At 44.4% G+C, this 144,179-nt stretch overlaps 2 protein-coding genes across 9 annotated transcripts; one reads left to right on the top strand and one right to left on the bottom strand.

Moving 5' to 3' along the window:
* The first annotated feature begins 70,679 nt into the window (after positions 1 to 70,679).
* On the top strand, positions 70,680 to 92,307 carry CCDC90B (coiled-coil domain containing 90B). 5 transcript variants are annotated; one of them, XM_074955794.1, is made up of 10 exons: positions 70,695 to 70,776; positions 75,667 to 75,786; positions 78,358 to 78,464; positions 80,974 to 81,075; positions 81,884 to 82,066; positions 85,797 to 85,838; positions 85,921 to 85,992; positions 86,078 to 86,131; positions 87,851 to 87,965; positions 89,342 to 92,306. In XM_074955794.1, the coding sequence occupies exons 2-10, from the start codon at positions 75,702 to 75,704 to the stop codon at positions 89,395 to 89,397; spliced, it is 816 nt and encodes a 271-aa protein (XP_074811895.1). In that variant the 5' UTR covers positions 70,695 to 70,776; positions 75,667 to 75,701; the 3' UTR covers positions 89,398 to 92,306. The 5 variants fall into 5 exon arrangements, with proteins under 5 accessions (XP_074811913.1, XP_074811895.1, XP_074811903.1 ...); XM_074955802.1 differs by having other exon boundaries at positions 78,358 to 78,461; positions 89,342 to 92,305; XM_074955812.1 differs by lacking the exon at positions 81,884 to 82,066 and having other exon boundaries at positions 70,680 to 70,776; positions 78,358 to 78,461; positions 89,342 to 92,305.
* Positions 92,308 to 92,932: 625 nt separating this feature from the next.
* On the bottom strand, positions 92,933 to 143,794 carry ANKRD42 (ankyrin repeat domain 42). Of its 4 annotated transcripts, XM_074955765.1 has the most exons (13): positions 143,482 to 143,794; positions 131,872 to 132,024; positions 121,906 to 122,069; positions 119,985 to 120,092; positions 118,879 to 118,998; positions 118,071 to 118,206; positions 114,992 to 115,192; positions 113,868 to 113,993; positions 109,853 to 109,958; positions 108,930 to 109,099; positions 105,943 to 106,069; positions 100,061 to 100,223; positions 92,938 to 95,949 (listed from the first exon to the last, which is right to left on the bottom strand). In XM_074955765.1, exons 3-13 carry the CDS (start codon positions 121,993 to 121,995, stop codon positions 95,854 to 95,856), a joined length of 1,443 nt encoding a protein of 480 aa, XP_074811866.1. In that variant the 5' UTR covers positions 121,996 to 122,069; positions 131,872 to 132,024; positions 143,482 to 143,794; the 3' UTR covers positions 92,938 to 95,853. The 4 variants fall into 4 exon arrangements, with proteins under 4 accessions (XP_074811876.1, XP_074811856.1, XP_074811866.1 ...); XM_074955755.1 differs by lacking the exons at positions 131,872 to 132,024; positions 143,482 to 143,794 and adding an exon at positions 124,746 to 124,879 and having other exon boundaries at positions 92,937 to 95,949; XM_074955775.1 differs by lacking the exons at positions 100,061 to 100,223; positions 131,872 to 132,024; positions 143,482 to 143,794 and adding an exon at positions 124,746 to 124,879 and having other exon boundaries at positions 92,933 to 95,949.
* Between the last annotated feature and the right edge of the window lie 385 nt (positions 143,795 to 144,179).

The raw sequence follows: 144,179 nt of genomic DNA, 5'->3' as shown, positions 1-144,179 counted from the left end.
ACAGTCTTACACTCTTGACTCATATTTAGCTTGTGGCCCCCAGATTCCTTTCCGCAGTGCTCCTTCCTAGGCAGTCATTTCCCATTTTGTATGTGTGCAACTGATTGTTCCTTCCTAAGTGGAGTACTTTGCATTTGTCCTTACTCATAGACTCATAGACTTTAAGGTCAAAAGGGACCATTATGATCATCTAGTTCGACCTCCTGCACAACGCAGGCTACAGAATCTCACCCACCCACTCCTGTAACAAACCCCTGACCTATGTCTGAGCTACTGAAGTCCTCAACTCATGGTTTAAAGACTTCAGGGTGCAGAGAATCCTCCAGCAAGTGACCCATGCCCCACGCTGCAGAGAAAGGCAAAAAACTGCAGGTCCTCTGCCAATCTGCCCTGGAGGAAAATCCCTTCCCGACCGCAAATATGGTGATCAGCTAAATCCTGAGCATGTGGGCAAAACTCACCAGCCAGATACCCAGGAAAGAATTCTCTGTAGTAACTCAGATCCCACCAAAAAAAAAGAAAAGGAATACTGTGGCACCTTAGAGACTAACAAATTTATTTGAACGTAAGCTTTCGTGAGCTACAGCTCACTTCATCGGATGCATTCAGTGGAAAATACAGTGGGGAGATTTATATACACAGAGAACATGAAACAATGGGTGTTACCATACACACTGTAACGAGAGTGATCAGGTAAGGTGAGCTATTACCAGCAGGAGAGCCGGGGGGGTGGGGGGGTGGGAACCTTTTGTAGTGATAATCAAGGTGGGTCATTTCCAGCAGTTGACAAGAACATCTGAGGAACGGGGGGGGGGGGGAGCGCGTGGGGAGGAGGGAGGGGAATAAGCTTGGGGAAATAGTTTTACTTTGTGTAATGACCCATCCACTCCCAGTCTTTATTCAAGCCTAAGTTAATTGTATCCAGTTTGCAAATTCCAATTCAGCAGTCTCTCGTTGGAGTCTGTTTTTGAAGTTTTTTTGTTGAAGAATTGCAACTTTTAGGTCTGTAATCGAGTGACCAAAGAGATTAAAGTGTTCTCTGACTGGTTTTTGAATGTTATAATTCTTGACGTCTGATTTGTGTCCATTTATTCTTTTACATAGAGACTGTCCAGTTTGACCAATGTACATGGCAGAGGGGCATTGCTGGCACATGATGACATATATCACATTGGTAGATGTGCAGGTGAATGAGCCTCTGATAGTGTGGCTGATGTGATTAGGCCCTATGATGGTGTCCCCATCACAGGCCATTGGGCATATTTACTGCAAATCGTCAAAAATCAATTAATTGTAGAATTTGACTATCCCATTATACCATCCCTTCCATAAACTTATCAAGCTTAGTCTTGAAGCCAGATATGTCTTTTGCCTCCACTGCTCCCCTTGGAAGGCTATTCCAGAACTTCACTCCTCTGATGGTTAGAAACCTTCATCTAATTTCAAGTCTAAACTTCCTGATGACCTGTTTATATCCATTTGTTCTTGTGTCCACATTGGTACTGAGTTTAAATAATTCCTCTCCCTCCCTAGTATTTATCCCTCTGATATATTTATAGAGAGCAATCATATCTCCCCTCAGCCTTCTTTTGGTTAGGCTAAACAAGCCAAGCTCTTTGAGTCTCCTTTCATAAGACAGGTTTTCCATTCTTCGGATCATCCTAGTAGCCCTTCTCTGTACCTGTTCCAGTTTGAATTCATCCTTCTTAAACATGGGAGACCAGAACTGCACCCAATATTCCAGATGAGGTCTCACCAGTGCCTTATATAACAGTACTAACACCTCCTTATCTCTACTGGAAATACCTCACCTGATGCATCCCAAGACCACATTAGCTTTTTTCACAGCCATATGACATTGGCGGCTCATAGTCATCCTGTGATCAACCAATACTAGTTGGGGATTGGTCCTGCTTTGAGCAGGCGGTTGGACTAGATGACCTCCTGAGGTCCCTTCCAACCCTATATTCTATGATTCTATGAATACTCTGAGGTCTTTCTCCTCCTCTGTTACTTCCAAGTGATGCGTCCGCAGTTTATAACAAAAATTCTTGTTATTAATCCCTAAATGCATAACCTTACGCTTCTCACTATTAAATTTCATCCTATTACTATTATTCTAGTTTACAAGGTCATCCAGATCTTCCTGTATGATATCCCTGTACCTCTCTGTATTGGCAATACCTCCCAGCTTCGTGTCATCCGCAAACTTTATTAACACATTCCCACTTTTTCTGCCAAGGTCAGTAATCAAAAGATTAAATAAGATTGGTCCCAAACCCAATCCCTGAGGAACTCCACTAGTAACCTCCTTCCAGCCTGACAGTTCACCTTTTAGTATGACCCATTGCAGTCTCCCCTTTAACCAGTTCCTTATCCACCTTTCAATTTTCATATTGATCCCCATCTTTTCCAATTTAGCTAATAATTCCTCATGTGGAACCATATCGAATGCCTTACTGAAATCAGGATATATTAGATCCACCACGTTTCCTTTGTCTAAAAAATCTGTTACCTTCTCAAAGAAGGAGATCAGGTTGGTTTGGCATGATCTACCTTTTGTAAAACCATGTTGCATTTTGTCCCAATTACCATTGACCTCAAGGTCCTTAACTACTTTCTCCTTCAAAATTTTTTCCAAGACCTTGCATACTACAGATGTCAAACTAACAGGCCTGTAGTTATCCAGATCACGTTTTTTTCCTTTCTTAAAAATAGGAACTATGTTAGCAATTCTCCAGTCATACGGTACAACACCTGAGTTTACAGATTCATTAAAAATTCTTGCTAATGGGCTTCCAATTTCATGTGCCAGTTCCTTTAATATTCTTGGATGAAGATTATCTGGGCCCCCAGATTTAGTACCATTAAGCTGTTTGAGTTTGGCTTCTACCTCGGATGTGGTAATATCTACCTCCATATCCTCATTCCCATTTGTCATCCTACTATTATCCCTAAGCTCCTCATTAGCCTCATGAAAGACTGAGGCAAAGTATATGTTTAGATATTGGGCCATGCCTAAATTATCCTTGACCTCCACTCCATCCTCAGTGTTTAGCAGTTCCACTTCTTGTTTCTTTGTTTTCTTCTTATTTATATGGCAATAGAACCTTTTACTATTGCTTTTAATTCCCTTTGCAAGGTCCAACTCTACATGGCTTTTGGCCTTTCTCACTTTATCCCTACATGTTCTGACCTCAATAAAGTAGTCACAGATCTATTTTTGTTTATCTGTGACTAGGATTGTTGATTTCAAAAGGGCTAACTTTAAAAGATTAAGGAAATTAGTTAGGGAACTGGATTGGACTGAATAACTTGTGTCCTTATTGAATTTCATCCTATTTACTTCAGATCATTTCTCCAGTTTGCCCCGATCATTTTGAATTTTAATCCTATCCTCCAAAGGACTTGCAACCTTCCCAGAGTGGTATCGTTCACAAACTTTATAAGTGTACTCTATGCCATTATCTAAATCATTGATGAAGATATTGAACAGAACTGGTCTCAGAACTGATCCCTGCAGGACCCCACTCGTTATGCCCTTCCAGCATGACTGTGAACCACTGATAACTACTCTCTGGGAATGATTTTCCCACCAGTTTTGCACCCACCTTACAGTAGCTCCATCTAGGTTGCATTTTCCTAGTTTGTTTATGAGAAGATCATGCGAGACAGTATCAAAAGCTTTACTAAAGTCAAGATATACTACATCTACCACTTCCCCCCATCCACAAAGCTTGTTACCCTGTCAAAGAAAGCTATCAGGTTGGTTTGACACAATTTGTTCTTGACAAATCCATGCTGACTGTTACTTATCGTCTTATTATCTTCTAGATGTTTGCAAATTGATTGCTTAATTATGTGTTCCATTATCTTTCCGGGTACTGAAGTTAAGCTGACTGGTCTGTAATTCCCCGGGTTGTCCTTATTTCCCTTTTTATAGATGGGCACTATATTTGCCCTTTTCCAGTTGATGGGGGGGGGGGTAAGCATCATCTCAGTAACACCTGGGGGAATTTCAGAATCATACAGCAATGACCCTGCCAAGTATCCGCAAAAGTCCTCTAGTGTGCTATGGAATTAATTCCATCAGGTTCTTACAATTTTTTTTTGCTAAATAATAATGAATAAATTTACTAATAAACCTTGCATCATTTTCCCTAGCACCTGGAAGCCACACTGTTTGCCTGTACTTGGATGTGCTTTTACAGAAGTGGTGTGGAGTGGCTGCAGTCCATACTTTAGAGTAGTGATCCCAGGGTGCGGGATGGCTGGATACATTAGCCTTAGGTTAATTACCTCCTCATAGAATCATAGAATATCAGGGTTGGAACGGACCTTAGGAGGTCATCTAGTCCAACCCCCTGCTCAAAGCAGGACCAATCCCCAAATAAATCATCCCAGCCAGGCCTTTGTCAAGCCTGACCTTAAAAACCTCAAAGGAAGGAGATTCCACCACCTCCCTAGGTAATGCATTCCAGTGCTTCACCACCCTCCTAGTGAAAAAGTTTTTCCTAATATCCAACCTAAACCTCCCCCACTGCAACTTGAGACCATTACTCCTTGTTCTGTCATCTGCTACCACTGAGAACAGTCTAGAGCCATCCTCTTTGGAACCCCCTTTCAGGTAGTTGAAAGCACCTATCAAATCCCCCCTCATTCTTCTCTTCCTCAGACTAAACAATCCCAGTTCCCTCAGCATCTCCTCATAAGTCATGTGTTCCAGTCCCCTAATCATTTTTGTTGCCCTCTGCTGGACGTTTTCCAATTTTTTCACATCCTTCTTGTAGTGTGGGGCCCAAAACTGAACACAGTACTCCAGATGAGGCCTTACCAATGTTGACTAGAGGGGAACGATCACTCCCTTGATCTGCTGGCAATGCCCCTACGTATAGATCCCAAAATGCCATTGGCCTTCTTGGCAACAAGGGCACAATGTTGACACATATCCAGCTTCTCATCCACTGCAACCCCTAGGTCCTTTTCTGCAGAACTGCTGCCAAGCCATTCGGTCCCTAGTCTGTAGCGGTGCATGGGATTCTTCCGTCCTAAGTGCAGGTCTCTGCACTTGTCCTTGTTGGACCTCATCAGATTTATTTTGGCCCAATCCTCTAATTTGTCTAGGTCTCTCTGTATCCTACCCCTACCCTCCAGCATATCTACTTCTCCTCCCAGTTTAGTGTCATCTGCAAACTTGCTGAGGGTGCAATCCATGCCATCCTCCAGATCATTAATGAAGATATTGAACAAATCCGGCCCCAGGACCGACCCTTGGGGCACTCCACTTGATACCGGCTGCCAACTAGACATGGAGCCATTGATCACTACCTGTTGATCCTGACAATCTAGCCAGCTTTCTATCCACCTTATAGTCCATTCATCCAGCCCATACTTCTTTAACTTGCTGGCAAGAATACTGTGGGAGACTGTCAAAAGCTTTGCTAAAGTCAAGGAATAACACGTCCACTGCTTTCCCCTTATCCACAGAGCCAGTTATTTCATCATAGAAGGCAATTAGATTAGTCAGGCATGACTTGCCCTTGGTGAATTCATGCTGACTGTTGCTGATCACTTTCCTCTCCTCTAAGTGCTTCAGAATTGATTCCTTGAGGACCTGCTCCTCCTCCTTCCTTTCCCCACACCCATAGAAAGCCAGATTACTCAGACTTCATGTCAGTGGAGTGACTTTCACACAGTGGGAGTGCCTCTATTCCAGCTGTTCTTTCTCGATACTATGTGTTTCTTGTTCATGTGTACGTACCATTAGGTGCAGGAGGGTGTCTCTATAAATAAATTCTTTCTTTAATTTATTCTCCCAGTATCATTTATTTATGGATACCTGGACTGCTTCTGACATTATGAACTATAATCAAATCAATCACTCACTGCCCCCTTTCATCATGCTGTTTTATCAGCAAATGCTTCAAATGCACTTATCCTGTAAGTCGCCCAGCAAGATCCTCCTTCTTAGGAAGACATTTTAAAAACATGCATATGCAAGTCCAAAGATCCTTTTTTAAATAAGGAAATGGTAGGCAAAATAATTCCTGTGATGGATGGGGCCAAACACTCTTGAACTTTGCGTTATTTGAAGTTTGAATCCAATCTGTGTAGTTGAGGCTCCTGTTTCATTTCCCTTAAACCCTCTGTCAAATTCACACTCTTTCCTAATTCTCTCTCTTTGCCAGCAGGTAAAAAAATATGTATATTCTCCTGTAAGAGAGAGAACATTTTAATGAGGTATTCACACGGGGAATAATCAGATTATACAAATAATTTGAAAAATAATGGTTTTAAAACAGCATTTTGCATAGCCAGTGAAGAGCTGGATTAATACATATAAATCACAGAGTAGTTCTCTTTTTGGATCTGACACCTAGTATTCTAAACTGCAGACTTCATTTACATAAGATCAAAACATGCTCGTGTTTTCCTTACCTACAATAAAGGCTATTTATATAGCAATAAATGCATTACAGAAGATAATTACCCCTCAGAAAGGATGGGTTAGCAGCATTCACTCACATGTAATAATTATAAGATATGATTAGTACATGATAACTGATAAACACAGTTGGTGCCTTATCATATACTGAATTCTGATGGACAACAGCTTCATGGACAGCAGCTGATGGACACTCCTTCAACACTCTGATTTTAGTAAAGGCTTTTCAAGTCTTCTTGAAGACTGTTTTGGAAGTGCCAAATTGTATCTCTATAGTAAGAATCAATAGCCAAATTCTATTTGACTCCTGTGTACTTTTGCATCAAAGAAATGCTGGTGAGCCCGGAGGAAGGCTCATTTGTCTCAAACATTGGCCATACTGGTTACTTAAGGGTTTTGTCGATGTAAATTGTTTGATCTCCAGTCCACTAATTCAATGACAGAAGAAGTCCTGACTCCTAATCCCCTGCCTTGATCATTAGACCAATCTCCATCTCAAGCTAAGCACAATTTATTCTAAGCATTTTAATTTATTCATCTGGGTCAATGTAGTTTCCAATCAAACTTTGAGAGGAATATAAATATCCAATTTGTTTTAATATGTTTAACAAATAGCTTGCAGTTCGTCATCAACCTGCACTCTTTTAGAGAATGTAGGCTTCACTGGAGATTTACAGTTATTTCTGTGAGGCACAAATAACCTTGAGTCGCCAGTTATGTTTATTGCAAAAATTTATTCTTTATTCTCTCCTATGCCTTATTATCCTTTAAGATTCAAATCAGGTGCCATCTACTTGATAAATGCTTTATACTTCTCTATGCTCAACCCTTTTAATAATCTTCTTCCATCAGTCAGTCAGTCAATCTGCATTTGTAAGGTGCTTTCTATATACACCACATATCAAAGTGCAGTACAATAAAAACATAAGCAAGAGACAAATCAGTGACAGATGAAATGAACCAGGGTGGCATTCTGCCATAATGAGGCACATACAAAATACAGAAACAATGCAAATTTGATTGAAAATAAAGGGATCTGAAATATAATAAATGCATGAACAGAAGCATCAACAGCAGTATCACCCAGCAAACTCTTCTTGACCCAGCATTTTTAGTTATTGGGTAAAGTGAGGTTATCAGATGGCTCTGAAACATTTTGAAAATGTACAATAGTCTTACTGACCACCGGAAGCCTCACAGATCAGGAGAAGAACTTTAAAAATGTAGTCCACAGCTCCAGAGTCATCAATGTGTGCTAAAAAAACAGATAGCCAAATTCTGTGCTAGCATTAATGACTGCTTCTTGGAGCAGCTAGTCCTGGATCCCACAAAGAAAGAGGCAATTCTTGATGGAGCATGGGGTCTGGTCCAAGAGGTAAATATAGCTGAACCTCTCAGTAATAGTGACCATACTGTACTTAAATTTAACATCCTTATAGGGGAAGAATACCAAAGAAGTAGCATTTAACTTCAAAAAGGGGAACAACAAAAAATGAAGTAGCTAGTTAAACAGAAATTAAAAGGAACACTCACAAGAGTGAAATTCCCACAAGCTGCATGGAAACTATTTAAAAGCACATAATAGAGCCTCCAAGTAAACCCCAAATTAAAAAAAAAAACAAAACAGTAAGAGGACCAAAAAAAAATGCCACTGTAGCTTAACAACAGAGTAAGTCCTACTGAGGAAAATAGAAAGGAACTTAAATTTTGGCAAGTCAAATGTAAAAGTATAATTAGGCCAAAAAATCAAGAATTTGAAGAGCACCTAGCAAAAGACAAAAAAATGAATTCTGTGCATTGGTCTTCACTGCAGAGGATGTGAGGGAGAGTCCCACCCCTGAGCCATTCTTTTTAGGTGACAAAACTGAGGAACTGTCACAGACTGAGGTGTCAATAGAGGAGGTTTTGGAACAATTTGACAAATTAAATAATAAGAAGTCACCAGGACCAGATGGTATTCATCCAAGAGATCTGAAGGAACTCATATATGAAATTGCAGAACTACTAACTGTGGTATGTGACCTGTCATTTATATCAGCATTTGTACCAGCTGTCTGGAGGATAGCTAATGTAAAACCAATTTTTTAAAAAGGCTCCAGAGGCAATCCTGGCAATTATAGACCAGTAAGCCTAACTTCAGCACCAGGCAAATTGGTTGAAACTATAGTAAAGAACAGAATTATCAGATGCACAGATGATCCTGATATGTTGTGGAACAGTCAACACAGATTTTGCGCAGGGAAATCATGCCTCACCAATTTATTAGAATTCTTTGAGGGTGTCGACAAGCATGTGAACAAGGGTGATCCAGCTGATATAGTGTACTTGGATGTTCAGCCTTTGACAAGACAAACTAAAGGTTTTTAAGCAACGTAACCAATCATGGGATAAGAAGATAGGTCCTCTTTTGGATCAGTAACTGGTTAAAAGTTAAGGAAAAAAAGGTCCATTTTCACAATGGAAAGAGGTAAATAGGGAGGTCCCCCAGGGACCTACATTGGGATCAGTGTTGTTCAACATATTTATAAATGATCTGGAAAAAGAGGTAAAGAGCGAGGTGGCAAAGCTTGCAGCTGATACAAAATTACTAGAGATAGTTAAGTCCAAAGCAGACTGCAAAGAGTTACAAGGGATCTCACAAAACTGGGTGACTGGGCAACAAAATGGCAGATGAAATTCAATGTTGATAAGTGTAAAGTAATGCACATTGGAAAACATAATCATACAAAATGATGGGCTCTAAATTAACTGTTACCACTCAAGAAAGAGAACGTGGAGTCGTTGTGGATAGTTCTCTGAAAACATCCACCCAATGTGCAGTAGCAGTAAAAAAAACGAACAGAATGTTAGAAGAGAAAATATCATAATGCCACTATATAAATACATAGCATGTCCACATCTTGACTACTTCATGCAGTTCCAGTTGCTCCATCTCAAAAAATATATATTAGAATTGGAAAAATTACAGGGAAGGGCAACAAAAATTATTAGGGGTATGAAACAACTTCCATATGAGGAGCGATTAAAAAGAATGGGATTTTTCAGATTAGAAAAGAAATGACTAAGGGGGACTATGATACAGGTCCCTAAAATCATGAATGTTATGGTGAAAGTGAATAAGGAAGTGTTATTTACCTCTTCACATAACACAAGAACCAGGGATCATCCAATTAAATTAATAGGCAGCAGGTTTAAAACAAACATACAGAAGTACTTCTTCACACAACACAAAGTCAATCTGTGGAACTCATTGCCAGGGGATGTTCTGAAGACCAAAAGTATAACTGACTTCAAAAAAGAATTACATAAGTTCACGGAGGATAGAGCCATCAATGGCTATTAGCCAAGATGGTCAAGGACGCAACCCTGTGCTCTGGGTGTCCCTAAACTTCTGACTGCCAGAAGTTAGGACTGGACAGTGGGGGATGGGTCACTCAATAATTGCCTTGTTCTGTCAGAAGAAAGGATACTGGGCTAGATGAACCATTAGTCTGACCCAGAATGGCCATTCTTGTGTTCTGATATATAGCCCACTTTAAATGGTCACTTTTCTTTGCAGGTGAACTGCAAAGAAAAACAAAAATTGTTTCACCTTAGAGACTAACAAATTTATTTGAGCATAAAGCTTTTGTGAGCTACATGCATCCGATGAAGTGAGCTGTAGCTCACGACAGCTTATGCTCAGATAAATTTGTTAGTCTCTAAGGTGCCACAAGTACTCCTTTTCTTTTTGTGAATACAGACTAACACAGCTGCTACTCTGAAACCTGTCAAAAATTGTTTGTGACCTTTCCTGCTCCATTAGGATGCATTAACATGGCCTCACTTTTCCTACATGTGGGGGAGTTTTTTGATTGTTCACGTTTGTGACTATCTTGTCTTGACTTCTCTTTCTTATGGAAGACTTTGACATGGGAGTGGGATTATGATATCAGAAGAGGATAAAACCCAAGTTGCAGCTTTTTCACCTCTCCAAATGATGGGGGAGGGGACTCTAAATCCTACTCAGCTTCTCAAGGGTGAGAAACATCAGTGGAGATACCTAGCCCAACTCCCAGTGGGGAAATGTTGAAGGAACCAGACAATTCCTCTTCCAGGATGTTCAGGGCAAACCAACCTATTGAAGAATGCTTAGTGCTGGGCCTTGCAACAGGGTCAGTTCGTCTCACCCACTGTCAGGTCACACAGCCAAGTCTCTGTTCTTTCACTCACTCTTTTGCATGCTGGTGACGTTTACAGTTTAGTTCGGTTTAGTCGGTGATTTTAGTGCCTTGGTCCACTGGCCAAAGAAAATGCCCTCTGCTTCCAGGTTACAAAAATCCCAGAGGGGTCCAAACAAATTCTTTCCACCAAGTTTTCCTGGGTTTATAGAACATCATGAACATTCATAAAGGGCTCCGTCTTTCCAGATCAGTAGGTTCTCAAAGTCTCTAAATCTTCCCCTTAGGCTCAGTTTCCCTATAGGTTCCTTTTCACCAGGTAAATCTCCTCTTACTCCAGGGAAGCTCCATAAGCAGCTGCCATACAGGCATCTCCAACCAAATCCTTCCCACATCATGTACCCACCCTTCCAGGGCCTTTTACTGAGAGGCAGATGAAGGCATATCTATACATTCTTGAATGTGAGAACACGGGGTCTGAACTTTTTTTAGAACCAGACAACAGTCCAATGGAAAGATTCAAAGTGGAGCATAACATGGCTAGACTGGAAAGGGGAAATGGGAGAAATATGGAGGACAGAAAGGAGACTGCAGTTATCAATTCCTGAGAAAAATAAAAGTATGTACTAGTGTCTTAGCAATTGAACAGAGTTTAGTTTAGAGATGTTCTCAAACATACTTTACTTTATTTTTATCATGTTGTAGGGTATCCTGAACACTTCAGAAGATCATGATCAACCTGACTGATTGGGTTAACCATCTGGGTGCTCTACAGATAATACTGTCACTGAATAGGACCGACCTATTATCTCTGTAATGGCAAGTATCAGATAAATATTTCTTGTCAATCAGGAGATTCTGTTGTGGTGTTAAAGTAATTTCAGAGACTGTTTCGCCAGGTGCTCAACAATCACAACATCAGAGCACATACTAAACTGTTAGTTTACAAAGCGGTGGTAATCCCATCTCTCCTCTACAGCTATGAGATTTGGGTGACCTATAAAAAAACACCTGGAAAACCTGGAATGTCAGCACCAGCACTTTCTTCAGAAGATCCTCAGCATAAAGTGGGAGGATCATCGCACTAATGTCAGTGTCCTCACAGAGGCCAACATCTTCAGTGTTGAGTCCCTGATTATCCAGCACCAGCTGAGGTGGATCAGGCACTGTGTGCACATGCCTGATGTACGCTTACCAAAACAACTCCTGTACACCCAACTCACCAAAGGAAAAAAGGAAACGAGGATGCCAAAAGAAACTCTTTAAAGACACCCTCAGGATAAACATCAAGAGATGTGGCATCAACACCACACCCTGGGAGACAGCAGCCCAGGATAGGGATAACTGGTAAAGACTTGTCAGAGAGGGAAAGTCCACTTTTGAGAAAAATCATCTTGCCCTGGTCGCAGAAAAATGCCAGAAAAGAAAGGAAAGACAACTGTATGCAGCAATCGCAGCCCAACCCTGTCTTCCAATACGACCTGCAATGTCTGCCAATGAGCCTGTGGCTCAAGAATCAGACTCTTCAGTCACCAAAGGACCCATGAAAAATAAAGCCTGTGAAAGAGATCATCCTCAACCTTAAGGGATGGATGACGATGACCAGTGCCAAATACAGAGGTAACATAACCTCTTTACTCCCACTTGATATTCCCCCTGTTTATATGTCCAAGGATCACATTATTTCTTTCAGCCACAAAATTCCCTGGGAGCTCATGTTCAGCTGATTATACATCATAACCCCAGAGTCTTTTTCAAAGTCACTGCTTCCCAGGATAGAGTCCCCCATCCTGTAAGTATGGCTTATGTCCTTTGTTCCTAGATGAATGATTTTACATATGGCCATTGTTAGGGATATAGATATTCAGCCCTGTCTGTAAAGGCCCATACTCTAAGAATTTAGGTGTATTCTTATCACTTAGCTAGTTATACAGGTATAAAAGAAAGAATCAAAATCACTGTCTGCCGGTGTAAGGGCCTTCTCTTACTGTGACAGTCTGAGGCCCTGTTCTTAGGCTAAGGCCTTTGGTTAAGCAGCAGAGGCAGCCATAAGCTGGGAAGCAACTGGTCACATCCTCACATTCCAAACTAGTCACATTGAAATAAGGTGCTATTGGGCTGTTAGGAATACACTCCTGTCCTGATAATGCCTATCACCTCCAGAGAAAGGGAAGTGCCTAGAAAATGTACAAGGAAATGTAGTTTGATAGCATCCTGTCTGGCAAGAACTCACTTATCAATAGCTGGGATGTGAAATCGTCATTTCTGTGTTTGTTCTATCACTGTAGTCCCCATTTCCCTATTGTTTGTCTGTATAATCTCTGTCTGGTTGTTTCTGTCTGCTGTATAATTAATTTTGCTGGGTGTAAACTAATTAAGGTGGTGGGATATAATTGGTTAAATAATCATGTTACAATATGTTTGGATTGGTTAGTTAAATTTCAGTAAAATGATTGGTTAAGGTATAGCTAAGCAGAACTCAAGTTTTACTATATAGTCTGCAGTCAATCAGGAAGTAAGGGGGGGAATGGGAACAGGGAATGAGGGTGGGGAAATTGGAATCATGTTTTGCTAAGGGGGGGAATGCGAACAGGGACACAGGTAAGGCTCTGTGGTGTCAGAGCTGGGAAGGGGGACACTAAGGAAGGAAACTGGAATCATGTTTGCTGGAAGTTCACCCCAATAAACATCACATTGTCTGCACCTTTGGACTTTGGGCATTGTTGCTCTCTGTTCATGCAAGAAGGACCAGGGAAGTAAGTGGGTGAAGGAATAAGCCACCTAACAGCCATATTAAAACACATATTGTTTGCTGGCGCTTACCAAGGTGATCCAGATCTCTCTGTATCAGTATTATAATATTAGAAGCTGTTATTTACATTACAGTAATTCCTAGGGGTTCAGATACTACAGTGATGGGTGGCAACATAAAATCCTAAGATAAAGAGGCTCTAACTATGTGACTAGGGAGTCAGCATGGTGCTAGCTGCTGTACATACACATAGTAAGGCAGTCCATGGCACAAAGAGCTTACAATCTAAATAGACAAGACAATGGAGGGGTGGAAGGAAGTATCATTATCCACATTTTTCAGTTGGTAGCTGAGGTGCAGAAATTGAGTGACTTGTCTAAAATCACACAAGAAATCTGTGGGTAGATCTGGGAATTGAACCAAGAGTTCCTGTGCCCTCTTAACCACAAGACCACTCTTCCTTTCAATTGTGAGTAAACTCCCTAATCCTGGTAATGATTTTATGAAGCACAATCCTGCAGCAACTGGCAACTATGGTAGATTATTATTTTTTGGAGTCTGCTTCCGTAAGCATCCCGGTGGCCTTTACAAGTGGTGCCTATCATGTAGAACACACTAAGAGATGTTGGGTTTTTTTGTCTCTTGCCATCTCTGAGTGGAAATAAGAAAAGGAAGTGCAGTAACCAAAGCATTCCTTTTATCTCAGGATTTTTTGTTTCATAGTGGTCTTGTTCATTTCACTAATCAATTTTTTCTTCTTCACACTCCAGCACAGAAGGAAATGAGGTAAGAGAGTCAGAAGGAGAACTATGAAAATAGTGATTTCCTATTTCTCCTCACACTCTGAGGTTGTATGTGTTTTTATGCCCTACCTGTGTTTAACAAGCAGGTGCTCTCAGTCAGGAGAGAGCCTCGGAGAAGAACCAAAAGAAATTGAGAACCTCCTGCGTTCAGCCTTCCCCTCCCTCTGGGCTACAGGCTGCTGTGATATATTCTTATTACAAGATTACTTTGAAGGAGGAGAGGGAAGCTTTGAGAATAAAGCCCGCTGCAATTGAGCTATGGAGTCAATATCCCGTACCTGCTGGCCTGTATGAGAAAATCGATGGGATCTGGTAGAACACTTAATCAACTTAGAAAAAAGAATATAGTTGCACCGTCCCCTCTTAGAGAAAAGGAAGGGTGGATCAAGATGAGTCATTCCCACCCTGCGTAGCAAGGAGCTGAGGTTGGGCAGACCAAGGGAGTGATATTACGTTGGTAAGCAACTGGACATAATGTACATGTACATTGCCCACTAGTGGATGGCTTAAAGAATATAAAAGCTAAAATAGTGTGAGACTCCCTGCAGGTATCCGTAGCTGTGAGGTACCTCGCTACCACCTACCCTTACAGTGAGCAAGCTTTGTCTGTGCCTGCCAGGCTCCCCAACTCCACTGGCCATAGGCATCACAAACACACCTCCCTGGGCCTCACCGTTACTTTACAAATTAGCGATATGTACACGCCAATCCTCAAGTCAACCACCCAGCTCCCTGGAGTGTCTAGCCCCTGATCCACTAGATACTTGCATTATTCACTGATCCGATGCTTCCAAAGAAACAGTGCCCCCCAGCTTACCAGTTCCACCTCCAATCACTGCTCTGCTTAGCACACAGCACTTAAATATGTTGATAGTGAAATCAAGTACAAGTTTGTTTAACAAAGCACAGAGATTCAAATGATAGCAGGTAGAAGTATTAGAAACAAATGGTTACATATAAACTAAAATCCGAACATGCATTCTAGAGTCTAGACTTAATTAACTCACATGGCTGATAAAGTGTTGCTCACTCGTGCTTTACAGCCAGGCTGGCTGTGACCCTCTTTTCATGATACAACCACACCGTCAGTTTAACTCCTCGGTGAAGGATCCTGTGTGTTTCTTTGCATTCCCTCATATAACAGGCTAATCCTTTGATCTTTATCATAATCAGAACATCCCCCTGCTGCCTGTTATTTTCCTGTAGGTTTTCTCTCTTGTAGATTTTGCAGTCTTTTGACTGGTATCTGGCTTAGTATGTAAATAGGCATTCACTGTAAGACATGCCATACACACATGGCCAGACAAAGGGATAAGCATCTTTTTCCTCCTACCTGAAAGGAACAAGTCTGAAATATGTCACCTCCTGCTGACCAGCCTTAATTCCCAGATCTTAAGAACATAAATTTTTGTATAGATACATAATACCTTAAATATTATCCATACATACATTTCACAATGGTTATGGCAACCAGTGGGTTGCTGGTTCTCAGTAGAGAGCTCACATGCCACCCTTCGATGAACTATTCTTCATGTATCTGACCCCGGGATCCTGGTAAAACCCTGTGCCCTCTGCCAATTGGCACTAAGAGGTCCCAGTATCACACTGTTGACAACTAAGGGGCAGTCTTTCTTTAAGTCAAGTGGTAGAAATTGTGTTGTATTTTGGAGCAAAAATGCTAGGTTCTGTCTCCTTTCCTGTGTGCTAACATGGGCAAATATGAACTAACTAATCCTCATCTTGCACCTTTGAGGATGGTAAGTATTACTTCACATTATGCTGTAAATGGGGGGTGTTTTAGACACAGAGAAGGTAAATGTCCTGCCTTAGGCCACAAAGTAAATCAGAATCAAGGGCCAAGATTAGCGCTTGAGAGTTCCTGATGCTCATTCATTCAACTATGCTGGAGTGAGCCACTGACTGATACGTGATGTGTGCACATGCAATCATGGACTGGAAGAATGGTCTGTGGGTACAACACAGTAATAAGCATTGGGAAAAGTGGGTTCTCTTCCCAGTTTTGCCATGGACTTCCTGGGTGACCTTGGAACTCTCTGTGACTCTATTTTCAAAATAGGGATAATCTTGTGTCCAGATGCTTCCATAATGAATGCACCAGAAAAGCACTCCCAGTATTGAACCCTTCCTTACTCAGCAGGTGTGTTGAGGCTTAATGGAGTAACATCTACTTGGTAAGCAGTCTGGGAAACTTGGCTGGAAGGTGCTGTGTATATTTGTGTGAAGTGTTAAGATTAGTGCATGTACACTAGAGAGAGACCACTCGATGCTGCCGGCAGTGAATGAGAGCAGAAATGTTTAAACAAACAAACAAACACAACAGTTTGCCCAAAGCTACAGACTGATATGAGGTCTGTGTTAGGAATTGCCTGTACCAAGAGTCCAGCAGGTGGGGCTGACTGTAAAACAGGCTGGATTACACGCCGGTACGCCACAGTAAGTGTAAACAATTCCCAGCCACAGGAAGGGATGTGTGGTCAACAGAGAGACTGGCTTTTAATAAAATGTTAAGAAGGTAAAGAAATCCATCTATTTAACTAGATGTCCAAAATCAGAGACAGGGACTCTGAGTATTCTATCCTGCTCAGTATTGTGCTCAAATGGTAGAGAATATAAAAAATCAAATTGATTTACTAGGTAGGAGGTTAATGGGTGGAGGCCATGGATAATGGGCAGGGAGTTGATCAGACAAGGGGAAAAAACTGCATTACTGGAGGAATTCTCTCTGCTGCAGAAGAGAGTAAGAAATACAGACCTTCAAGCTATTATTCCATCTGTTAAGTACATTTTCTCCAGTATCAAGATATGTGAAGGAGGTAGAGTTCAGCCATGGGCACATTCTGAGAGCTGCAGATCCATCATTAGGGGATGGATTTAAAAATCATCCCATGAGGTTACATAACTGAGGATGGAATTTAGGACAAACAGGAGTATGTAGAGTTTAATCTTAGGTTAATTATATTTATTCAATTAGGACCCAAAAGTGTGGTAGGTGCTTCATAGTTTTTACTCTTTAACTCATACCTGTTTTTAAATCTCTACTCTTGACCTGTTTCTATTCCTGGTGGCTTTATTTATAACCATTTGGGTCTTTTCAACTCTTGGCTGTCTTTCTTTGTGTATAGAGATATATTTGATATATATTTTTACAGAAGAAAACTCATTTACCTGCAAATATTATGACAGGATAATAAAAAGTACATTGCCACCCACTTACAGGTAAGGAATGCTACATTCAACACAATAATAATTTCCATTTATAGAGCCCACTGCATGGGAAAATCTCAAATGCTTTACAAACATTAATGAATTAAGCCTTGTACCTTTCCTGAAAGGTATGTAAGTCTTATCTCCATTTCAAAGATGGGGAATTTAAGGCACAGGCAGGTTAAAATGACTATATAAGGACATGCAATGAGTGGGCAGCAGAGCCAAGCAGAGAACACAGGAGTCTTGATTCCCCTGCTGTAGTAATTAGACAGACTCCTTCACAGAATTATGTGTCTAGCAGACTTCTGTCATCTCTTCTGAAGAGAGTGTTACATAGTGAGTAAAGAAAGGGAAATGATAGTCAAGGCTCCATCTGTAAAACAGGACTAACATTTACCTTCCATACACATGTATTGTGAAATTAGTTCATTAACGTTTGTAGAACGTTTTGAATTCCTCAGATAAAACCTTTATAAATGAGCAAACTAATGTTGTCATTTAAACAACAAAGGGATTTAACTGGCATTGTTGTGTCTGTAAATTGTATAAAGGATAGCAGAATCAATCACAAGCATGTGTCTGGATGTTTCTGATTGCTCAGCTCCAGTGGTTTGTGACTCCTGTAATAAATAGACTGCGTGGCAGGGACAGGGAGACAGAAAAATCAAGGAGAAATACATTGGATTTTTCTTTTGTACTCATGTCTCTCTCGGGGGCTTAAAGTCCAGTGCGGCTCCTACTGATGTCAGTAGCAGTTTTGCCAATTTTCTCCAGTGGAACAAGGACCCTTAAGAATGTGATCCTCTCGTTTGCAGTAGATGAAGATTGAGAGTGACCAGGATATTTCGCAAGAGAAGGGGGAAGTATCTGGATTTTTACTTTATTACTGGAGGATTGAGATCAATGGAGGTGAATCTACTTCTGCCAGTGGTGAACTTGACCTGTTTTACCTGGCAAGAGAGGTCTGAGAGCATGTGTCTCTGCTTTCTATGGTATTCAATTATTCAACAGATTCTCTTACAATGTAGGTTAGGGAAATATTACCAGGGCTCCCTGGGTTTCAGAGTTCTAGTCAGGGACGGCTCTACCGTTTTTGCCGCCCCAAGCAGCACACCAAATTGCCGCCCCCGCAAGCGGCTGAAGAGATAGAAGGTGCCACCGATTTGCTGCCGCGGGCGGCTGAAGAGAGAGGCTGCCGCGGAATTGCCGCCACCGCGGAAACGCCCTAATGGCACATAGACTGCCGCCCCTTGCAGATTGCCGCCCCAAGCACCGGCTTGGAACGCTGGTGCCTGGAGCCGGCCCTGGTTCTAGTTCCTCGTCGGCAAATCAAAACAGGAACCGACAGACTTTGGCTGAAATGTAAAGCATCATGCGTTAGGCAGTATGGGCCTAATTTAAAGTCTACATGGAACCAGAAACAGTGGGGGAGATTTTTAATGCCGTAAAGGGCAGTTAGGCACCCAACTCCCATTGACTTTCAATGGCAATTGAAAAGTGCCTTTTGAAAATCTTCCCCAGCAAGTTGTTATAACTTCCCTCTCTGGAAGAACTCCTTTTTAGGTACAGGGATTGGTTAGGCATCTTCTTCTGTTGGTCAGATATATGAATAAATTGAATGAACTAGAAGTAAACTCTAGAGTAAACCTGATGACTGCTTTTAATTGCTCGTTGATGACCCTTTGTGCTTCCCTGTTTGACACTGGCATATCCTGCTGCTGTTTTGCATTTCTGAGTTTCAGCAGAATCCAGATTTTCCTTTTCCCCCAATGGGGATAATATTTTGTTTAAAAAAATCTCAGGTGGGGTGTTATCAATAGTCGGTAGGTTAACACTTCCATTCACCTCTCTGTGTTGTTCTCTGGAACTAGCCAGCTCATATGCAACCTCTTCTGCAGCCATCTAGAAGGAGGCAGAGAGTGGGTGTGGCCAGAGCTTACTGAGCTCTGACTATTTATTCCCAGCTGGTGGATAGTTCCATTACCAGGTTTCAGAGTAGCAGCCGTGTTAGTCTGTATCCGCAAAAAGAACAGGAGTACTTGTGGCGCCTTAGAGACTAACAAATTTATTAGAGCATAAGCTTTCGTGGGCTACAGCTAACTTCATCGGATGCATAGAATGGAACATATAGTAAGAAGAGATATATATACATACAGATAAGTTGGAAGTTGCCATACAACTGTGAGAGGCTAATTAGTTAAGATGAGCTCATCAAACTCATCCTAGACCAATCCACACAAGTCACCCATTTTCTGGACACTACTGTGCTAATAAGCGATGGTCACATAAACACAACCCTATACCGGAAACCTACTGACTGCTATACTTACCTACATGCCTCCAGCTTCCATCCAGGACACACCACACGATCCATTGTCTACAGCCAAGCTCTAAGATACAACCACATTTGCTCCAATCCCTCCAACAGAGACAAACACCTACAAGATCTCTATCAAGCATTCTTAAAACTACAATCAGAGGTGAAAGTAAGCTGGTACGCCCCAGTACGGCGTACCGGGAAGAGCCACTGCACTGTACTGGGGCAGCCCAGCTTCCCCAGGGGGCGATTTAAAGGGCCTGGGGCTCCCAGCAGTGGCTGGAGCCCCAGGCCCTTTAAATTGCCTCCAGAGTCCCTCTGCTGGAGCCCTGGGGTAGCGGCTGCAGGGCTCCGGCAGCTATTTAAAGGGCCTGGGGCTCCCCTGCTTCTACCGCCCGGGCCCTTTAAATGCCCCTGGAGCCCCACTGCCGCTACTCCAGGGCTCTGGGGGCTATTTAAAGGACTGGGGTGGTAGAAGCAGGGGAGCCGCGGGCACTTTAAATAGCCCCCGGAGCCCTGGGGTAGCGGGGGCTCCAGGGGCTATTTAAAGGGCCGGGGCTCCAGCTGCCTCTGCCGCCCCGGTCCTTTAAATAGCCCCTGGAGCCCCGCCGCTTCCCCAGGGCTCTGGCGGCTATTTAAAGGGCCAGGGCGGTAGAAGAGGGGAGCCCCGGGCCCTTCAAATAGCCCCTGGAGCCCTGGGCTGCTGCTGCTACCCCGGTGGGGGGGGGCACTTACCTTACAGGGTAGGCTGGGGCTGGCTCTGACCCCCCTCAACCCCACCCCTTCCACCCTAGGCCCCGCCCCTTCCGGGGGCCAGAGCTGGCCCCAGAGAACCGGTAAATCACTCGACTTACTTTCACCCCTGACTAAAATACCCACCTGCTGAAGTGAAGAAACAGACTGACAGAGCGAGAAGAGTACCCAGAAGTCACCTCCTACAGGACAGGCCCAACAAAGAAAATAACAGAACGCCACTAGCCATCACCTTCAGCCCCCAACTAAAACCTCTCCAATGCATCATCAAGGATCTACAACCTATCCATCACTCTCACAGATCATGGGAGACAGGCCAGTCCTTGCTTACAGACAGCCCCCCAACCTGAAGCAAATACCCACCAGCAACCACACACCACACAACAAAAACACTAACCCAGGAACCTATCCTTGCAACAAAGCCTGATGCCAACTCTGTCCACATATTTATTCAAGTGACACCATCATAGGATCTAATCACATTAGCCACACCATCAGGGGCTCATTCACCTGCACATCTACCAATTTGATATATGCCATCATGTGCCAGCAATGTCCCTCTGCCATGTACATTGGCCAAACCGGACAGTCTCTACACAAAAGAATAAATGGACACAAATCTGACATCAGGAATCATAACATTCAAAAACCGGTAGGAGAACACTTCAACCTCTGTGGCCACTCAGTAAAAGATTTAAGGGTGGCAATTTTGCAACAGAAAAGCTTCAAAAACAGACTCCAGTGAGAAACTGCTGAGCTTGAATTAATATGCAAACTAGATCCCATTAACTTGGGTTTGAATAGAGACTGGGAGTGGCTGGGTCATTACACATATTGAATCTATTTCCCTAAGTTAAGTATCCTCACACCTTCTTGTCAACTGTCTAAATGAGCCATCTTAATTATCACTACAAAAGTTTTTTCTCTTGCTGATAATAGCTCATCTTAACTAATTAGGTAGATATATATATCTTCTTACTTTTTGTTCCATTCTATGCATCCGATGAAGTGGGCTGTAGCCCACGAAAGCTTATGCTATAATAAATTTGTTAGTTCCATTACCAACCAGCTGATGACAGGGGCCTGCTGGCACAGAATTGCCCTCAGAATTGGGGAACTGTAGCAGTCTAATAGCCCCCTTCTCTGCTGCACTGAATCAGTCGCCAGGTCTTATGACTCAAAGAAAATCTTCAGATGTAAACCAAAGCGGTGCTACCTGCCTGACAGTTGGAAACAATAGCCTTGTGAAGTGTGAATTGTCCCTATTCCTTACTCATGTCAGTCAAATTACACATATTTACACAATTACACAAATTACACATGTGCAAGATCAGGATCTTAGACTTAAACTGTTTGAGGCAGGGACTGTCTTCCTCTGTTTCTACAGCACCCTAGCACAATGAGGCTCCAGTCCTGATGGGGTCCCTTGGGTGCTACTGTCATACAAATAACTGTTCTGTATTGTGAGATTTGTATGATCAACATGTTACCACAATATATTGCTTTGTATTTCTATTCCCTATGCTTTGAATGCATTAGATTTGGGATAAGGCTTAAGAGTGCTTTAGGGACTTATTCTTGTTGTTCGTACAGTGAAATACAATTGCAGATTTCATGTAACTGTTTGACAGCACAGATTTCGTTTTAACAGTGATATGTTCAATTAATTTTTAAAGCAGCTACTAATAGCACTTGCCTGTAAACTAGCTGTTTAGCTTAGTAGGATAAATAGTGACAGGGTTGTTTTTTCCAATTAACCCAAGAATATCATAACAATTATGTATGAATATTTGCTGTTGTATTTCATTTCCTCTGATGTTTGAATGATTTTTCTGTTTTTCATTTTGGATCCCTGCAGGTGACTCTCGCAAAGTCCTTCTGCACCAAATAATGAATTGAGGACTGGCCTGGGAGTCAGACCTGTGTTCTATTCCAAGCTCCTCTATGGAGTTGCTGTGTGTTCTTAGGCAAGTCACTTCACCTCTCTATACATCAATTTCTCCTCCCAGCCTTTGTCTCTTTGGCTCCTAAGCTCTTTGGGGCAGAGACTGTCTCTCACCAGGTCGATGTAGAGTGCTGAATGCAACAGGCTGCCACTGTTGATTAGAAACTGTAGGTGCTACTGTAATGTAAATAAAAGCCACAAAGACTGTCCCATGTATAATACTTGGTTCCCAATTTGCATAATGCAGTTTCTATTATAGTAACTCTCTTTGTATGCAGCTTAGTTGTTGAACATTATTATCCACTGATCTTTTCAGAGTAAGAAACATTTTTTAAAAAAAATAAAGGAGTGAGGGACTATTATGGAAAATGCAGCAAGGTGTCCTAATTAGCTGTAATGTCTTTCAGATGCCTGAGAAGTAACAAATGATGGAAAGAATATTGCTGGGTAAATTAGCAGCTGCTAAATACAGCTCACACTATCCTACTCCAAGGGAGCTTACCTAACAGGGACACGCTCAGTGTAGAAAAAAATATAAAAGGACTGATTTTTCTCTCACTCAGGTCAGTTTTACATTGGTGTCCCTCCATTGACTTCATTGCAGTTACTCCGTATTTCTCTGGTACAAGTGAGATCAGAATCTAGCCCAGGGTTATGTAAATTATAAAGAGAATGTCACCTCATGAACCCAAAACATTATTTTGAGTAGATTGCTAATGCACAGATAAAAGGGTAAAGGGAATGAGGCTACAGATGCTTATTAGCAGGTGCTGCCTCTCTTGCATTCACTGCCATTAGTACAGTAAATGTTAATGAAACTAAACATTGTGAAGGTTAAAATTTCTCTCTTTGAAAAATTATAACCATGACCAAAATCAGACTTTTACTGACTTTCACCTATCCTATGCTGCTAATAAAATAATAATGTGCTTGCATTATAGCAACTTTCATGCCAAAAAATTCCTTAACTATTAGCTTTGGGGAAATATGCCACACACACCCCTGCAGTGCAGTCATCTCCATGATATAGGGCAATTACTAGACAGTACGCTGAACAAAACAGCTAAAAAAAAAAAGGGTATATTTTGGCCAAAGACACTTTCGCAAACTCCATACTCTTATGAAAACTGTCGTGCAATCTCTAAAGACCTTACAGAGAAGATAGGATCTCCATTTGCAAGGTCTTGTCCAAAAGTAAACTGCACAGAACTCAGTTTAAGTACTTCAGAAGGCTGCAGGGCTCAGATTAGGGTTGCCAGTTGTCTGGTTTTCGACAGGAACACCCGGCCAAAAAGGGATTCTGGCGGCTCTGGTCAGCACTGCTGACAGGGCCATTGAATGTCTGATTGATGGCGCCACGCAGTAGGACTGGCAGGCTCCCTGCTAGCCTCCGCACCGCGCAGCTCCCAGGAAGCAGCCAGCATGTCCTGTTCCTAGACTTAGGGGCAGTCAGGGGGCTCTGCGTGCTTCCCCTGCACCGTGCCCGCAGGTGCAGCTTCCATTGGCCAGGGCAGGGCAGGGGACGAATTAGCATGACTCGTGAGCACTCAGCAGGTGCTGTTGAGGGGTCGTGGCGTGCACCTTTCCCGCTGCTGCCAGCCCTCTTCTCCTCCTCACACTCCTGGGCTCAAACTGCAGCGCGTGCCCCTGCAGCGACCCACGGTCTGTAGCCCCATCGCCAGCATCCAGGAGTTCGAGGTATGTATCCCCATCTCTGAGTGCTGGGAAATGGGGCTGCTGGAGGGGAGGGAGGAGAATGAGATTGCCCCTCTCGGGACCCTGTGGCCTGTTGGGACTCCTGCACTGCATCCCCCGTAGGGCCCTGAGAAAGTGTATGAAAAAGTGTCTCTGTGTAGGCAAGTGTGTGCATGCAAGCATTGTATAAGTTTGTGTGCAAGTGTGTAAGAGACTGTGTCCTTGTGTAGGGAGGTGTGTGTAGTGCCACATGTGTGTATACCTGTGTGAATAAAATTTGCAGCCTAACTCTTTGACTTTTATTCCTTTTGCTGGCTTTTGCACACAAAAATTGATGAAATAAAATATGTGTGTATTCATTTCATAACAAATTTTTAAAAGAGAAGGAAACTCTAAAAGAAATGTATTATTTCTTAAAAAGTGAATGTTGTTGACTAGTAATTGCAGAAGAGCCAATATATCATACATTTCTCCCCACGCTACATTATGAACTCTTTCCTGCAGACTCTCTCTTTTTATGTGTATGTCCAGCACCTACCACCCTGGAGCCCTGATCTTAGTTGGGGCCTCTAGGCACTAAACAACAATTGTAATAATAAATAATGCTGAAGTATATGTGTTAGTGTGTGCTAGATGTGTATACATGAATACACGTGTGTATCTGCATGAAGGTGTGGGAGTCAGTTTCTACAGATTTATTTATATAGGTATCTGGACAGGAGTGCATTTCTGTGGTTGTGCTCTATGGGTATGTATTTGGGCTTCAGGAGTTGGCCTTTAATGGATCCATTGCAGCTGTAATAATGTGTGGTCCTAATTCCACACATAAAATTACAATATAGGCATTTATGAAATAAAAATATATTTATTGGTCTATCATTTCCACAACTTACCACCATTGACAAATGTGAACTGTAGTCCACTTTCTCATCGATGGAACACAATTGGTGCACTAATGTTGCATTATGCAAAACATTTATCTGGATGATGTGACATGAACAAATCAGGTTTTGTACTTGTCAAGAACAATTTTTGACAAGTCATTAAGAAAATAGAGCTAAGAGTGGAGCAGCTTCTTAGTTTCCCTTTTGGATTACCCATTATCCCCTGAGAAAGTAAAATAGATCCCCAGTTTCTGTTTTACAAGTTATACTCTTACTAGCTGTCGTACTCCCCTCCATTTGAAGCTTAAATTCACTTTGACCTATTCACCCTTTTATCATTCATTCATTTTGGAGAGCAACACCAGCATGTAGGAGTGTATGTATATGGCATTGATGAAACAAATACTGGAATACTGTATCAGTTTCTGGTGTCTACATTTTAAATAGGATGTTGAAAAATTGGAGGGTATAGAAGAGAGCCACAAAGATAATTTGAGGACTGGAGAAAATGCTTTACCATGAGAGGCTAAAAGAGCTCAATATGTTTAGTTTATCAAAAAGAAGACTGAGAGGGGACCTGAGTACGGTGTAGAAGTATCTTCATGGGGAAATAATATCAGATACTATAGGGCTCCTTAATTTAGCAGAGAAAGGCATAACAAATGTCTGGAAGCTGAAGCCAGAAAAAAATTCAAATTAGAAATAAGGCACACATTTTTATCAGTGAGAGTGATTAACAATTGGAACAAATTACCATGGGAAGTGGGAAGTTTCAATTGCCACTCTCATTAAAACTGTTTTTGTTTTATATTGTTTGTATCTTCTTTACACTTCAGAAGAAGTTTAAAAAGTTTAAGTTTACAGTCGTGTTTAAAATCTCTCCCTGGTGAGGTGAAGGGTATCTGAATCACACATTCCATCTCCCACACTCAAACTGTTGCAGCTCCTGGCCTTCTCCTGGTGCCTGTTTGGGCCTTGCAGTGAAAATGAGTAAGTGAGCGAGGGTTGAGGAGAGCAAGCGACGGAGGGAGGGGGGATGGAGTGAGCAGGGGAAGGGGAGAAGAAGGGGTGGGGCAAGGGTGTTTGGCGTTTTGGAATTAGGAAGTTGGCAACCCTAGCTCAGATGATGCTGCCAGGATAGGCTCTAGGTCAGTGTTTTTCAAAGTTCGGGTTGCGACCCAGTACTGGGTCGTGGCATGTAAGGCACTGGGTCGCCTTGCTCAGCACCCAAAGACCCTAGTGGCTCTGGTCAGCACCACTGACCAGGACACTAAAAGTCCCATCAGCAGTGCTGCCCAGCTAAGTCAGGCTAGTGCCTACCTGTTCTGACGTTGCGCTGTGCCCCAGAAGCAGCCAGCAGCGGGTCCAGCTTCTAGGCCGGGGGGCCACTGGGCTCTGTGCCCTGCCCCCACCCCGAGCAGCTCCGCACTCCGGTTCCCAGCCAACGGGAGCTGGGGGGACAGCGCCTGTGCGTGAGGGCCGTTCAGAGCCACTTCCGCGCCTCCGCCTAGGAGCCGGACCTGCTGCTGGACGCTTTTGGGGCGCAGCACGGGCCATGGTGTCAGGACAGGTGGGAAGCCTGCCTTAACCCCCGGCTGTGCCGCTGACTGGGGGCCAGCAGCATCCCAACCGTGCACCACAATCCCCTGTCTCAGCCCTGAGCCTCCTCCTAACCTCGAACCCCTTCCTGCACACCAAACCCCTCATCCCTGGCCCCACCCCAGAACTTGCAACCCCAGCCCAAAGCCCAACCCCCTCCCACATCCCAACTCCCTGCCACAGCCCTGAGGCCCCCCCAACCCAGAGCCCCTCCTGCACTCTATACCCCTCATCCCCTGCCCCAGCCCAGAGCCCTGATCCCCTCCCACACCCCAACCCCTTGCCCCAGCCCAGAGCCCCCTCCCACACCCTGAACCCTCATTCCCAGCCCCACCCTGCAGCCCTCACCCCAAGCCTCTGCCCCAGCCCTGAGTCCCTCTCACACTCCAAACCCCTCATCCCCAGCTCGGTTGGGTCACAGGCATCAACAATTTTCTTCAACTGGGTCCCCGGAAAAAAAGTTTGAAAACCACTGCTCTAGGTTATCATTCATTTGGGAAGCATTGCAAAAGGGAAACGTGGTGGTGCATTTGGAGTAAATGAGCCAGATTGTGGCAGGTACTGATCTGTATTGGGAGCAGTCTGGGTGGTTCTGCAGGAGGATCATTGGCAAGGATTGTGCACAATCAATCTTGGCGCTTCCCAGCACAGATCTAGGGAGTTTGGGGTGCACAGCCTGGCCTACCCAGACATGCCTACCTCTCTCTTCCCACAGACCACCTCAAGGGCATGCGGTGCAGGTGCTTTCTCTTTGAATTTGAGGAATTGAAGTGTTCCCAGCCCTGGCCTAGAGGGTGAAGTGACATTTCTTGTGCCCACCTCAACCGCATGCAAGTACCTGGGAAAATCTGGCCCAGAGTATTAAAAATCCTAAAACTGTATAGAAATGCATCAATGGGTGAGTCAGAACCACGTGTTATGTGATATTTGTCATGCAACTTTGACCCCACATCTGCTAATTAATTATCTCCCCTGGGATTTGACAAACTTCTGAGCAGCTCCAGACAGCTGCCATTGATCTACTGCTATACTGGCCCAAAGAGGAGGACAGGCAGTAGTCAGTCCTGGGCCAGTGACAGATTTAAAGTTTGATATTACATGTCCCCACGAGCCTGGAAAAATGATGTTCCTGGCACCGGAATGGGAGATTCCCAAGGGGGGAAGCAGCATTTCCAACCCTAAAACTGTGACATTATTCTGGATGGAAGATCTAATTTAGGTTTATTTTTTACAGGTTTCTAAAATGTGCTAGTTATAATTTCTTACAGTCGGACTCATGGCAGTTAAGGCACCTAGCTTTACAGGCAGAGCGATATGAGAAATCCGACCCATAAAACTCTTAGAAACTTTCTATAACAGTTCTTCTGTTAAATGCATGGCATATACAGAATACAGGCTTGTATAGGAAAAAGGCTTTATTGGCATGTGTTTGGGGCACCCTGCATCTTTCCATCCTAGCTTCACCGCTCAAGAAATGCAACCATTCCTAAGAAGAGCCTGTACAATGGTTTTACCATGCACGCTTTCATGCATTCTCTCTTTAGTAGGAATAATGGGGGTGATTCACCTTCCACTTACACTAGGGAGTAACTCCTCCGGCATCAGTGGAGTTACACAAGAGTAAAATTAGTTTGAGATGAGCAATGGGCCCCAAAAGTGCTTTTTTTCAGCTGAGGTTAACTGAAATTGCATGAGAAGGAGAATTCCAGTTCCCTGGAAATTTCACCCACACAAAGGCTCTGGAACAGGGTATCAGGGTATACGCATTAGACCATCAAAGCAAATGAAAGTGTTGCATGGAAGGCTGTTGCATAAGACAAACTTGCCTAGGGCTATCTGCAATTTATGGTTCTGATATTTGTAGATGCTCAAACCACTACACTATTTACTTGCATTGTTCATTTAAACAAGCACACACAGCAGGGTAGTTCCTGGATCCAAATTCAATACCTTTTTTTAAATGTATCTTGACTGACGAAGTATGAGCTGTCATAGACCAAGCATTGCCATCAAAGCTGGAAAATGTGTATTGGTTGACACTTGCCTGAACAGCTGCCACAAAGAGCCTAAAAGGGGAAATAATTAAGTGTCACAACATGGCCTAACATTGAAATGTGATGTGTCTCTTTTTTATTGTCTCAGAAACAGAATAAATCTGGAAGACAGCCTGAGTGGCAATGAAGTTAAATACCGATAGACCTTCATGAGTGTAGAGGAAAAACAGCTGATGATTTTGATTCCCAAGAACAGTCTAAAAGAGTCTAAAAGAAATTCTTTTTAGTCACTTTGGCCCTCTCTAGGGGGTCTTCTCCGTGCAGGGCTGTTGATCAAGAAGCAAGTCAAATTACCCTCTTGAAGGTGCAGCTGTACATACCCTCTTCGGCTGTGATCTTATCATAGCTCATAAGCTAAGCAAGGTCAGACCATAGTGCCTAGTCAGCAGCTGGGTGGAAGATCAAAGGAAAGCCAGGGTTTCTAGGAAGCAGTGCTGATTAAGGGGTGGCTCTGTTTCCTCAGAGTTGGTAATGCCCCAGCACAGTGTTGGGGGGTGCTCTACTTTATGGAGATGCCTTGTGTAAAACTGCAGTCTTGATCCCCGGTTATTGAAGTTCCCATGGCATTCTCTGCCAGGACAGTTTACCGATTAGCCCCCTTCCAATATGGGTAGTTATACAGAGCCTATCTAAACCCAACCTGCTGCCTTAGTTAGATGGGGTGTCTGTCTCTGATTTCCCACCCTCTGATCTCCAGTGGCAGTCTTCCAACACCTCTCCCTCCTATTCATCACTGATTCGGTGAGCTTCAGTCCATGAAGTGCTCTGCTTTCTCCTTTCCTCCTTGACTTCACTCCACTCTCAACTCCAGAGCCTTCACCTTCAGCATTACACTTGACCCGTTTTTCCTCTCTCACACCACTCCACCTCTCCCTCTACCTCCAGCCTTGGCTTGCCTGCTGCATTCAGTACCTCCATTCCTGCATCCATGCTTCTGCGTGCTTCCTCCCTCCCAGAGCCACACTCATCACTCCCCACAAAACAGGTCTCTGTGATCCCTGCCTCCAGTACTGTCTTCTACCTCAAATTAATCTCAGGTTCCTGGACCCATATCGTGTGCAGGCAGTCTGCCTCTGAACTCAATTGCATCTGTAGTGCAGGCATTATGGAGTGTCCCAAATGACAGAACAGAATGCCTGTCACCGTGCCCACCACACCACCAGTGCCAGTCCATGGCTCAAGGGTGACCTTCCTCAGTTCACACCCACCCCTCACTCAAGGGATTCTTAAACTCCACGCAGGCTTTCATGAGTCCAGTGACAACAGCCCTCCTTAGGGTCTGGCTTATTAACTGAAAGTTTAAAACTAAACGCACAAGTCTTCCCTCCAGCTGGGTACAGCTCAAACATCCTTGGCCTGACAAGAGCCCTTCCTGCCTGAGCAGGTCACTCCCAGGCCTTCCGCACTGGGGCAGGAAGTCTCAAGCTCCTCCCTGCAGGAAACTTTTTCAGTCTCCCTGACTTCCTGAGCATTCCCTCTGCCCTGAAGCTTCCTGCTGCTCTCTAGAGCAGCCTCAGCTCCACCACACCCAGCAGTTTCTACTAATTAACCTCAGACCCCATCCCAGGTGCAGCAGGCCAGGCTAACTGGATGGGGCTGGCCAGCTCTAGGCCAGGCCACCCCATCAAAATACCTCAGACTTCATTGCACTTGCACAGTTTAATTAGGAGATCAGCAGGTGAAGGGGCCTTGCTGTGGCTTAGCTCACAGACCCCTGTAAGACACAGAGCTGCACCAAGGAGCACTGACGAGGGCCAGTGGAGAGAAGCAAAGAGAGGAAATTAGAAGGGTGGCTACACGTTGCATAACAAATGCCAAGTGACGGTATGAATAGATGGCAGTGCAGGAAGCCCTATGTCCGTGTTGGCCAAATTAAGCCATTTGGACAGGGCTTTTATGTGCATAACTTACTGCATAAAGAGACTGTCCATCTTGTACACAGACTGCTTGGCTACATTTGCCAGAACTGATTGGGCGTTACAGGTCAGGAGCCTTCCTGGTTCCCATCACAGCTGGTGCCACACGACTGCACACATCACCGCTGAAACAGAAAAAGAGTGATGTGCTCCTTCATGTAAAGCTCCTTGCCTGGTGCTAGACGACAGCACATCTTTGATGTGCTCATCTTCTCTGACTCCTTGTTGATAGCTGAAGAATCATGATGTTGAAAACATCTTCGTAAATCTTATAGTACGTTATTAGGCAACCCAAACCTGTGCCATGTTGGGCTGAATGTTTTCAGTCACACAGGCTAGCTGGAGGAAACCTTACCTAAAGGCACTGAGTCAAATTCAACCCTGGCCTAAGTGGGTCCAACTCCATTGGAATCACACAAGGCCAGATTTTTGAAAGGTATTTGGATACACAAAGATGCAGATGTGTGTCTACTGGGATTTCCAGAAGCACCTAAGATGGAAGTAAGCAGGCTTTTCAAGAGCACCTATGTGCTGGTCTTCATTTTGGGCACATAAATACCTTAAAAATCTGGCTGATATTTACCCCCCATTCGTTCTACTCTTTCTTGTTTTTCATGTAACATTTTAAGATGGCAGATGCTATGTGGAATTTGTTCTTATGTTTTTGTTTTGTTTTGCCGACAGTCCAGCCTCAAACCCTATCAGAAGAGAACCTCTGGACAGAGTCCCTCAGGCCCGGTTGTTGAACTTGCATTCCTTGTATAGCCACAACCCACTGTCTATCAGCTCAGGGTGACCAGCTTTCTGCAGGCTATATCATAACACAATTCATATGACCCTTCATAGATACAGAGTTATATTAACAAACTATTATCTGTCATACAATCAGAACACAAACTGCAAATAATGCAACACTTAGTATGGAAGAATGAGTAAGCAAATTATAACTTTTGAAAATAAACTTTGGCAAGAGCAGCTAGACTTTCTCTGATAGCAGGAAACTCTTTAGCTAGGTGGCTTACACCAGGAGCAGAAGGACTGCATTTCATGGCTCTGCATCTACAGTTGAGCAGCACTTTCTGAAGTGTGATTCCACTGTGAGATGTGCCTTTCACTGGGGTTCCCTCACAGCCTTCCTTCCTTCATTTTTAAAAAGAACATTAAAAGTCCTGGTGCACGCACTGTCCCAATACAAATGGACCAAACTGTCCACTGGAGTGACTTCAGATTCACATGTGTAACTGAGAAGAATTTGGGACCTTTGCTAGCACTCTCAGCAGGAAAGCCGAAGACTGAATGGGTGTGGAGAATATCATCTCACTCTGTAAAAACAGCCTCTTTAGGTCCAGGGGGTTAAGCTTGTGCCATTGTCCATGCTGTACTTCTCCTGCAGGGGTGGCAGTCAGAGAGATAGCACAGAGCCTATACATCTCTTATGTCCTCAAAATAATGTTTTAAATGCGTTGTGCTGTCCCGGGATGAATGGTCAGGCCTGTCACTCTGGCACCATTGACCAGCACTAAATTCACACACAAAGGGGCCGGATGGTGCTTGACATCCAGCATTTTCCACTCAAGAGACTTTTCCAAGAAGAAAGTAAAGGCTCAGTACATCTTAACCGGTATGACTAGTCTGGCTCCAATGACGCTGTCAGCTGAGTAAGGACAGCAGGATTGGGTCCCCCTCCTGTCACCTTAAGAGAAGATTTGTAATTTTTCCATCTTTTTCCTGTTCATTGAAAAGCTGCCATTTTCATTTCTTCCAGCCTAGTGGCTTCTGCGTTTTCACTGCAGAAATGCTACAGGATGTAAAATAACAGCCCAGGGAGAGAATCAGGAGGAATCGAGTCTGGTCGTAGTTGAACGTTTCAGAAATAATTGCTACAACCTGCGTTTTCTCAAAGGAGGAATTCCTGCTTCATGCCATGGACTCACTCATGTTTCAGTAGCCGAGCGAGTTACCTGGGGTGGGGTCTAGAAATACGGGATCAAAATCCAGTTTAAAATTCCTTTTTATTAAATCTCTGAAATGAAGTTTCTACTAGTAATTCTTCTGCGAGTAAGTGAAAGTGGGGATCTCACCCTAGACACACATGTGCCTTGTACATGAGAATGGATTCTTTTGAATGGCAGCGCCCACTGAGGTTGTGCCCACGCCCCATGCCTCCTCATGCACCCATGTCAGGGCAGAAAGCATGGAGGAGCCATCATTCTCCCTCATGGCCATGAGGCAGAACTCAGCAAATGTCCAACCTGCTACTTTAAAACTGTTTTTTCACAACTTTATGTCTATCATCTTCACACTCCCTTCACACTGTGTGTTCCAACCATCACGCCTCCTTTGCAGTCTCTTCATGGCAGCTTCACTTCTCACCTGCCCCTCCTACACTCTCCTCCCCTGCCCTGTCCTCCTCGTCCCCTTCCTTTTCTTTCCATTTAGCTGATACCCTCCCCAGTGAGCCCTCCCTCCCAAAATATAAACAGTGGAACTAACATGACATGGCTGCTTGTGTGCTGTACCTCCCCTCCCCCCATTGTCCAAAAAAGTCCAATATTTTTGGATAGTGGGGAAGGACAATACTTTGTCCTTAGGAATGCCTTTTGTAGACTTTGATTTTTCCTGCACTGCTAAAACTACCAGGGACCCTGGGGTTGGTTGGGCATAGAAGTGATCAGAGCACTTTGGGAGTACCTGTATCTCTTCTCCACTCATTTAGAAGTGGGAGAAAGAGTGGCCTGGGTTTGCCATAGTCCTTTGGCCAGTTCCAGGCTCCCTTCGTTAATAGGGAGGGTGATGCTGGCTGGCATCGTGGCACTCAACATGCCAAAAAGTTTGAGACTTCTCTTGTCTAAATGTAGTCTCAGTATCCAGGGTCTCTGCAATATGGGACAGCTTAAAAAAGCTTTAAAGTCATTGAACACTGGTGTGGGGGCCGGTGTCACTGCCTCATCTGGCAATAAGGACAACTCTTTGGGTGGAGATGGGAGTAAGGTTACTGTAGTCTCTCTGTTGTTTCTTGCTCATGCCTCCCATGTCTGCTTCTAGTGTGGACAGCCTGGCTAATGATGCCACAGGGGAAAAGGTTCTCCTCCTCTTTCTGGACGCATATGAGGAGGATCTGCTCCTGGACATGTGAGATGACAGTCCCTAATAAGGCCAATATGGCCAAAATAACATGCCACATGGGTACTGGCTTGGTTGGCACTGACCATCCCAGTGCCACTCATGCCCCATCTGGGACAGAGCTCTGACTAAGGGCTCCCCATGGACTAAGGGCTCCATCATGGATACTGGTACCAAAGTAAGTGCCAAGGCTCTTGTTCTCTGTGCTGTTCCTGGTCTGATTGAGGACTCAGAGCTCCGTCCTTTAAGGAGTGAGGTATCATGTCTTCCTTCTGTGACTTTTCTTCCTGGTTTGAAGCCCTACTTGGGATTCATCTGGATCTGTGATTGAACATCACCCTTATGTACGGGCACAGGTGCTGGCTTTACTGCCTGGAGTATCTGTGCTGGGCTAGCTTGGACAAATATCGGATCTGTCGGTGCCAAGGCTGTTGGTGCTGAGGTTTTCCGTGCTGAAGACTTTTCCAATGCTGACATGGTCAGTGTTGAAATCACCTGTGCTGGTTCTGCTGGTGCTCTGTTAGTCTTCTTTCCATTTCCCAATCCCAGGGTATGATGTGTACTTGAGGCAGTGCTGACTAGAGCTGGCTTATCCAGCCTCACTCTGGTAGAGAGACTGTTACCTCAGGATCCAAAGTGACTGGCATGGACTGTTCTAGCAGGTATAGCTTGAACTGAGTGCCTCTGGATTTGCAGGGCAAGGAAGAAAAGAGCTTGCACACAGAGCATGTCTGGGATGAGGGTCTTCCCTCCACTAGGAGAAGAGGGATTGGTTATGTCTGTCCTTGACAGGGATGAGCCTGTCACAAGATGGGCAGGATTTGAAACCAGAGGCTTTGAAGTCTGCCATTATTATTTGTATGATAATAGCACCTATGTACCAGTCATGGACCAGGAACACACTGCACCAGGTGCTGTACAAATACAGAGAAAAAAGATATTCCCTGCCCCCAAAATTACATGGGAACACAGAGATGCCCCAGCAGAGGTAGAGAACTCATCCTACTGCTTTCAGAGTAACAGCCGTGTTAGTCTGTATTCGCAAAAAGAAAAGGAGTACTTGTGGCACCTTAGAGACTAACCAATTTATTTGAGCATAAGCTTTCGTGAGCTACAGCTCACTTCATCAGATACATACTGTGGAAAGTGTAGAAGATCTTTTTATACACACAAAGCATGAAAAAATACCTCCCCCCCCACCCCACTCTCCTGCTGGTAATAGCTTATCTAAAGTGATCACTCTAAAGGAAGATGATGTCTGTCTGTATCTGTACAAGTTTTTTCATGCAGTTGATAGATTTCCACTCCATACGGCTGAGGCTGACAGCCAGACTATCCACAAAGAAAGAAGCCCAGAACTGAGATTGTGGAAGGTGTTCAGCTGCACCTGTATTCCTCTCTTTCAGCCTTCCAGGTATCTCCAGGTTGAACAGGTCCCTGCTTTCACTGTGTTATTCCCAGAAAAAGACAGTCTGCCTAAGCACAATTCTTTTCACTTCTCTTCAGAGCCTAATAACAGTGTATTTGCCTACAGTTATAAGTTACAACACAGTTCTTTCTAAACAAGCATATTTTATGCTTAAGGTGAAAGCACTACAGAGAAAAATTATTAAAAACAATAAAGAACCTACATGCCTGCTAATAACCTTACCAACGATCACCCCCCTCATTCCACCAAGGACTCTGGCAGGAGTACTTCTTTAGCCTCCACCAAGGGGTTTTCAAGTTCATCATACCCCTTTGCTCTGAACAAGAACAGCTCATGACTCTGTGAGTCACTCATTTAATGCTAAAGGAGCACTCAAGGAAGACACGGCCATTGCAAAGAAGCTTAACGAATTCTTTGCACCAGTCTTCACTGCAGAGGATGTGAAGGAGATTCCCACACTTGAGCCATCCTTTTTAGTGACAGATCCTCCCCTGGTTCTTGTCACACAGACAGAAAGCAGAAGACCAGAAGTCTGAAGTGCAGACAATGTCATGTTTATTGAGGTTAGTTCTAAGCAAACATATTCATAGCTCTACACGCCAGCAGAGTCTGTTTCCCGGTGTTTCATTCCCAGCTCTGACACCGCAGAGCATTAACCCCATGTCCCCTTTCCCAGCTCTGACATCACAGAGCATTTACCCCATGTCCCCTTTCCCAGCTCTGACACCGCAGAGCCTTGCCTGTGTCCCCGTTCCCCATTCCCATTTCCCTATTCCCCGTTCCCCCCTCCTCCTCTTAGCAGGCCAAATATACCTGCAGTGCATGCCCCTAGTCACACCACTTACAACTTATCATGTTCCATTTTGGAGGGTCGTGAGTTGGGATCTTTGTCTCATGTCTTTTGTATCCCATGGGAGGGGTAAGAAGTGAGGCTGTGTTCTGGCCAAGGCCAGGCTTTTCTTTGGCTTTTAGTGCTTCTTATGCCTCCCCCCAAACCCCCTTGCCCCTCCTAACTGGTTTCTTGACCATGGCTTGAGAAAAGTTCTATCTCAGTCTGACAAACAAGCCTATATACTAACACTGTCCCAGATGGAGGTGTCAGTTGAGGAGGTTTTGGAATAAATTGATAAATTAAACAATAATTCCCCAGATGGTATTCACCAGATGGTATTCACCCAAGAGTTCTGAAAGAACACGAATATGAAATTACAGAACTACTAACTGTGGTATGTAACCTACCACTTAAAACAACCTCTGTACCAGGTGACTGGAGGATAGATAATGTAACTGATTTTTTTAAAAGGTTCCAGATGTGATCCTGACAATTACAGACCAGTAAGCCTAACTTCAGTACCAGGCAAATTGGTTCTAAATTAGCTGTTATAGCTCAAGAAAGGGATCTTGGAGTCATTGTGGATAGTTCTCTGAAAACATCTTCTCAATGTGCAGCATTGGTCAAAAAAGTGACCAGAATGTTCGAAACCGTTAGGAAAGGGATAGAAGATAAGACAGAAGATATCATAACACTACTATATAAGTCCATGGTTCACCCACACCTTGAATACTGTGTGCAGTTCTGGTCACCCCATCTCAGAAAAAGACATTAGAATTGGGAAAGGTACAGAAAGAGACAACAAAAATTATTGGGTTATGGAACAGCTTCCATACGAAGAGAGAAGCTCCGGCCAACATAGAGCTGTTTACACTGGTGCTTGGGTCTGTATAACTTTACGTTGCTCAGGGGTGTGGATTATTCACACCCCAGGAGTGAAATAAATTATACCAAAATAATTTGTAATGTAGACATAGCTCTGGATTCCCTATGCTCCCAAGACTGCCAAGTGCATTCCAACCTGAACTGTAAACTAATGACACACAAAGGCCCTGATCCTGCAAACACATGTGCTTGATTTCAATGGGACTATGCACATGAATGTAAAGTTAAGCACATGTGTGTTTGCAGGTTGGAGCCAATCCAGATCCCCATGAAATCAATTGTTGTCTTTCCACTGACTTCAGAGTTGGACAAGACCCTGAAGGTACTGCTGTAGTGAAGTACTGCAACATCCCCAACTCCCTGTTTAGAAAGTTATAAAAATTAAAGTGAACCTATTGATTGTTCATCACAAAAAAAATTAGTTCTATTTACCATGAGTTCACTATTTGATGTGACCAGGATCTCCTTGGCTGTTGGCCAGTCAAAATGTAATCATGCCCAAGTGAGTCATAGAACAACTTCTGCATATCTTGCAAACAAGCAAGCTGTAAGGAATGTTTGTCAAAATAGCTAAATTTCCAGTGAATACTCTGAATATTCACAAAAAATTAGTTAAATTCATAAGTACAAGTTTTTACAGTGGAAACATAATTCTGAGAGTTACATGCATCTGATCTGAGAACAAGCATACCACATGACCTACATGTCCAGTCAAACCAATTTGAAATCCAACAGTCTCAGTGAACTGTTTGAAAACAATTTACAGAGCAAAATCTATTCTCTGAAATTATGCAGCAAATGATTTTAACTAAGGTATAAATTTTGAGACAATTGCAACCAATTGACAAATAAAAGTTGTAAAATCCATTGCGTAAATTACTCATTATGAATTGCTTGCCCAGCACCTGTGGCTACCCCAGTGATGGATAAAGCAGTTCTAGAGTATAAATATGGGCTCCTGCGCCATGAATAAAGCTCCTAGGCTCTATGATAGTACAAATAAATAATTTGTGAAGGACTTTGGGGGGGAATTGTAAGATATTTGTATCTTAAATTCTTTAAAAATGTCTTGAAAGCACAAGTTTCATACAAAGGACAGATCAGGGATGCCTTGAGACAGCTTTGGTTTTTATTACACTCTGATGTGCTATTAAACCTCATTAATGCAACTCTTCTTGTGCTGGCAGCAATGAGCGTGATACTGGTAAGAGCCCCTGAGGTCTGAGATACAGATGAGCAACATTGTTTTTCAATGAGATCAGCTTCTTAAGCTAACAGCTCACAAAACAAAGTGAAGGAACTCTGCCAGCGACAGCCTGGAAGCCAGATTAGCAGAGAATGTGCTTGCAGCAATGACATCGTCCTTTTTGTACATAAACCCCATGGTGGATGGGTGGAGGTCTATATGTACTGTTCAAGACATAACACATGCTGGGACACCAGATCTTTGTTTGTTTTAAATCATTTTAATTTTGTTTCCTTTAAACATAGGACAGAGCAAATTCCCAGGTAATGTAATCTTTTAAATAGATCATTACAATGCAATGAATAATGTAAACTTTAAAAGAGAACCTACCTCAAAGTACAGTTCTGCTCTAAATAAATGACCCATGGCTTCCATGTCTGTTGCTGAATGATTCTATATTAAATTTGCCCACTTAGAAAAAAAATGTTTTACTTGTAAACTGCAAGCATTGCAATGTCAGACTGGGATCGGGAAATCAAACTGTGTGGATTTTGTTTGGTTTTTTCATTCATCCATCATCACCAGTAATAAAGATTCTGCAAATGGAACTTAGTTAACTCATCTGTTGATGATACACAAGCCAGAATAGAATGCAGTTCACTTTCTTGTAGCTGGATGAATGCTGCAGTGCTAACAGGGGTTAAAACGTATGTGCTTCCTTCACCTACTTAAAACAGAGCACGGAGAGGGTTGAGTGTCTGGTTTTTACATAAATCACTTTTTTTATCACAGCTTCACTTTAAAGAACAATAAACAATGTTAATTATTGAATAAGCTGCTGTCTAAATAACTCTGCATTTTAAGAAAAAATGTGGATACATTATGTATGCCTGAGGAATACATAAACTAATTCCCTTCTTCTATTTAGCTAGAGCTTAGAGAGATTTTCAAAGGCATAACTGGCAGTTAGGTGCCTCCCATTGATTCTCAATGGGAATTAGTACCTAACTGCCACTGGTGACTTTGGAACCTCTCCCTTAATCCTGTAAAACACCTTACCTCGCCTATTTTACAGCCACCTGGCTAGTTGGTGCTATTGGTCCTGTTTTAACTCCCATTTGTGAAAAGGAGTGCTTGATCCAGCATGAACCTAAGATAGGGTCAAAGAGGGGATGTGACCCTGTTTTTGTTGTATTTGCCTTAACCTTTAGAAGGTGCCTTTACCCAATAATGGACTTAGACTGCATCCACCAGAGGTTGGAGTCTCAGGGTTGAGTTAACGTAAGAATCACCTTGTAACTCCTGTAGACTCTTTCCGAAGCTGAGTGAGTTCTTTCAGGCCTTGGCGTCATCAAGACTTGTTCTGGATGACTCCAGTGCCCATGCTGGCCAACTGTCCTTGTAAAAACCATTCGTGTCCTCCATGAGATCCTCTTGGGTGGCTTCTGGCTCAGCTCATATCAGAGGGCACATGTTTGATTTTACCCATGGAATGAGAGTGTAATCCATATGTGTGAAAATAACATGTTTGTCAAGGTCAGATCATCCTTACCACCACTCTGAACGAAGGCCTATCCTCACTGCGGTGGGTGCGGAGGACCTTGAACAGTCTGCCCTAGAAGGCTCCTGAGCCCCACTGGGTTCCAGGCATCTCTGAGGATTTTCTTACTCTTCCATTGACTCACCGCTGATATTTGAGTGGAAAGTTGTGATGACTGGGCAGCCACAGACAATGGCAAGTGGGAATTTAGCTGATGTAGCAGGCTTGGAGCAGCTATAAAACCTTAAATCACTCACTCCCAGCAGATCTGTTCTGCACATTGGTCTGTGCACAAGTTATAGGATTTTACTCCAAAACCACTATTGGGCTGGACCTTGGACTGCTGAGCTGGGCTCAACCAGCTCTGGGATGTGTGCACAAAGTTAGCTGTCAACTATCTTTACATGCACCCCCATCCTATGTCCAGCTGGCCAATGGACCATTCTCTGGCATAACTATAGCAGCCATATGGCTACTCTAATTTACAGGGGCTGCCGCAGCCCCAATTTAAAGGGCCATTCTGACAAATGGGATTATGGAGTCCAAGCCCCTTTTCTCCTGTACATGCCCTATTGCTGGGGAGAAGATGGTACAGAAGAAGCGATGATTGCCCTATGCAGTCTGAGGATTTCCCTACACAGGGAGAATGCTCAGGGGGCTGGATTTGACTGCTTTGTGTTACTGGAGTGACCCAGAGCAGAGGCCAAAATCTGACCCACTGTCTTCAATAAGAATTTAGTGCAGAGAATGATTGCAGGGTCAGGACCAGTTTCCCTCAAGTTCTTGCACACCCAAAACTCCCATTGACTTCACTGGAAACTTTCAGCACACAGCCATGAAAGCTCAGGCCCCATGCTATTGGACAATGAGCTTGCTATTGTTCCGTGATACCATTATTTACTGTGTTCGTGAAAATGCAAAAGACATTGTTAGCTTTCTTTCTGTGGCAAGATGCTCAATTCAGACTTCATTTCCGTGAATGTAAAATAATGGGCAATAACTTTCAATGAGTATCCTTACTGCAAAACTAAAGTCAGAACTATATTAGAATTAGCCTTAGTCCTCTCTTTTCTCAAACCTGAACATTTCTACACTATGGTAAAATCTTGTTCCCAATTGATCGGTTCTGATTTCTATATATTGATAGAATCAACTAGCAGAAACTTTCTTTTAAAATCATGGAAATATTTCTATGTGTAGAAGGTGTCACAGTTATTCTGCCAACTTTCCAACCACTCCTTTAATAAGTCAAATAGAGGAACTAACTTGATGCACCCCGTGCAAAACAAGCCACCTGATAATGAAGTGCACAGATGCTACGCTGATCTCTATAAGCGCACAGATAGGTGGATCCTTGTATTCCTCCCTCCCATCTCCCATGCCTGATGCTATTGTGCCAAGTGTTAGACAACTGAAGCCTTGGTCACGCAATTGGAACTGTGTGGGCAGGCCACTGCACGTGGACTAAGTCCCACTGATGGCAATGGGCGTCTATACAGGAGCAAGGGTCCACCCAGATCCAGTTGCAGAGCTCAGGCCCTTGATTGTAAGCTCCTTGTGGCAGAGCCAACAGCTCAGATCCTTGGCTAAATGAGTGTGGCACCCCTGCAGTCAGTGAAAGTATCCCAGCTGAGGAGCTGGCCCTGACCACATATCTATGGTGCCATATACTATGTTCAATATAAGAGCCTAATTAATGTCCATTTATGCTACTCTGGCAGAATAGAGGGGGCAGAAGCAAACCCTAGAGAATGTGCCCTACACCAGGCCCTCCCTGGCAGGTGTGGAGCTGGTTTAAAGGCTCTTTGCTAGCCCTGCTCCCAGTTCCTGGTGTTAGCAGGTGGATTGGGGGCATGGCTGGAGTGCACTGCCCTATGGTCATTCTGTGCTTCCCTGGGCCCACAGGAGTCAATGGGAAGCACAATATAAGTTAGAGCAGTCCCAAGCTCACTCTAATTTACACCAGGATCATACAGGTCCCTGCATGACCCCAGAATATAAGAAGCAAAAGATGTCTTAAAGCCGCCTTTGCCCTCCACCTCCATCCCTACCCCACACCCAGGAGTAGAGTGATGGAGAATCATGCCCAACAGTGACAAATACTGTAATGTCTTGTACACACACACACAGCTTGCTTCTCTCCCTAACACTATATATTGTTGTTTGTTTCAAAATGGAAATTTGGAACCTTAATGAGTTGGCAATATCCATTTAAATTCCCCCCAAGCGAGAAAGTTAATTTGTGCAGCATCTGTAGCTTTCTTCCATGTGCATCTATATTAAGACATAAATTTAACAGTATTTACAAGTGTGTGTAGAAATACTAGTAAGTACAGTATTTGCTGTTAAATTCATGCCTTAATACATATGCGCCAGGGAACAAGTAATGGTTGCGTAAGCCAGAATGTGATGTTATGATTGCCAATTTTAATGTAAGAATTCCAGTTATGGTTCACTGAGCAACTGTAATTTGTCCCCTTTGTGCATATGTATTGACATTATTTTAATAGTACTATACTTATCAGTGTACATATACTGTTAAGTTTATGTCTTAATACATGCACAGGGGGACAAGTTACAGTTGCTGGGTGAATCATAACAAAACTTGCATTAGAATTCACAATATAACACTGTATTAACAGTGAACTTGGGGGGAGGTGTGACATATCAGGGTACAATTCAGACCGTGGGGAGCTGTGTCACCCCTGCCCTGCAGCCTTACAATGCTTTGTTGAAGTAGCTCCCACTTGGGCCGCTCACAAACAGCCTTTCAGCATGCAAGCCACACCCTGAGTCTTTGTATGTAACTGCAGCCTGCCAGCCACACTTGGGTTATACGCTGGTTCTCACCAGCCTGGGTGATACTGTGAGGGTGATCCCAACACACCCCCAGTCTCAGCTTTACCCCCAGAAATGTATGTCTTGTACAGCCCAGCCCACTCCTGGACAGTACAAAATATTTTAAGTCCATTATTTCTTAAAGGGACTAATATGCCACTTTATTATCTCAGGTTTCAGAGTAGCAGCCGTGTTAGTCTGTATCCGCAAAAAGAACAGGAGTACTTGTGGCACCTTAGAGACTAACAAATTTATTAGAGCATAAGCTTTCGTGGGCTACAGCCCACTTCATCGGATGCATAGAATGGAACAGATAGATAGATAGATAATTTGGAAGTTACCATACAAACTGCGAGAGGCTAATTAGTTAAGATGAGCTATTATCAGCAGGAGAAAAAAACTTTTGTAGTGATAATCAAGATGGCCCATTTAGACAGTTGACAAGAAGGTGTGAAGATACTTAACTTAAGGAAATAGATTCAATATGTGTAATGACCCAGCCACTCCCAGTCTCTCTTCAAACCCAAGTTAAAGGTATCTAGTTTGCATATTAATTCAAGCTCAGCAGTTTCTCATTGGAGTCTGTTTTTGAAGCTTTTGGAAGCTTTTCTACAGGCCATTATCCTCTGATCCCACTGAGGATTACCAAAAGAAACTACACCATCTGCTCAAGAAACATCCTGAAAAAGCACAGGAATAGATCTGTGCAGACACATGCCTAGAACCCCGACCAGGGGTATTCTATCTGCTACCCAAGATCCATAAACCTGGGAATCCTGGACGCCCCATCATCTCAGGCATTGGCACCTGACAGCAGGATTGTCTGGCTATGTGGACTCTCTCCTCAGGCCCTATGCTACCAGCACTCCCAGCTATCTTCAAGACATGACTGACTTCCTGAGGAAACTACAATCCACCGGTGATCTTCCTGAAAACACCCTCCTGGCCACTATGGATGTAGAAGCCCTCTACACCAACATTCCACACAAAGATGGACTACAAGCCATCAGGAACAGTATCCCCAATAATGTCACGGCAAACCTGGTGGCTGACCTTTGTGACTTTGTCCTCACCCACAACTATTTCACATTTGGGGACAATATATACCTTCAAGTCAGCAGCACTGCTATGGGTACCTGCATGGCCCCACAGTATGCCAACATTTTTATGGCTGACTTAGAACAACGCTTCCTTAGCTCTCGTCCCCTAACACCCTTACTCTACTTACGCTACATTGATGACATCTTCATCATCTGGACCCATGGAAAAAAAGCCCTTGAGGAATTCCACCAGGATTTCAACAATTTCCATCCCACCATCAACCTCAGCCTAGACCAATCCACACAAGCGGTCCATTTCTTGGACACTATTGTGCTAATAAGCGATGGTCACATAAACACAACCCTATACTGGGAACCTACTGACCTCTATACTTACCTACATGCCTCCAGCTTCCATCCAGGACACACCACAAGATCCATTGTCTACAGCCAAGCTCTAAGATACAACTGCATTTGCTCCAATCCCTCAGACAGAGACAAACACCTACAAGATCTCTATCAAGCATTCTTAAAACTACAATACCCACCTGCTGAAGTGAAAAAACAGATTGATAGAGCCAGAAGAGTACCCAGAAGTCACCTACTACAGGACAGGCCCAACAAAGAAAATAACAGAACGCCACTAGCCATCACCTTCAGCCCCCAACTAAAACCTCTCCAGGGCATCATCAAAGATTTGCAACCTATCCTGAAAAATGATCCCTCACTCTCACAGATCTTGGGAGACAGACCAGTTCTCGCTTACAGACAGCCCCTCAACCTGAAGCAAATACCCACCAGCAACCACACACCACACAACAAAAACACTAACGCAGGAACCTATCCTTGCAACAAAGCCCTTTACCAACTCTGTCCATATTTATTCAAGTGACACCATCCTAGGACCTAATCACATTAGCCACACCATCAGGGGCTCGTTCACCTGCACATCTACCAATGTGATATATGACATCATGTGCCAGCAATGCCCCTCTGCCATGTACATTGGCCAAACCGGACAATCTCTACGCAAAAGAATAAATGGACACAAATCTGACATCAGGAATCATAACATTCAAAAACTGGTAGGAGAACCCTTCAACCTCTGTGGCCACTCAGTAAAAGATTTAAGGGTGGCTATTTTGCAACAGAAAAGAGACACAGAGTCTATGTGGAAGGATGTTCCCTTCTGTGTTTTTCCACTTGTTTGAACTTTCTTTGTTTCCCTCCCTGTTTGATGACTCTGTTTACTGCTGAAATGCAAATTAAGCACAGCCCACATTCCTTTGTTTAGGATGGACCGATTTGCCAACTTCTGTTTGGGCAGGGCTGTGGGATTTGGAAGCTGTGTTAATAACTCCATATGGGGGGATTTTATAACTTCATATACAATGTTGCCACACATGTTTTACCAGGACAATACTGACCAGCAAATTATGAGTTTTCATATGATACTTCACCAGGCATACTTTGTACAAAGATTATTACACTAGTGTGGAGGGTGTGAACGTGTGTGTATTCTGTCACAGGAGGGTATAATTGAATATGGTTTATTATCTATCTTTCCTCTCTCTGAAAAATAACCATCCATCCTTAATTTACAGTTACACTTGTCATAAGACATCCTGCTTTATAATGTGGCAAGCAAATAGAACTTTTGCATTTAATAAACGAAATTATTTACAAGCTGGGGAGGGAGTCTCCCGATCAAGGGTTAAAAACACCGCCAAGTGTTGCTGCCAAAAAACAAGTGGAGTGAACAAGTGAGAGAGTCACCTGGTCTTAGAGTTGTACCTTGGAAGCTGTTGCTGCAGTTTGCAAGTAAGTGGGCTTACTGGGGTGCTGGAACTGGGGAGGGGGGTCAGGAGGGCCATGGCCCTCTCGTTTTTAAAAGTGGGAGGGCTATGCTGGCCCACTTTTTAACATGGCCATTTTGGGGGGGTAGGGGGAAGCATTGCCCCCCAAACTGCAAGCCTTGGGCAGGTGCAGAGTGGCACCCGTGGGGGCTGCACTTCATGGCGGTGGAGCTGACAAGGTGATCAGCTCCCCTGCTGCAAAGTGCAGCCCCTGCCCGTGGCACCAGCCTCTTCCCGGTGGGGGGTGAGGTGGGCCTTAGCCCCCCCTTGCCCTGAGGACCTTCCGCTCTCCATGGCCCCGCCCCTGCTCCTCTTCTTCCTCCTAGGCCCCACGCCCTGACCAGACCAGAAACTGGAGCTGGGCCATGGTAAGAGCCAATCAGGGACCCTGGGCTGCTCTGTGGAGCCCCAGACCATCCACCTGCCCTGAGTGGGGGGCCAGGGGGCCCAAAAGCAGCCCCCAGCCTGTGTTCCTACGCTCTGGGGCATGCTGCCCAGCGCAAGAGAAGGGCCTGGAGCCACCCAGAGTGGCCCAGGCTCCCTGGGCAGCTCTTACCATGGCCTGTCTCCAGCTTCTGTCCTGGCCAGGAGGCAGGGCCTCAGGGAAGAGGAGGAGCAGTGGGCAGGACCACAGAGGGGGCAGAGCCTCAGGGGAAGAGGAGTAAGGGCAGGGGAGGGGCAGAGCCTTGTGGCCCCCCGTTTCTATTGAGGTTCTGGCACTCCTGGGGCTTATGCTGTGTTTTTGCTCTTTAATATCTAGCCCTGCTCACAGCTTTGTTGTGCAGGAACACATTTTACATGAAGCAGCCTAGACAGTGTATGTTGTATCAGTGTCTCTCTACGCTCATTTCTCTCTCCGAAAAGGAAACAAACCCACACCTTGGACCAGATCTTTGGCCCACACAGCCCAACTGCAGGGCTAAGGTGCAAACATAATATAAAGCTTACCTTTGCACTTCTACAATCCAGGCCCCCTGGCAAAATTTACAGCAGCTTGAAGGCTCCTCTGAATTACACCATCCAATGGCTCCACGAAACTGAAGTGGCACTCAGAGTATTGCTGGGAGGTAAGGAAGCCCCGACATGGTCCCTAGACTTCAGCCAAGCCCCCTATGCAGCAGGAAGGGATGTGGCATAACAAGTGTTAAACTGACTACGTCACCTACACTGGGGTGAGCCTCTCAAGGCCAGATGCGCTGGTTCTATAGTCAGGACCAGCCAGCACTGTGGTGCAAAACAGCTACATCCTGCTGAAGCATCAGCTCCATGAGCCCAAATCTTCCTGACTCCTCAGGAGCTGTAACAGGATCCAGAAACAAAGTCCCAGGGCCTGGTTCTCCCTGGCTGTGCACCTTTTGTGCAGCTATTTACACCCGTGCGAAGTGAAAGTGGAAAAACTATCATCAGTGGGAGTGAGTTGGGAATTCTGATTTGGTAGAATTTTACATCCGCTTAGCACTGGTGCAGGGCATTTTCTAATGCTGTCTATATGTCTCACTGGCTACACATGGAGAAGTTAGTTCAACTATTTTTGGACTGGCTTCCTCACTTATTGACTTGTGGGCATGCAAAATGCATTTGTTCCCAGATTATAGTGCTGGAAGAAAGATGTAGCACTTGGCCTTGCCGCACTGCATGATCTTAAATGTTTACATTTCAGGAGCTGAACATTGTCATGCCATAAATTATCTTGTCAGTTGTGATACTAACCACCACTGAGCTCATTCATTATGCATGGCACCCCCTTTGGATTTAGCATGGAAAACCTGCAGATTGAATTGCAAAGTCTGTGGAAATGGGATGAGTAGCATGCACAAGCACATCTTAATGGAAGTGCAACTAAACTGGCTGGTTTCCGACTGCTTAAGTTAGCTGGCCTAAAACTTCTGACATTACAATATCTGCCTTAACGGCAGTAAGTGTAACATAACAGAAAAGGAGGACTTGTGGCACCTTAGAGACTAACAGATTTATTTTTCCACTGAATGCATCCGATGAAGTGAGCTGTTGCTCACGAAAGCTTATGCTCAAATAAATTGGTTAGTCTCTAAGGTGCCACAAGTACTCCTTTTCTTTTTGCGGATACAGACTAACACGGCTGCTACTCTGAAACCTGTAGCATAACAGTATCTCAAGTAAGTGTAGTTCATTGCATTGCTTGTACATGTCATTGAGCTCTGTTACTATTCAAAGGGAAACTCCATTTGTTTAGGCCCCAAATGTAGCTGCTTCTTTATTTTATTTTTTTTGTTACATTTTTTAGTGTTTTACAAAACCTATTAGAAAATTTTTTCTTTTTTTTTTCTTTTTTTAATTTCACTGAACACTTTACTTTTCCGAATTCTGAATTCCCTTTACAGTGTTGCAAACCCAGCATTTGGACTCCTGTAGCTTAGCTGCATATTCGAGTGAAGCCTCGTGATCATTTTCCACCCCTTCTAGTTATCCCCTGCGGCAGAAATCTCTTTGCTGAATGAACACCTTTTTTCTCCAATTCCAGATGTGGTTTGCTGGAGCCACCACTTTTTGATACCTTGTGCAACAGAGCCCAGTGAATGGCTCATATGTTTCAATACCTCACTCAAGTTCTCTACAGAGAAAGTCATCTCTTCTAATCTCTCTGTCACTGAAACTAAATTCAGCAATTAAGAAAGCCCTTGTGTTAATCACACACAAAGGTGACAAATTTCACAGGTCAGTTGTGATGAATATATAATTTCATAGGCTTTTCACAACTGACTAGAAAAGCCAGATGGACAATTTTGCTGATTATTCCTCGTAGAAGCGAGTTTGGGGAAGAACCAAATTGGATGCAAAGGGGAGCCCAGTCAACAGTGAGAACTGCCCCACTTTTGTTAGTTAGGTTATTACTTTATTTTTCTATGAATTTTAGTGCTGGTGGAAGATACTGGCCTGACAGTTCTAGAGCCCCAAATCCTCTGCTTATCCCAAGAACAGGGACAGCAGCTGTGCTAAGGAGATCCTTCACCAAGGAGCCCCAGACTTAACAGACGTGGAGGAGTGAGAAAGTACTTTATTTTCCACAGCAGAACAGTTCAGACTCGCTGCCTCACCCTGTTGTTCACCAAATATCTTTCCTCCCTTCATTCACCTTAGAATATCCATCAGCTGCAAAGCCTTTCAGTGCTGACCTCACCAGTGCCCAGGACACTGGGCCCAGTGGCCTCCCTCATACCCTCTCTTCATGCTGGGAACAGCAACAACTGCTAGGAAGACCTTGGATGGGGTGGACTTTGGAAAGCTCTTTGCCCAAAGTAGCCAGCACCATTCTGCTTCTATGTTGCATTCCTTTCCTCCAGCCTGTAGCCTGTTTGGGGCAGGATCTGTGTCTTCCTCTGTGTTTGAACAGCACCCGTTGGGGCACTACCACAAAGTGTGACATTAATTAATAATTATGATAAGCTGGGTGACAGATAGAGCAATTTCCGGCAATATCCTGGACAAGCCTTATTGAATTAAGTTTATATATGACTGTGAGCCACGGATTTTATGTAATCCCGTGGGTGAGGGGACTACAGGCTTCAAAGCACTAAGAACAGTGGGTAGCGGTTAGGCAAATTCACTCAGGTTGTAACACCTCCAAAGAGGTGTCACATCTGGAGAGAAGCTCACATACACTGATTCAAACTGGATCCTCTAGGGACCAACAAAGAAAGGGCTTTTGGTTAAATAGCCTGAGTTAAAACTGACTCGGGGCCTTCTCTCAGATCTACCCAAATGCTAATGCTAATAAGCTTACCAGTGGCCTCTCAGATCCACCCAAATGGACGAAGGAGAGCACCATAATCCTTAGGGACCAGAGCCAGAGTTCGTGTGGAGATGGAAGGTGCGGGGAGTCAGCTGGTAAGCTTTTTTAGCATCTGTATTGGTTCTTTTATTGTTTTTAATGTGTTTTCTCTGTAGTCTGTTTACATTAAGAATAAATGTGCTTGCTTGGAATGAGCTGTGTGTGCAGTTACAACTGTTCACAGCCTCTGAGGAGAAAGCAAAGAACAGAATCAGGCCGGCTCAGGGAGTCTGGCCTGCTGGGAATTCACAGTGTAGTCAGGGAACTGTGCGGCCTGTAAATACCCGAGTCAGGAGGGAGAGAGACATAAATCTCCACCCAAGACAGGTGATGGCTGGAGAGCCAGAAACCTAAGAGTGAGGCCCTTGCTGGACCGTGGAGGGGTAATACAGATGAATTTCCCTCCACTGTGACAATCTGCTTAGATGCAGTGATGAAAACATCACAAATACATGGGCCTGGAGACTTGAATGTCCTCTGGTGATAATTCAGTGGCGAGTCCATCCCTGGTGGTCATGCCATTTAAACCAGTGGAGTTGCGTCAGGAAGGAATTGGCACTTTGTGTTTGAACTTTGTCCCATTTAGGGCCCTATCTTGCACCACTGAAGTCAATGGGAGTTTTGGATGGGGTCTCTATGCACTTCTGAAACAAATAATGAACTGTTCTGGATGAAAGGTGGCACATGTCACTCCCTTCCCTATTAGCAGGCGTGCCACTTGTGCATAGACCCCACTGCATGCAAAACCAGAATGAAACTAACCGACAGCTTTTAATTCATTAAATAAGAGTTTATTGTTCTGTATTTAGCATTGTGTCAAACTAACTCCTTTCCTTTACCTGGTGTTTTTTTTAAAGCTTTTATTCCCAGTTTTAGATCTTGTTATAAATTAACTGATCCCAGCTCGCATTTGATATTCATGACACAGATAAATGACAAATGTCTCCTAAAATAGGATCAGTAGAAACCTCTGTGAATCACATTAGTCTGCAAGGGCTCTTTATTTCCCAGAGCAAATAAAAAATGGCAATTGTACGTGATCTGCAAATTGGAGAATGAAAACGCTGTTATCTTTAGAATAATATGCTAGCTGCTCCCACCAGTCAGGGTGAGGGGCTTGCAGCAGCTTACTCACTTTGGACTTCTTTACTGCACTGCCTGGATCCCAAAATGATCAGTACTGTAGAAAAACCTGAGGCATAGACAGGAGCAGAGGAATTGCCCTACTGGATCAGACCAGTGGGATCTCTATTCTGGTATGCTGTCTCCAACAGTGAACACTACATAACGCTTCAGAGGAAAGTTCAAGAAACCCTACAGAGGACAGCTATGGAGAAGAACGGAAGAACTTTCTTCCAAATGTAATATGTACCAAGACATTCCCCAGTACTCTAGTCTCGTGAGATCTGCCAGTGCACCAGGTAGCCAAGTCACTGACTAGTTCTCACAGTTACTATATACCCAACTATCTATGGTTCTTAGGATCCAGTCCTCTATCACTACAGCTTATGTCTCAAAACCATGACCCCCTCTCCTGGAGTGACCTTCTCGGTGTCTCAAGAATGACTAGTCTCCTCTACCTCTGTTGGAAGGTGGCTTTTATCTAAGGAAGATTGTCCTCTGCCCTGCTCCCACCCCCATTCGAGCTGGGTTGCCTCCTATCAGCTTTCTTAAATATGAGGATTGGACCTACCAGTTCCCAGCTGGGCCTGCTCCACAGTGTCTGCTATATGCTGTTTCTGCTCCACCAGTTCAGCAACTCTGGCCTCAGGATGCTGCATTTGGGCTCTGAGGGCCATGAGTGGCTTGCACCAGGTACATACATACATACATGCATTAACTGACCACCCGCCAAGTAGTCGGAGAGCTTTAGATAGTAGCTCAGGGCTCCATAGGTGAAGGCACCTCAGGGATGTGTAAGAGTACAGCTCTCTGTCCCACTCTGGTGGCTGGGATCACCTATAGATTATGACTGCTATTTGCTGTGAGCTATCAAAGTTGGGTCTCTTAGCTCCAGGCAGGAGGAGGTCATGCTTTTGCATCCACAGGTCATAACCAGTCAGTTAAAACCCCCTCGCCAAAACTTAGCTTCTAACTGAAAGATATAACCCAGTAACATCATAAAAGCCCCAGTAAAACTACGGAGATGAAAGACTAGTAAAAGATTCATTAGGACTGGGAACTACCTAGTTTATGGCTGGAGTAGATGCCTGGTGGAACCCCTGAGAGAGGGCAGTGAGAGCAGCCTCCCCTCCTGGCTCTGGAAGGAATTGCCCACCGAGTTTTGTACTCCGGTTAATTGATCTCCTACAAGAGGGGCATGAGTATTGACTTTCCTTTGCTCTGCTATTTTTTGATGTAACCCTTCTAAAACTTAAAACACTCTTGTTACAATCAAGCTTGGCTCTGCAGTGTAAATGCACTGTTCAAACATCAGCAAAACGTTTCTGCCACAGGCAGCTTAGGAAATGTTTTTATGGCATAGCAACTTAAAATTACCACACAGGCAGGCTCCTGAGCTGAGCTGTTTAACCTACTCTTTACCTGCAAAGCTGGAACTAACATATCTGGCCTCCAGTTGCTATAAATTGAAACTGCTCTGGGTCCATTTGTCATGCACCGTCTCCTACGGTGGATTTACTGCTGTGCCATACTCAGAGAGTAGCTGATTTTAGTTTATTTTAAGTTGGAAACACAGATTGGAATGCATTTCCTGAGCAAGCCATGGGGAAACATAATTTATGAGCCAAGTTGGCCATGAAGGGTCAGTTATTTAAAAACAATGATCTGCCCATACTAAAAGGGACTGTGAAGTTTGGCTGTAGGGCCGCGTTAGGAAGCTCATCACATCTATTTAACTGCATTGCTCTTCTCTCTCATACAGCTGCCCTCTTGCTGCTGTGATTAGATTTACGGTTGATCTGTCTGCAGACCAGGCTCTGGTTATTCCGTCAGGTCCCTTGTTTATTTCAGATGTCTGGCTTTTTGGAAACATCAGTGATGGAGCCCTGATGTGTCTCTGAGTATTTGTATAAAAGCTCCCAGGAACCAGCTGGACACAACAGTGATTCTGGCTGGGGAAATGGAAGACATCCACAAAAATAACAGGACTAGGAAGACAAAAAATAAGGGAAGGAAGAGGTTAAATTGAATCAAATATCATGATCAGAGTCAGAGGGATAAAATCTCTCCTATCCCAAGCACATCTCCATGCCAGGAAAGGATAGGGTCACTGTCTCCAAAGAGTCAAAAGCGTTATAGGGTCTGTTGATACAAATATTATTGGATAACCTCACCCCGATGTACACACATGCAACTCCACTGAAGCAAATGGAGGAAGACTGGTCTTGCGTTTAAGGCACTGGTCTGGGATTCAGGAGATCTGGGTTCAGTTACCATCTTTGTCAATCTTCCCATTTGACCTTGGGTAAATCAGTTAATCTTTCTGTGCCTCTGTTCCCCATCTGTAAAATGAAGATGATCAGACAGAGATGGAGTGGGGGGGGGAGTATTGTCTGTTAGAATCACCAGGGCAGAAACTGTTTCTTACTTTGTGTTTGTACAGCACCTAGCACATTAGGGCCTGAATCTTGGTGTAATTTAAGTAATAACATCTGAATTTGGCCAGGGGTGTCTATTTGATTTTTTAAAAAAAGTTCCTGAAAATACTGCAAAACTAAATCTCACTGGTGAGTATATTTGAGGAAGCCATATGAATTGCTGTAAACAAAGCTTCTGTGTCTTCCAGAAGGCAGAACCTGGCTACAAAGCTCTTGTGTTGGACACACAAGTGTCCTACATTTTACTGTAAATATAATTAAAATATAGGTCATTTTCTGCAAGGGATGCAGGTCCTCATTTACACACCGGGTGATCCTACCTCTGAGTAAAGAGTTCTAGGGAAAAAAATATGAGACTATTGGAATATATTCAAGTGGCTCCAACCAGTTATTTATTGGAAGATGGAGATCACCCCAGGCTTGCAAAAAAGAGATGAAATTTTACCTGCCCGTGTTCAGAATCTACTCACCAACCTTTTACCATAATGATGACGATGAGTCAGGAGACCTGAGTTCCATTCCTGGCTCTGCCATTGACCTGTGGTGTGACCTTTAGCAAGTCACTACATTTCTCTGTGCCTCTGTTTCCCCACTCACTCTTTGTCTTGTCCATTTAGAATATAAACTCTTCAGGGCCAGGTCTGTCTCTAAATGTAGTGTCTATCACAGTAGGGATTCTGATTAAGGCTGGGGCTTCTAGGTGCTATGGTAATACAGATAAATAATAGTAGTGTGCTAGCTCTATATTAATACATTGGTTGTGCAGTTGTATTTATTGCCAAAGGACTGGATCAACAGCAACAAACAACGTGTCAGAATCATTTGAAGAAAGTATTGCCTTCTTTCCCCATCACAGGGGCTCCTATGCAGACTAAAAACAGATAAATAAAGGACAATGAGACTCTCTATATTCAAAGAATATCTCAGTCTCTTCTGGGGGAAGAAATAGGTTTACAGAACGTTTGCCTGTAATTCTACAGGGATTTAAACCCAGTGACTTGTAAAGCCATCAGCTGTGATCTACTTTAGTGACTTCTGCAAACTTCACTCCGTCCTCTATTCTGAGTCATAGTCGTTCAGTTTAGACTTTTCAATATGACCAACCCAGCCTGCTTCCCAGAAGGATGCTTTAGGAGTGCAATCTTGTAATGCTGTTTGGTACTTTTAGTTAGTGTTCTTCACCCAAGCAAGGCTGGCTGTCAGGAGTAATTAAAAGTTAGAGATGGAAAAGACCTATAAAGTAATTTAATCCACCCCCTTATCAATGCCCAGCTTTTTCCTACAGTGTATTTTTTAATTCTCTGTCCTGAGGGAGCTTCCATGACTTTTCTTGTCAGGTTCTTTGAGTCTTCCAAGAAACTTCTTATTAAGACCTTACTTTAATTTTATCTCATTACTACTAGCACCATGAGTTATGCCCTCTCTATTCCTCTTTGCCTAAGTACTAGAACCAAGAGCTTCTTCAAAACAGGTAAACTTAAAGTCCCAACTTTGCGGGAATTTTACCATGGCTAGATGATGCATACTCTTGGGGTCGGTTTTCCCACAAATGCTGGTTTACCTATGTCAGCTAATGGGACTAATGAGGTTTAGCTATGTAGATTCCCTAGCACAGAGCATTTACAGTCGTGGTAAAGTCAAACAAAATTGCTTCTTTGGAAATTGCCTAGATATGCTAGCAATTCCCAATGGACTTCTTGAGTTCCAAGATACAATTTTTGTCAAAAGCAAGGGGGTAGGGGTGGGGAGGGATCACAATATAAATAGTATTTCAGGATCAGAACCCTTCTTTCTGAAGCCTTCATTCAATACTCTGTATGAGATTTGTCTCTGGTCTGCTACAGAAGCACAAGTTGGCCTTGTACACGCACACATACACACACAACACCTGTGTTAAAAGAAAATTATTAAGGGTGCAAAGTCAAGCACTCAAAAGTTAGAAAGTGCCAGAATTAAGGTTGCCTGTGTCCAGCCCGACTGGCCCCTAGTCCCAATCTCCCTCCTCAGGGTCCTTGTCCAATCTCTGTATTGTCATCTCCACCTACCCCCAGCTCCTTGTCCCTGCCTTTTTGCCCAGCCAGTCCCAGATTTCCCCCTGCATCTCAGCTCTTCGTCAGATCTCTCTCCCTTCCCCCCTCACTTTCAATCCCCCACCCCATTCATTATTAGTCCCGATCTCCTTGGCCAACCAGTCCTAGTCTCCCTGTGGCTGTTCATCCAATCTCAGTCTCCCGCATCAACTGGATCCCAGTCCCCTTCCCTGTCCCCTGGCTCCCCATCTCTGCACCGGTTCCCAGCCTCCCCTACGCATCCCAACTCCCACTCCCAGTTCCCCTCTCCCCTTGCCAACCTCCCATCCCATTTTCCACATACACACGCCCCAACCTCCTTGTCCCAATCCCTTCCCATGCCTCCCTTTGCTCTCCACCCAGGTTCACCTCTTCTCCTGTCTTCATTGAATCAGGTAGCTTCCGACTGTCTGTGCCCAGCAGGGAAGTCACTGTTGTTCTGGGCTACTGCAGGCCTCGCTGGCTCTGGGGACCTGAACTGAGAGATATTGCAGGGAAAGTCTTTCTCAGCCAAGGGGTGGAGCATGCCAACTTTCGCTGAAGTCTAAGAAGGGTCTCAACTGGCGTTCAAGGCCCCAGGGGGTTTGCGAGCCCTTTCAAGGGGGCCCCGGGGCCCCGCAGCTGAAGCTCTGATCCCCGGCACCTCCTGCGGCCATTAGCAAGTGAAAGTCTGTCTGTCCACCTGGGAGATATATTGTGAGATTTAACAAAACGAGGGCCAAATTTTCTGCTGGTATAAAATGGTCACAACTGGATTGATTTCAGTGGAGTTTTTTTCATTTGCATCAACTGAGAATTTGACCCTAAACTGTAAAGCATTTTGAGATCCTCAGATTTTTCAACAAATAAATCAAATACTGCTTTGTTATACTAGTGAAAATCCACTGAAGTCAGTGGAATTGCTCCCCATTTACCAGTGTGAATGAGAACAGAATTTGCCTCTCTCTCTCTCTGTGTATTTTTGTGATGAAATCAACTTCTGGGTTATAGCGGTGTAGTTACCACTTTAGTAAGATGTGAACTGAAGGTCAGTTTCAGGTTCCTTATTTTGGAATCTTACGCCCTTGCATATTTAATTAACTTTTGTGTAAGATGACAGAAATGTTCCACGTAAATTGCTGTACCTGACACAGAGGAGAACAATGACCTCTTTTAGCTCTGTTATGCAACGACACATATGACTTGCTACTGTCATTGCTGAAAGACTGTGGCATCTTGCAACAGGCATTAGCAGATCTAGCCATCAAGGCATTGATGAGAAGACAAATCTCCTTATAAGCAAATGCTCCAGAGTGTAGTTAATAGCCCAGTGGGTTGCAGGACATACAACTGTGATGAGCATCTAGACCTGAGCAGCGGCTAAAAAGATATGCCTCCCTGACATCTAACCACTCCATAGTGCAGTACCCCAGCATGCTGATGTCTGCTCCAAATTGGGCTTGAAACAAAGGCGTTACCTTTTTGAAGTTTGCCTTTTAAATTTTAAAAGACCTCAGTGGCATTTGCATGAACTCGTAAAGAAATACGTTCTCTGCATTTCCAAGCTCATAAATACTTGACCGGTATGAGAAGAGCTCTTAATCCTGTTATAATCTATTCAAGCAACGATCTGGGAAAATAATGGCATGCAAGCTGTTCCCATGATACACAGCACTGTAGTGTAGGTGGATGCTGTTTGCGCCTGCATTAAAATGCATCAGGGTTTATGTATTCCAAGAGAGTTTAGAAGCAGTGTGAGTGCAGCGCGTATTGAACTGAAGGCAAAGTATTTTGGACTTTATTAGCATTTACTAGTGACTTCTGGAGCCCTTGAAAACTACTTCCCCTGGAAACATTGGGAGCTGGGAACTATTTCCATGATGACTTGTAAACAAGGTCAGAGTGCGCTATATAACTGACTTTTATATGCTCATTTATGAAGTGATGCCAGATTCTCCTCTCGTCCTTGCTCCTTCGAGAGCCTGGCTAGGCAGGGGCTGGAATGTGCTGGGAAAGCCTGCCAAAAGTGCTAATGTCGGGATGCAGAGTGAGGGCGATGGCTGGTCACTGGGGAACAGATGGGGATTGATTCAGAGAGACAGGAAGGAGTACAGATGTGTAATTCTGCCAGAACATATGCCATCACATTGTGCAGCTCAAACAGGGAGTGTTCTTTTCACAACTAGTTTTCCTCCTCATAATTTTGTCACCTTCAACCAGACTGTGATGGGGTATACAAACCCCATGCTGGGCCCGGAGGAGTTAAAAGGCAATACTGGCCCAGGTAGGTCCGTCACTCTGGACCTGCCAAGCATGTTCTAACTGGAGGAGCAGGTTAAAAGGAGCTCAGAAGCCCAAGTAAAGGGTGGTGGACAGGCTGCAGGAAGGAAGAATCCTTCTCTGAGGCCAGGTCTATACTTCCTTTGGTATAACTGTGTTGCTCAGGGGTGTGAAAAATCCACACCCCTGAGTGATGTAGTTATACCTAACCTAACCTTGCTGTGACCAGACAGCAAGTGTGAAAAAACAGCACAGTGGGTGGGGGTTAATAGGTGCCTACATGTACACAAAGCCCCAAATATCAGGACTGTCCCTATAAAATCAGGACATCTGATCACCCTAATCTAACACTCCACCCGACCCGTGTAGATAGCACTATGTCGACGGGAGAGCTTCTCCCACTGACATAGCTATCGCCTCTCACGGAGGTGGAGTTACTAAGTCGACGGGAGAGAGTGTGTAGGTTAGACGTGCCCTGAGAAGCCAGACAGAAGGTTGAGCCTCAGAGGGGACCAGAGAGGTGGATAAGGCCACAGGCAGAGCCTTCTCCAACCATCACCCACTTTGAGAACCAGCAGGTCCTGCAAGGCCCTGCTCATTTGGACTCTTTTTTTGTGTTGAGAGGCTGACTGGACTATAGGCATTGCTTAATTTGTACCAGGGCTTGCCAGAGCTGAGCCATGGCACCGCTAAGCTTGGCAGTTCATAGCTCTGGCACCTCTGGAGTTGCTGCATCAGTTATGAAAGTTAAAAAATTGCTTGAGCCCTGGCACCTCTTTCATTACAAATTAAGCACTGACTATAGGGGCCACGCCCCAGACTGAAGGAACCCATTGGTGAAGAAAACTTGGATTTACTACAGGAAGAACCCTGCCAGTATTGCTTCCCACAGGGCTCTGGACTAGGGTCTAGTAGAGACAGAGGGCCCGGGTCCCCCTACCACGCCCCCTTAAGGACTGACAGCCAGATGCTGGTGGAAAGCCAAAGATTCTCAGCTTAAGCTCAGGAACTTATTTCACTACCTCCCTAACAGAGGGCAAGGGACTGGAAGTTGGGTGCACTAAGCAGTAGGCTGCCCTGCCTTCTGAGCCGCCTATCATATCAACTCTGGAGTATCTCTTCAGCTGATGCAAATCAGCTTAGCTTCATTGACTACAGTGACTCCATTGTCTTCAATGGACCTACGATTATTTACACCCCCTGAAGCTCTGACAGTATAGATTATATAACACCATTGTGTTTTACCTTCTTTCTAATCCTGCCTGTGATCGGGCATATTATTTCAGTGCCATAACCCGTCGTGTTCTAGTGAACATGAGTGGCTCATGGTGTCATTGCATGGAGTGGAATGGTGCAAAAATAGATACATCCGGTTTGCTCCCAGCTGGGGCCCCAGCTAATGTAATTATTGATACAACGAAAGGCGGAGTTAGGGCTTTTCAAACTAATATGATTTTCATGAATAGCAAACAGTGCCCCCTCATAGTCTGACCAGCCATAGCCCATTGATAGCTCGCCACTCAGTTTAAGTCTGAAAGGAATAGCACTAATCTGAGCCAAGGTACAGCATGGCTAGCTCGTGCTGTTAGGTCGGGGATGTTTGAGGACCAGTCTTTCCTACCCCTAGGTTACAACCCAGTATACTCTCTGTGTGGTCCATGGCTGCATGTTTGATTTTATTTGTTTAAAATATTCTTGTCTAGCCAAGGTGTGGCCTGTGATATATGTTAGAAAGAAGAAAACTCTCCAAAAGGCTGCTTTAAATGGGTGCCTTTCTTTGCAGAACATGGACGGTATTTATCTTTCCACTAGAATTTTTCTTTCTCTCCCTTTGTCCCCACCCCCACTCCAACCTCTGCTCTTTGTTTCACATTGTCCTCTTATCAGAGCCTTAGAGTTGAACTTCCAACCCACAATGGTTCAACTGGATGAAATATCTATCTGCCCATCCTTATGTGATACCCAGTAAAGGGTTAAGCAGCTCTCAGGAGTTGCTAGGTAACAATGACCTGGGTTTGTGGTATGTTCAGCGAATGACCGTGTTCCAATAATGTAATTCTGCTGTCTAATGTTTTGCTAGCTGTGTGTTGTCACTCAGTATCCCGCTCAGGTGGAGTTCTATGGGTAGGTGAGAAAAGACTCTGGTACCTCTCAAGGCTGCTTGGAGATGCTCCAGTTTGGGATGACATAGGGCTTCCCTTGAAGAAGTTCCATTGCCCTAAAGTAATTTCCGGCTGCCAGAATAGCACTTGGGAAACCACTGCAGCTGGGCACCATATTTTGCACTTGCAAAAGATGTCCAATTACGCATGCACCTTCACTGAGTGCACAGTTACAACATTGGTACACAGAGACTGTTATTTTGCACACACAAATGGGTCACTGGGTGCATGATCCTACCCACTGATGCCTTAACCTTGGCTATTTACGGTCATAAATGCAGTAGTTATGTGTGTGTAATACAACATCTTTGGATAGGCCACTGGTAATGGAGATCAGACACAGGACTTCTGGATCTAAAGGCATAAACATCTATTGCCTAAACTAAATAAACCTAAGCTGTATTATCTCAGTTAGTAATGGAATCATCAACTTCTATGTGTGGCTCAGCCACTAGTGGGAGACAGAGCATCACACAGAGTCATGGGTCCCATCCCATCTACTTGAGCATAGAAGTACAAAGCATCGTATTACAAATGTCCCATGACATAGCCAGAGGCATTGCATTACGTGTGCAAATGGGGGTGCACATTTTTGGCACATGGACATCCTCTTTTTTGAGAACATCCTCTTAGAAGAACTCCTGCTAGTAAAGAGGAGAGAGCAGAGATTTTAATGCATTGTAACAGGGCGCAGGTGGGCCACTCTATCTTCAGCCACTTCTGCGCCACAAACCAGCCAGAGACCTCTGCTTCGGTGCAATCACCCCTGCTCTTTATTTACAGTACAAGTTCCCACCACCTTGTAGCTACAGACAGCTTCAGACTCACAGTCTCAGGGACTGCTAGCTTCTGCAGCCAGCAGTGGAGCATGGCCTCTAACTCCCTGGCTCCTCCCTTTCCTCTCTCCCTGGCTTCCTTCCTGGCAGCCTTTATGTAGCTCCTGGCTAACGAGGCTGGCAGTTGTTCCCTGTTTGCCACTTAGGCCTGGGCTTACTCAGCCAGCTCCAATTCCCCTTTCCTGACTGGAGCTGGCATGACAGAGGTCTGGCTCAGGGTTTCCTAGCCAGCACCCTGTCACACCCATGTATTGGGCAACTTTCACAAAACATCAAAGGGCCAGACAACAAAGCCAAAGTCCAAAACTATAGAGGGAGAGTTTAAAAGCACGTAAGGAGTTTGGGAGCATAAATGCCACAAAGTCAATGACCCTTGTGTTCCTAAGTCCCTTAGGCATTATTAAAACATTTTCCCCTTTAACATCAAAGGACCAATCGACGAAGACTAATGTTTGCAAAGCTAAGTACTTCAAGTTAGGCACCTAAATCCACATTTACACACTGAAGCAAGTGTCTGCACTGGGAGAGGCAGCTGCTCAGTGTGAAGGATGTGGGGCTGACCTGTGATAATTTACGAATACTGCATGTGACAGGGTTACTGGGATAGTCACCACGCAGCCGTGGTGGGTTACTGGAATGTTTATGGTATGCTCGTTTGGATTAGTTTAATAGCAAGGCTGTGAGGAAACTAGGAGGAAGGCAAGACAATGGCTCCAGATAAACAACCTCGTTGTAAACACGGTGGAGATGGTCTCTCAGCTAAAGTGCGGTTCAGCTGGAGCGTTATCTCCTGGTTACAGGGGCGTGCACAAGGGGGATAAGCAGGGGCACGGGCCCCCAGTAATTGGTAGGGCACAGAGCTCCTCCAGCTCTGGGGCTGCTGCAGGGGGCACAGAGCTCCTCCGGCCCCAGGGCTGTGGTGGGGGGCACAGAGGTCCTCCAGGGCTGCGGCGGGGGGCACAGATCCTGCCCCTCCAAAAGCGGTCACATTCCTGCACACACCCCTTCCTGGTTAAAGCACCCAATGACAAACCAGGAGATCTGGGTTCAGGGCCTACTTTGTCCACCGATTTACTGTGTGGTCTTAGCCAACTTCCTAACCTCTCTGCACCTCTGTTTTTCCATCTGTAAAATGGGGAACACAATGCTTCCTAACCTCACAGGAGTGTTGAGAGGGCTGTTTGATAAGTGTCTCTAAAGCTCTTGGAGATCTACATATAGAGCATAGAAGTATAAAGCATCCATACTGGTATTACTTAGGGTCTAGAAAACAAACAACTATTAGGCCTTGAATTGTGTCCTGCAGCCAGGGTAGTGCACAAAGAAACCTCTTGGAGCTTGGGAAACGAATGAAAATATATAGATTACATTTCTAGAAGATTTTAAAAAGTCAACCACTCAATAACTTCCACCAGATCCTGACATCTTGGAGATTCTTATAGCCTGAATTAGTCCAAGCAACAATTTCTCTCTGCAGGGGATGAAATATATACACATTACTTGTGGGTATTTTAAAGTTATGTCATGGAGGCCTAGAGCATATGGATAGGTGCCCTCTTCAATGTTTGCATAAATCTAAATACATAAAAAAGAAAGTGATGGAGAGCGGCTCATATACCGCATGTGCTTGGCAATGTCTGCCTGTAGGCTGCTGCCCTCCTATGGCAAGTCACAATGGCATCCTCTTCATTCTCAGCCAGCATCTCTGGAAGGAGCACACTGCATTTCTGAGATGATGAGCCAAGGTTTGGCTGCGATACCTGCTGTTAAAATGATAGCCTCCAAAACTCAACGTGCTAGTTCACTATGTGAAGATAAAAACAACGGTTCCTTAGAAAATCAGCACCCTGGGGCATGAATCATCTCTGTTCTGCGAGGGAGCATTTTTTTCGCGCAAAGGGACTGTGCACAACTGAAAGAGCGATTGTCATTCTCAGGTTGCATGTGCCGTTGTTATTGTTGAACGGTAACTTCTCCGGACTATACAGTTGGCTCCAGTGCTCCTCCTCTCCCTAATGACAGAGCGTTTTTTCAAGAGCTTGTATCTTGGCAACATAGGATTGTTGACTTGGAAGCTCACTGTTTAAAATAAGGCTACATTCATTTCAGCAACTCTGCTGAATCTTGCATCTGTTACCATGGTAGGACTGGGAAGCTAACCCTTAGGGCAAGTACCATGTGCTTGCTTCTATTATCAGCATTCTTCCTGTGTGCTCCTTTACTGCCTGCCATTCTGAAGTCTCTGGCAGTATCCCTCCACTCCTATCTCCCCAGAACTATCTTCATGCCCTGGAGAGGCACGCTGCGACTCCACGCATATGTAACCCTTCTGCCCATCAGAGTTGGCAGCAACAAGGGCCGGGTTCAGTATCTAGGGGTCCATTCCAATAACACAATGCAAAACCGGCTCGAGCCCCCACCCAGTGACCTGGGACAAATATATACCACCCCCGCTGGGCGCCTCCAAGAGGCAATACTTCCCCTCTCACAAGCACAGAGTCTGAGTGTGGCAAAAAGCCTTTTAATAAGAGAGAGAAACAATGTGGCATTGTGTTGGGGAAACACCACCAACAGGATTCATAACACAACCCATGAGCAAAAACCCACCCCAAGCAAATTGGGTCGTGTCCTTTCCCTTTGGTTCTTGAGTCCAGCAACCCGAAATCACCCAAAGTCCCAAAAGTCCAATGACCCAAAAGTCTCTGTCCCTGGTCAGGGCAGCCCCAGAGTTCGAAAGTTTATCTGCAGAGCTTTAACTCCCAACCTGGGTGGAGATCGGCGGGGGGAGGGGGGGGGAAGAGGTAAGGGGCACCTTACATGATCTGAAGCTGACCGCCCCACAGCTCCATAGAGCTCTGCTCCGCTCTGCTCCACCAGCTCCACGTCCCACAAGCAGCTCCCGCCGTCCCACAAACTGCTCCACTCCGCGTCCCCCAAGCAGCTCCCGCCATCCTATGACCTGCTCCACCAGCCTGTCCACTAGGCACTCCAGCTGTCCCGCAGACTGCTCCACAATATATCTTCAGGCCCCCCCACTGCTTAACACAACGCTCAGTGATTTCAGTTTTTTAGTGAATTCAGCTTGTAGTAGGGGAGCCTCAGTGCTAGTGCACCATTAGCCCCAAAATGAGCTCAGCAGCCTGTGACTACACTCCTAATGGAATCAAAATTAGCTCTGATATTCCACAGTGGAGAGAGGAGGAAGTACAATTAGCATATAAGGCCCTCACCAAGGGACCCATACCACCAAGTATTAATACTTGTCCCCAGTCTCTCTCAATTCACAGAGTTTTGGAACCCATGACCCTTGCCTAGCGAGTGCTACTTAGTTGATGGTGAGTCCCTCCATCATAACAAAAGGCCAAGTACAGTTCCAAGCACAGTTCCCATAATCAGGGTAATAACAATTTATTCTTCCTGCCCCAATAACAGAGACACTGGGGATCCCACAGCAGCCAAAGTGACCATTTGGGTAGCTATGGCCTCATTCTAGGCGGGGTGGGTGTGCCTATGCAAATGAGATCAGCCCCTGAAGTTCTTTTCCACAACTTGCCACACCTCACCACCAGATGTCAGGGTGGAGCTCATCCTGACTCTGCTTACACATAAGTAGCTCTTGGTATGAGGATTTTTGAAGCAGGACCATGGTACTGAAAGTTAGTCTCATAGTTCTTCCATGATAGGGTGACCAGACAGGAAGTGGGAAAAATCAGGACAGGGGGTGGGGGGTAATAGGAGCCTATATAAGAAAAAGACCCAAAAATTGGGACTGTCCTATAAAATCGGGACATCCGGTCACCCTATTTCACGATCATAATTCCTTCCTTCGCTGAATGGAGATCAGTGTTTCAGCAAGGACAGATTCAGGTTGGCATTATAAGTGCCATTTGGAGTGACTGGGAATAAAGATTTTTCAGTTTTAAAAGGCATTCCGTCCCCTTCCCCTGCAAAGACAGTAATGGCCAAGATTCTCAAACTTGACTAGTGATTTTGGATTGCTTGAATTTTTAGGTGCCCAACTTGAGACATCTTCACAGGGCCTGACATTCAGGCCAGAGCTGAGCTTCCACTTTCGGAAAATCAGGCCCCTTTAAAACATCTCAAGTTGGGCACCTAAAAATTCAAGCAATCCAAAATCGCGAGTCACTTTTGAAAATTGTGACCTTTGTTGTTAGTCAATAGCTTATGCTGACGTCGCTCTTTTCATTCGGAAAGAGCTCATAGCCCTTCACGTCCAACGCCGTATACATGCAGCACCATTCCTGTGTGGGAGGTGGTAATATGGCGACCAAACGCTCCAGTCATTCGGGTGTCTCTCCTAGGACCTGATCCTGAAACCCTTGCTGAGGCAAGTAAACTTTGCTCAACTTAATCATCTTATTGACTTCTCGCATGGTTAAGAATTATTTATGTGAATAAGGGTGTCACAGGGTGACTGGCCCCAGTAAATGAAGTCATCCAGCACCTCGGTGCCAGAACTGGTGCTCTCATTTGGCCAATTCAGAGGCAGGGACAGCACCTGGGCGCTACAAAAGATCAGTGAAGGGAGGCTTGGTGAGTCAGAGCAGGTTGGTTCAGTCAGGAAGGGCAGGTGAGAGCTGCCAGAGACCAGGGGGACTGAAGGAATCTTGGAGGGAGGCAGAAGGTGGGTCCTGGGGGAAGTCTCAAGGTAGGAGAACAACAAGAGGAATATGTTGGCTAGTATCCCCAAGCCAGAGAGGGCTTGAGGGCTGAAGGCCAGGAAGCAGCAGAGGGCACTGCCTGCTGGCTCTAAGCTGAAGGGCTGAAGGCTAGGGAGCAGAGGAGGACCTTACCAGCTGACATCTCCAGAGCTGGACCCAGAGGAACCATGAAAAGGCCAGGGGGAGTGAGGTATGCTCCCCTGACAAGGATGCTCCCAGCAAAGAGACTGTGGGGGTTCCTGAAGGAAAAAGTGGGGTTGCACCGCAGAAGGAAGGTAGCTATCCTGGGACAAGGACAGGAGAGGATTGACAAGGAGTCTGGGCATGGTCACAGGTGCTAGTGTGTGGTATATGGAGCATCGACAGGGGACATGTCTTGAGTTTTAATGACTGCACTGGGGTGAGAAATGAACGTCATGTTTGGGACTTTTGTTGTGGGCTATTTGAACTATGCTGCTTATAATAAACCAGCCTCAAAGAGGGGTATTATTAAGACAAGAAAGCCTGAAGTGAAGTTATTGGGTCACCTGAGAGTGGAAACTGAGGCAGGCATGCCTGTCATGCTACAGCCTGCCACAGGAGGGTGCTCCAGGTGGGGCTACTCTATGACAAAGGATTGCAAGACCACACCTGTAGTCTGTAGGTGCAGTGGGACAGGAACCAAATTTTCCAACTTGGATTGCTAAAGTCAGCCACCTAAATCAACAGAAACACTCTGAAAAAACGTGGCATGATTTTCAAAGATATTGACACCTGCAATTTCAAACTGAAGCCAGTGGAAGCTGGAAGCACTTGTGGTCTCTGAAAAACAGGTTGGAACAGTTCAGGGCACTGCGCCTATATTCTCCCCCCGTGGTCACTTGAGGGCACCCACCCGAGGTTCCTGGCTCCTCAGCTATCACCTCTCTTAGGCAGAGACCCACATTTCTCTCCCACCTGATCAGGGTTTTTTCCAGGCTGCACGGTTCCCTGTCTACACTGTGATATCCCCAGCAAGCCAGACTGCCTAAACAGGCCAGCATCTGCACTTTCCTTTCTCTGCAGAGGCGCTGAACAGCATAACTGCCAGCAGTTACAAGTTCCCGCACAGCTCATTCTACGCAAGCACATTTATTCTTAAGGTAAACACATTACAGAGAATGCATATTAAAAACAATAAAAGAACCTACACACATGCTAAAAAACAAAGATCACCCCAACTCCTCAGCGCGTAGCTTCTAAAGAGCTAGGGTTTGCATTACCAGAGGTGGGGAATTTGCATTCACCTCCCCACAGATATTCCCCAGGAAAACTACTTAGCATATTTTGTTCCAAAAATCCACTCTGGTCTGGCACATTGCTCAATATTGTCTTTTGAACTCCCAGGTCTCACATCTGTCATATCTCCCCACTCCAGAAGGTACATACAATTGCAGCCCACAATAATACATAAACCATTCATTTAATATAATGGACCCCAAATATACGTCAACTTAATTCAGTAAGGTCTCCCTGGGATATTGCAGGAATTTGCCATGTTTCCCACACAGTTCCATGAGTTCCACTGACTTTTAGTTAGGAGCCTAAGTGTGGATTTCGGTGCTTGTCTTTAAGCACTGAAGTTAGAAAGTAAAAAGAAAAGGAGTACTTGTGGCACCTTAGAGACTAACAAATTTATTTGAGCATAAGCTTTCGTGAGCTACAGCTCACTTCATCGGATGCATTCAGTGGAAAATACACTTGCTCAAATAAATTTGTTAGTCTCTAAGGTGCCACAAGTACTCCTTTTCTTTTTGCGAATACAGACTAACACGGCTGCTACTCTGAAGTTAGAAAGTGTCGCCCTGTGTCATTTATCTGTCTGAGAAGCTCACTGCACAGCTGGGGCCGTAATAATAAACCACCTGCTCATCAAGGCTCCTAGCCTGGATTATGGAGCAATTTTAGGGAAATGACTGGCTTTGGGCAAGGCAACTAGATCTACTAATGCTAACAGCTGATCTCTTTATCTGTACATGGGATACAGCATGGTCACCACTGTGGCCACGGAAAAGGATTGATTCTTAGCCCTCCTTCGAGCGCAAAGCTTTCAATTGCTATAAAGACCTTTAATGAGGGGAAAGTAATGAGAGATCTGCGCTGAAGGGAACAATGTGCTGGGCTGTTCAAAGTGAGAGGGAACTGTTCTAACCTGTATCTGTTGACTCAGCGGGTACAGAAGTGAAGGAGGTTTGGTTAGCACCTGATGCTCTATTGTACAACTCAGTCAGGCAGCCTGCTCAGAGATGACAGTGGCATTCTGGGCAGGACCTGTAGAGTAAAAACTGGCTTTCCCTTTTATTATCTCTCTAAGAAGCTGTCTAAACTGTCAGGCACCTACAGGAATGAGTCTTCATGGTATTCAAACTGACACTGGTGACTGCATCTCAGTCTTGTGAGATGACAAGTCATCACATACAAACAGGCTGCTCTATCTATAGGCAAGCCAGGCACTGAGGGTGGCAGATTTCCAGGCACCTGCCTGGAGCAGCAGATTTGGCCCTGCCATCCTCCGTCATGGTTGCAATGTCACTTGTTCAGATTTGCCCCTGCTACCCACCGCCCCCCCCCCATCATGATGAAAGGGTGGCTGGACCAAATTTGAGTGGTGTGAGGGACGGCACACTGAAGTGTTGCCTAGGGTGGCAGATTGTGTTGAGCAGCCTCTGCATACAAAGCAGGGCCAAATCTGTAAAATGTAGAGTTTAGTAGTATGGGAACACCTAGAGGCCCCATTGTGCTAGGCACAGTACAGATACATAGTAAGAGAACAGTTCCTCCCCAAAGAGCTTACAGTCTAAACAGCGAGACAGACAAAGAGTGGGAGAAAAGAAGCATAGATCATTTTATAGAAGGGAAGCTGAGGCACAGAGAAGATTTGGCCAAAGTCACGTAAGGGGTCTGTGGCAAATTGGGGAATTGAACCCAGATCTCCTGAGGTGCAGTCCAGTGCCTTCAACACAAGATCATAAGCCACAAAATTCAAATCCAGATCCAAGTTCTGAAAGCTCCAAACTGCAAGTGTGCTAAGATCTAGGTATAATGATTGGAGCCGGATCTGGGTTTGCTTATCAAACATCAGGGGATGTTTCGATACAGGATTTGGATTGGAGTCCATCGCTAGTAAAATTAGAACTCTGCCTTTTTTCCCACGGTCTGTCTGGTAGGTATGTGTGAGGCTGAAACATTGATTAATATTCAGCCCTGATGTAGCTGGGTATAATTCCACTGACATCAAAAGAGTTTTATCGTCCATTTGCTGCAGAGCTGAATTTGACCTTTTAACTCTTTTCTATTTGCTGTGCATCTCAGTGAGTCCGAACAGGCACATCGGTGCTCCTAGCCAGATTGTTCCATCACCATTCTGATGAGCTTCCATAGGGTACGCCATGGTTGCACACATGCTTAGGAGAGATCCAAATCCAGTTCAAAGGCTGCATGGCAGTGCTGGATACTACAGTGCGGCAGCAAACTGATACCCAGAATGTTTTCCAGTTCATGGCTCTTTCATAGCAATGCTGATATCTGAGCTCATGGAACAAACTCACTGAGGTGGGTGAATGTGTGAATATTCTTTTCCATGTGTTTAATACCAAGCCAGGACCATATGAGGCTTTCCTCACTTTTCCTCACAATTGTTATTGTTTATACTCATTTCTTAACCATTGTTACCTGATGATATTTTACACAGACTGTAAAGTCATGTAGCATAAAACAGGAGTAACTCCACTGATTTAAATGCATTTACTCCAGATTTGTTCTATTGTAACTGAGATCAAAATCCAGCTGCTTGGGTATATGAAAACCTTAGCCAAGCTAAAAGAGACTCTTAACTGTGATATATGTCATCATGTGCCAGCAATGCCCCTCTGTCATGTACATTGGCCAAACTGGACAGTCTCTACGTAAAAGAATAAATGGACACAAATCAGACGTCAAGAATTATAACATTCAAAAACCAGTCGGAGAACACTTCAATCTCTTTGGTCACTCGATTACAGACCTACAAGTGGCAATTCTTCAACAAAAAATTTTCAAAAACAGACTCCAACGAGAGACTGCTGAATTGGAATTAATTTGCAAACTGGATACAATTAATTTAGGCTTGAATAAAGACTGGGAGTGGATGTGTCATTACACAAAGTAAAACTATTTCCCCTTGTTTATTTCCCCCCCTACGTTCTTGTCAACTGCTGGAAATGGCCCACCTTGATTATCACTACAAAATGTCACTGTCCGTCCCCGTCCCCCGTCCCCCGCGCTCTCCTGCTGGTAATAGCTCACCTTACCTGATCACTCTTGTTACAGTCTGTATGGTAACACCCATTGTTTCATGTTCTCTGTGTATATAAATCTCCCCACTTTATTTTCCACTGCATGCATCTGATGAAGTGAGCTGTAGCTCACGAAAGCTTATGCTCAGATACATTTGTTAGTCTCTAAGGTGCCACAAGTACTCCTTTTCTTTTTTACTGGGTCAGAAGCAGACAGCATGTTGACAATCGTCATGGCTTCTAAGTGATCAGACACTAACTCCAGGAATGGAGAGCATATGAGCAGACAAAGTGTAAACACTCCTTTTTTTTAAATACTTCTAATATTCATTGTTGCTGTAACTTAATGTGCTAAAATGGGGCAGCTCCATGACTGGTGGAGACAGAGAGAGTTATGTGCATTCATTAAAGGGGCAAAGATTTCATCTCCTCACACCACAATTTGCGTGACTGAAAGCTGGGAAACAGCTACAGGTTTCATGCAAAGTAGCAATGTGTGTCTGGTTTCAGAGTAGCAGCCGTGTTAGTCTGTATTCGCAAAAAGAAAAGGAGTACTTGTGGCACCTTAGAGACTAACCACCTGGCAGGAACAGAAGTGATGGTATAGCAGGGACTGTTGGAGAGTAGACGGGCAATGCTGAGAAACTGAACGAGTTAATGAAATGATATTTGCTTGAAGTTAAATAATTCACCCACTAGATGTCTCTATCTGCTGTACAGCATTCCAGACACAGTGTGGCCCCTGAAGGTAAACAAAGCCAGATCACACTGGAATTTAGGGGGACCAGATGTCCCGATTTTATAGGGACAGTCCTGATTATTGGGTCTTTTTCTTATATAGGCTCCTATTACCCCGCACCCCCCGCCCTGATTTTTCACATTTGCTGTCTGGTCACCCTACTGGAACTGGAGCAGTGTGGAAGCCTGTTCCTTAAGTGTCTGTAGAGTTATCTTGTTTAAGATGATCTGCGATTCCATACATCACAGCAGTTTGTAAATAAGAGATGAGCCTCTCATGTGATCTGTAGGAAGACCTCTAGGAGACCACAGGAAATTTAATTCCCTCTCTGCAAAGCCATCCCCATATAAGTATCTAGATAGGTGCCAAGTACTGAGCTCTGTTTGACTCCATTTAAAATTCTTATCTGCTCCAGAACTAGGTGTCTGGGAAACCATGTAAAGATTCACAATGGAGGTAGCACCATAACTGAACAATTAAATGTGTGCAAGTGGCTGTGCATCTACCGGTGCATGAGTGCATCAGTGTGGGTATTGCCCCTTTGCACAAGTGTATGCATGTGTGGGTGTGCATGAGTGAAAGTGTGTGCTCTTGCGGGTGTGTGCACGCAAGGGGGTGTGCATACCGGTGGAGGCGTGTGGGGACGTGTGCATCGAGTGAATGAGTGTGAAGACGTGCGGGTGTGTGCACGCAAGGGGGTGTGCATACCGGTGGAGGCGTGCGGGGACGTGTGCGTGCGAGTGAATGAGTGTGAAGACGTGCGGGTGTGTGCACGCAAGGGGGGGTGATTACGAGTGGAAGTGTGTGCGCGTGTGACCACACCAGGGCGCCCAGGCCGCAGGCTGCGTCTCCGAGCGTGCCGCGCGGCACCGCCAGACTACACTTCCCAGAGCGCCCTGGGGCGCCCGCCGGGAGAGCCGGAGCCGCCGGTGGGGGGCGGGGCGCTGTCCGTGGCTCTGCGGCTCGCGGGCCCCGCGCGGCGGAGGAGGCGGATGAGGGGCGGCGGGCTGGGCCGGAGGCTCCTGGCCTCGGGGGGCGGCTCGCGGCCGGGCCTGCCCTGGGGCGCCGCGCTGCCGGCCCCAAGGAGAGGTGAGAGGCGCCCCCGCGGGGGGGGATGAGTTTCCCCGTTATCTGCCAGTGGGGTGGAGCCTCCCCCTCCCCACCCCACTCTGGCCGGTGTGAGCCCCCCCCCCCGGTCAGTACCCAGCGGGGAGAGCTCGTAGCCCCCACCCCCGGTGCCGCAGGCATGAGTGTGGGTCACCCTGTCAGCAAGTGCGGGGCCTGGCCTCATTGTGTATCTCCGTGCCAAGGGGCTCCCCCATCACGGACCAGGGCCCCAGCAGGGTGCTAGGCGCTGTACAAAAGAACAAAATCGCAGCCCCCGCCCCAGAGAGCTTGCAGTCCAAGCCTAAGGCAAGAGACAATCGGCGATTATGGTGGGGGAGGCCTTGTCTACACGGCCACTTTACAGCGCTGTAACATTCTCGCTCAGGGGTGTGAAAACACACCCCTCCCCCCCCCCAGCAGTGTGGGTTTCAGCGCTGTAAAGTGGCCGTGTAGACAGTGCACCGGGGTAGCTTTCCCCTCCTAGGGGTGGTTTTTTTGCAGCCATGTGAAAGCATTGCCGTGGCAGCGCTTTAAGGTTGGTAGTGAAGACATACTCTGAAATAATACTGGTCAGCATAATTGGCAGCAGTCACTGCTCACTCTGTGTCAAACTGCAGTCTAGGTGTTTTGTGTTGGTTTTTTGGTGGCATCACAGCAAAGAAGGGATTTGAAGGAGGACAGTGAGGTGGATTTGCAGATTTTTATGGGAATTTCCTTGTAGGCATGAGGAGCAGTGAGAGCGAAAGCAGGAAAGTGCTCATTTGAAAATATAAGTGGTTGACTGAGAAGACTGGGCTTACTGGCAGAGCAGAGGTGGGAGTCAAGAGCTCAGTAGTGTATGAGAATTGATAAGTAGCATGTGGGGTGATGTGCAAGCACGTTGGAGGACAGGGTTAGAATTCAGAATTATTTTGACAAACTGGGAAATTGGTCTGAATTCCACAAGATGAAATTCCATAAAGATAAGTGCAAAGTACTACACTTAAGAAGGACAAATCAGCTACAAAATGGATTATAACTGGCTAATTGGTAGTACCGCTAAAAAGGATCTGTGAGTTGTAGTGAAAAATCACAAACAGAATGTGCACCAGCAATGTGATGCAGCTGCAAAAAAGGTCAGTATTCTGGGCCATATTAACTGGAATGTCGTTTGTAAGACTCTTGGTATTTGGCACTGGTAAGGTCCCAGCTGGAGTACTCTGTCCAGTTTTGGATGCCACACTTTAAGAAAGATGTGGACAAAATAGAGAGTCCAGAAGAAAGCTACAAAAATGATAAGATTTAGAAACCAGACCTTTGAGGAAAGGTTAAAATGAGCATGTTTAGTCTTGACAAAGGAAGACAGATGGGATACCCAATAACAGATTTCAGATATGTTAGAGACTGTTATAAAGAGGATGATGATCAATTATTCTGTATACCCATACAGGCAGGACAAGAAGTAATGGGCTTGATCTGCAGCAAGAGAGATTCAGGTTAGATGTTAGGAAAAAAAACTTTTCAACTATGAGGATAATTAAGCTCTGGAATAGGCTCCTAAGGGAGGCTCTAGAATTCCCATGAAAGGCCTTAAAAGTGAAAGTAAATTGCTTACATTTGAAATGTTAGAGAAGGGGGAGCCAGTGGAGGGAGGCAAAGAGAGAGGTGAAGTATTCAGTGTGATGAGCTAGGAAAATGATCTTTATAGGAACATTTTGAATGGCTATAAGCAGGGCAAGAATGTCAAGGCCAGCAAAGAGGATGTGAAATGAGAGCCTGGACGAGCTTTTTAGCTGTGTGGGTGGATAGGAAAGGCTGTATCTTGGAGCTGTTGTGCAGAAAGAATTAGCAAGATTTAGGTGGAGCCAGGACCTAGAGAGTGGGGGCTTGTGCAGGGGTCCTGTGGAAAAAATAGTATACCATCACATAAATAAAGACTATCAGAATGCACACAGGCAACTTTAATTCTGACATTTCCTAACTTTTGAGTGCTTGACTTTGCAACCTTAACATTCTCTTAATGGTTTGGAGTTTTTTTGCATGTAATATAATATAATCAGTCCTGGTCAAGAAAAAAAGCACTGCAAGACCAGAGGGGACTGACTGAGTGAGGTAGGTCTGTATAATTAATAGGCTGACCCCAAGCCCTGTGATGCCCGCAACTGGGGCTGACCCCCACCCCCGAGCCCCATGCTGCCTGGGGCTGACCCTGAGCCCTGTGCCACCCCCTGACCTTGGGGGCTGACCCCCACCCCCGAGTGCCTCACTGCCCACAGTGGGGTCTCCCCCTCCCAGCCCCATGCCGCCTGGGGCTGACCCCCACCCCCAGTCCTGTGCTGCCCAAAACTGGGGCTGATCTTCCCTCCTGCCTCCCCCCTCCCCCCCCCGACCTGAGCTCCGTGCTTCCCCCTGCTGAGGCTGATCTCCCTTTCCCCCAGCTCCCTGCCTCCCCTGGCTGAGGCTGATTTCCTCCCCCCCCCCCCATTTCCCCCAACTCTGGGCTGCCCAGGGGTCAGCTCTGAAGCCAGCACTGCCCGCCAGCAGCAAATTTCTCCACTTTCCTGCTGGCGGGCAGTGCTGCCTTCAGAGCTGCTCCCTGGGCAGCAGCCGCCACTGTGCTCTGCCTTGCAGCTGGGACAAATGCCCAATTTTGGTGAAGAAGTAGGGACGGCCGGGACAGAGCTGAAAAAGGAGACTGTCCTGGCCAAAATAGGATATATCGGCTCCCTAGCCAGCCCAGGCCCTGTTGTCCCTGGTTGGCCCCTTGGTCCCAGAGGACCAACCCCCCTGCATCGTGCCCCATTGCCCCAGCTGGCCGCTCTCTCTGGGCTACCCCAGAGATAGAGAACATGGGCCTGGTGAGCTCAGCCTCCCTGCACCAGCCTCTCCTCCCTGGCAGTATGATGAGTCCCTGAGGTAAAATCCACCCTCCCTTGCAAACAAGGGTTCACTCAGCTGAAGGGAACCCACCTAGCTCAGTAAAAGGAGGCGAGCCTGGCGAGCCCAGTACCAGAAACCACCCATCCAGAAGCAGCAGCAAGACACCTTCCTCACCCTTCTCCTGCACAAGTTACTGCTTGCTCCTCCCCATTGTCGCCCCCTGTCCTCCAGGCCCCCTGTCCTCCAGGCCCTCCTCCTGCACAAGTCATCGCTTACTTCCCCCTCCTCTGTCCGCCCCGAACACTGAATGCTTGTTTGAGTGATGGGCAGAACAAGAAGTAGGCCTGAGTGGACTTGTAGGCTCTAAAGTTTTACATTGTTTTATTGTTAAGTACAGTTATTCTTTTTTACGTAGTTCTACATTTATAAGTCAACTTTTATGATAAAGAGATTGCACTACAGTGCTTCAATGAGGTGAATTGAAGGTTTTTTTACAGTGCAAACGTTTGTAATAAAAAATAAAGTGAGCACTGTACACTTTATATTCTGTGTTGTAATTGAAATCAATATATTTGAAAATGTAGAAGACGTCCAAAATATTTAAATAAATGGTATTCTATTATTGTTTAACAGCGCGATTAGTCGTGATTAATTTTTTTAATTGCTTGACAGCACTAGTTAGAAGTGAATACTTTATAGCATTGGACAGCTGGGAATTATTAAACTTAAATATTGTATATTGCCACATACGCAATTTACCTGCATTTCTTAAATAGAATTATACCTTTTCTCTATCCCAATCATCTTAAATTTAATATAGGATTTGTATAGATTAGGAAGTGAAGTCAGGATTAATTAACCACAACTAGTTCCCTAGTGTAGATGCAGATTAACATTGACTTTGATTTAGCTAGAGGAGGTTGACCCTATGTGTTAACAAATGCTGATCTGACCTCTATTTCTTTTCCTAATCAAAGCCATGACAAGACTAGGACAACAGTTTAGTGAAGGGAGAGAGTTAGTGGTAGGAAGGAAGGATTTGTACAAGAAATGGGTTTTCAGCAGGGATTTAGATGTGAAAGATAGGTTTTGCTGGATAGCAATTAGGAGACTATTTGAAACAGGTTGGAGAAGGAGATGCACAGAGGAGTGAAAGCTTCTAGGAAATTAGAGATGCAGGCATAGGTAAATCACAAGAACTGTTAAAACTTCAAATCGCAGTTCTTTATGTCCTCTGGGATGTCATCTTTCATGCAGTAAAATCAATTATCTCTAACTCAACAAATCTGTGATATATTAGGTGTTAAAATCATGTGTCAAAGTCTGTTGCCTAATTGGTTAGTTGGTAAACCAGTAAATTCTTCCCAAGCACTGGCACTGCATAATTATTGGTGATTTATTTACATAGCAGTACTGTTTTGTGTGTCACTAGAAGATGCAGTCCCTTTGCTGATAGGGTGCTGGGGAAGAAGTTGGTGTGAAGAATGCAGCTGGTGGGTGTGTAGTTTTCTGACAGGGCCAGCTGAATGATGCTAATTGTGCAACCCATTTCTTGTTGGCTACATTAGAACAGTTACACTTTTAAAAGTAGAAACATAATTTAAATGCCTTCCTTTAATAGTTAATACATTACCGATAATCATCAAGTTATTCAGTCACAGTATTTTGATCTTTGGTATACCTGGAGGCTTGGATACCTAATTTGGGATTGTTGTTTGGGGTCCTAGTGGTGGAGCAAACCTTTGTAAAGACAATGAGGACAATTACGAGATTTAGAACATTTAGGGGCAGGAGAAAATGCTGGCTAGACTGACTACTTCCCTCTGCTTTATAATCAAGCCATTGAAGGAGGACCAACTCTCTTTGTTGTACGCATATTAGTGCACTGGGGTCCTCCTTTCCACTGTGAAAGATTATGCAGCAAAAACTCTTTAATGTTATTGCATTCCATGATAAAATTAACAAGGAAGTGAATGAGTAAACAACTTCTTAATGGCTTCTTGCCATTTTCAGGTTTTGCTGCCACAGCCCCTGTGAAGTCGTATGACATGAGAAGAGTTGAAATAACCCCACTGGAACAGAGAAAGCTAACCTTTGATACCCATGCATTGGTACGAGAGCTGGAAGTGCATGGTGAGCAATACCTATTAAGTAACTCAAGTGAAATCATCCTGCTACTTTCCCAAAAGTATTAAGGGGTTCCTATTTGTCATGCATGTCTGTTACTAGCTGCTACAGTGTAAATGGAAGCGTTGCATGTAGATTGTTGTCTATACAGCCATAAAAATAAACTGAGTAAGGTAACATTTACTTACCTTGTAGGTTTGTGGAAGCTTATATGTAGTGCCTTCCATCAGAGAAACTTAATGCACTCTGTAAGTGTAAAGTATCACGAAAATGTAAAGAATAACTGTGATGGTCGTATTAAAATCACCTTTTAAAATATACATTCCTTCTTCCAGTTCCTAATAAACCCTTAATTTATTGAAATTGAAATTTTTAAAAAATCTAATTGACTTTTCCCCCACTTGCTTTTTGTTTACATTTTTTTTTCATTTCACTCAGCTTGGACAATGTAGAAACACTGTAAAAAAAACATATCCAGTTCTCATACACTAGTATGATAGTGCAGTGTTGGGGATTCAAACGCTTCAGAGGAATGCTTAAATCCAGGTTGTATTCGAATTTTTTAAAAAGAAAATGTCATAGAAACACTTTGATTTTACGTTTTGTTAAATTTTGCATACGTCAGGTTAGGCCTCAAATTTAGGTTATGTAAAAACAATGTTTCTTTAAAAGGTTTGATTTAAAATGACAGAGGTGGGAGACTGAATATACTGTAGCATTCTATCCTTCACTTGCCTTTTTATACATTAGTATCATATCTCATATAGCCCTCCACTGGGCTCAAAAGTGATTCATCTTGCATATCACCTGTGCTGCGTTGGTTGGGTGCAGTCTTCTAAGATTTACCTGAACAGTTAACTTTACATTTTCTTTCTCAAGTTCGTTTGTCCCATCTTTGATATGGTCTTGCCTTAGATAAAAAAAACCCAGATATTACAGTGATCAAGCTCTAAACATAGAGGTTATAGGCATTAGAGGAGGGAAGAGACCTATTGAGTCTAACCTCCTTCCAGTGTAAAATATTTACAGTACAAATAGATATCATGACATTCTCAGAACTTCCATGCAGCTTGGGTGTGGATTGGGCTGGTAATTAGAAAAATGAGCTAGTTTTTTAAAAAATAATTGAGACTCCAGGGAAGCTAAAGCTTTAGAATCATATCAAACTACACATAAAGTATTAGCATTGGTAAGTAAAAGTCCTAACGGCCAAATTTTGGCCTGGTGTAAACAGGTGCAGTGCTCTTGAAGTCAACAGTGTTTCACATGCTTATGCCCAGTGTGAATTTGCCCCAAAGGATGTGGAGCAATTTCAGTCTATGTAGGATTCCCTTATTAATTTCATTCTTTTTTTTCCCCTAGGATGCACACTCTGTAGCAAAGGATAAACCTGGTTTATTAAATAGTATTTGTGAGTGTCATAAATATAAAGGGAAGGGTAACCACCTTTCTGTATACAGTGCTATAAAATCCCTCCTGGCCAGAGGCAAAACCCTTTCACTTGTAAAGGGTTAAGAAGCTAAGATAACCTCGCTGGCACCTGACCCAAAATGACCAATGAGGGGACAAGATACTTTCAAATCTGGAGGTGGGGAACAAAGGGTTTGTCTGTCTGTGTGATGCTTTTGCCGGGAACAGATCAGGAATGCAGCCTTACAACTCCTGTTAAGTTAGTAAGTAATCTAGCTAGAAATGCATTAATTTCCTTTTGTTTAATGGCTGGTAAAATAAGCTGTGCTGGATGGAATATATATTCCTATTTTTGTGTCTTTTTGTAACTTAAGGTTTTGCCTAGAGGGATTCTCTATGTTTTGAATCCGATTATCCTGTAAGGTATTTACCATCCTGATTTTACAGAGGTGATTCTTTTACCTTTTCTTTAATTAAAATTCTTCTTTTAAGAACCTGATTGATTTTTCATTGTTCTTAAGATCCAAGGGTTTGGTCTGTATTCACCTGTACAAATTGATGAGGATTTTTATCAAGCCTTCCCCAGGAAAGGGAGTGTAGGGCTTGGAGGGGATATTTTGGGGGAAGACGTCTCCAAGTGGGCTCTTTCCCTGTTCTTTGTTTAAAACACTTGGTGGTGGTAGCATATGGTTCACGGACAAGGCAAAGTTTGTACCTTGGGGAAGTTTTTAACCTAAAGTGGTAAGAATAAGCTTGGGGGTCTTTCATGTAGGTCTCCACATCTGTACCCTAGAGTTCAGAGTGGGGAAGGAACCTTGACAGTGAGAAAATACTGTACGTTAGGAAAAACTAAATAGCCCGTGGCAGTTGAACAGGTTGCAGATTATGCTCCTGTTGCATGCGGCACCTGCAGAAGGTCATTGGTTTTTGTAATTCAAAATATAATGGATGCACTTCAGATTCAAAGCTGAAAAAGTTCAGAATTTTGAAAAGTTAGTGATCTTAAAAGTTTTGGTAGCTTGGTGGTTGAATCCACGTCACTGGCAGTGTGACTTGTAACTTACCTTTGCACTTGCATACTGAACTTTATGCTTGTGTAACTTTTGCTTGCCTCTCCATACAATTTTTGATTTCATCTTAACTTGTCATCCTTCAACTGTCTTCCAGGTTTTGGTAAAGAACAAGCAGAGACCATTGTATCAGCATTAACAACTTTGTCAAATCTCAGCCTAGACACAGTCTATAAGGATATGGTGACCCAAGCTCAGCAGGTGGTAAATCAGTGATTTATTGTTTCCTTGTCATTTTATATGTCCATGAAGCATCATATACACAAATGGTGCTTTATAAAATATAGTAGTTTATATTTTCATCTTTTAAAATATAAGAGAACTAGTATAGTGGGTACTTTACTGAGGCAAATTGTCCTAAAATCCTAGCTGAGTTTAAATTAGAGAGGAATAAGTGATATCTTGCATTTACTATAGCACCTTTCATCCCATAGGAACCAAAAGTTCTTTCCAAAAGTAAGAATGATCTACAAATGCTATGCAGGGATTGCTTCATCTGCTACTGAAAGGCAGCCTGTGGGGTGAGACAGCAACTGTTTAACAACGCACAGCAACACTGCACAACAGTTTAGGACAGGAAGTGAATTTCAAGGAAGATTATTCTGATTGTTAATCATGATATGGATGCTTTAGGTAGAGGAAAGTAGCCTGTGTCTTTTATTTAACAATAGCATAGATATACGGTATTGGCCTTGGTTGGTTTCTTGTTGATAAATTAAAAACCACCAAAACTGGTTCGTGATGATCTTGACTCTTTCTGCATATTTGGCTCATGGAACTGGTCCTGTTATACAGTTCAAACATACACTGATGCTTCATGCAAAGAATCCTATTGATTGTCTTATTTAACTTGTAGGTTCAAGCTAGTTCTTGTAAAATTATGTGATTGTAGTAAGCCAGTAAAATAATTTGGTATGTCTGGGTGTACGGGGGAGGATAATTAATTTCATCATCACAAATGTGTGAAATTAAAAGGATCTAAGAATTTTACTCTTTGCAAAGTAGACAATTGGACCAGTGTAACTAGACTCCGATACAAAATAATAGTTTAAATAATTAATCAAGAAGACACTAGACTGAGAATTATGTACCACTTATGTTCAGTGAGAATATGCAATTAAGCACAAATAGCACAAATTACTTCTCCATTATTAAGCCATGGAGTTTTATAGGCAACCGATTTTTTTCCCTTAGTTATTTTTTTAATTTTTGAGAACTTTTACCATGAATAACTGAATTATGGCAGTAGAGGAGAACCCAAGAACTTGTTTTTTTCCTGTTCTTTTTTTTTTATCTTTTCCTTTAATATGGAAACCCTGCTGTGTCTAAAGAAGTATAAATGTACATTGCCTAGATCCCAAATGTAGCTTCCTTTTAATAACGTGGGGTAGCTTAGTGAATGTTCTATTCAGACTCAGAAATTTTTTAATTTTTTAATTCGGTGTGTGGAGATAATAGATCCAAACATAAGCACAGGCAACGTACTGTAAGGAATTGTAGGAAACTAATACAGTGTGTGTGTTCAACAAAGTAGGGATCAGACCCGATGGAGGTTGTTCATACCTCTGAAATGTTTGGCACTCTGAACAAAACATTAGGGCTGTTCTTTCACATGTTTACAACTGAACATTGACTTAATACAGCTTTGAAATTTACTATGCAGAAGAAAAATGTTGCTTTCCCTTAATTTTTTTAGTAGTTTACATTTAACACAGTACTGTGTTCGCGTTTTTTGGGGTTTTTTTGGTGGGGTCTCTGCTGATGCCTAATTGTGTACTTCCAGTTCCAAATGAGGTGTGTGGTTGACTGGTCAGTTTGTAACTCTGGTGTTCATAACTCTGAGGTTCTACTGTAATTTTGAATTGGAACTGAGGAGTACTAATTCTCTTGAATCCTGAATTGGGGCTGGGCATTTTCCTTCTCACTAAGCCCAATAGCCTCAAAAGCAGGCTCCCACATAATTCCATGTCACTAATATTTAAAGGAACAGTACAATGAAATTGTCTAGGATCTGTAAGTACTACAAGATCCTGAGGTCAGCTAGGTTTTTGTTCATTTCAAATCTAAGGGTTCGTATTATTTTTTAAAATGCTAAGTTGAAGTGAATTTAGTGCTTGTGCAAGTGGCAGCTTGACAGTGCTGGAAACTGAACTCTGTCCACACAATAGGTAAGTCAGTGAGATTTCCTACAACGCCTTGCCAATGTGCCTCATCACATTGGGGTGAGAGAGTAGTTTGGTATCCATAACCATTCAGTCCTTGGCCTCTCAGCCAACCCTTATAGCAAGGAGGACTCATTAGTGCTAAATATGATGATGTCCACTAGGAACTGGACTGAGACCATCAGCTCATTTCATATGGGCATCAAAAGTAAGTGGTGACTGAAGGTTCAACCAGGGAATTCTGATCTATTTTATTGACCAACTTTGTGGGCCAAATACCTGTGGCTTTTCTACCTTAGTTTTAGAATTGTTTTATAAAACAGCAGAAGTAAAGGTTCTGAATCCCTCGAACAAACTCCAGCTTTTCATTGTCTGTTACTATGTGACGTTTTTTTTTTTATGCCTGACAGTCACCAGTTAATGATTTCATGCACAACAAGACTTTGCTTTCTGTGACCTAAGCAAGTCTCTTTCTTCCTGTTGAAATGCAATGCTTGAAAAGGTCGTAGCATTTCTTAGCAGTTCTGAGTGATTACTATATTATTTTCTAGGAAATAACTCTGCAGCAGATAATGGCGCATTTAGACTCTATTCGGAAAGATATGGTCATCCTAGAAAAAAGTGAATTTGCAAACCTGAGAGCAGAGAATGAGGTACTACTGAATCTTTCTAACTGAACAGATAAATTGCAAAATATGTTGAGAAGTATTCTTTTTGGAACCAACTGTTTAGATACAAGCAATCACTGATACTTTCACCAGTGCTGAAAGCTTAGTTTTCTTGTTCTTTAAAAATTAACAATCTGTCTGTGACTCTTTCTGCCTTGTAAGTGGCATGTTTGGTGTTCATATAAACATAAATTTGGGATACAGATTCATACAATTCCCCCAGAAGAAAACAAACCCATATTTAAATCCTTGAATGGTCTAATGTACTTTTGTTTAAGGCCTATTACCATTAGTTAATGCTGGAAAAGTGTGTAGTTCCTTGAGACACAAAATTCAACAAAACTTTGACGTAGGGTATGTCTACGCCATGAAATTAGGTCGATTTTATAGAAGTCGCTTTTTAGAAATCAGTTTTAGACAGTCGATTGTGTATGTCCCCACTAAGCGCATTAAGTCGGCGGAGTGTGTCCTCAATACCGTGGCTAGCATTGACTTACAGAGCGGTGCACTGTGGGTAGCTATCTCACAGTTCCCGCAGTCTCCGCTGCCCATTGGAATTCTGGGTTAAGCTCCCAGTGCCTGATGGGGCAAAAACATTGTCACGGGTGGTTTTGGGTACATGTCGTCAGTCGCCCCTCCCTCTGTGAAAGCAACGGCAGACAATCTTTTCACGCCTTTTTTCCTGGGATACCCGTGCAGATGCCATACCACAGCAAGCATGGAGCCCACTCAGCTCACCGCTGCTGTTATGAGCATTGTAAACACCTCACGCATTATCCTGGAATATGTGCAGAACCGGGCTAAGAGACGCCAGCATGAGGACGATTGTGAGGAGGACATGGACACAGATGTTCCTGAAAGCATGGGCTGTGGCAATTGGGACATCATGGTGGCAGTGGGGCTGGTTGATACAGTGGAATGCCAATTCTGGGCCCAGCAAACAAGCACAGACTGGTGGGACCGCATAGTGTTGCAGGTAGGATGATTCACAGTGGCTGCGAAACTTTCGCATGCATATGGCCACTTTCTTTGAACTTTGAGTTGTTTTCCCCTGCCCTAAAATGCTGGAATACCAAGATGAGAGCTGCCCTGACAGTTGAGAAGCGAGTGGCCATAGCCCTGTGGAAGCCTGCAACGCCAGATTGCTACCAGTCAGTCAGGAATCAATTTGGAGTGGGCAAGTCTACTGTGGGGACTGCTGTGATCCTGGTAGCCAATGCAATCACTGATGTTCTGCTATCAAGGGTAGTGACTCTGGGAAATGTGCAGGTCATACTGGATGGCTTTGCTGCAATGGGGTTCCCTAACTGTGGTGTGGCAATAGACGGAACCCATATCCCTATCTTGGCACCGGACCACCTTGCCAACCAGTACGTAAACAGCAAGGGGTACTTCTCAAGGTGCTGCAAGCACTGGTGGATCACAAGGGACGTTTCACTGGCATCAACGTGGGATGGCCGGGAAAGGTGCATGACGCTCGCATCTTTAGGAACTCCGGGCTGTTTGAGCAGTTGCAAGAAGGGACTTACTTCCCAGACCAGAAAATTACCGTTGGGGATGTTGAAATGCCAGTAGTTATCCTTGGGGACCCAGCCTACCCCTTGCTCCCATGGCTCATGAAGCCGTACACAGGCAGCCAGGACAGTAGTAAGGAGCAGTTCAACTATAGGCTGAGCAAGTGCAAAATGGTGGTAGAATGTGCCTTTGGACGTTTAAAAGCTCACTGGTGCTGTTTGCTGACTAGGTTAGACCTCAGCGCAACCAACATTCCCATTGTTATTGCTGCTTGCTGTGTGCTCCATAATATCAGAGAGTAAGGGGGAGACGTTTATGGCGGGATGGAAGGTTGAGGCAAATTGCCTGGTGGCTGATTTTGAGCAGAGAAGAATTTGAGCATTTTGAGAAGAGCACAGCAGGGCGCGCTGCACATCAGAGAGGCTTTGAAAACCAGTTTCATGGCTGGCCAGGCTACGGTGTGACAGTTGTGTGTGTTTCTCCTTGATGCAAACCCGCCCCCTTTGTTGATTTTAATTCCCAGTAAGCCAACCACCCTCCCCCCTTCAATCACAGCTGGCAAAGGAAATAAAGTAACTGTTGTTTTGAAACCATGTATTCTTTCTTTATTAATAAAAAAAAAAAAAAAAAAGTGAGATAACTGACAAGGTAGCCCGGGTGGGGTGGGGTGAGGAAGGAGGGAAGGATAAGGCCACATTGCTTATTGTAGCCACGCTACAAATCAAAACTGTTTGAATGACCGCCTTCTGTTGCTTGGGCCATCCTCTGGAGTGGAGTGGCTGGGTGCCCGGAGCCTCCCTCCCTGCGTTCTTGGGCGTCTGGATGAGGAGGATATGGAACTTGGGGAGGAGGGCAGGCAGTTATACAATGGATGCAGCGGGGGTCTGTGCTCCTGTTGGCTTTCCTGCGGCTCCAACAGACGCTTCATCAAATTCGTTTGCTCCCCCATTAGCCTCAGCATTGCCTCCTGCCTCTGCTCTTCGCGCTCACTTAATGCTTTCCTGGCCTCTGCCACTGAATGCCTCCATGCATTAAGCTGTGCCGTATCAGTGCGGGAGGACTGCACAAGCTCGGAAAACATGTCATTGCGAGTGCATTTTTTCGCCTTCTGATCTGCGATAACCTCAGGGATGGAGATGATAGCGGGAGCATAGAAACATTTGCACCTGGGGGGAGATAAAAAGGGAGAGTAAAATTTAAGATGATACATTTCTGAGAACAAAAGGGAGACTCTTTCACAGTGAATCAGGTAATTCACAGCAGACAGCACATGTGCTTTAGGTACGAGGTCGCATTTTGCCTTTTATATTGAGTGCCTGCTGGTGTGGTTACACACCACACACGGCTGGGCAACAAAATTCGGTTTCTAGGCAGCCATGGTAAGCCTTTTGGTATGCGGGGTTGGCTTCTTACGCCTTCATAACATATGGGAATGGTTTCAAACTGCAGCGCCATCCTTTCCCATAGCAAGCAATGCCGGTTGGGTTTCACATTTAAAAGGAGGGGCTGCAGTTTTCGGGTGGATGTGCAGCACACACCTCCCCCCACCCCACCGCATGGCTATTCTCTGGGATGATCCCTTTTAGCCAAGCGCAAACAACCCAGCATGAACGGGGTCCTTTTACTGTTCCCTTACAAAAATTCCCCTATTTCAATCAGGTGACCATGAATGATATCACTCTCCTGAGGCTAACACAGAAAGATAAAGACAGAATATTGCTTGAATGTGACCAAAACCCAGGACCATTCGCTGCTATGCTTTGTGCTGCAATGATTCCAGACTACTTGCTACTGGCTTGGCGTGGTAAAGTGTCCTGCCGTGGAGGACGAAATAAGGCAGCCCTCCCCAGAAACCTTCTGCAAAGGCTTTCAGGGTACCTCCAGGAGAGCTTCATGGAGATGTCCCTTGAGAATTCCTGCTCCATCCCCAGACACATTAACAGACTTTTCCAGTAGCTGTACTGGCCGTGAATGCATCCCAATTCTTCAGGGCAAATCAAACATTAAACACTATTGCTTTTAAACCCTGTACTGTAGTTACAAATGTGCACTCACCAGAGCTTCCTCCTCCGGCTTCAGGATTGGGGATCCCGCCTTGGGAGGGTAATGGCTCCAGGGTGATGAAAAGCTCCTTGCTGCCGGGGAGAACGGATTCACTGCTTGCCTGCTGCGCATTCTCCTCCTCCTCTTCCTCATCCACAAAATCCTCCTCCCTGTTGCGTGAGACTCCCCCCCCCCCCCCCTGCAGGTGTCCACAGACAGTTGTGGGGTAGTGGTAGGGTCCCCCCTAGAATGCCATGCAGCTGATCATAGAAGCGGCATGTATGGGGCTCTGCCCCAGAGCAACCGTTTGCCTCCTTTGTCTTTTGGTAGGCTTGCCTTAACTTTCACATGGTACTGCTGCGTGTCCCTGTTGTAGCCTCTCTCCACCATGCCCTCTGCGATTTTGGCATATATATTAGCGTTTCTTCTTTTTGATCGGAGTTCGGTCTGCACAGATTCTTCTTCCCCATACAGCAGTCAGATCCAGTGTCTCCCTTTCAGTCCATGCTGGAGCTCGTTTGCGATTCTGGGGGGACTGCATGGTCATCTGTGTGGCTGAGCTTGCCGCATTGACCAAACAGGAAATGAAATTCAAAATTTCCCAGGGCTTTTCCTGTGTACTTTGCTAGTGTATAGAAGTAGGAGTATAGAAGTCAATTTTAAGAGCCCTTTAGGTCGATGGAATGGGGTTGGTTGTGTAGATGCATTCATTTTTAAATCGACCTAACCTCATAGTGTAGACCAGGGTTTAGATATTTTTACTTCACTTTCCTTTTCCTGAGAGCATTTTGTATGTTCATGGATGTGTTTCCACTATTCTTAGGATATATGAGCCAACATTCAGAATGACAAGATGCTTAGGTGCACTATCCATAGACATTGATCCACCCACTTGGTTTTAACCAAATTTTAAATAGCTCTAGATACCAGACGTAATTGATATTAGAAGTTTGTTCCAGATTAGACATGTTAATAGTAGTCAGACAGGTCCATCCATGAAAAGATTTATTCCTGAAATACCATAATTTTCAGTGATCCACTTCAGTCAGTGTAACAAATATGTGATGGCAATGGTCTGACTATCCAACTAAAATGGTTAGTCACTTACGACTTCTGTAAAATGGTCTTTTTTTTTCCTTTGTACCTAGAAAATGAAAATTGAGTTGGATCAAGTTAAACAGCATCTAATGGTAGGTAAACAGCAAGTACCTATAGAGTCTAATATTCAGGGAAGTGTGTAATTAGTTTATTTTATCTTTGTTTCTTTTGAAGAATGAAACTAGTAAAATCAGAGCTGATAATAAGCTGGACATAAATCTGGAAAGGAGCAGAGTGACAGATATGGTAAGCTGTTTTTAAAAGATGTCTCTATCAATTGTTTGCCATATTCCATTACTGAGATTGTAATTTCTCCCTTCTTAATCTGTAGTTCACAGATCAGGAAAAGAATCTGATGGAAGCAACTACAGAGTTTCATAAAAAAGTGAGTTAGTGCTGTTCTGTAATAATAATTGACAATTTTATATTATGGACCCAGTCCTGCCTTCATGGACCCAAAATTCTGACTGGAGTTAGCAGGATTTTGAGTGTACAAGAAATGGATACCACATGACTTAAACCTGTTTTTCTTAAGCACGCATTAAAATACTCATATACACGTGTACAAGTATGAATATCACAAACTGGATCATGTTCTAATGCATCTAATCTGCTTCCTTTGAAATAACTGTTTGGCATAAAACTTTAAAACATTATGCATGACTTCTTAATGCTGGTGGTTGTGCTCTTGTATTTTAGCTGTATTCTGTATTAACATTTCTAGCACAAATAACTCTATACAGTTTATATTTATTTTAATGAAGACTTGTACTCTCAAAGAACATCAGGAACCTACGTCCTTTACGCCTGGTCAGAATTTTCAAACCTGCTCTCTATGATGTTCTGTCCGTGGCCTCCCTCCTTCTCACTCTTCATGCTTCAGTCACTCATCTCGTTGCACCTCCCATCGGTACACCGGTGGCTCACGGGTCTGCCTCTCCACTCCTGACCTGTCTCCCTTCACCCAATCCTTCATCTTTAGCCTGTTTTTATAGTTGTTTCCCAGGTGTCTGATCATCAAACTTCACACAGCCAAAACTGCTCCTGACCTTTCCTCTCAAACCCTCCCCATTCTCTAAGTTCTCTGTAACTGCTGACAACACTAGCCTTCTCCATATCACTCAGGTCTTTGACTCCTCACTCTTTTGCCTTGCACATCAGTACTATCTAACTTCCCACTTCTTCCATAATATTTCTAATGGAATTTGTGGGTACTTGGCACTTCAGAGAAAATAAGGCCACTTTAATTAGGTGCTTAAACAGGGTCAGCATTGCAGTTAAACTGATACAGAACTTACTGTACCATGTTTCCATGGTAAAATATATGGAAATTAATTAATTTAACTCTCTAGACAAAATCATTGGCTGTTATTTCCCTTCCTGCCATGTTGTATATGTTTTGTAGCCAGTAACTGCTCTGTGGAAGGTCTTAAATATGCTGTTTGAGTGATGAAACAGGTCTCTCTCCTTAATGAAGGTTAGAAGAGGTGTAATGTGTTAAATCAAGGTCACTGCTAGGTAGACAGTATAACATAAAATATAAACCCTCAAGCGTCTGGACATAGCCAATTGCAAACTGACTGGGGTTAGAAAGAAATTTCCCCTTTTGGACAGATTATTTCTTAACTGTCAGCTGTAGAGTTTCTTGTACCTTTCTCTGAAGAATCTGTTACTGGCCATTGTCGGGGCAGGACGCAGACAAAGTGGAACATGGGTCTGAAGTCATAAGGCAGTTCATGGAAGGGGAGGGGAATATTTTTAAAAAGTTAATCAAAATATACGTCCATGTTGAATGCTCCCCATAGACAGATTAGTTGGGGCATTTGACACACATCATGTTGAACTCAATTTTAGCTTTTTCTTTGCTATTCCCCTTTCAAAACCACTCTTCAGTTGCATTACATACTGCTCTGCTCATCTTGTAAGCTCACTTATAGGCTACACATCTTAATTCAACAAGGGTTTTGAGATTTTTCATTTTAATAGATGTTTCTCTTTACGTAGAATAGCTGACAGCATTGCCGTCTGTTTTGTTTTGTTTTTTTAAGTTGAGGGAGCAGGAGATGAGACCCATACATATGCCATGTCTTGTAATGTATTTCAGGATTCAAGTACCAACAGTGCTATTGCAGAAATCAGTAATAAAATTGATACACAAATAGCCTCCTTAAAAACTCTCATGGAATCAAATAAACTGGAGACAATACGTTATTTGGCAGGTATGTTGGTGGGGAGGGGCATTAATACTGTAGTGTGTTTCAGAAATGTAAAATTTGATTCAAAGTGCAGATTTTAGGAAGCTCCGTTCTTGGAAAGCTCCTTTGGTAGCCTGGTCATAGTTCCTGAGTTCTTTCACATTAAAACATGAGCAGCAAACAAAATGAGCATGTGTATCTACATAATTATGAAAGTAAGACCATAGATATATCTCGCAAGAGGACAAATTAAAGATACGGTCTCTAGGCCAAAAAGTTTAGTCTCAAGTTGGGTGTGGCAAGGGATCAAGTAAATGATGGGAAATATTGAAGCAAAAGGAGGTCAAGAGGTCATTTGTTCTGCTAGTGAACATCTCTTGTTTAGCTTTTATCATAATTTATAAAAGGATTATTTGACATAAGACCATGGGTAGGCAGAAAACTTGAGAGGGACTTCAGTGGGATCACGATTGGGCCCAAAATTGGGATAGAAGGACATGAGTACAGGATAGAAAAACTGCTTCCCATGACATTCATCCTTGCTGCAGTCAGCAAGCCCCTGCTGCAGAGATGCCCCAGTGAAAACCATCCTGGGCCCCCTCAGCCACCAAAGAATTGTTCTGGGGCTTAAAGCTAGTCTATAGGGAGTGAAGTGGTATATTCACATATCCATATGGTCTGATGTGGTGGTAGTTTGAGTTGGCTTGCTCGAAAAAGTCTTAAAAGCTTATGACTTCTATTGCATGGACTTACTGATCTGTAGGGAGATCTCGACCTTGATCAATGTACCTTAACTACAAGTAGTAGTAAACTTCCCAGTCAAGTTTTCAAAGAAACATGCTTTCAAATTGGGTAATGTATGTAAGCTTTAAAGAAAACAAATTGAGCTCAGATGAGATTCATTTCCCAATCTGCCTGTAGACAGTAAAAATTACACAGAATTGGAGGTGGGTGAAAGGGAAGTAACCAAACAATTGTGGAATTGAGAAAGCAAGTCCAACAATAAGAACTGAACATGGTTAACCCCCTCTTAACCTTTGCTAAACTGCTGGTTCAACAAGTATAGAAGGACAGTTGTTGAGATTTCACACACTCTGCTCTTAGCTACCCCGACATTGTACCAGTTATGTGTATTGTCAACTGAGTTCTCTCTTGGTTTAAACATCTTTTTGATTTGTGTACTGAAAACGTGTCATAACTGCCCCAACCCTTAAAATAGTTTCTGTACAGAAAGGGTTGAAACTTAGAGAGAAGTACTTTTTTAAAATAAAATCTGTTTTAGATTGTCTCGTATCATCTAGAGTTCTATACATCCTTCTGTCTGTGGCAAAAATGAATTCCTTGCATGTAACACAAGGCAATATTGAGTGTTATATTAATTATTTCCTTTCTTTTTACAGCTTCTGTTTTCACTTGCCTAGCAATAGCACTGGGATTTTATAGGTTTTGGAAATAGACCCAGTGGAACTACTGCACTGCAGATAGAGGAAGAAAAGGCCACCGACATCATGGAACATCTGTTTGGTCATACTGTGTTTGCTACTGCGGGTATTTGTAGTGCCTTTGTTCTTGTATTGATAATGTGTACTAAAAAATATTCTCTGTAATAATAAAGGTCAAAATAGTTAGGGGCAATAATAGCAACCTTTCCTTAACTTCTAATTGATTCTTCAGTGGCCCTTTTTTCAAAAACCTCATACAGAAGAAACATTGAATCTGTGTTTATATAAAATCAGAACGTTTTTTGGCATAAGAATCAAAGAACATGTCTCATGATTGATTTTGGAAAGGTTCTGTTCTCCCACTCTCACGTCCCCACCAAAGGAAAGTGTTTACCATCTGATGTGACCAAATGCACAGAAATCTCAGAGTAGGATAGCTCCTTGCATCTTAAACTACTGGAGCTGCATGTTTACGTTCCATCCCGATTCTCCTCTCCCCTGCCGGGTGAGATGTGTCCCCCACCTTTATAAAATTGTTAAAATAAAGCCTTTTCAAAAGGATCCCTTTCCCAGCATAAAGCTGAGTCTTATGGATTAAAAATGATTAAAATGCTCACCCCTTCTTTGACAGTTTCCTCCACCCATACAGCCAAACGATTTTTTAACTCCCTTGTCTGAGGGGAAATGTCACATTTGGCAATGTGTGTGTATAACTCCCTGAGCAAGACAAAGGTTGGCTTTTGACTCCTTTCTGTTGCCGGAGATACAGAACTCGCCTGTGTGGTCCATATCCTTTACCTGAAAGCAGAATCTGGCTTGAAATGTGGAAATCTTACATTTCTTGCATGAAACTGCTGATGCTCCTGCCTCCAGATCCCTCTTGAAAGCGGGCGAGCACCATAGTCCTTGGGAAATAAATTGGTCCCATTGACTGTTCTAAACCAAACTTAAATCTTGATCTCTTTACCTTCTGCCAATGGCTGATAAATTTCAACATTAAGACATGACAGGATGGGAAGATATTTTTGCAACATTTAAGCAACCAATCGTATTTTAGTTAAGTCCTTGTCACAAGAGATTATTTTTCACCACAAGTGTAACTAAGTAACAGTGCCAATGCTTACTTCCATTCTTTACAGGTAACTGTGTTCCTATTGAGTAAATTTTAACTCTGAGTAGTCTCTGTACAGGGGAGAGAGGTTTTGTATACAGTACTGTATAGAGGCATTTTCAGGTGACTCTAGTTTACTGTTTACAAATTGAATTTGCTAGTGTCCTGTGAATTTTATGTTCTGTGTATGAAATTATGTATTTAAACACTCCCTTGTAGCATAATAAAATTAAGTTACATTGCTGTCCAGAACTTTGAGTACAATTTACCAATTTGTAAAACTGAGATAACATCTTACAGTAAGAATAGTTTATTCTCCTAAGAGCTGAGGGTACTCTATTTGTATACATTTCTGTGGTGACCTAGAATCCTATTTTCGACGTCTCCGACTCAAGGAATATTTCCAACACACCTCTGAACAACATACTAACCCACAGAGACCTTCCTACCAACACTACAAAAAGAAGGATTCTGGGTGGACTCCTCCTGAAGGTCGAAACAACAGACTGGACTTCTGCATAGAGTGTTTCCGCCAACGTGCACGGGCTGAAATTGTGGAAAAGCAGCATCACTTGCCCCATAACCTCAACCGTGCAGAACACAATGCCGTCCACAGCTTCAGAAACAACTCTGACATCATAATCAAAAAGGCTGACAAAGGAGGTGCTGTCGTCATCATGAATAGGTCTACCAATGTGATATATGCCATCATGTGCCAGCAATGCCCCTGTCAAGGTTCCTCCCCCACTCTGAACTCTAGGGTACAGATGTGGGGACCTGCATGAAAACCTCCTAAGCTTACTTTCACCAGCTTAGGTTAAAACTTCCCCAAGGTACAAATTAATTTTATCCTTTGTCCTTGGAATATCTACTGCCACCACCAAACTCTAACTGGGTTTACTGGGAAACGCAGTTTGGACACGTCTTTCCCCCCAAAATCCTCCCAACCCTTGCACCCCACTTCCTGGGAAAGGTTTGGTAAAAATCCTCACCAATTTGCATAGGTGACCACAGACCCAAACCCTTGGATCTGAGAACAATGAAAAAGCATTCAGTTTTCTTACAAGAAGACTTTTAATAGAAATAGAAGTAGATAGAAGTAAAGGAATCACCCCTGTAAAATCAGGATGGTAGATACCTTACAGGATAATTAGATTCAAAACATAGAGAATCCCTCTAGGCAAAACCTTAAGTTACAAAAAAGACACACAGACAGAAATAGTCATTCTATTCAGCACAATTCTTTTCTCAGCCATTTAAAGAAATCATAATCTAACGTATACCTAGCTAGATTACTTACTAAAAGTTCTAAGACTCCATTCCTGGTCTATCCCCAGCAAAAGCAGCATATAGACAGACACACAGACCCTTTGTTTCTCTCCCTCCTCCCAGCTTTTGAAAGTATCTTGTCTCCTCATTGGTCATTTTGGTCAGGTGTCAGCGAGGTTACCTTTAGCTTCTTAACCCTTTACAGGTGAGAGGATTTTTCCTCTGGCCAGGAGGGATTTTAAAGGGGTTTACCCTTCCCTTTATATTTATGACAGCCCCTCTGCCTACATTGGCCAAACTGGACAGTCTCTACATAAAAGAATAAATGGACACAAATCAGATGTCAAGAATTATAACATTCAAAAACCAGTCGGAGAACACTTCAATCTTGATTATCACTACAAAAGGTTCCCCCCCTCCCCGCTCTCCTGCTGGTAACAGTTCACCTTACCTGATCACTCTCCTTACAGTGTGTATGGTAACACCCATTGTTTCATGTTCTCTGTGTATATAAATCTCCCCACTGTATTTTCCACTGAATGCATCTGATGAAGTGAGCTGTAGCTCACAAAAGCTTATGCTCAAATAAATTGGTTACTCTCTAAGGTGCCTCAAGTCCTCCTTTTCTTTTTGCGGATACAGACTAACACGGCTGTTACTCTGAAACCTGTACTCTATTTATGTATTTTCCTTGTATGTGCTCTGTACCTAGAGAATTAATTATTTTTTCATCCCTTTGTATGATATATTTAGGTGTGTTACAAGTAAAGGTTTTAGAGAATCACTTGAGCCTATTCTAAACACCATATTTATAGTTAAGGGTCTACTTAAATCACAGAACAGTCACACATTTTTTGCAGGTTGGTTATGGCATAAATAGCAAATTTCGCAGATGTTTATGCCGTGACCAACCTACAGCGGATTTCTCCACAGCGTTTCTCAAACTGGGGGCCCCAACCCAAAAGGGGGTTGCAAGCCTGTTGCAGGGGGCTTATGGTACTGTCACCCTTACTCCAGCAGCCGTGCTGCCTGAAGCTGGGCGGCAGGAGAGTGGCAGCTACTGGCTGGGTGCTCAGTTCTGAAGGCAGCTCCCCCACCACCAGCAGCAGAGAAATAAGGGTGACATGGCATTGCCGGCCTTACTTCTGTGCTGCTGCTCCTGGTGGCGGCCCTGCCTTCAGAGCTGGGTGCCCAGCCAGCAGCCACTGCTCTCCACTCTCCCTTCAGACTGGGCAGCCAGAGACCAGATTTTTATGGTACATGACTTGATTTTCATGGCCGTGAATTTGGTAGACCCCTATTTATAGTATTCATCTTCCAGTGTACCTCAACCATTTCCGTTTGCAGCATCCACTTCTAACTGATCCACAAAGGGCTCTTTGCAGTGATGAATACTACACAAATATTTGACACCAAAAATGACTGGTAATCATCTGCAGTTCTCTTCCTCAGATCATGATTCATTAGCTCTCAATAGGTAGAACCCAGGCGTTGCATTTCCCCCTGTCATTATCTGCTCCTCAGTAATGGCTAATCGGTTTTAAGATTTGGTATCTGCCAAACTGACATACTGTAAGGAAGGATAGTTACATGTCTGAATTGGGCATAAGGGAATCTGGATTTAAGGCATCTGGAAGAAAGGGCAAGTTACTCCAAGTTAGACTCTCCTCTGAAATTGACCTATAATCTTTATTACCCAAAGAATCCTCAAAATAGAGGAATCATCACCTCCTGTTCCTTAAATATCCCTCCCCATTACATGACTGTTTCTCACGTGAAAGGCAACACTTTTCTTTTTTTCTTTGTTCCCCCTTCGTAATCATTTTAGTCTTCCCTAATTGCATGGAATTGAGTAAATTCCTACTGTGGAAGTATGTGTTTTGTTGAATGGAATGTGTCTCATTTGCATGTGCAGCACTCTCATTAAAACCAATGTAAGTTTTGAGAACAGCTTGATGGTAGGCTTAGGCTTAATGGCTGCAGGGGTAAATTGGGATCTAAGGAGCATTAGTTGTTTGGAATTTTCTGTCTGATTATTGTATGTTTTCGGTCATAGAACTTTTTATTTTATTCACCAGCTTCCCTCAGCTTTCAGAGTTGTGTTTTCTTGGCTTCTTTCTTTCTTGATTCTGCAGTATCTTTGTATATGGAGGGCTTGAGTTAAATTTAAAAGGTCTTTCTCCACTGCTCATCCTACTTTTGCAAAATAAATGGCCATTCCAGCAAAGTGTTGACGTCAATGTGAGTCATTGGGCAGCTAGTCATATGCTTGGAGCCTACGTTTTATGGTGCATCTTCCTGACCTGCTGCTGCTATGTGCTACAAGGGCCTCTCCCCAAAACTTCCCCTTAGCCTGTGATGAACCTTGCATCCAGGGCAAGTATATTCTCGGCCATTAGGGACTGGGAGCCTATACGTTTGTTTTCCCATTCAAACAAAGCTGATTTCTCCTAACTAACCATGGGAGGAGGCAACACTGCTGTATTAAATGCATTTGCTAGAAGTTTGTGCGTGTGTGGTTTCTTTATATTTGTTCCTGAAAACTATTCTAAGTATATTGGTAATAGTGTCCAGTTTTTGGCTTCTTATACTAAGTTTGGGTGAGGGGGTTGTAGCGTTGTGGGAGGACTGCAGAAAATATTTTGGAAAATACCTGCCCTTTGATGTAATATGATGTGTTCAAAGGGCAAAAGATTTTCTCTCTGAAAGTATTTTGATGACCCCTGAGGAAAAATACCATCAGCCTGGGGTGATGAGTCAGAAAAGGGAACTCCCTCAAATGCAGAGAAATCACCCTAACCTTCCCTTCAGTTTGATCGCAGGATTTTCACAAGAGATTGAAAGGAAGAACCTCTGAGCATATCCCTGCTACATTTAATTCATTTGTAGTGTGAAATCTGAGCTTATATTTAATACCTCTGTACAGATCAGCCAAAAGTCAGGATTGTTCTATGAACGTTTTAATTTATTCAGAAGTATAACTACTTTATGTGACGCTTTGGATTAAAGTATTGCAAATGCAGCACAGTCACGACCAAGGGCCAAATTCTTCTACTTCTTGTTGGTATCAATGTTTTTTACACAGCTGTAATTTGGTCCTGAGTGTGTCTCAGTGGTCTGGATAGTAAAACTGTCAACTCCTTTGTCCCCTTTAACTGAAAACGTATTCCTTAAGCATGAAATCAGCGTAAGGGAGTTTGCTGTTAAGTGATGACCACGTGAGGAGTTGGCACAGCCGGATTATTTACACAAGCAGGTATTTGTAGGGTGTATATACGGTCATTATATAGTTGCCCCATAAGTTGCCCTGTCTCTTTTCCTTCTGTCATTTGAATTACTTTTTCATATAAGTGACATATGAAAGATGTCAATGTCCATGTCTTAGTGAAAGACATGGAAGAGTTTGGATAAACAAGAATACTTGGTCTGGAGGTTCAGTTAGAGCAAGTCTCTGCAGAAGTACTTAACGCATTTATCTCTTCTGAGTATATGATGAAAACCACTTATTATGGATAAAATTTTCAAAAGCTCCTAATTTTCATTGAAAGTCCAGGGGCCTTAGGAGCCTAGCTCACTTCTGAAAAATTAAGTGCTCTTGAAAATTTTACCCTATATGATTTGCTAATCAGTCACTACCCTGTGCCAGTATAAAAAGGAAAAAAAAAATCACCATTGCAGAAAACAGTGTCTCTTTCCACAATAAGATTTATCTTTAAGCAAAGAAACTGGTACATAGCTAGTTAAAACCACAAAGATCGGAAACCATACGTGATGTACAGCATTAAGCTGTAAATATACTATATGCATACTTCTGTAGTATCTTGAGGGTTGTCTTCTACAAGTGTCAAGGTAGTGCTATTACATAACATTTCCACTCCCTCCAGTGAAATATCAGAATGTGACTTACATAGATACCTTTTATTCCTCTCTGAAAGTTAACCCTTGTTTGGCATGAGTTTAGCTCATGGCAATATTGTCTGATATGGCCCTGTCCTGTCACTCTTAGCGTTGCATTTCCTGTGTGAACACCCTTCTCTAACTCTGTCAATCTGACAAGATGGTTACAAAACAGCAACTCTCAATTCGCACCTCAGTATCGTCTTACAAACACTCCACCGGGGCTGCCTGGTGGCTTTTTCTTCATTTTCTTTTTCTCTTTGCCTAAATCAGAGGCAGCCTCGCCTTCCTAAAAAGAGAATATAAAAGCCATTAAACTTCAGTCGCTCACCTACACCTGCTTCCTTAGCAAGGGAGGATTTTAAACCACATAAACTCCTTTGAACAGTCACAAAATGCTGTCTTACAGGATAAGATATATAGTAATAGCCAGGATCATGGCTTATTCTAACACTCAGTTATTGAGCCTGTAGTTTGGAAAACAAGCCACTGGAATGACCGTTTTCTTATATCTCACTTTTCTTTCCTTCTTCCCCTCCAGCCACCCTTACCACCCCTGCCAGCAATGTCTTCACCCCTAACTAGCTGATCTGATCTGCCTGCCCCCTGACTATTTGCCTAAGGTGAGGCATGAAGCAGATGGAGGTGCCACCTCCCTATTAGACAACACTCCCTTTCTGGGATAGATACATCTACAGCTCACAGATGTTCAGCTTCATGCTCCTGTCATTTGTTTTAAGAGAGGGGTGAAGACTTGAAAAAGTGTAGTGGTGCAAACTGAACAGAACTTTTATTTCAGCTGTGGTGTGGTTCAGTGCTGGCCGCAGGGCACCAAGAAGCTTGCAGAGTATTCTGTAAGTGCCACAGATATAACACTTTCTTCTGAACAGTCATTAATACTTTGGTGTTTGTCCTTAACAACCAAGTCTCAATTTCAAACCCAAGCTTGTTCTTTTCATTAGATGCACTTAAAATACTGTAGACATTTGGGAACTTTCTGAAAAATTACCTGCTTTCTTTTTTTTTCTGCATCTTTTAAGTGAGAAGGTCAATTGCTGAGTGGGGACAACAGGGAGGTTTGTGTGGCACTCAGAGATTGCATTAACTCTGTGTATCCCAGAGACTGAAATAGAACTGGGGCCTTAAGCAGTCTTTATTAAACGAGCGCAAGCACCCAATCCCTCAATGTTAGTGGAGCCGGAAATACCCCTGAAAGTTGAGTCAGGTGTATATCAAAATGAAATAATAGCAAGAATATTGATTTCACAGGTAGCGTTTTGACATTTTGATTCATGAGGCTATGGATAATACAAAGAATACAAATGTGGTACTTTAGTCAAGGTACAGCATGCCGACATTTACGGGGTCGGACAAGATGCTAGCAATGCTGCTCTGGTTTATTGCAGTACTTGGGATTGTCTCCATTGCCATCTACATTGGTTTAATTCTGGAGCCAAGCAGGAGGAGATGGGAAATTCCAAAGATGAAAGCTCAATCGCTCACCTCTGATGTGGGTTAGAGGCGGCAGAGTCCTCTCATGGAGCATAGCAGTGTGAAACCAGAAAGGACCCCTCTGCCTGATGCAGAGGTGGATTTGAAAATGAATCTGCCTCAGTGAAAGAAGTTTCCGCTCCCCTGTCTGAGAAGCTATTGAAGTGGCTACCACTGTTAAACTGCAGCCCAATTATGCCCTTTCAGAGAACTGATATAAGGGAGTAAAATATACCCCTCATGTAGCTGTATTGAGTTAAATGGACTGATGCAGCTGCTAGAGTAGCCCCAGGTTTTCCAAAACTCCCTGGTGAGCTGGTGTCCTAGCCAATGCCCCGGGGTTGGGTCATGGAAGCAGAAAGTGGTGGCTTTTCAGCAGCACTGGGGGGAGGGGGCAGCAGGCAAGGAGAGGAGCTTAGATGGGATGCAAAGGTCAGGGGCAGTTGTGTGGGAGCAGCCATGGGTGAGGGAGAGAAGGGGGGAAGCAGCCATGAAGCAGGAGACGGGGAGAGGGCGTGAGGGGAGTAGAAGCACTCATAAAGAGAGTAGTGTTGAGAGAAGCTAGTTGACTAGATGTGGGATTAGCTATGAGATAGAAAGCCTGGGGGTTAGTGAGAAATGGGACAGTTATGATTGCAGGTTATGCAGTTGGCTGAATGCAGTTATGAATGGGGCCTGTGGCATCGTGAGATTGAAGGAGACAGAGATTAGGGTTGGGCACAGACATGGAGCAATTTTATAGCCCTCAGTGGCTATGAGATGAGTGGCATTTCCACATAAAACCCACTCCTTTTTAATTGCCCAGTCTTGCTGCCAGTCTCATCAGAGGCCATAGACAGAGACCCATGGAGACTGAGCTAACGTCTCACCACAAGAAACAGTGGGCAGCTCCAAGTTAGGGCTGAGGCCTGGACAGAGCACTGTGGGAAAGCTTCTGCTGCTGCAGTCTGTGCAATAGCTGCCTTGTGGGTAAATGAAGAACTCTGTCTCTGATGCTGTTAATCAGGCACCAGCATGAAATTGCGTATTGATGCTTGACAAAGATTGGGGTGCTGGTAAGTTGAGACCACTAGCTATCATGCGGAGAAAAACTGTCTCATTGTTTCCTTGTGATTCCCCCATCTGTCTGTATCCCCCTGTTGTTGTCTCTTTCTTATAGATAGATTATAGGCTCTTTGGGGCAGGGACTGGCTTTTGTTCTGTGTCTGTGCAGCGCCTACCACCATGGGGTCCTGATCCATGCCTCAGAATCCAAGGTACTATAATATACCAATAATATTATAGAAGCGAAAGCTTATGGTCAAATAAATTGGTTAGTCTCTAAGGTGCCAAGTACTCCTTTTCTTTTTGCGAATACAAACTAACACGGCTGCTACTCTGACACCAATGAATTAAATGTGATTTAGAGAAAATAACTGAATATTCCTAACTGCAATTGTGATGTAATATTAGCCTCTGGCCAGCAGATGGCAGTGGAAGATTTAAACTAGGGGTTCACTTATATATGTGGAACGCTGCTGGCAAGTTTCAGGCAAGGATATGTGCACACAAAACAGTAGTGAAGCTACAGAGGGGTAGTACTTAGCCCTTTGGTCCCTGGGGATGAGAGTACTTTATTCCTCCTTAGCAGGCAAACAGGAGAGGTGGGAGCTGGGAATGTGGCTGTGGTCTATTTAGTTTACCCTATTCCTGACCCTTCAGTTCTCATTGCTTTGCAGAATGTTGTATTGAAAATGCATAACTCCTCTATAATGACAGGTTTCAGAGTAACAGCCGTGTTAGTCTGTATTCGCAAAAAGAAAAGGAGTACTTGTGGCACCTTAGAGACTAACCAATTTATTTGAGCATAAGCTTTCGTGAGCTACAGCTCACTTCATCGGATGCATACTGTGGAAAGTGTAGAAGATCTTTTTATACACACAAAGCATGAAAAAATACCTCCCCCCACCCCACTTTCCTATTACCAGCAGGAGAGTGGGGTGGGGGGAGGTATTTTTTCATGCTTTGTGTGTATAAAAAGATCTTCTACACTTTCCACAGTATGCATCCGATGAAGTGAGCTGTAGCTCACGAAAGCTTATGCTCAAATAAATTGGTTAGTCTCTAAGGTGCCACAAGTACTCCTTTTCTTTTTGCGAACTCCTCTATAGTTGGTGGGAGGAAGCTGGAGCTTTAAGCTGCCTGAATGGGGAGTGCTGGGGCTTTGGTTACCTGAGAAGACAGGTTTCGGATTATGCAGGAAACACATTATCTTTGTTTTTCTGTTACACTAACCACTACTAAAATAGTTAATGTTGAAATTTAAATTGCCATCACTGGCTTCAGAGTTAAGACATTGAAGCAGTTCACACCTGACTTAGCTGGTGTGGCAGGCTGTCTATGTGCTCCAGAATACAACACTGCTTTGATTTATATTCTGTTTTTGTGGGAAAGGTTTTCTTTGCCTGCAGGGCTAGAAACTATGGGGAAAAGGGGGCAGAAAGCAAGGACTGTGGACAAGAGTTCTGTCGCAAGGGGTGGATTCTGTGCTATATGTCAGGGTTCCTACATAATTGTCTGTTGTTGTTGGGGAGGAGGGGAGTTGGCTTTTTTCCCCGCATTTTCTGAAGCAGCCTGCGGGGCAATTATCATGTACCAGAGTTCAATGTTGTTCATATCTAGGGGGTTGGGTCCAGGCCTATGGCCAATACTAACATCAAGGAAGACAGCTGTGCACCTGTCCGGCTACAAGTGGTGGCTGTAAGGAACAGCAATCCTTTCTGTCTGAGCATCCTCTTTGCTCTTCGGAGATGCTGACCCAGGTGGACACAACAGATGCTGCTGGTGTCTTTGCGGCAATGGAGCTATATGTTGCTAATGAACCTTATACCTTTTCATGTTGTTTTTCACACATTCCCCAAAGCAGTCACCTGAGGGCAGACACTCATCCCTGAGATGGTGGGTGTGAGCTGCAGTTTCTCCAGACACTCTTTAAGGTGGCTTGTCTCTGCTCGGTATTCATCTAGCTGACGCTCCAGCTTCTCTCGACGGACTCGCTCGTATTCTAGCTGGGCCTCCAGTTCTCTAACCATCCTGCCAAACGCAAAAATCAGGCAAGCCAAGTCTGATGAAATGCTGTTAGCCATGTTAGCTCCTGCCTTTGTTACTCTGTGGTGGCCCAAAAGGAGGGTCCAGGCACTATCCTGATGCTACAAGGCAAGATAGCTTATGGAGGCCTGGGGGTGATACACCTGGAACTGCCCTTCCTGCTGCTCCAGAAAGGAGTACTGGGTCCCCAGCACCTGCTGCTAACACTAGCATAAGTACAGGAAGGCCACATTCCAAACCTTGGTGGCCTTTTATCAGCTAAGATGATTATTTAAGCACTAATAGTGTGCTCTATGTTGTAAAAGAGTTTAATGGAGACATGCTCCCTGCTCCAATGAGTGTGAAATCTCTTTGGGACTATGGAGGAAAAACTACACACATTAGCCAGTGCATGACCTCGCACCCTGGAGAACTCTAAACTGGAATCCTGCTCAGCTACTGCACTAGGTGGGGAGAAGAGAGAGAAGCTCTTTGCTGCTGTAACAAGCCAGGTCTACATAGATGTAAGCAGGGTCTGAATGAACTCTTCCCTGACATCTAGTGATGAGCTGTGGGGAGAAGACTTGAGGAACAGACCGTATTTACGTAAACACACCTATTCCAACTAGGAATGCAGCCGATGGAGCTGCTTTGCCGAAGTGATCAATTTTAACTAGTGGTGAGTTACAAATCACTTTACATAAGATCGGCCATACTGGGTCAGACCAGTGGTCCATCTAGCCCAGCATCCTGTCTTCTGACAGTGGCCAATTCCAGGTGCTTCTGAGGGTATGAACAGAACAGGTAGTCATCAAGTGATCCATCCCCTGTTGCCAATTCTCAGCTTCTGGCAAACAGAGACTAGGGACATTTCAGAGCATGGTTTTGCATCTCTACCCATCCTGGCTAATAGCCATTGATGGACCTATCCTCTAGGAACTTATCTAGGTTGGCTGGTTTGTTTGTCTTTTGAATCCTGTTATAGTCCTGGCCTTCACAACAGCCTCTGGCAAGGAGTTCCACAGGTTGACTGTGCATTGTGTGAAAAAATACTTCCTTTTGTTTGTTTTAAACCTCCTGCCTCTTAATTTCATTTGGTGACCCCTGGTTCTTGTGTTATGAGATGGAGTAAATAACACTTCCTTATTTACTTTCTTCACACCAGTCATGATTTTATAGACCTGTATCATATCCCCCCTTAGTTGTCTCTTTTGCAAGCTAAGAAGTCCCAGTCTTATTAATCTCTCAGATGAAAGCTATTCCATACCCCTAATCATTTTTGTTGCCCTTTCCTGAACCTTTTCCAATTCCAATATATCTTTTTTTAGGTGGGATGACCACATCTGCACGCAGTATTCAAGATGTGAGCGTACCATGGATTTACATAGAGGCAATACGATATTGCCTCTGTTAAAGCATTGACGTATTGAAAGCAGGAGTAATGAAATGTTGTTATTCTTATTGTACGAGTAAAGGGCATCAGAACTGTACTTAACCTGCCCCTGATTGAGGGGGTCACCCTAAATTGAACCTCACTCGTTAAGCAGGGGGTAGGGATAAACCCCAGTGAAGTGGAGAGAGAGTAGGGACAGGTGTTTCTACCTGGCAGTGTTGGCTCTGCCTCAGGAGTTTTAGACACCAGTTGACCCTCCTCTCATCTCTCCACTGTTTAAAGACAGAACTGATTAGACTCAGTTGAGAACCTTGTTTTGTTCTGTAATCACTGGAGCTGAAATCACTTAGGCTATGTCTATGCTAGAGAGCCTACAGCATCACAGCTGTACTGATGCAGGTGCACCGCTGTCAGATCTCTCCTGTAGCTGCTCTGTGCCAACGAGAAAGAGCTCTCCTGTCGACATAATAAAACCACCCCCAATGGGCAGCAGTAGCTACGTCGGCAGGAGAAGCTCTCCTACCAACACAACGCTGTGTATAGTACCACTTATGCTGGCGAAACTTATGTTGCTCAGGGGATGTTTTTTTCCACACCCTTGAGCGACATAAGTATTGCCAATATAAGTGATAGTCTAGACATAGCCTTAGATCTGGTGTGGGACAATGGTGTGGTGAAAGAGACCGGACAGCCTGCTCTAGCAGTGAGATTCCCCGCTACCTGCTGACATCACGGAGAGCTGGGTTAAGTGGTGGAACTTCAGAACGTGAAGAGGCAGAAGAACAGCAGCCAGCAGAGGCAGAGACTGACAGTGGGGACAGAGAGCAGCCAACAGCAGCCGGCAATGACAGCAGAGTGAACCGCGGCGGTGTCAGCACAGAGACATCGCTCCATATCTACCCCTCACCCCATCCCGGGATGGGAGGTGAACTCACATGAACACACCTCTGAACTCTGGATCTTTGCTGACCAAAGACAGCAACTGTGAGTGGGGTGCAGTGGAGGGAGAGGGCAGTGGCATGTTAGAGGAACATTTGGATGTCAGACTTTCACACCACAAGGTGATAGACTGAGGCAAAGGACACTGCCCAACGTAGTCTGGGGTGGGTGTTTGCCCATGGTCCTGGGGTTTTGAATCGTGGCTGTGGGGTTTTCTCAAAGTAATGCTGGGTTCCTTTTCCCTTTTTATTAAAAATTTTCTTTGCGATACACAGATTCAGTGCTTGTGAGAGGGGAAGTACTGACGCTTAGAGGCAGCTGGGGGTTCTGGTTGGTTTTCCAGATTGCTGGGTGGGGGCTCAAGCCGGTTCTATTTTCTGTTGTTAGGAGAAACGCCTTGGCATTGAACCTGGCCCTTGTTGCTACCAACACCACCTGGCAGAAGGGTTACATACGTAAAGACTAAATCACGTTCATGGGCGATAAGTCAGTCAGAACCAACGGCTGTCATCAGAGGCCCGAGCAGAAGGACAATAACCCTTCGCTGGCAGCAGACTAGTACTAAAGTTTATACTCAACATAGACCAACCACTAGAGGGCAACATCATCCCACACACTGGAGCAGACCTGACAGCCTGTAGAGCAGTGTTACCCAACAGTAGGTTGCAGGAAGGGTCTAGGTCAGGAGTGGCCAAACTTACTGACCCTCGGAGCTGCATACAACAAATCTTCAGAAGTTCGAGAGCTGGGGTGTGCCTGCCGGGGTTTGGGACCTCAGCCCCGCACCTGCTGAAGTACCAAGCCCCAGCATGTGCACCCCACGGGGCAGAAGCCTGAGCCCCACCTCTCCACTCAGCAGAAGCCCCTATCCCACCACCCCACTGCAAGGCAAAGGTCCCAAGCTCCCCCCGCCCCCCAGGTCTGGTAGGTGGAGAATTGGGGGTGCATGGGGTGGCTCTGTGAGCCACACTTTAACAGTAAAAGAGCCACAGTTTGGCCACCCCTGGTCTAGGTGTTGCTCTCCCCGTGTGCTCTCATTTCGCGTGGGGAGTGGGACTGGGCAGCAGGAGCGTGGAGGAAGTGCCTCCAAGGCATGCACAGGCAGGGATAGGCTGTTGACTGTCCTATCATTGGCTTTGGCCACTTCCTCTGCACAGCTGCCCGCATCCCGCTGCTCTCACTTCCCCTGAGCAGCAACAGCAGGCAGGAAGCGAGTGGATAGTCAGCAGCCTGGTAGCAATCACAGCCCAGCTGCAGGGAGAGGGGGACTGCAGAAACGGGTGGGCCTGGGGGAAGTCGAGCAGAGGCCTTGGAGGCTAGGCTGTGGTGGGAGGGAAACGGGTAATGATGGGTCCCCAAAAGGGACAAAATGCCGTTGATGGGTTGTCTTAGTAAAAAGTTTGGGAGCCTTAGAAGTACCTGCCAGGCTACATGCTCAGCTCCTGGCCACAACTAACAGGACAAGAAAAATAACTGCAGAACCAAAAGGTTCGTACAAAATGGTGAAGGTTCTTCCAAACAGGTTCCTTAAACAATGGGCGCTCAGGTGGCAGACCTTGCATGGCAGTAGATGGTTCCCTTAAACTGTTTCCAAGTCTAAAGCTAAATCCCAAATGAAGGAAGAGATTCAAAGATGAACCAAAATGTGCATGTGGTTTACTATTGGTGAAGCTGCGGCAAGAGCTACTGAGCAATCCCTTTTTCAGTTTAGACATTCACATTTCATATCCTGTCATTCTTATTGTGACCAGCTGTCTAATGTCAAACTGAAACGTCCATGTCTGAGTCTATTCTCCGTCACACCACCATGAATCAACACAATCACACTGGTGTACGTTAGAAACACACAGGCTCTGTAAATTTAAACAGGGAAGAAATATAGTAAGTATTATCCCCATTTTACAGAAGGAAGCACTGAGAGTTTGCCTGCCTGTCAGGTATGCTGAGCATCCACAGTCCCCACTGAAATCAAGTGAAGTGCAGATACTCAGCATGTCTGAAAATCAGGCCATAAGTGACTTGCTCTGCCACTATGATATTTGGGGCTGGGAACCTGGGTCAGGTATCCTGATGCCAAGTGCCTTGCTGACAAGTGTTGAACAGAAGGAGCCAGATTGTTGCCAAGTCTATATGCTGACAAGGGGGAACTATGTCCTGAAATACGTCCTGAGTGGCTCCTTTGCTTGTCTATTTCACCCCAACTATTTATAAAACAAAACATTTTAAAATGTGTGAGTGGGCACTGAAAAGCCATTGGAGTGAATTTAGAAAAGCCAGGAATTAACAGCCCTCGAGAATAAAGGTCACTGGCCATGGAGGCAATAGCAAGGGCAAGCTTTCCCCCACACTGCTCGGCCAGCATGTCTTGAAATATCCATGGAGGAATCCTTTGTATGGAGACAGTATAGTCTCCAGATGCCCATTCAGTCCTTGGTTACTCTGCAGATATTGTCAGTAAAGGAGCCAATCAGTGCCAGTTGTAATGGCGGCTTTTGTGATGTGGATGCAACTGGACTGAAAATACAAATTCATTTTTCACAAGCCAAACAAGATAGTCATGGCTTTTCGCTCACTACCAACCTGGGATGGATGGATTTGAACACTGACTTAGAGCTGAAAGGGACCCTTTTAGCAGTCCCTTGAGTCATATCCTTTAAAGTTTTAAGTTAATACTTTTAATCCCACTGGTGACATCTTTTGCTCCCCCCAAAGCAACAGAGTCTCTGCCAGCCCTGCTGTCCATCTGCTATCCTGCTGTAAGTCAGTTCTTTCCCAAACACGCACCTTTTATCAGTGACTAACAAGAGGCATTGGCTCGGGGATGCCAACAGACTGTAACAGAGAGAGAGAGAGAGAGAGAGAGAGACAGTGGATCTGCAGGGACTCAGGCCCAGATTTTAAAGGTATTTAGGTACTGCTTTGCACCTGGGACATAGGATCCTAAGTGCCCACATCACTTTTGACAATGACACTGAGTGGAGCCATGCGTAACTACCTTTAAAACTCTGGGCCTTGGACAACGGTAAGTAGCCAGGTTTCCAGGAGGAAGTAGAAATAACCTACAAAAAGCGACACCACCATTTAATATTCCAAAATCATAACAAGACAATATTGCACTTCCTTTAAATCATTTAACGGAACACTTCTGTACAGTAATGAGACACCGGGGAATTAGGTAAACATTATGGAAGTGGCTAGAAGCCCAAGTATGCCTTTGCTGAGGTTTTTTAGACCTAGTAGCCATCTGATAAGTTCTTAACCATAGGTTCTGCATTTGAAACATAATAAATAAATACAATATTAAGTAACACTAATACATTGCATTCTTCTAGCTCCTTCCATCCATGGATCTCCACAGATTTTACAAACATTACAGAGTTAATTGAATCTTACTTTTCAGCCTCCCTTTCTTCTTTCTTCTTCTTCCTCTCCTCTACAGTTATTCCTCCCAGCTGTTTGTAGTTGCTGTAGGCAATTTCTAGAAGTTGCCGAAGTTTTTCAATCTTTTGGTAGGCTCTGACTGCAAGACAGACAGCTAACTGGGTAGCAGACTGGGTAGCTAACATGAGGATGTGCGTGAAGCTGGGTTTTCTGAAGGTTGGGAGATGTTTTTTCGCAGTGGGCTCTATTAGACTGTGGAACAATCTCCCAAAGAAAGTAGCAGAATCGCCATTACTGAATAGATTTAAAACTACATCAGACACATCACTCAAAAAAATACTGTAAGGAACAATCCTGTGCTGGCTTTCCAGAGATGGACTAGATTTACCTAAATTATCTTCTGTTCTAACTTAAGAACATAAGAATGGCCATACTGGGTCAGACCAGAGGTCCATCCAGCCCAGTATCCTGTCAGCCGACAGTGGCCAATGCCAGGTGCCCCAGAGGGAGTGAACCTAACAGGTAATGATCTAGTGATCTCTCTCCTGCCATCCTTCTCCACCCTCTGACAAACAGAGGCTAGGGATACCATTCCTTACCCATCCTGGCTAATAGCCATTAATGGACTTAACCTCCATGAATTTATCCAATTCTCTTTTAAACCCTGTTATAGTCCTAGCCTTCACAACCTCCTCAGGCAAGGAGTTCCAGAGGTTGACTGTGCACTGTGTGAAGAAGAACTTCCTTTTATTTGTTTTAAACCTGCTGCCCATTAATTTCATTTGGTGGCCCCTAGTTCTTATATTATGGGAACAAAAGTAAATAACTTTTCCTTATTCACTTTCTCCACACCACTCATGATTTTATACACCTCTATCATATCCCCCCCTTAGTCTCCTCTTTTCCGAGCCAAAAAGTCTTAGCCTCTTTAATCTCTCCTCATATGGGACCCATTCCAAACCCCTAATCATTTTAGTTGCCCTTTTCTGAATCTTTTCTAATGCCAGTATATCTTTTTTGAGATGAGGGGACCACATCTATACACAATATTCAAGATGTGGGCCTACCATGGATTTATATAAGGGCAATAAGATATTCTCCATCTTATTCTCTATCCCTTTTTTAATGATTCCTAACATCCTGTTTGCTTTTTCGACTGCCGCTGCACACTGCATGGACGACTTCAGAGAACTATCAGTGATGACTCCAAGATCTTTCTCCTGATTAGTTGTAGCTAAATTAGCCCCCATCATATTATATATATAGTTGGGGTTATTTTTTTCCAATGTGCATTACTTTACATTTATCCACATTAAATTTCATTTGCCATTTTGTTGCCCAATCACTTAGTTTTGGGAGATCTTTTTGAAGTTCCTCACAGTCTGCTTTGTTCTCAACTATCTTGAGCAGTTTAGTATCATCTGCGAACTTTGCCACCTCACTGTTTACCCCTGTCTACAGATCATTTATGAATAAGTTGAATAGGATTGGTCCTAGGACTGACCCTTGGGGAACACTACTAGTTACCCCTCTCCATTCTGAAAATGTACCATTTATTCCTACCCTTTGTTCCCTGTCTTTTAACCAGTTCTCAATCCATGAAAGGATCTTCCCTCTTATCCCATGACAATTTAATTTAAGTAAGAGCCTTTGGTGAGGGACCTCGTCAAAGGCTTTCTGGAAATCTAAGTACACTATGTCCACTGGATCTCCCTTGTCCACATGTTTGTTGACCCCCTCAAGGAACTCTAATAGATTAGTAAGACATGATTTCCCTTTACATAAACAATGTTGACTTTTGCCCAACAATTTATGTTCTTCTATGTGTCTGACAATTTTATTCTTTACTATTGTTTCAACTAATTTGCCCGGTACTGATGTTAGACTTACCGGTCTGTAATTGCCAGGATCACCTCTAGAGACCTTTTTAAATATTGGCGCTACATTAACTATCTTCCAGTCACTGGGTACAGAAGCTGATTTAAAGGACAGGTTACAAACCATAGTTAATAGTTCCGCAATTTCACATCTGAATTCTTTCAGAACTCTTGGGTGAATGCCATCTGGTCCCAGTGTCTTGTTATTGTTAAGTTTCTCAATTAATTCCAAAACGTACTCAAGTGACACTTCAATTTGTGACAATTCCTCAGATTTGTCACCTACAAAAGACAGGTCAGGTTTGGGAATCTCCCTAACATCCTCAGCTGTGAAGACTGAAGCAAAGAATTCTTTTAGTTTCTCCGCAATGACTTTATCGTCTTTAAGTGCTCCTTTTGTACCTCGATCGTCCAGGGGCCCCACTGGTTGTTTAGCAGGCTTCCTGCTTCTGATGTACTTAAAAAACATTTTGTTATTACCTTCTGAGGTTTTGGCTATCTGTTCTTCAAACTCCTTTTTGGCTTTTCTTATTACATTTTTACATGTAATTTGGCAGTGTTTATGCTCCTTTCTATTTACCTCACTAGGATTTGACTTCCACTTTTTAAAAAGATGCCTTTTTATCTCTCACTGTTAAGCCACGGTTGCTCTTTTTTAGCTCTTTTACTGTGTTTTTTAATTTGGGGTACACATTTAAGTTGAGCCTCTATTATGGTGTCTTTGAAAAGTGTCCACGCAGCTCGCAGGGATTTCACTCTTGTCACTGTACCTTTTAATTTCTGTTTAACTAACCTCCTCGTTTTTGCATAGTTCCCCGTTCTGAAATTAAATGCCACAGTGTTGGACTGCTGAGGTGTTCTTCCCACCACAGGAATGTTAAATGTTATCATATTATGGTCACTATTTCCAAGCGGTCCTGTTATAGTTACCTCTTGGACCAGATCCTTCCATGATTAAAATATTTTTCTTGATTTCCACAATTTATTTTAAAGCTCATTGGTACTGACAAAAGATTCTGCAGCAGTAGGGAGAAACTCTGCAACTAAAAATATTTTGTTCTAGGATTCTCATTCCTTCCCACCTATTCAAGAGAAGAATCAGTAAAGAGAGACAGAACTTACTGCGGGCGTCTCTTTTTTTTGCTTCATCTGGAATTAAATCTTCCGTGGTGTCTGTGCTCCCTTCCACACCATGTCTGTCGAAAAACCTTTCATCGTTGTCATCTATTTCTTCATCAGAATCGTCTCCCATTGCCCGTCTCAAAAGCTCCGCAGCTGCCAAGTGGGCGAATCTGCACAACACAGTCAATAGTTCATAGCCAGCGAAATACACACGCACCTCTGAAAAAGCAGCCCAAGATCCACTGCTGATTAGAACACACACACTTGAATATATGTCAAATAGCAGCAGCTCCCATGTGTTCTTCACACTCCCATTTACTTCAGTGGTAGTTGGTGTGGGACTTTAAGGTACACAGGGGAGCCTATATCTCTAGCGCACAAGCTGCAGCCAGCTAAAATGGGTTTTGCACCATTTTGATGAGGCTACACTTCTGCCTCAGTAATATCCGGTGGCAGTTAATTGCACAGTTTAATAAGTTGTGCAAAAATGTATTTCCTTTTAGTTATTTTAAATTTATTTTGCCTTTTATTTGAATCAAATAAGCACCTGTGTTATATTTAAGGGTAAACAGGAGTGCCCAGCTGGCCTTCTGCAGTGTTCATTATTTTGTATACCTCTATCATGTCTCCTCTCAATCTTCTCTTTTCTAAACTAAACAGGTCTCATCTCGCCTTATACAGAATTTGACCCATCTCTAGTTACAATATAAATACCCTCAATAAAACCCTTTGCAACACCAATAGAGCCAAAAGGCTGTTAACCCAAAGTTGAAATTCATGGGCTTGATCCTGCTCTCACCTACACCAATGTATATCAGGAGTAACATTACCTGAAGTCAACAGAGTTACAGTGGTATAAAAGCAGTGAGTGCAGAATCAGCCCCTATACAAATAAATTACAGCTCAGAGATCTGAACTGCTACCTTTTGGCTACGTCTTTTGGAGTCTCTCCAGCTTCATTTGTAATGTCACAATCAGCTCCTATATCAATCAACCATTGCAAGCAGCTTATGTGTCCTTGTCCAGCAGCTAAGGAAAAAGAATATGTACTAAAGTCAATTATACACACTTTTATTCAAAAATGCCTTTTCCCTAACACGACTTGACACCCTCTAAAGTATGAATAGTTTATACATGTCACTAGGAACCTATGATGGAAATATTAGTTTATAATGGGCCAAATGCTACCCCAGAGTATAAGCCTGTTTTTATTTTCATTTCCTCTTTTATGTAAAGTAAATGTTATTGGCTGATCCTCAGTTCTGTAAGTGGTGCAACTGTACTGAAGTCAGGAGAAAGTTCTGGCCCTATAGCTATCAGCCTGGAGTTTGATCTTAGGATGCCTCCTGAAGGTACACTACCTAAGCTCATCCACTACAGGCTGGTCAGTTTGGTCCTTATTATCTGGTGTCCCCAAGTATGTTCTCAGCTGTGTGAAGTATTATGGCTTCTGTAACACTGGGCATCCATTAAAGGTTCCGTACAGTATCCTAAGGATGAGTGTTGAATGGAAAAGAACTTTGATTGCCTGGGAGAGAATCCTGTTACTGGCTCATGGCTCTTGCAATGCAGCATAATATGAAGCTGCAGATCTACCATATGTTCTAAAACTATGGTGCAGTATTTTATGCTACTTACGGGTTCCTTATTTATCTACTATGCCTCCTGGTTATGATTAGGCCCAGATCCTCAAAGGCATTTAGGTGCCTAACTCCCATTAATTTCAATAAGTTAGGCACCTAAATTGTTTTCAGGATCTGGGCAAATGCTTTTCACAAATGCCAATACAACCCCTGAGAAAGCACCAAATGATAGCTGCCACGTCCATGTTTATTTTATCTGGGTGGCAGGCTTTTGGAGAGAGTGTGTGAAATGTCAAGCAGTTCCATTCTTTTTGGTCCTCCCCAACCATAGCTTTGTATCCCTACAATATTTCTCTCTTTTCACAGTTTTTCTAGCCATCAATGTCATGGGATACCATCTGTTTGCTCCTTATACTGGCTTTCCTTCACCCATCTAGAGCTGGTACAAACACTTGACCTGAAATGTTAACACCATTTACAACTTTCTCTTGCTCCTGTTTATGAACACGTTGGCATCAGGGTGCGGGGAGGAGAGCTTTGCTTGGTTCCCTTTGAGAACTACAGCATTGACAGTTATCAAAGGGAAAATCCATCTCTTTTAGCTTCCCACATAGCATATGATGTCAGAAGTAGGGCATCTGACTCATAATTAACAGTGCTGCAAAAGGGATGGATCTGAATCAAGCAAGTGGTAATTTTTTAGTATATATTAGAAGAACAGCATTTGCCTTAGGGATAGCATCAATCTGAGGAGTTACAAACAAACATTGTAGGACTGGAGAATTATTCCTGGAAAAGATTAAATATGTTTTTAAAAGAAAGTGACAGATTTTATGATTGATATAGAACAATTTACAATAATATAATCCTAGGGGACACAGAAAGGAAAACACAAACAGAGTAGGACCCTGATTCAGCAAACCACTTAAACACTTGTTTATCTTTAAGCACATGAATAGTCTCATTGGAAGTCAACAGACCAAGTGCTTTGTTGAATCAGGGTCTGCAAGGGAAAATGTGTAATGGAAGTTTGTTTGTGTAGACTGTACTGGTTGGGGTGTCTGTCTCTTTTAGAGCCAGAACCCACTCTGTGCCTCCCTCTAGCTCCACAAGTATATAGGCAGCTCCTCCTGGACAGCTATGACCTAAGCACAGGGTTCCGTTTTGGCCAGGACAGTCCCTTTTTTAAGCCCTGTCCCAGCTACCCTGACTTTTTTGGCAAAAGTGGGCATTTTCACCGTTTGCCCCTGCCAACTTGCAGCAAATGGGACAAATGCCCACTTTTGCCAAAAAAGTGGTGTGTGAAGGAAAATGTCAGGGCGGGGGGAGTGGTGATGCCAGCCCCGCACATTGGGAGAGGCAGGGCTCGAGTTGGGGGCAGGTAGGGCTTGGGTGAGCAGCAACACCAGCCCCGCATGGGCATGGAGGACTGGGCTCCAGCAAACAGCTTGGGCCAGCCCTGCACAGGGGAGGGATGAGCTTTAAAGGCAAACTGCAAAAAATAGCTCACACCTTCTACATCACTCTGCTGCAAAGCAATGTGTTAGACAGCCCTGTATATACAGCATCATAGTCCTCTACAGTGTACTACCGTATGTCTATCATGTGGTTTTGTACATTGCACATCACCATAGTGTTCAAGTGCTTAGAGAGTAACGATGCAGTTCACAGTACAGTACAGTTCCATAGCTACATACACAATATTTCTAAAGGTTACATCTAAACGGATTAGAGTTGTTGAATATTTTAAAAATTTTAAATTTTTTTTGGCTTCAACTTGATTATTCTCATTTTTAAGCAATTCCCACCTATGCATGCATGCACCACCAAAAATGGATATAACTTACTGTGGGAGAATGTACCCCTATATTCACACCCTACACACTACTGTAATAATCTTTGTACAACGTATGCCTTATGAGGTATCATTTGAAAACTCATAATTTGCTGCTCATTATTGTCCTGATAAAATGTGTATGTCCACATTGTATGTGAAGTTATAAGATTCCACTATATGGTGTTAACACGTTCCATACTGAGGTTGGCAAATAGGTCTGTCTCAAACAAAGGAATGTATGCTCTGTTTAATTTGCATTTAAGCAGCAAACAGAGTCCTGAAGCAGGAAGGGAAACAAAGGAAGCTCAAACAGGTGAGGAAAAAGCAGCATAGACTTTTTGTCTCCTGGTACTCAGCTGGAAATGTTTTTTAAGAGGGGGACAGAAACTACAAAAAGGAGGGACAAATATCTCAAGGACCCCATCTCTCTCTCCCTGCATGTCTCATTGACAGCACCTGAAGCGACAAAGGACGCATTCACTGGATACAGGGAGAAGGGGTCCTAACCTAAGAAGTTTGGTCAGTGAGACTGATGAAAGCATGTGGTGAGAAAACAGTGCTTTGAATTTAACATAGTTTGTTAATTTAGGTATCAGCATTTTAACTTTGTTTCTTGTAACCATTTCTGACTTTCATGCCTCATTACTTGTACTCACTTAAAATTTCTCTCTTTGTAGTTAATACATTTGTTCTGTTGTTTCATCTAATCCAGTGTGTTTAAATTGAAGTTTTGGGGAAACTCCGTTTGGGGTGGCAAGTTGTATATATATTAAAGAAATAACAGACTTTATATAAACTTGTATTGCCCAGGAGAGGGTGGAAATTTCCTGGGTGGAAATCAAAACTGGGAGCGTGTTGGGGTCACCCTGCAATATAACCGAGGCTGATGAAAGCCAAATGTGGCTGGCAGGCCGCAGTTACACACAAACACTCAAGTGTGGCTTGCATACTGGAAGGCTTCGTGAGCAGCCCATGTGGGAACTTCTTCATCAAGGCATTGTAAGGCACCCCAGGTTGCAGGGCAAGGGTGGCACAGCTGCTCATATAGTTTAGATTGTACCCAGATATATCACACTTACATCCAGCTGTTTGCAACCTGGGATGCAGATTCTGGACTAGGCTTAACAGGCTGCTGACTGAAATGGCCAGAGTGGCTGCCACAATGCAGAAATTTGGCTTACTTCAATCTTTACAACGTGACTGAAGGGCAGTGATGAAGATGGTCAAATATGGTGGGGAAATGCATGATTAGGAAATTGGAGAGTGCACTGCACCATCTTGCTACCCTTGGTGATGCAGAAGTAACAATCTAGACTTCAACTTGTGATGCATGCAAAGGATGACAACCACCAAATATGTATTTTGTCTGCATAATCTCTGCTGGCTGCCCTTTGGAGCCCTTGGGAAAATGAGATGCATTAGTTCATGAGCTTACCTGATGAGCAGCCACTTAAATAAGTAAGTGAACAAGTCAATAACAAACAGTAATGAGCTGCAATACAGTTCCTAATTACTGACCTTTGTGCATGAGAGTGGATCCCTTATCATCCCGCTCATTAATATTGATGATTCCACTTTCCACTAATCTTCTAAGTGTCACCAAGTCCCCTTTGAAGGCAGCAACATGACCTGGAAATGCTAAATCTGAAAAATGGAACAGACATGAATCCAAGTAAATGCCGGTAACTCCAATAAGTAGGCAAACAAGCTATTTTTTCACCTCACCTTTCATAGTTTCTCTCTCTAAATAATAATTTAAACATGGAAATGTCATACTTGTTAGTGAGGTTAATGCACCCTTAATTGGTTGAAACACGGCTGCAGAACATAGCATTATCATCACAGGCTTCACTAAGCATGTCTTGGCTACTGGCTACAGGCATCTTATATAATTTTACAGAGAGGAGATTCACTTCATATTTCTGTAGTAATAAATATACCTTTGGTTGAAAGTTAATGGACTAATAATGCTGGAAACTGAAGCTGTCTCCTTATTTTCAAGTCAATGGTCCTAGGTAGGATATACAATGTATTAATTTTTCTTGGTGGAAAAATTATCCATTGAGGCACTTTGATTTTTCTTGTTAGTTGATATGATTAATACTAAGAAAAGACTAATAGATATGGAATGAGTGCTTGAAAAATCGAGCAAGTCTTCCCTTCAGAATAATCATAATGGGCAAGCTTCTGCTATCCTTTCTCTTGAATAATACTTACTTATCAAGTAGTCCTATTGATTTCAATGGGACTATTGCCAGAGTAAGGTATAACTCAAAATGAATAAGGGAACCAAAATCTTGTCCTAAATATGTAACTGCCTGGAAATTTGTGGACATTGGAATATGTGTCAGATTGTAAGAGGAACATGAACAGCTTTGTATAACTAAAGCAAAAGGACTGCATAGTGCTGTTTTGTTTTCATTATGAGAAAATCGGAGACATGACACACATGTAAATAAAGGTAACAACTATCGGAAGCTTCAGCTGTTTCTCACACTGCTTATACACAGTTCCACTTGAAAGTCAGAATCACCTGCTGCCCAGATCATTTGTATCAATCATTTCTACAGAGCTATTGTTGCATTGTGGCATTTTCTGTTTTACAAGCTAGTATCTCAGAAGCTTTTCAGGCACCTACTCACTTTCCTGTTCTTCTGGATGATCTCTCTCATGTTCCACGCCGTCGATGTACTGTACAATATTATCCTTATAGAACCTCTGTGCCAAGTCCTTTGGGGTCTCCCCATGGTCATTCCTGGCTTTCAAGGTGTGAGACACACTGGCCATTTTACTAACCAAGAACTTAAAACAATGCAGGTGGCCCTCCATTGCTGCCAGATGAGCTATTGCACAAAGGAAGAACATGGCAATATTAAACCTGAGCACAGCCACCTGCCAAATGAAGAGCTACTTAGCTAAATTGTTGTTACTGTTCAGCCTACTGTTAGAGTCTGATTTAGACTATTGATCAGATGTCAGATAACCAAGGGTTATTCAGGTTTTACTAGGCAAAGACAAAACAGCACAATACATAAATGTGAGGATTAATATCTTACCAGTCCAGAAAGCAGCTTCTCAGCAGCTTCAAACCTGCTCCAAAGTGTGAGCTTAATTCACCTTATTTATATTTGACGTACATAGTGCAGTTATTTACAACAAGCAGAAGATTAATCTAATTTCATATCTTTTTTTTAAATACAAAATCATAAATTCCCCTATAATTTCATTTCTATACAGAATTCCTATTCCTTTTCTGTCCTGGATTGTTGTATAGTATTGCTGTGTACAGCAGCTGCTACGTTCTACCCCAAAGGTGGCTCCTTTGTAATGGTGGGTTACATGTTACCTTGCTGATGTTACAGGGTACTGTACGGCTTAAATATTTAATGTTTGTAAAGAGTGCTGGCAGCCATAATGAAATGAGCTATGGAAGTGCAAAAAATATGCTCATTGCATTATAAACTGTCATGTTTTCCATTCCCATCAGTGGGAAAGGGGAAGGAGGAACTGAATGTCAAATAAAAACTTACTAGTTACCTAATGTCACTGCATGAAAACATTCTGTATAATATGGCTGATATGCTACTGACAGAAAGATGGAATATTTCACTGTAAAGTCCATTATTGTAAAGAAAAATGGTTTCTCTTCAATTAAGAATTCTATTACCCTTGTAATAGCTAAAACATATCCAGTTCAAGCACCACTAATATATTTCATATAAGTAAATTCTTGCCATGTGTAAACTAAAGGAACTATCTAACAAACTATGCACAGCCTTCCACTCCATGCAAATTCTATGAGGATCTGCAGTAAAAAAGCCTGCTGCATAAGGCCAGAATTCAAGGGGTGAAATCATGGCTCCGTTGAAGTCAATGAGAATTTTGCCATTGGCTTCAGTGGAGTCAGGATTTCACCCAAGCAGATGCAGAGTTTCCCAGGAAGAGGTGAATTCAACGGAGCCATTATATTGTAGGTAGGGCTGGTAGCACTGCCGATTCCCTATTATCAAGGTGGCCCGATACTTCTTATTATAAGATCCTGTTTTCAGTTGCTTATAACTTTGCTGAACTTTAACCATTTAGGCTGAAATTTTCCATGCCAGACATCTGCCTCGGGCTGATTTTTTGTTGTTGTCATTTAATTTCAGCCAAATTATGTTGTTTTGCCCATTTAAAAAAGTCTGTTAAGGTTTTCTTTGAAAAGGTCTATAACTCGCACACTTTGGAGCAGGGATTTGAAATTAGGCAGGCCCGTGGCCTTTGTGTCAGGGATATGCCTTTTGCCATCCTTATCTTGTTCTAGCCCCTTCTCCCCACCCCCGAATTTGGCCAAGTTATAAGCCTTTAAAAAAATCGCAGTTTGCACATGCTCAGTAGAGACTTCTTAGATTTTAGAAGCTAAATTCCCTGAAGATTCTGTCCGTACTGGGCATGCTCCAATCCAGGGCTGCAGGTCATGCTGATTCTGGGTCCAGATACGTTAACTGAGAACTGAGAGACTGTTTCTCCTGTGCTCTCAGTGACTCCCCATCATTGGGCCAAGGCAATATACAGGAAGAAGCTGCCTGATTCAAATGCAGAGGGGACAAGAACCAGATCTGGAGAAAGGCAGGAGGAGTAGACTGGGACAAGGAGCCTGGGAGGGGAGACAAAGATTGGCTAGGCCAAGAGACTGGGAAAAGGAGCTGGCAGGGGATGACACTGATATTTGATGAGAAGCCTGGGGAGGGAGACTGGGGCTAGGAGCAGGGAGCCAGTGGGAATGTGTGTGGGGTAGTGAGTGGAGGTTTGGGTGGAGAGAGAGAGAGATCAGGGGAAGACCAGGTGATGGAAGACTGGGACCAGCTGGACAAGGGGACTGGACATTGTGGGGAGACTGGGACAGGTATTCTGAAGGAGTGAGACTAGGGGCTTTTTTAGACAAATAGTGCGTGACAAGATGGAGCGTAAATCTACCTCACACTTGCCTGCCATGCACTAACTGTCCATGTGGACCCTGCCACCATGCACTAAAAGTTCCTAGTGCACTTTGATCTACTTCTGTTTCAAAGCAGAGTAGATCATAGTGCACTCAGGAATTTTTAGTGCGCAGCAGCAGAGTCCATATGGGAAGTTAGTATGCAACATGCTAGTGCGATGCAGATTTACACCCCAGCATGCTGTGCATTAAATGTTCATCTGGACAAGTCCTAGGACCTGCTGGGCAAGGAGACTGGGACTAGGATGAGACACCTGAGAAATGGAGACTGAAACTTTGTATGTGATGAGAATGGGACTTGGATGAAGAGCCAGGGATGGGGAAGAGACAGAATTGGGGCAAAATCAGATGATCCAGAATCTGATCTCAGTCAAATGTAAATCTGAAATAACTCCAATGAAAACACTGGGGTACTCCAGACTTATTCCAGTGCCACCAAGTTCAGAATATGGCCCAATAGTTGCAACTTGGGATATAGGAATGAGAAAGTGCCATAGAATGTGTTTGATGAAACTCATCACTGGTTGCCATAAAAAGAAGTCAGCATTAGCTAACAGTTACCATGCATCAGTGTTATGGATAACATAAATTCCCCCAATTCTTAGAAGATAACTGTGGCAACTGTGTGAAATCTGTTAGCAAATATTGCTAGTGTATATGACTTGTCATTTGCTAAATATTCACATAACAGAGCAACTAAAAGCCAAAAGTTAGAGCTGTAGACTTCTTTTTTCCCAAGGTACCTGGAAGATTTCCATTGTTATCCACGTCATTTATAGTAGCTCCCCATCTAATAAGAAGCTGCAAACAACCCAAGCGGCCATGAAAAGCAGCATAATGAACTGGCTTCCAGTCATTCTTATCTGAAACATTTGCATCCTAGAATGAAAGCAGCAGGTTCATTTATTTAGTTCCTTTATGTTTCAGTGGAAACAACATGTACATCAGAGATTACATTTGTAAATAGAAATCAGGAATATAAATAAAGATGCTATGAACAAATGATTCCCATTTATAGCATATAGATGCATACTTTCCCCTACGTTTTTTTGTTTTTTTTTTAAAATTAAAACACATACACACACATTATATATATAACATTTTTGACATATTCTGGCCATGTTGCTGCTCACAATATGTTAGATATAAATTTGCCTTTTTTTAAAGCTAAAAAATATTATGATTGAAAAAGATCATGATAATAAAAGCTTCTGATCTCTATTTAACTAAGTCACTATCAGCTAATGAAATGTTCTACTTTTCCAAAGTATTCATTCTCTCTAAATTCTTGGATCATTTTCCTTATGTGCCTCATAATAAATAACTAACATTAATTTAAACTAAGTATGCTCTCACCAATAGCACACACACAATAACTAAACTACAGGTCAAATCCTACAGTCCTAAGTCCCATCAAATCAATGGACGTTTTTGTTTGCAAAAGTATACCATGATTTGGCCCTCCTGTAGGGAGTTGTAATGGTATAATGCAAGTGTACCATTTCTCAAAAAAAGAAAAAAAAATCCCCGCAGAAGATAAAATTTCCTCACCATTCCACTCCGGAGTATGGTTTGTAAAGTGTATGATTGTCCATGGGCTGCAGCTAGGTGTGACGGAGTGCATCCTCGGTCATCTTGAGCTGTTAAGTTTACTCCATTCATTACAAGGGCCTAAATAAATACAAAGCAGAAATTCAGTTTACAAAATTAAATAGCAAATGTCGCCTGGGAGGATTACTTTATACTGTCAGCAGGGTAACTTCTGGGTGAAGTAGGAAGGAGTATTAAATAAGTACATGGATGTTGTCTTCTCTCATAGCAATGAATGCAGTATATTGTGCTGCCCCATCTCTCTGTCTTATATCCACCTGTTGTCTCTTGCCTTACACATAGATCATAAGCTCTTCGGGGTAGAGACCATCTTTGCATTCTGGGTTTGTACAGCAGCTAATATAATGGGGTCCTGGTCCCTGACTGGGGCTTCTAGGCACTGTCACTGTACAAACAATAAAGAACATAATAATAATGTATAGGTAGATCTATCTTGTGTATTATTTATAATCAGAAATGTTTCTAATTCTGAAAATATCTAAGATAGGGGTTCTCAACTTTTTTCTTTCTGAGGTCCCCCCAACATGCTATAAAAACGCCACGGCCCAACTATGGCACAACAGCTGGTTTTCTGCATATAAAAGCCAGGGCCTGCATTAGGGGGTAGCAAGCCGGGCAATTGCCTGGGGCCCTATGCCACAGCAGCCCCCATGAAGCTAAGCTGCTCAGGCTTTGGCTTCAGTCCCAGATGGTGGGGCTCAAGGCCTCAGGCTTCAGCCCCATGCGGCGGGGCTTCAGCTTTCTGACCTGGGCCCCAGCGAGTCTAATGCTGGCCCTGTTTGGCGGACGCCCTGAAACCTGCTCATGGCCCCCCAGGGTGCCCCGGACCCCTGGTTGAGAACGACTGATCTAAGGGATACAGATGTCCAGTTGGCATCTAAATATCCTATGCAGCTTTGAAAACTCCACCATGGTGTACAGTATGAATCTTGTTACCACTTCTTTTCAGAACACTGGAGTAAATCCTCAGCTGGTGTGAACTGTCACAGTTCCACAATGGGTGAGGATCGGCCCTATTTACTTTTGATGTCAATATTTATGCTTACCTGCATACAAGTATCATGACCTCTGATAGCAGCGAGGTGAGCTGCTGTCCAGTCTCTTATAGCTAAAGCTGTTATATCAGCCCCATGCCAGAGCAGCCAGTGAAGACACTACCAATCAAAACAAAGACAAAGACATTCATTTGTTTTAAATATAGGTTATTATCATGGATCCAGTATACAGTTCTAATAGGGAATTCACTGCAAATTATCAGTTGATATTATGTTTCAAAGCATTATCGGAATTCTCCATTATTACAATAAATCACAACAGAGCATGCATTAGTAAGTTGTTGCTGCATTAGAAAGCTACAGCTTCATTCCTTCATCCATCCAAGAAATGTACCAATAGCGTACTAAAGCGGACCCAAGCATGCCTTACTGATCTTACAGTATGGCTTATGTAATTTTACATTTCAATTTTAAAAGATTTAAGATGTAACCTATAGGGCTATTTGTGTAATGTTTCTTTCCACTATGAAAGTGAAAGGATACATTTAAAAATTGGAGAAATGGGCACAAACATACCTCTCTACAATTTTGATTATGTTTATTGCAAACAAAGAAAAATATCAACCCTTTGCCTTCCTACATTTTTCTGTTTAAACTCCTGGACTTGTGGTACCCTTTCTCTCCTCCCATCTTCCCATGACCAAGCCTCACTTTCAGAGGTATTATTTTGTGCTCTAATGGTCACTTCCAGCAACTCTCAGTGCCCTCCAGAGCATGAGATAAAACTTTATTTGTTAGGTGTACAACATTTTCTCCAGCAGCAGTTTAAGCCAGGCTCCATCACTGGTTCCTCTATTGTCTCTCTAACTGGGGCATTGGAGAAGGTTGGCTAGATGAGACTCAACCCAAACAAGACCACGACTTGACTTACAGGGTGGGGGAATCATTGGAAAAATGGCAGAAATTATAGAAACAGCCCAGACTGATGGGATATGAGCACAGTTTGTTTCTAAAGACCAAAAACCTGGGGGTCTTGTTAGCTCCCTGGTGGTTTCTGGACACGTGGAAAGCAGCAATGTATTTCTTATTACTTGCATCTAGCAAGCAGTTTCCTTTGGTATATGGATCTTACCATAGTTACACATGCATTTGTCGCTTCAAGGTTAGATTGCTACGGTGCATTCCACATGAGGTTACAACATGACACAGCTGCTAGTTCAGAATGTGGTAGCCCAGTTTTTAATCTCTGGAAGCTCATAACACTGGTGCAGCAGTTGTCAACTGATTTACAGGTAAACAGTCACGGTGTTGATTTTGATCTGTAAAACTCTAAATGGTTACTGTCCTGTCAAGTCCTTCTTCAGTCACCTGATGTACTCAAAGTAAGATTCCATTGGTATAAGAGGGAACTGGGCTGGTGGCACACTTCTCAGTTGAAATCAATGGCTCTTAAATTCACTTTTCATCTAGTTGGCCAGAGCCCAGATTTGGTTACTTTTAGGATTTTCTGTAAATGTTACATATTTCCCTGGGCTTTCCCTGAAGTGAAGGGGAGGAGGACGGAACAGGTTGCTTGAGGGATGGAGGAAGGCATGAGTCTGTAAGGAAGACTATAAATGGAGCCTATGTTAGGACTGGGAAAGTCTCCTCTGGGTTTTTCTGTAATGTACTATGAAATCCTGTGACGCTGAATACATATAACATGCCTAAGGCATGGAAAAGGCACAATAAGTCTAGAAAACTGAAAAATAATATATTAATTTTTGCATCATATTTAAAGTGTATATGCATCATAAATTCCTGCTTTACTAATGCTGAATGGATTTACTAAGCAATAAATAGACAAAGAGATTATTGATTCAGCCAGATCAGCATGAGCTTGCAAGCCTGTGTTCAGTCTCTCCTATCCTGAGAAGGAAAGCATTGATCCATAAGAACCTTGTTGTGTCCTAGATCTAAAAAAATGTTTTACCTCCAGGCTTCCAGAGTGCGCTGCACAGTGCAAAGGTGTAAATTTATGGACTAAATCCACCTCATTAATACTGGCTCCGCTTTTTACCATTGATGCAAGTTGTTCTACATCACCGGCTTTCACTGCCTCATGTAGGTTAGCATAATTTGGCTTCTTCTTGACAGCTGTTGAAGAATAACAAAGGGTCATTAACCACTTGGATGACATTGTGGGGACATGAAACATGGAATGAATCAGAAGATGCTGACATGGAAATGTTTATCAGTTTTGAAGATGCTCATCAGCAATATAATGAACCTGATCTTTACTCTGACAAAACTCCCCATCCCTAGTAGCCAATATAAACTTTTTCAGAATGAGGGCTGTAGGACTGGATGCTATGTCTGTGAGAACCTTTATCACACGGTCAAACCTACTGAAACATCAAGTTATCACTTAGCATATTTTGATACCAGAATGACAACTACTGTAGAGAGTGATTCTTTGTCCAGTAAAAATGCTTAGCTCTTACATAGTGTTTGTCATTAGCAGCTCTCCAAGCACCTTGCAAAGGAGGTAAGCATCATTATCCCAATTTTACAGAAGCTGAGACGCAGAGAGACAAGCCCAAGGTCACCCAGCAGGGGAGCCAGGAATAGATCCCAGTCCAGTGCACAATCCATTAGGCTACACTTACTCTATTAATCATCCTGTGTTGCTTGGTATTACTAATAGCTATGGCATTTCTACGGTAGCCATCAGCTTGTTATTATGGCCTGCAATCCTGCTCCCATTGACGTCTGTGATAAGAACATAAGAACGACCATACTGGGTCATACCAAAGGTCCAACTAGCCCAGTATCCTGTCTTCCGACAGTGGCCAATGCCAGGTGCTTCATAGGAAATGAACCGAACAGGTAATCATCAAGTGATCCATCCCCTGTTGCCCATTCCCAACTTCTGGCAAACAGTCTCAATGACTTTGGTGATGCAGGATCAGGCTGTAAATTTACAGACAGTATCATCCAGAGAATCTGGCACTGGAGTGGGAATCAGGTGACATCAGTTCTCTTCTGGGCTTTTCCACAAACTAGTTGTGTGACCTTGGGCAAGTCACTTAGGGCCAAAATTTGCAAACCTAAATAAATGGCCTGGTATGAGCCCATGTATGGTTCTAGACAGTTAACTTCAGACAGCTAAGTTTAAAAGTAACCCAAAATGGCTAATAAGATGTCAGCAAAGAACCATCTTCCACAGCAGTGGTATCAGAGTGCACAATTGTGTTATTTCATTAGGTTTGCCAAGGTGATGAGGATCCTCACAGATACAGGGTCCAATGCTACAGATCACACAAGTTTCAGAATGTGGGGCTTAACCTATTTGTGCCTCAATTTCTCCCTGTGCAAAGTAGGAATAATAATGGTTACTCAACGCTGTAGAGCAATTTTAGATGCTAAAGCATATACATGCTAAGTATTATTAGGAAATCACCACACAATTTATGTAAAAAGTGCATGAATGTTCCTAACAAGTGTTCTCCTCTCTCTATTTCCGCATATTATTGCTATTTATTTATTTGTATTGCAATGGCACTGAGAAGCCTCAGTTGTGAACCCAGAGCTCCACTATGTTAGGTGCTGTACAAGCACAGAACAAAGAGATGGTCCAGGCCTCAACAATCTTGGGGGCTTATTTTTGGCTGGTTTTTTTGTTTTCTTTTGGAGAGGAGTTATTTGTTTTTGTTTGTTTATTTTCAGAAACAGTGTCAGCAGTATCATTAGGACAGTAACCCAACAGACCTCAATGGAACTATACTGATTTACATCAGCTGAGAATCTGACCTACTGTATTCAATGAGAAGAACATGTGGGCATTTTGACAATGTTAATGCAATGAGTTTGGGTTAAATAATCTTTTCCATAACACAAACACACAGAAGGGCTGGCAAACATGGTGAATTTTGACTTGTGGCATGTCCTTGGAAACACCTAATTGGTAAAGAGGGAGAAGTTTGCACTCTCCATTTTCTATGGAATGGACAGTGGCCCCCTAAAACTGCAGATATACTGAGATCTGCAACCTGAAAGGGTAAAGGTAATCCAGATGCCCAATACCTCTGTACTACTTCCCAGCTAACCTCCCCATTTGTCACATTGTATTGAATTTTTTATTGAAACTATTATCAAAGTGGTTATAGAGATTGTTCATTAACAGAAAACCCAGTTTTCAGCAAACAAAAACATCAATAACCAATTTGGTGAAAATTTCAATACCATTTTTGAGGTAAAAAAATCTGGAAAAAATTTCAAAATATGAACAATAGTTTCATTCTGAACCCCGTGAAGGAGAAACAACGGTGAGACTTTGATTTTTTTTTGTTGTTAATTAGTAAAAAAAAATATGAATCAGCTACGCACTGAACCTCTAAGGGGGTATTTCACAGTGCACACAGAAGGAAAATCTTATGATAATAGCAATCATAACCTCTCTGTCTGAGCCACTTGCAGACTTTAATCAGGAACCTCAGTGAGCCTCATTTATTAGTGAGTCATCAATGGTACAGCCAGGAATAAAACCCAGGTGTCCTGAGGCCCCAGGGCCATGCTTAACCATATTTTTAACAGTTTGTCAAGCAGGATAAACGCAATGCAGTCACATCCCTGTGCTATGACACGCCATTACCCGATGCTGGAGTAGGGCTTCTAGTCTACACAGATCAGGGTGGGGAGGAAGGAGCATTCAGAATAACCTGCCTCTCCACCCTGCATGCCTCCCCGCAAAGTCATGAACCCTGTGGCTCCAGCCCTTGAGGAAGCAGCTTCATAGGTGCTGGGAAGGGGCAGGAGCTGAGCCAGGCTCACCAGCTGGAGTGGCAGAGGCAGCAGCCGCGTTCGTAGGCATGTTGGTCACTCAGCCAGGAGGGAGCCTTCCTCACTCACATCCTCCTCCTCTCTGTGCCTGCCCTGGCGGCTGCTGCAGAGGGGTTGCTATAGAAACAGTGTACACTTCCTGTGCTGATCACTTCCTCCCCTTGGCTGGGTGTCCCTGCAGTATGGCTTGGGGGGGGGGGGGGGCGCTAGGGCCACTGTCACACGGGAAAGGGAAATGTCGGGCTGGGCTGGGCATGGCTGGGAGAGGAGGGTAGTGGTGTGGGGCAGGTCTAAGGTCTGTCAGTGTGGGAGGAAGACCGTGTCTTCTGGGGGGGTATTAGGAATCTGTGAGCGGGGGAGGAGGGCAGTGTCAGGGTGTGTTAAGGGGTGTAGGTACCAGGGGTCTGTGAGCGGGGGAGGAGGGCAGTGTCAGGGGGTGTTAAGGGGTGTAGGTACCAGGGGTCTGTGAGCGGGGAGGAGGGCAGTGTCAGGGGGTGTGTGAGGGGTGTAGGTACTAGGGGCCTGTGAGCGGGGGAGGAGGGCAGTGTCAGGGGGTGTTGAGGAGTGTAGGTACTAGGGGCCTGTGAGCGGGGGAGGAGGGCTGTGTCAGGGGGTGTTAAGGGGTGTAGGTACCAGGGGGTTGTGAGCGGGGGAGGAGGGCAGTGTCAGGGTGTGTTGAGGGGTGTTGGTACCAGGGGTCTGTGAGCGGGGGAGGAGGGCAGTGTCAGGGTGTCCGTGAGGGGTGTAGGTACCAGGGGGTTGTGAGGGATGGAGTAGGGCAGTGTCAGGGTGTTTGTGAGGGCTGTAGGTACCTGTAGGAGTGGGGGATGAAGGCAGTGTCTGGGTGTCTAGATCTCAGGGGGGGATCTGTGAGTGTGGGGAGGAGAGCAGTGTCAGGGTGTCTGGGGAGTCTAGATCTCAGGTCTGTGAGTTGGGAAGGAACACAGTTTCATGGTGTCTGTGGGGGGTCTGTAAGTGGGGAGAAGGGCATTGTCAGTGTGTCTATGACGGGTGTAAGTATCAGGGGTCTCTGTGAGTGGGAACAGAGGGTAGTGTCTGGGGGGTCTAGGTATTGGGTCTGTGGGAGAAGTAGGGCAGTGTCAGGGTGTCTGAAGGGTGTAGGTCTTAGAGGTCTGGGAGTGGGGGAGGAGGGCAGTGTCAGTTGTGTGTGTAACAGGTGTCTTTGAGTGGGGTGGGGTGGTAACTGTGGGGATGGATGTGGGTCTCTCTAAAGAGACATATCAGGTGTGTCTGAGGGAAAAGGTGGTTGGAGGTCTCTTTAAAGGTGACCTGTTTGATAAAAAGAAAAGGAGTACTTGTGGCACCTTAGAGACTAACCAATTTATTTGAGCATAAGCTTTCGTGAGTTACAGTCACTTCATTGGATGCATCCATGCCTGTCTGGCATGAAGTGAGCTGTAGCTCACGAAAGCTTATGCTCAAATAAATGTGTTAGTCTCTAAGGTGCCACAAGTACTCCTTTTCTTTTTGCGAATACAGACTAACACGGCTGCTACTCTGAAACCTGTTTGTCTGATGGATCTCTGTAAAGTGAGTGAGGTGTATGTAAGTGGATGACTAGGAAAGCAATATGGCATGGGATCTCTGTAGGGAAGTCCCTATGTGGAGACATGTTTGTGTGTGTGCGTGTGTGTCTCCCATTTTGAGTAGAGTGGGCTGTGTAACTATATTACAATGTTGAACCACTGGGTGGTGCTGTGTGTAACAAACCTTATTTAAGCTAAGCTCAGCCCTGGTGAGTATTTTGCTCAGAAAGAAGCTCTGTGACCCTCCCATGTCTGGTACAGGAGCATGACATAGTGTCAGGTTGGTTCCTGTGCAGAGTTCCTCAGAGAGGTGCATGTAAATGAGATCAGAGTTTATCTCACTCTGACAAATATAAAACTTTTAAATCTGTTATGGAATGTCCAGCCAGCCACTCCCAGTCCCTATTCAAGCCCAAATTAATGGTGTTAAATTTGCAAATGAATTTTAGTTCTGCAGTTTCTCTTTGAAGTCTGTTTTTGAAGTTTTTTTGTTGACGGATGGTTACTTTTAAATCTGTTATAGAATGTCCAGGGAGATTGAAGTGTTCTCCTACTGGCTTTTGTATGATACTATTCCTGATGTCTGATTTGTGTCCATTTAGTTATTGTCCGGTTTGGCCAATTTACATGGACAGTGCTGCTATGGCAACCTAGTCAAAGTGATGAGGATGGCTTCTGGGTCATCTTCAGTCCTCTTCTTTGTGAGTTTTATTTGAATGCTTGGAGCTGGAGCGGTGTTTGAAGGTCTTGCTGCAGGATTTACATTTGACTCCTGAAGTTGTAAGAGGGTCACTATTTGTTGGACAAGGCATTGTTGCTGTTCTTATTGCTGCACTGCCAACTCCGGAATGAGTTGCTGCTGTTGTTGTATCTCCTGTTGTTGCTCCTAGGTGGCCATTTTTTGGAACAGCTGGTACTGTTGTTGCTGCAGTTGGGCTGCCTGGTGTTGTTGGCTGTCCAATAGACACGTCAATAATTTTACCTTACCTCTTTTTAGGTCTCACAGCAGGTCTAGGATGTTGCCTGCTTTCTCTGCCAAACTATGATGGGGGCTGGGCTTATGTGTAGTGCCACCTAGTAGTTACATCACTGGGTATCAACTCTCCCCATCTCTGGCCTTCCTCGCCAGGAATTATTCCAGTGCTGTGGTGGTTCAGCTTTTGGTAGGTAACGACTTGATCCACAGGGCCACTTCACCAATTGAAGTATGCCCACTTCTGGGTTAATGAAATGTATACAGTCCAACATCCCCACAAAAGAAAGGGTCTTCAACCCACATGTCGCCTATGAATGCCACATCCTTCACTCAGGGTTTACAACGTCTCTATCCTCTCCTCCTGTCTAAGGGAGAGAAAAGAGGTTTATCCACTCAGATCACCTTTCAGGTTCGAGTCAGAGTCATCAACATTTCTAAAGGGTCTGGGCCACTGCTCAAGATCAGGACCTCAGTGGATCTTTCTCCCAGTGAAAGCACTCTTGGGTTTTGGCTGTGATGTCAAAGATGTCTAAAATGGCCACCTTGACTGCTGCATAGTCAGGCCTGGCCATGGCACCAAGACCATGATATGGGGCTTTTGCCAGCCCCATCAGGGAGGGTGCTAACAAACAGTGTGGAACCAAACATTTTAGCACCTGGGACGAGCAAGCATATTTGCGCCCCAACTAGAGCCTTGCCTGGGACTATTTATTTAATCCCACCAAGCCACCAGATGGGAACGTAATGGGATTAAAAAAATAGTCTTCCCACCCCACAAACGACATAAACGTCCCAGCCAGCAGCTGCTGCTCTCCAGCCACCTAGCTTTGAAGACAGCACCACTGCCAGCAACAGCACAGAAGTAAGGGTGGGCCATGCCACCCTTACTTGTGCGGTGCCTTCAGAGCTGGATGACTGGAGAGTGGTGACAGCTGGATGGCTGCTCAGCTCTGAGGGCAGAGCCACCGCCACCAGCAGCATGGAAGTAAGAGTGGCATAGTATAGTATTGCCACCTTTACTTCCATGCTGCTGCTCATGGCAGAACTGCCTTCCGTGCTGGATGGCCAGATAGTGAAGACAGCGCTGCCGTTGGTAACAGCGCAGACATAAGGGTGTCAGGGTATGATATTACTCCCATTACTTCTGTGCGCAGAAGTAAAGGTGGCATGCTATGGTATTGCCATCTTTACTTCCGGGCTGCTGCAGATGGCAGAGTTGCCTTAGAGCTGGTGGCCAGATTGCGGTGGCCATTGGCTGGCCACCCAGCTCTGAAGGTAGCATCACCAGCAGCAGCAGCACAGAAGTAAGGGTGGCTGGGTATGGTATTGCCAGCCTTACTTCCACACTGCTGCTCGTCACTGGGTCAGCGGGGATCCTACCAAAACATGCTGACTTAGCTTTTGGTTCTATAACCATTTCCATGTATAGTCCCTCTGGTCTACTTCCGATACAGCAGTCCGGGAGTTTCCGGGGACTCTGGGTTCCTCGGCCTGCGGAGCTCTCAGCAGCTCCGTCCTCTCGTGGACATCTTCAGGTAGCCAGGTATCTGCCTGGATCTCAGCAGGCCTGGCTTCTGCAATCGGGCTTCTGCAGCTCCTGGGCTGGAGTCAACTTTGTGTGTCCACCCCCTTGATGTTCAGCCCTGACTGAACTGAGCTGCTCCCTTTTATACTAGTGCTCCAACTGGAGCTTGCGCAGCAGGGGTGAGAGGGCATGGCTTCCTCAGCCCACAGTGAGGGGTTAACCCTTCCCTGTTCAGTGTGGGGAGAGTACACCCCATCACAGAGGGTGACTATTTGTTGCATGAGGCATTGTTGCTGTTCTTATTGCTGCTCTGCCAATTCCTGAATGAGCTGCTGCTGTAGTATCTCCTGTTGTGGTTGCTCCTGGTTGGCCATTTGTTGGAGCAGCTGGTACTGTTGTTGCTGCAATTGGGCTGCAGGTTATTGTTGACTATCTAACAGCCACTTCAATACTTTTACCATATCTAGCCTTTTTTCTCTTTTTTAGGCCTATCAGCAGGTCTGGGATGTTGCCTGCTTTCTTTGCCAACTGTGATGAGGGCCGGGTTTACATGTGGTACTGCCTAGTAGGTACATCACTGGGTATCAACTGTCCTGTCTCTGGCCTCCCTTGCTAGCCATCACTCCAGTGGCAGTCCACCTTTTGATGGGCAGTGACTTGACCCACAGGGCCACTTCACCAATTGAAGTTCACCCCCTTCTGAGTTAAGAGTCCAGTACAGTGTATACAGTCCAACATCCCCACAGAAGAGTCTTCAACCCACATGTTGCCTGTGAGTGGCACACCATAGACTCAGGGCTTACAACATCTCTATCCTCTCTTCCTCTCCAAAGGAGGGGAAAGGGTTTTATCCCCCCTCCATGAAAAAGGGTGGTTCGTAGGGGAGCCCAGGCCCTCCCTCTCCAATTGGCATATGGTCAAATGCCTCATCTGTGATCCTCCAGAAGTTAGAGCCCAGGGTTCCCTAGTCTTAGGGAAGGGCTAGTCCCTTCTCTCAGGCCTGGGGTAGCTGCTGCTTGCAGAATCTTTCTTGTAGCCAGGACTTCTGCTGCATCCTTATTCAGGAGTTCTCAAGGTAAAGCCTCTCGTTCTCTGCTGTCTCGCTCCCTTCTGAGTTGTCTGGCTCCCTTCTAAACTCCTTGTAAACAGGGGCCTTGGAAAGCCAGTTGACCCAGTGGTTGCAATATTTGACTTCCTGCTTGACCTCCTGCTTCTGTGTACAATCAGTCTTTAAGGCAGGTGGCAGTAGGGGGACCCAGGCCGTCGCACTCCAGCATGTCCCAGCCCAGGGCCCTGTGTAAATTAACCCCGGAGTAGGGGACCTTCCAAGGGGGAGTCTACATTTGCTGCCCTGGGCTACTTCCTGCTGTTGCTCCTTCGGTTTGGGGCATGGCCCCTATAGTCCAAGTGCCTGTGGTGGCTTGTCTCTAGAATGATCCCTCATAGACCCTGTGCAGCATCCTGCTGAGGTTCCAGGTTCCTCCAGGTGGGGCAACTGTAATTTTGGCAGGGTCAGAACACCCACCAGGTCTCTGCGCTTCTGTCACCCAGGTTCCTCTAAGGCTGGGTGCTCCTAAGTCTCTTTCTCCATGTCCTTTGACCTGGAAGACAGTGCTGGGTTCCTGGTGGATGCCTTGCCTGGCAGGCTAGCTCCTCTCTCTTCACCAGTCAGCCTCAAACTGAATCAGGTTCTCTTTTTTTCTCTCCCCTCCAGGCCTGGCATTAGCTGCAGGTATCACAGAGGGGGCTAGCTGGGCCCAAAGGCTCTCCTTAACCCCTTCTGTGCTAACGGGTGGTTTCTCTGCTTCACCACACTCCTCGTCCAGCTAGAGGAGGTTCTGTGGTTCCATGGGGTGAGATCACAGCGGCCCAGGACTGCTATCTAACCCTCCTGGCCCAGTGTGGGGTTTATACACCCCATCATAGGCGTCCTAAGAGGCACAGCCCTTGCCGCGCCTCAGGCATCTGGCAAAAGGAATGGATGGTGTGGAGTTGGCACATTACCTTGTCCTTGACATCCTCCTGCTGCAAGAGAACAAGAACCTGTCAGAGACTTAGATGCCCTTAAGAATCAGGATGGATTAATGGCAATAGAAACCAGCAGCATTTCCACCCAACATCTGCCCGTGTCTCGGGGGCAGCTATACTCTCCTGACTGCTGAGATGGACTCTTGCCTTTCTCTCTAGTGACCTCCAGTGCTAAACAACCTCCCCCCATCCCCTCATTGTAGGGTGAGTGTCGGCTTCCATTTCCTCAGCCTCCCTCTGATAGGTGTTCCATCTCCAAACCCACCTGGGGACTCAGCTCATGTTATCAGAATCTCTCCTCCACCATCCACTCAACCAAGTCATGGCAGGAATGGGGCTCTAGCTGAGTGGGTGGGAGGGTTTCTGGCAGCAGTAATATGGGATGGGGGAGGCTGAGCTCTTTCCCCAAGTGACCCTCAGTGGCTAATGGTGAAGCTGCAGGTTGGCAGCCCTAGTGAATGAGGCTGATCAACAGCCCCTGCAGATGGAATCATCCAATTCTCCCCAGAACAGGTCCAGCCTGGGCAGCAGAAAAGCAATTTCCCCCAGCCCACGTGCCTCACCCCTGCCCGGTCAGTTTGCCATGGCCAAGGTAATGTACCAGCTCTGCACCATCCTGGCCCCCCAAAGCTGCCAGTGATAGGGGCAACTCTAAATGGCGTATCTGGTGACATGGACACTAGGCCACTGGGAACTGGGCTGAGGCCCTATGGGGCAGGAAAGGCTCATAGACATCACTAGGGGATTCTCTTGCCCATACCATGAGCAATGGCAGCTTCTCCTGGTGGTGTAACTCTTGTAATTAAATAGCCTTGCTAAAGAGCTGGTTCTGAACTGCTCAGGGACAAGCTGTCTCCATCCTGCTTGTGGAGGTGAATTCATCTCCCATCCCTATGGCACCAGCTCTGACTCTCATTCCCCATCAAGCTTGTTGCTGCCCAGCCACTGAATGGCATTAGGATGGGAATGATTTTCCATAGCCTAAAGGTGAAAGGCAGTGGGTCCCACCCCCAAACTCCTGAGCCTAACCCAGCTGCTTACCTCATCACCCATCAGCTGATCGGCTTCCCCCAGAATGGAGTAGGCTAGGGCCAGCCCAGCCTGGCTGATCTGGAGCAGGGGGTTGCAGATGGCCAGAGTTGCTGTTTTGAGGAATGATCTTCTCTGTACCTCCGAGAAGATATTTCCGAAGACCTGAAACCAACAGAACATGAGTCTTTAGATGACTGCCCAGAGCCAGGCTCCAAATCCTGGGCTGGAATGGTATTTCTGTCTGGTGACTCAGTTGCAGGCACTGACGGATCAAAAGCCTAGTGGCTCTTTCTGGAGGGGGAATCACAGCAGGGGCCATGATGTGCTGGGAATGTATCTGTGTGGGTGAGCAGGCATGCTCTGGAGTGCAGCTCTCAGTGACAATGGGGACCCTCGATTGCCTCCAGCAGAGATACTTCCTGAAAGTAGTTGCTTGAGGCGTGGGACTTTTGGAGCTGACAGACCAAAGGTCTAGTCCCCTCCCCTTAATGATTTCTCTAGTAACTGGGTCTGGCGACTGAAGCGCACGGGTTTGTTCCAAGGAGAATCCAAACTGCAGCATGACAAGGACAATGTGACCTCACCACAAAGACAATAGTTCCCTGGTGGGGGTGGGTGGGTGTTCTGCTTCCTGATTTGTGATGGCAAATCCCACCCATTTTCTGGGACTCCAACAAGGATCTGGTCAGGCAATAGCTGGGTGTATCCTGCCCACTCACCAACCCAGTGGCTCCCCTCTCAGAAACTCATGTGTCAGCCAGGGAGACAGGGACAGGAACTGGATTCCCAAAGACACAATCTTGCAGTAACTCACTCACTCGGGATTCTTTTCATGCCATGTAGCAATGGATCCATGGAACACATGAAACCACTACCATTAGCAATGCTCCAACCCAGGACCTTTAATGCCATCCTCTCCCACTGGGCTGAACAAGGAAGTCTATGAGCTAAAAATAAGTAGCAGGATCTTGTCCAGTCTCCAGTATGCAGCCACTGCAGGGACACCCAGCCATCTAGCTATCATTATCTTAACAACAGACAGACAGACAGACAAAGGGAAAGTTTTTCCCAATTTTAAAAAGTTCTAGCCCTCCCATTGGCTCTTTTGGTCAGGTGCCCACTCCCTTCCTTTTATCTATGGGCTTTTTTAACCCTTTACAGGTAAAGCAAGTAGAGGACAGCTACTAACAGGGATTTTGTAGCTAACTGGCTGTCCATAAAAGGAAACTCCCCCCTCCCCCCGCCCACTTCTTTTATCACATAGCCATTAATATCAAAGGCAGTTTTTGGTCCCAATCTTTTCCTTGCTGGTTTACCACTTTTCTTAGGGCAGTTTTTATTGTCCTGTTCATTCTTTCTACCCGCCTGGAGCTTTGAGGATGGCCAGCTATATGTAGCCTCTGTTTAACACTGAAAGCTTGACACAATCCCTTTGTAATTTCTCCTATAAAATGAAGTCCCTGATCAGAAACTATTTCTATAGGGATCCCCCGTCTTATAATAACTTGATCCACTAGAACCCTAGCTGTAGTTAATGCTGTATTATTTTTCGAAGGGATTGCTTCAACCCATTTAGTGAAAGGATCAATTATCACAAGGCAATATTGATTTTCTCTTGCAGTTTTTGCAAGTGGTCTAATAAAATTGATTTGTACCTTGCCCATGGGCCTTCTGTTCTCTGATGGAATGGTCCTTTTACTACTTTGGTATCTGCATTATTAGCTAAACAGGGTAAACAATTGTTCACATATTGCTCTACATCCGCCCTCATACTTGGCTACCAACCTGCCTTTTGCAGTTTATCAAGGGTTTTATCTATTCCCATATGCCCATTATTATGTACTAAGGAGATTATTTCATTGGGACTACCCATACAGACATATTATCTGTTTTAGTAGTTAATACTAGTCCTGTTTCATGCTGCCAAATTTTCCATCCTTGGTATTTCTCTTTTGACACCAATTTTTGTATCTCAGAATCTTTCCTTGCTAGATTAGTTTGTTCTATCTTTTCTCATTCTATTTTTGTTATAGGTGCTAACTGGAACTTTGGTTTCCATATCATCCCTTCTTTGGCATCCTTCTTAGTTTGTTCATCTGCCTTCCTAGTCCACTGAGCCCCTTTAGCATTCTTCTTGTGGGCCTTTACTTTTCCCATTAACACAGGTTGTGTTCTTTCTTGTGTCAATCCCCATAAATAAATTTCAATTTTTCAGCATGACTTATAGGTTTACCATCTGCTGATTTCATACCCCTCTTTTGCCATTGAGGCATCTAACCTATTATAGCTCTTAATACCCAGTCTGTGAAAATAGCCACAGTCACATCTATTGGTGTATTCTCCAGCGCCACTATTACTGCTACAATTTCAGCAGCTTGTGCCAAGTGCGGTACACATTGTCCTTCAGAAACCTTCTCATCTGATATCCTTAGGGCCGCATATCCCATATATGCCTTGCCTCTCTCATAAAAACTAGACCCATCCACAAACCAAGTAACTTTTATGGTATCTATGACCACACTTGAGATTGCTCCACCTTGGAACATGGCAGATCCCTCAGGAGGAGTTTCTGGCAAAGGACACTCATGCTGTTCTCCTTCTATCAGAAGATCATAAGGAATAGGAGATAAACTTGGAATCTTTTCTGTGGCTATATTCTTATTTAACAAGGCTAACGTCCATTTTGCTAATCTGGGACTGGAAATATGCCCATCATTAATTTTCCCTGTCAGCATGTATTTCACAGGTGAACGGGATGTTTTCAAAAGCACTGGGGATAGTCTTACTCGATATTCACAGTGTTGTAAAGCCCAAATTAATGCCAATACCTCCTTCTTAAAAGAAGTAAATCCTTGTTCTTCTCCATCTAAGATTTTAGATGCATATGCCACCAGTCGAAGGCCTGTACCATGGTCTTGGCTCAAAATAGCACTTATTCCAGTATTTGTAGTAGCCAATTGCAATACAAAAGGCTGTCCTACTTTTGGATATGCTAAAGCTGAGGCTTGTGCTAATGCCCTTTTAAGATGAGTAAATGCTTCCTGTTGTTCTAAACCCCTTTTCCATTTGTGACCTTTTCTTAACAATTGATACAATGGACTGGCCTTTTCTGCATAGTTTTCTATAAACTCCCTCAAGAAATTAGTCATCCCTAAGAATGACCTTTAAATTGATATATCTGTTGGAGCTGGTAATTTTTGCAAAAATTCTACCCTTTGCCTATCTGGTGTCCGCCCTTCTTGTCCCAACGTTATTCCTAGATAATTAACTTGTTGCTGACATATCTGAGCTTTCTCTGGACTAACCTTGAACCCCGTTTCTTTTATTTTTTGTAATACTTGACCTAGTATTTCCAAATTCTCCTCTTTTGTTTTTGTGCTAATAAGGATATCATCTACATATGATATGATATTATCCTTATTAGGCATTTTATCCCACATTTTCTTTACATGCATATGGCAAATGGTGGGGCTATTATGAAATCCTGGGAGGGTTCTGGTGAAACAGAACTGTTTTCCGAGGAATGTAAAGGCAAATTTATACCAGGAGTCTGGATGTAACGGTATGGCAAAGAACGCATTTGCCAGATCCAAGACGGTGAACCACCATGCTCCTCCCATAATGGAAGCAATTACTTCAGGACATTTTGCAACTACTGGGGCAGTCATTGAGATTACTTTATTAAGGGGTCTTAGATGGTTAACCTGCAGGTTTTACATTCTGCTTTTAAAACTGTCCAAATAGCAACATTATTTATGCTTTGTTGTTCTACTATGACTCCCTGCTCCAAGAGTCCTTGGATAGTCTTCATCAAGCTAGGTTCTGCTTCCTTGGGATAGTTATACTGTCTTTGCAGTGAGGGATCAGTCCAATTAATTAGTACCTCTGCTTCTATCTTTCCACACTCTGCCTTATTAGTAGTCCAGACCGCTTTATATTTTTGTGCAATTTTTAAAACTTCTATTGGCCAATTTGGCCATTTCATTTCTTCTGTTGCCTTAATAGTAGCTAATCTATACCCTGCTTCAATAACAATTGGTTGATCTACTAAACTGGTCCTATTGGAAGATATTTCCCATAATACCTTATTTACCAAATCTACTGTCACTCCGAGCTTGCTTAATACATCAACCACAATTATTCTATCGCCATCCAGATTCATTAAACCAAACTGTTCTCTTCCTTGTCTTGTTCCTAATTGAAAAGAAACTGGAACACTAAACGGTACCTTACACTTTGCTTCATTAAATCCCTGGAGCTCCTTGATTATTACAGGAGATCCAAATAAATTCTTATTCCTTGTATTTACTAAAGAAAATGTAGCACCTGTATCTATCAACATATTTTGTCCAAACGCTCCCTTATTAAACTCCACATGAACAGTGGATCTCCCCCAATCGTCTGTTTGTAAATGTGCCACTAAATCAGCATGATCTCTTGCTGGTATTGGGGAGATAGGAGGCACTTGGCTTCCATATACCTGATCTCTACTGGTTGGGGCCATAGGTATGCTTTTTTTCATGATTTGCTAATCTTTGAAGCAGTTCTTCTGTAAGTACCCATTAATTTGTTCTTTAAATTCGTGCTGCAGCAATCTTTTCCATAGCCAATTTCTTCCTGGATCATTGATTCTTTGTTCATAAGAAACAAACTTTTTCTTTATCTTTCTCTTTTCTTAGTCCTTGTCACAGGGCGACGACTCCCCGGTGCGACACCTCCTGTCAGTCGTCCTGGGAATTAGCTCTTCCGGCCAGGAGCGCCCTCTGCAGGCCGGTGTCTCACCTGACGCTGGCCCCCATGTCCCTCCCAGACCCCAGTGCGCTCCTCATCAGGGTTCGGCCCCAGCAGCAACCCACAATCCAAGTCTCCCTATCCAGGGGATCCCCCAACCCTCTACCCCCACCTTGCCTCGGTGGCTACTGCCAGTCACCATCTAGCCCCCGCTCCCTGGGGCAGATTGCAGTCTATGAACCACTCATCATTGGCAAGGGAGGGTTGGACCAGCTGCCTCTGCCTATCTCTGGGCTGCCCTTCTGCAGCCCCAGTACCCTTTCATAGGCCTTTCACTAGGCCTGCAGCCTGGGGCTTTGCTAGGCTGGAGCTCCCCAGCTCCCTCTGCCCCTCCCCAGTACTGCTCCACTTCAGGTACCCTGCTGGTACCTTTTGTGTGTCCTTAACTAGGCCTGCAGCCTGGGGGTTTGCTTGGCTGGAGCTCCCCAGCTCCCTCTGCCCTTCCCCAGCACTGCTCCATCCTAGATACCCTTAGCTTCCCAGGCAGCCAGGTCCTTCTTTCTCTAGGAAGCTAGAGAGTATATCTCTTTGCTTCTGGCCCACAGCCCTCTTATAAGGGCCAGCTGGACCCTGATTAAGCTGGCCACAGCTGTGGCTGTTTTCCCAATCAGCCTGCTTTTCCCATTCACAGCCCTCTCCTGGGCTGCTTTAACTCCTTCAGGGCAGGAGCGGGGTAGTTTCCCCGCTACAGTCCTCTTTTATTTTGTTGATTTCCCTGTCTTCCTGGACCATTATTAGAGAAAATTATTACTGATACTCCTTCATTCTTCCCCTTAGAAAGGGAAACAAGTTTGCCTCCTATTTCATATAGTCTTTTTCCCTTTTCTTCTATGTCACACAGAGGAGTCTGGATAGGATCATCAGAGATTGTAGCCCTTCTTATTGTTGGATTAAATCCTAACAATAATGCTTTTTTGAATTACGGGACATCATATAATATTACTCTACCTCCTTGAGGGATTCCTGAATGTTTATATAATAATCTTTTCCTAGCTATGTATGGTTCTGGCCTTTCCTTTTGTTGTTGCTTTTCCTTATGGAACCATACCACTGGATCTTCTCCAGGAAAGAAAAACTTCAGAATTTCTTCCTCTATTCTATCTATATCTCTTTCTTCCATCCTGTATTTTGTAGGGGAGTCCAGAAAAATAATCTGAATTCATATATTCTTTTATTAATGCTGAGAGAGCACTTCCTGTTAATCCAGGCATTCCTGATGTTTTTGCCAGTCATTCAACTACTGTATTTCTATTTAAAGAACCATAGATTTCCCTAGAGCCCTAACCTGTTCAGCGGTATATGGTCTTTCCTCTACCATTTCTTCTATACGTCCTCAGTTTCCTTGTGCAATAGTTTTTGTTACTGTGGAAGTAACAATTGGGGCCACCAGCGGTGGCCTCTGGAACTCTTCTGGTTCTTCTGTTGGTAAGCAATAAAATCCTGGGAAGGGCTACTTAGGACACTCTTCATAACAAGGAGGGCTAAAATCTAGAGTCACAAGCTCTAACCCCTGCAAAGCAGCTTGCTTTTTCTTCTGAAAACAAGCCTTTCTTCTTCGGTTGAATAAAACGGTTACTCACCTTTTGTAACTGTTGTTCTTTGAGATGTGTTGCTCATATCTATTCCAGTTAGGTGTGTGCATGTGCTGCATGCATGGCTGTCAGAAGCTTTTTTCTTAGCAGCTACCAGTCGGGCCGGCTGTGGAGACCCGTGGAGTGGCGCTGGTATGGCGCTCTATATACGACCCTGCCGGCCCAACCCCCCTTCAGTTCCTTCTTGCCAGCTACTCTGACAGAGGGGAAGGTGGGGGGGAAATGGAATAGATATGAGCAACACATCTCGAAGAACAACAGTTACAAAAGGTGAGTAACCATTTTTTCTTCTTCGAGAGCTTGCTCATAATCAATTCCAGTGAGGTGACTCCCAAGCCTTACCTAGGAGGTGGGGTCGGAGTCAAGGTATTGCTGAGCATAGTACCACTCTACCGAAGGCCGCATCATTTCTGGATTGGTGGATGATGGCGTAATACGACGTGAAAGTATGCACAGAAGACCACGTCATGGCCCTGCAGATTTCCTTGGGCTAGAAAGGCTGCCGACGAGGCCTGTGCCCTCGTGGAGTGAGCTGTAATAGCAGGCAGAGGAACTTTCACCAGGTCATAACAGGTGCAGATACAAGCGGTGATCCAGGAGGAGATCCACTGGGAAGAGACTGGTAATCCCTTCATCCATTCTGCTATTGCAACAAACAACTGAGTTGTCTTTTGGAACGGCCTTGTTCGCTCGATGTAGAAAGCAAGCGCTCTCCTGACATCCAGCGAGTGCAGCTTTTGTTCTTGAGAGCTGTTGTATGGCTTTGGGTAAAAGACAGGCAGGAAGATGTCCTGGCTAATATGAAAATGGGACACCACCTTGGGAACGAAAGCTGGATGAGGTCTAAGTTGCACCTTGTCTTTATGAAAAATCATGTATGGGGGCTCTGAGGTGAGGACCCACAGCTCAGACATGTGTCATGCCAAGGTGATAGCCACCAGAAAAGCTACTTTCCAAGAAAGGTAAAGAAGTTAACAGGAAGCTATGGGCTCAAAGGGAGGGCCCATGAGGCGGGAGAGGACTAGGTTAAGGTCCCAAACCAGGATGGGGTGCTTTATCGGGGGATGTGTCTTCTCCAGGCCTTTCAGGAAATGACCCACCATGGGATTAGCAAATACTGAACGAGCAGAATCACCTGGATGAAAAGCCGAGATGGCCACGAGGTGGACCTTGAGAGAACCAAACGCAAGACGCTAGTCCTTTAGATACAGGAGGTAGTCCAGGATACAAGGAATGGGGGCCTGGGATGGAAACACCTGCCTTTGGACGCGCCAGCTGGAGAATCTTTTCCATTTCGCCCCATATGTGGCCCTAGTAGACGATTTGCAGCTTTCCAGAAGTATCTGCCTCAGCTGATCCGAGCAGGCAAGCTCTGCCTGATTTAGCCATGAATTCTCCAGGCCGTGAGTTGGAGAGATTGAAGGTCTGGGTGAAGGAGGCGACCGTGGTCCTGCGTAATGAGGTTGGGAAGGAGAGGTAGCCGTATCGGCAGCTGGACCAATAAGTCCATGAGGGTACCAGTACTGGTGAGACCAAGCTGGGGCCACCAAAATGATGTCGACCTTGTCTCTGCGGATTTTGAGGAGCACTTTGTGGATCAGTGGAAATGGCGGGAAGGCGTATAGCAGCTGCCCGTTCCATGGGATCATGAATGCGTCTGTAATCGAGCCTGGACTGTGACTCCTGAAGGCGTCCTCCTGGCGAACAGGTCGATTTGGGGAAACCCCCAACTGCGGAAGATGGAGTGATTGATGTCTGGGCGGATTGACCACTCGTGTGTGAGGAAGCGTCTGCTCAGTCTGTCTGCCAGCACATTCTGAGTGCCCAGCAGGTATGTAGGGTCAGTTCCTTTACTTGCCACAAGCCCTGAGTTGTTAGTCTCCTGAGGTGCGCTCCCTAGCCCAACGCAGTCGTGTCTGTAACTAAGGTCTAGGCGGGTTGGGGTGGGTGAAAAGGAACTCCAGTGCCTACTGCGTGAAGATTCAGCCACCACTGTAGCGAATCGAGGATGTGCCGAGGGATAGTTAGCACTGTGTCCAGCCTGTCACGGCCCGGGTGATACACAGACGCAAGCCACGCTTGCAAGGGTCTGAGTCGCAGCCTGGCGTGTTGAACTATGTGTGTGCAGGCCGTCATGTGGCCTAGCAGCCTGAGACACAGCCTTGTTGTGGTGGTGGGGAAGCTGGAAAAGCTGCTGATTATTTGTCTCTGGCAGGAATGCTCTCGCTTGAATCGCGTCCAGAACAGCTCCAATGAACTCTATTCTGGATTTGCTGACATTGAGTATGAGACCTAGTTGGTCAAATGTGTCTCTGACTATATTCACCTGTGTTTCCACCTGCTGATGGGAGCGGCTCCAGAGGAGCCAGTTATCAAGGTAGGGGTAGACATGTACGTGGTGGCGATGGATAAAAGCTGCTACAACTGCCATGAACTTGGTGAAGACATGAGATGCTGTGCACAGTCCGAAAGGAAGGACCATGAACTGGTAGTGCACCTTGTTCACTATGAAGCGAAGAACTGTCTGTGAGCCGGCGTGATGGATATGTGAAAATAGGCATCCTTCATATCGAGGGCAGCATATCAGTCTTCTGGGTCTAGGGAAGGGATGATTGTGCTCAGGGTGACCATGCGGAACTTCAAGCTGACTATGAACTTGTTGAATTTTTGCAGGTCCACAATGGGCCTGAGGCCCCCCTTCGCTTTGGGGATGAGGAAGTATCAGGAGTAAAAACCCTTGCCTCTGAGTACCTGAGGGACCGTCTCCACCGCTCCTAGGGCGAGAAGAACCTGAACCTTCTGGATGAGGAGTTGCTCATGAGAGGGGTCCCTGAAGAGAGACAGGCAAAGGGGGTGGGAAGGTGGGGAAGAACAGAATTGGATAGAATATCCTGCCTCTACCATGTGGAGCACCCATCGGTCTGACATAATAAGGGACCACGCATGGTAGAAGTGGGATAGACCGTTCAAAAACGGAGAAGAGGCAACCGGGGGGGTCGACTGGTATTCCATCCTCAGGCGCACCTTCAAAAGGGGTGTTTGGGGCCCAAGGGGGGCTTGGGCTGCCCTTGGCCCTGGCCAGATGGAGGGCGAGATGGCTTGCGCCGGCTGTATCTGCTTCTCCTACGCGAGAAATCCTGTCTGGGCTAGGGCGGGAAGGACCACTGCTGAGTGGTCTGCGGTTTAAAGGGCTTTCTTTGGGTCGCTGGAGTGTGCATGCTGAGGGACTTCACTGTATTCCGGGAGTCCTTTAGGCTATGCAGCCTATAATTTGTCTGTTCGGCAAACAGACCCTGCCCATCAAAGGGGAGGTCCTGTAAGGTCTGTCTGCTGGACCTCTGGGGGAAGGCCAGGGAACTGGAGCTAAGCATTGCATCTCATCGCTATCCCCGACGCCAGAGTACATGGTGCAGAGTCCACGGCATCAAAGGAGCCTTGGAGGGAAGTCCAGACAACTGCTTTACCCTCTTCTGCAATGGCTCCAAACTCCAATCACAACTCGGATGGAAGGAGCTCCTTGAATTTAAGGATTGAGGACCAGGCATTATAATTGTACCTACTCAGAATCACGAGCTGGTTTGTGATCCTGAGAGAAAGACCCCTGTGGAATAAATCTTCCTGCCAAACAAATCAAGGCATTTTGCATCCCTTGATTTGGGTGCGGGAGCCTGTTGACCTTGCCTTTCCTTTTCAGTCACTGCCTCTACTACAAGAGAGTGTAGGGGGGGTGGGAAATGGGTGAAAAGGTACTCATATCCCTTGGTGGGAACAAAGTGTTTACATTCAGCAACCTTGGCCGTAGGGGGGATGGAGGCAGGCGATTGCCATATGGTCTTCGCATTGGACTGGATGGTCTTTATGATGGTTAAGGCTAACCTAGAGGGGCCCTCTGGTGCCAAGATGTCCACCATTGGGTCCTCCTGTTCAACCACTTCCTCCACCTGAAGGTTCATATTTAGGGCTACTCAACGGAGGAGGTCCTGCAGCACCCTATAATCCATGGGTGGCGGCCCAGATGTTGAGGTGACTGCCCCCACCTCATCAGGGGATGACAAGGAGGAAGCTACTGGTAGCGTCAGTTCCATAATAACCACTTGTTCCTTAGGGGTTGGGTCCTCATGGGTACCGGGTGTAGCCTTGGTCGGTGAATGTGGTGCTGGAGCTGGGTTTTGCGAAAAGTCCTGGGGTGGGTAGCTGAGAGTTGCCTCTGGGAGGCGAGATCCTGATCAGGGTGGTGGAGGGATTCCAGATGGGCACCCTGGGACTGATGGTATGCACATGGGGTCCAAAACTGCCATTCTGGCGGCCATTGGGGTGCTGAGTGTCCTGCCTTAAACTCCCCAGCCCTGATCTGGATGCCTCAGATGCCCCCAGTGCCCTGCCTGAGCGAAAGTAGGGCGACCTTGAACGGGACGGCCAAGGGGGAGCGGCATGAGACTGCACTGGAGGTACATCCTCCTGAGGGGGGAGTGACGGCTGTCTGATTGCCATGAACAGTAGCAGTGCCGTGATGTAGAGCAGTGCCACAGTGGGGAATGATGCCTGGGTGTGGAGCGGTGCCGCAATGTAGAATGGTGCCAAGAGTGAGAGTGGTGCTGCGGTGAGGAGCGGTGCCGGTCAACCGTGCGATGCCTGGAAGCTGAGCAGTGCGTGGGCTGAAGCCGGTGCTGGGACCGGTGCTGTGAGGTCACAGAGCGGGACCTGGATCTCAAACGGGACTACTACCTATATGCCAAAGACCACCTCGAGCGGGAACAGCTCCGAGGGTCGGGGCTATGGGACCAGCGCCGTGAGTCAGACCCATGGGAACAGAGTAAAATGCAATAGAATTATAATTTGAAAGTATCATATAATTAAAGTGGTGCAGCAAAATAAGACACAGACTACATAGGATATCTTAACACATACGAGAAATACAGTGGTTTCAATGTAACAAGCACATAGAGGTTCCGTACATACAAAGGCTTTTAGTCTTAATGTTACAATTTAACCCCGTACTTCATGCAATGTAGTTAGTATACGTGGCCTCCATAGACACATATAAGAAATCATCACCGTGTTCACAAATTAAAAATAAAACATTTACTTAACACTAATATTTAACATTTAACATCCTGTGAATGATCAGCCAGTCGCAGGATGGGTGGGAGAGATTTCACTCAAGACGCAGGCATCCAGTTTTATTGACAGACACACCCAAGCATTTCTTAATAAGAGATGGAAAAATTAGGCTTACACTCTCTTCGCAATCCCTCCGATTCCTCTATAGAAAGGGATACTTCTGCTCTGTCACAGAAAAGCTGGTGTCAGTGTTGCCTCAGAGGGTTGTGGCTTCTGCAGCCATTATCTGCCAGATCTGAGGTGTTTAGCTGCTTGTTCATTGCTGCTACTAAGATAGCTTGCCGGCAGGCAGTTGCTCATTGCTACGGCAACCTTAGAATTCTGCCGCTGCTGCTGCTGCTGCTGCTTTTCCAGGTAGCTGCTGCTTCTTGCAGGTATCTTCCAGCTTCTGTTTTCCACAAAACCCCAAACCCCTACAAGTTCAGCCTGCTGGCTGTTGGCCTTATATACTGGTTGCTCTCTCAGGGTCAGCCAATCAGCTTGCAGAAATTAGCATATTTCTAGATCTTTCCCAGTGTATTAGCATATGTCACTCCTAGGAGTGCTCCTCCCCCCATGTCATCATCCTTATTTTTAGGTAAGAGAGCCCCACCCCTGACACCATCTTGGATTCTAGAATTTTCTACTACCAAAATTTAGACTTCGTCATCATCGTCACCACCATTTTGGTCAGCCATGTTGGATTTTCTAAATTTAAACTATCATTAATTTCTACTTAATTAAAGCCCCAATCTTAAAACTACTTACTATTTTATGCAAACCAAAGTGTCCTGATGCTGTCACCACCTTAATTATGTCAATTGGGGAAAGTGA

The sequence above is a fragment of the Natator depressus genome, chromosome 1, assembly GCF_965152275.1.
Source record: "Natator depressus isolate rNatDep1 chromosome 1, rNatDep2.hap1, whole genome shotgun sequence".
NCBI lineage: Eukaryota > Metazoa > Chordata > Testudines > Cheloniidae > Natator > Natator depressus.
Note: the sequence above shows the minus strand (reverse complement) of the source record. Positions and strands in the feature narration are given on the sequence as shown.

What these genes read in the sequence shown, in the direction of transcription:
- CCDC90B (XM_074955794.1), top strand. Translation starts at nt 75,702, where the DNA reads ATGAGAAGAGTTGAAATAACCCCACTGGAACAGAGAAAGCTAACCTTT. An exon ending in ACGAGAGCTGGAAGTGCATG is followed by an intron (nt 75,787 to 78,357) that starts GTGAGCAATACC and finishes ACTGTCTTCCAG; the next exon opens with GTTTTGGTAAAGAACAAGCA. An exon ending in AAGTTAAACAGCATCTAATG is followed by an intron (nt 85,839 to 85,920) that starts GTAGGTAAACAG and finishes TTTCTTTTGAAG; the next exon opens with AATGAAACTAGTAAAATCAG.
- ANKRD42 (XM_074955755.1), bottom strand. Translation starts at nt 124,785, where the DNA reads ATGCCTACGAACGCGGCTGCTGCCTCTGCCACTCCAGCTG. An exon ending in ATCCACTCTCATGCACAAAG is followed by an intron (nt 109,959 to 113,867) that starts GTCAGTAATTAG and finishes CTTTTTCCTTAG; the next exon opens with CTGCTGGACAAGGACACATA. An exon ending in GGATGAGTGTCTGCCCTCAG is followed by an intron (nt 95,950 to 100,060) that starts GTGACTGCTTTG and finishes TTCTCTTTTTAG; the next exon opens with GAAGGCGAGGCTGCCTCTGA.